This window comes from Leptosomus discolor, chromosome 13 (assembly GCF_034619465.1).
Source record: "Leptosomus discolor isolate bLepDis1 chromosome 13, bLepDis1.hap2, whole genome shotgun sequence".
Taxonomy (NCBI): Eukaryota; Metazoa; Chordata; class Aves; order Leptosomiformes; family Leptosomidae; genus Leptosomus; species Leptosomus discolor.
Genome location: NC_141403.1, coordinates 13,781,096 through 13,897,355, shown reverse-complemented (window position 1 = coordinate 13,897,355; position 116,260 = coordinate 13,781,096). Strand labels below are relative to the sequence as shown.

General features: G+C 40.6%; 2 protein-coding genes across 2 annotated transcripts; both read left to right on the top strand.

Annotated features, from left to right (window-relative positions):
- The first annotated feature begins 16,320 nt into the window (after nt 1-16,320).
- On the top strand, nt 16,321-29,252 carry SEH1L (SEH1 like nucleoporin). The gene is made up of 9 exons (XM_086472564.1): nt 16,321-16,431; nt 18,261-18,311; nt 19,302-19,448; nt 20,825-21,036; nt 22,296-22,394; nt 23,458-23,598; nt 23,892-24,049; nt 24,791-24,941; nt 28,506-29,252. The coding sequence occupies exons 1-9, from the start codon at nt 16,321-16,323 to the stop codon at nt 28,693-28,695; spliced, it is 1,260 nt and encodes a 419-aa protein (XP_086328690.1). The 3' UTR covers nt 28,696-29,252.
- Nucleotides 29,253-32,492: 3,240 nt separating this feature from the next.
- CEP192 (centrosomal protein 192) lies at nt 32,493-108,278 on the top strand. The gene is made up of 43 exons (XM_086472471.1): nt 32,493-32,662; nt 33,481-33,603; nt 35,665-35,819; nt 37,351-37,397; nt 38,886-39,015; nt 41,527-41,681; nt 44,028-44,168; nt 44,418-44,751; nt 45,116-45,256; nt 47,719-47,783; nt 47,860-48,051; nt 48,982-49,105; nt 51,141-51,271; nt 52,610-53,651; nt 53,758-53,884; nt 55,327-55,498; nt 59,445-60,345; nt 63,316-63,464; nt 65,283-65,513; nt 66,956-67,081; nt 68,623-68,766; nt 68,993-69,056; nt 69,725-69,864; nt 70,048-70,140; nt 71,177-71,292; nt 74,185-74,361; nt 75,769-75,859; nt 76,632-76,808; nt 77,318-77,578; nt 77,782-77,900; nt 79,946-80,055; nt 84,527-84,668; nt 86,532-86,704; nt 87,049-87,172; nt 91,250-91,355; nt 92,768-92,972; nt 94,679-94,758; nt 95,621-95,716; nt 97,254-97,373; nt 101,198-101,316; nt 102,220-102,343; nt 102,808-102,866; nt 108,107-108,278. Exons 1-43 carry the CDS (start codon nt 32,493-32,495, stop codon nt 108,276-108,278), a joined length of 7,668 nt encoding a protein of 2,555 aa, XP_086328597.1.
- The last annotated feature ends 7,982 nt before the right edge of the window (nt 108,279-116,260 follow it).

Below are 116,260 nucleotides of genomic sequence, written 5' to 3'. Positions count from 1 at the left end.
CGCAGTCCTGCGCGTGGCCGTGCTGTCGCTGAGGGCCCGGAGGCTGCGGCCCAGGGCTGCGCTTCGGATGATCTTTAAGAACCGCTTCGGACGATCTTTAAGAACCGCTTCGGACGGGTGACGTGAGGAGGAAAGGTGGCCAGAGCGAGGCGCTCGCACCGTTATCGTGCTGATGCAATCCCGTGGGTGAGCTGCTGAGGAGGAGGAGGCGGCGTGCCGGCCGCCCTTACAGCACCGCAGTGCCAAGGCCGCGGCAGCGCGGGCAGCCAGGGACGATGCCTGGCGTGAGCGTCGTCCGCGTCACGCCTCAAGGCAGAAGGTTGCACGTGGAGAAACGTGGCCTCCGGGGTGGGTGGGCTGCACGCTCACTGCCCTCTGCTGTGGAAGCTGACGGCTAGAAAACAACAAGGGTCACTCGGCGTGAGGTGAGAAATGTGTGTGTGGTCACACGGGTAGGGCGAGTGTTTTCGGAACAGACTAACGGTTTTGACGTCTGAATTCCTGTCGTCGGCTGCTGCGTTGCCTTCCTGGCTGCAGTGCAGTACAGTGCCCCAAATCCGCTGGCTGATGGGCTCCCTCGAGTCCTGTAACGAGAGCTGGTGTCTGGTATGCCAGGGGACTGCAGGAGGCGGCTCCGAAGCATAGCTGATGGGACAGTATGCATCAGTAACGTCACGGCATGTTCTTCCAGGCAGCTCAAGGAAATACTGCGTAAGATTTTCTTGAACTGTGGGTTCAGACTTTGAAATCGATACAGGGAGCAGCTTTTCTGGATTTCTCTGCCTGCAAGCCTGAGGGACGGGCCATGCCTGTAGTTCTGCAGGCGTTCTGTAGTTAATCGGTGTGCTGCATGTGATGAAATAAGTAAACAAGACAACATTTGTGAATTATGTTTATAATTTAGGAGAAGAATCTGAGTGCCCATCCTCAAGGTAATGATTCTTTTCAATTTAAAATGCCTTTCTTTTAAATCAGGTTTCAATGAACAAAAAGTTCATTGTTCTTAACCTCAGAAAACTGATCTTACACAGGTGGGTGTAAGAAAGTAAATAGATGCATGGAAATTGTGTGCCAAATAGTAAATTTCAATAAAGAAATTAAAATATACAACTTCCTCACTGATTTTATCTTCAGTAGGCTTTTCCCTGAATGTGAACTTGCTGACTGATCTGTATTTGAAGCATTTCTTATTAAAACCTTATTTACCCCTCGCTGGAGCTACCCGTGATGCCCATGAAGCCATCTGACACAGATCGCAGCTCAAGGAGGCCCGGCCACCGTCCTGTCGATCCAGAGAACGGGCAGTGATGCCACCCAATGACATGTTACTCTCTCTCTGTTCTGGTCCAAAGGGAAGATGGAGGTCACTGCCCGTGGGGTGTGAGAAGATGCTGTGCTTGAATTCAAGGACAGCTCTATCAGCGAAGGAGCTCCCTGTGTGTATCAGTTGAGACACCGGGGTGTTTGGAGAAAGAGGCAGGAGAAGTTTGGATATATAAGCGCAGGAACACGTGTTCTGCTCCTCTAATCAGCAGCTGTCATGCATGTGAGAAGCTTGTGCTTTTGTTGCTTTTGGTGTTTGGGGATGTAGTTCACACTGGGAAAGCGATGTAATTGTATTGTTAGGAGAGGGAGTTTCATAGTAGCATCTAAGTTTAGAATCTGTAATGCAAACCGGTGCCTAGAGACAGCTCATGGAAAACTAAAAGAAGTGTTTAATTATTAGTTGTGATTTACAGATGGCTTGGAAGAGCAATAACTGGTAAACCAGTGATTTCTGGAGAAATTGTCGTTGTTTGCTTCTTGGTTATTATTTTTTACTGCAAATACGCTGAAAATGTTGTACCAGTTCTCCGGGTTTTGGGAATTGAGCCCTGGATGGGCCCAGGACAACAGTTATAGTTGTCTATGGAAGAGAACTGTACACACAGCATAAACCAAGTACACTCATTAGAAAACTTCATTTACTGCCAATAGTATATTCCAGTTGTGTATTAACTGTGCAGCCAAACCCAGATGAACAACTACAGAATGACTTAAGTATCATTTATAGGAAATGCTGCTTTTCTGAGAACCATTTTGGATATTGGTAGATGAAGAACAAATTCTTCCCTTTATTCATAAAAACACTCCATTATCAGTCTCAGCCATTAAGGAAGAAAGCTGTAATGTGCTTACGCTTGCCACGGTGTGAGAGGATGAGAACATTCCCAATTTCAGTCTTATAGCCCAAGGCCTAAAGGAGAAAAGGATCCTCCCTTTCTCCCCCCAAACTGGACAGGACTGGAAACCTAGAAGGGCAGGCCACTCCTCTGGCATCTGGTAGGAAGCAGGAGAAGCTGAATGAAAATGTCCAATGGTCAGGATGAATTTGGTTTCATTTATTCTGTGCAATTATAGTGGAGTCTTCCTATTGCAGACTTTTGGAGACTGTATTCCTTGTTCAAGAGAACATTAAAATCCCTCTTTCTGAAAGTGGGTGCCAGTGCAGTCCTCAGCTGTAGTATTGATTTCCTCCCCCTGCCCGAAGTGGTATTTTGGCATACAACACAAGAAATGACGTAACTTCACAATGTACGTAGCAAAAGGCAAATCCTTGTAGCAGCAACAGTAGCAGAAGCGTGAGGGGCCCTGACAGGTTTGCGCTCAGCTGAGGCAGCCCCTCGCATCAGTCATAGGTCCCCGGCAGCGGGGTTCCGATGGGCGAGGGCTGTTGAAAACTGGCTGTGCAGGCCCAGGGATGGGATCACAGAAGCTGTAATTAAACTTTGAAGAGAAAGACAACACAGCTGTGCCCAGACAATGATTGCCCAAACTGCAGTTTGGGGTTCTGGGTAGAAGAAATTCCTGGCCAAGGAAGGAAGGGAAGATTAAGGTCTAATAAGGGAGTCTGGTTTGTAGTCCAGCGATGGGTGCCAGCCTGTACGGCACTGCTCTGCTGCGGTGAAGCTGAAGCAACAGCAGAGTGTGACCAGAGAATGGTGACTGGCAGGAGCGCTGTCACGAGTGCAGGTACACTCGCTGGTAGAAGGACTTGAGGCTCTGCTGTGGCTCGGTGCAGCAGCCCTTCCAGCCACCCCAGTGGGGTGTGCAGTCGGCCACAAAACCTGATGCCTATGAGTCAATGCAGGGGGTGTGGGGTACGGCCACAGGAAGAGGAAACGAGCCACTTGCCAAAAGATGACTCCAAGCGATTATTTTTATTGTTGTGGAGAGGATCTTGCTTGCTGGGGATGGTTTGTATACATTACTTGATTTTCTGACCCTTAGCTACAGTGACATTTATTAAAGTCATAGTTTGCAAGTGAGAAAGTCTAATTCAGTGAGTGTCCAGAGTGGCTTGATGTCATCCCATCTTCCTGGTTAGAAGGTCATTTTCTACTAGAAACTCCATCTAGAAACCAGAAACTGCCTGTAGCTGACATCAAGCTTTCACATTGGAAGTTTACTGAGACTTGCATTTCTTTGAAGGTCACTGGTTTATTAGATTTTAGAATAGTTTTCCTCACAGCCTGAACAGGGCTGTTCCATGCTCAGACCGTTTCTAATCTCACAGTTATGTCAAAGCATCACTTTACATAACTGTATAATGGTTAATGAGATGTCAAAGCTGCAGTTCTGGAAACACCTTTATGTTTGCTAGTGAGTCTTTAATTTACAGCCTCTCATCATTTTGACATCATGTGATCATGATCCTGTAGTTTGTCTATAGCACAAATTCTTTATTTTAGTGGCTTCCCTCCTTGATCACATGTATTTTCACCTACACTCAAGCTTATCCTCCAAATTATAAAGTGAAGGGCATTCTCTGAGTTACAGCTGAAAAGGTTGCAGTGCACAACTCATACCACTGCTATTTGCTAGAAGTTCTGGTAAGAAAATACTGTTTTGGCAGAAGAAGGCTCTGTACTGAGCAGTATCGGTAAATGTTCCTGTTATAAATTTGTGTTCTCAATTTTATGTTCCAGTTCTTCTTTGGGTTTCCCAGCATCTGAACAAAGCAATTACACCTATTTTCATGGGTGTAAAAATCTCCAAATCGTGTTTGCCTTTTTTTTCCCCCAATAGTTTGAAATAAGGTAATTAAAGTCTTTTTGGCAATGTGATTCAAGATTGTAATCCATTTTGTAATTTGTTTCTGCGTTGGACAACCTGAAGTGCCGATAACAGGAAACGATTTTCTTTTACTACTAGCTGCAATAATGACTTTTTAAAATCTTGTTACCCCCTTCGTAGAAACTTAAATTTACCATGTGGCAGTGAGCCTTCAACATACATTACAATAATTACTTCTGTCTTTCCTGTGCTAGCAGAGGTAGATCTGTGCAAGACTTGTGATATCTTTGCCTGGTTTTAAGCTGACATTAATATGTCTGATTTCATACAATTTCCCATATAAGCTTGTCCTGTTGAGATAATCAGCAGCCCTGTAGGAGCCACATTCTCTGAGTCACCGTTTGGATGGCAGAGTTCCACCAGCATGTGGCTGGTGCCGCCGGCTGAGACGTCCCTCACTGTGTTACGTTGAGTGAGGGGTTCATGCTGGGGTCACTGTGTAAAGGCATTGATTCCTGTGAGGACCACGGAGTCCCGGATGAGAACTTGCATAGCTCCCTTTGCTTGGCAAGGCAATAATCAGCGCACCTCTCTTCTTACCCTCCAAGTAAATTGGAAAGCAGGGAGGAAGATAGAGTTTGCCTGTAGGTGGCAAAAAGCCATGAAGAATTAGTTAATTTTTCAGGCAGTATGTTTTCCTAACCAAACCAAATTAGTAGCGCACGTAAAATTTACCTTTCCTTTTTTTTCTTTGATAACGCCTTTTATAAAAATGGCTCTGAAACTAACCTACCAAAGTAAGGAGTCTTAAAAAATCTGTTTTGCACAACAGTTTCTGAATGTATGCTGTGTTTTCTTTGCTCCAGACGTTTAAAACCTCTAATTCATGCTGTTATGGCATATGAATTGCTGTAACTGCTAAACCAATTAGTTTGTTTTCTCAAAGAAAAGAAAAACTGAGTGTAGTGTACTGAAAGAAGGATTCATAGCACAGGCTTTCCAATTGGAAGGCTGTCAAGGTCTTTAACACCTTATTTTAGCTGGCGGAACAGTTCCAGCAGCTCAATTCATGACACTACCACTTACTGGAATTAACAGCCTGGCAGAAAAGCACCCTTGTGCAGAACGGGTCCAGTATTGAGCTGGGTGTACAAAACGCTTTGTGTCTTTTGAACTTTAGACCTTTTTTCCTATTGTCTCACTGGACATGAAGAGACATCACAGGCCATCAGAAGATATTCTTTTTAAAAACTTTACCACTTCTCGATCTGTAGTGGCAGACAGCAGTGCCCTCTAAACACACTGGAAGCAATTTGTCGCAAAGAAAAGGCTTAAAGTGTCCTAGTAGACCATTTTCTGTACTTTGTTACCATTTTATATCAGAAATGCCTTGATTGTGTGTTAGATCACTCAGAGTCAGATTCTTCTCAAGATTTAAGTATAAAATAATGTATTTACAGTTGTGCAGTAATGGAACAAAGCCACAAAGAGATAAAGAAAAAGATTACGTTATTAAAATTGTATTTGTCAAGAAATATTGTCCAGGGTCACTTTAGCATCTCAGCCAGCTTCTAGCTGATGTTCTCTTAGATTAATTTTCAAAGCTCTGTTCACTTGAAATTGATTTTCTTTGTCCAAGGTGGCTGTTTTCTTCTTACCACCCCCTCATAAGCACTGAGAGCAGAGCAAAAGTGAAGGGGTTTTTTCCTTGTTCAAGTAAGACCACCTTAGTTTTGCCCTTTGCTTTTCATGATTAAGAAAGAATATTTAGCTAGGTCTGGTGATTAGATCCTTGAAAGTGATGCTGTGAGGAGGGGATTAGGACATTTGACTGCCGTAAGGCCATCTCTGCATATCCCAGCAAGTCGTTACCGTAACGTTTGTATCATAATCGGTACGTGCCTGATTCCCCATTGCTTCCCAACACACTGGTAATGCCTTATGTGTTATCAGATGTTACGAAGGCACAGTCTCGTTTCTAGACCCAGAATGTATTTTGGCTGCTGAATACCATGTTAGGAATAGATGTGACAGCAGCACCAGTGAAATGAGAAGTGAGATGCATTATTTGTGAAACTGGCACATGTACACTCGTGGTTCTAGGGGTTTTCTCTGGAGAACATCACAGTCCTTTGATGTCAGTATTTCTTGGTCCCATAAAAAGTGGTAAGGATAATTCTTACTTAATTTCCAGAATTTTCAGCAATCTTGGAAAGTAGAATGAGGCAGATAGCTGGAGGAGGTAACTGCATTAGCCATTACAGCTAAATCTGCTGTCAAATATGCATCCAGTGTCCCATATTAATACAGAATTCACGCAATTCCGTCAGCAAGTGGAATAAATCCTGAATATCTTTGGAAAGGAGGTTCCAATGAAATAATGCAATGATTATGTTTTTAAAACATAAATATATATGCCTTGCAGAGTGAGATTAAAACTTTCCTTTCTCTTTCTTTACCTCTCACTTTCGCAAGAGAGGAAAGTAGTTGGGAGTGCTTTGTTCACACAAAGGAGCATGTGTGAACATTCAGTGTTAATAATTCAGTAATTCAATAAGGAATTAGATTAATGAAATCTATGCTGCAAATTGTACCCCCCTGGTTACTCTAACTGGAAACCTAGATGCATGGCATTTTATACAATTGTTTTGTAATGTGAGTGGCATATGTGTATACCTTTAAATCTATCAAGTGTTGCCAAGTGTGATGAAAATTCAATTAGCTAGAACTCCCAAATGCTGAATTATATTTTTCTCAATAATTTAAACATATTTCTATACAAAGTATGGCAGATACCTTTAATAATCATGTTAATCAGATAACTGTGTGATTAACTGTGAGGTTTAGCTCTTTCAGCATTAGAATATAACATTATTGGGGAAAAATGGAAATAACATTTTTGTTTGACTAATCTGTGTAATTCAAGAGATGGTGAATAAGTAAACTCCATGCGCAGACCATTTCTGTTCAGCATTTCGTGTGTGTTTATACTCTGTGCATCAGACTTGTGTATATAAATATCGTCTCTTCCTGCTGTCCTCCCACAGAGCAGTGCAACCTGCTGTGTATTCTCTTCGTATTTCAGATGTCTCAAGGACATAGGCTCAAAAGTTATGCTCAGTACTTGGGGACAGTACATCAGCCACTCACCAAAGATGCACAAGTCTGAAATAATTGCGGTTCAGCTTGTTCAAAAGCAGGTAATTTCTGTGAAATGTTGAGTAAGTCGTGCCAGTGGAAGTGATGTCTGTCAGGGACACATTGTTTTCTCCACAACAGGGCGCATGAGTTACTTTGGGCAGGAGGCAATGGCAGGTAATTAGTGTCACCTACCTGATACTTTGCTGAAAGGAATATTCACTGATCAGCAGTTGCTAATAAGCTTCCCCAGCAGAGCCGTGTGGGAACGTTCAAAGTGCTGTTAATCCTAAGGCATGATGTGAACATGCCTTAAAATGCCCGAGTCTCTTTTCAGTGTGTTCCTGCAGCGATGCTCTCTTAGCTTTGGGCTGTGTTTGTTTTGACACGTGGCTAGAGTTTCCAGTTCGAGTATGAGTCGCAGCACAAACATCCCTTATTCCTGTAAGGCCAACTACTCATGCTAATTAGTACAAGTCTGTAGAAAAGAGACTTAACAGTATGCAGACCTGATTCTTGTCTTGTAACAGTGAAGCTTAAAAAGAATTTAATTGAAAATATGTTAACGTAAACTATGACCATACAGTTTATGTGATAACAATTTGAAATTACATAAATTTGTGGCTGCATCTACTGACTGGTCCCTTGGGTAGTGTGTCCTCATAGCAATTCCTGTCGGAAATTTCTCCTTGTTATGATTCTGATCTAACAGCACCTCTGAGTTGAGACATGTGATGAATAAAGATAAGTACAAAGTCGCCATACAGTTTCTCTTTGAAGGGAGTTCACCCTTATAGCTGACTTTAAGGCATCATTTTTATTAGTGAGAATTTCACTGGTGGGGGAGAAGCCTTAAGCGAGCATGACAAAACATTTTCAAATTTCCACTGAATTGGAAAATAGCTTTTGTAGTCGTGTGTCTTCTAGAAATTCAGGAATGTCTCCCCTGAAATCTTGTCTGGGATTTCATTACATGTTCTTAATACAGATGTTTCAAACAATGAAATATTATTATTGTCAGAATAAATTAATCATCTTTGCTTTTAGAAATGTCAGCAGGAGGAGGAGTGTTTAGGAGACCTCTAGAGAGCCTTTTGATGTTCCCCCTACGGGAGTCTGAAAGCTTCCTAGGCAGGTATGTTTAGCTTCTCCTAATGGTGGTCAAACTAGGAAATGACTCCAGCATTGCCCATTTACCACTTGCTGATATATGTTACCTGGACTACATCCCCAGACTGTTCCTTAGTTAGCTCCATCCCGTTATGTCTCACGGTGCTCTAAACGCTGTATGTCACATACGGCATTCCTGAACAGGCAATTCAAACCTATTGCACGGTCTACCCATATGTCACGTGGAAGTTTGAAATCTGAGAGAGAGACAGGGTCTATTCTACATGAGAAGAGATGAAGGTGTCTTCTAACAGTTTGGAAACCTCGACTATGCCCTTCATTACCCCTTCAGCAATACTCCTCGAACTCTGCAGGTGTCCGTGAGCACAGCCACTTGCCCTGGCTGGGACTCCTTTTAGCTCTGGAGCATGTAATATGTCGTGATTCCTTAAGCACTTACTTTTAGATACCTGCAAATGGCCCCAAGGATTATTCTTTTGCTGGAAGTCAGAAGTATAAGGTTGTTTTCAGGACGGCCCTGTGTTTTTTAAGCTGCTGCCCTTGTAGATGCAGAAACATATTCATGTCCCTATATAGCTGCTTAAATAATTTTTAAATGGGTAATCCTGTTGGGTTTGGGGCATATGTGGTTTTCCTAAAACATTAATTTCAAAAGCTCTTTAGCCTGTTATAGCTAAATAGCATTTCAATGGAGCATGTTTGTTACACTTAATGACAACAAAAGTGTTGATCATGTAATAAGAGTAATGAGCAAGTTACTTCCGTAGCTAATACTGCAATGGTAACATCATGGTGTTGTCATCTTTCAAACCGCATTGTACCGCCTCTGCTGCACTGTAAGTTCAGATTTTTGCCAGGCAAATGTTCAGATATTATGCCCTAATTCAAGGATTTATTCTTTTTTTTCCAAAGTAGGTTTGTTACATTAAAAATTGTAAAATTCTTAAAGACATTAATTTCTACTGATAGGTAAGGCTGAAGTTTCCATTTTAACTTTGGAGTCTTTTATTTGAACAGAGAACAGCAGGGCCAGCTGCAGGTATTGGCAATGTAGGCAGAGTGCCCATGGATGCAGATATTCAGGGTGGCAAAATGGTCCCAATAAAGAGCAGCCAAGCTCTGCTCTTTCCTCTGCCAAGGCCTTTCTCCTGTGGAGAGGAAGACCACACGTTTGAGCTGTTCATGCTACGTGAACAACCGACTTCTGCCTCCTCTCAGCAAACTCTCTCAGCCTGAGTAATTTATACATTTCTACTGTATATACACGTGTTATACCATATCTATATGTGGTTTATATTTACTCTCAGAGTGATTAGGCACCAGTGGCAGTAGCAAACCTGCCACTTCCCCTGATGGGAGCAGCTGAGCTCTGGCAGCAATGCGGGAGGTGTACATGATGACTTGTTTGCTGCTTGAGAGGCAAGGAGCATGGGCAAGGAGGGGCACAACCTCCTGAGTCTAGAGACTGGAGGGCTGGGATCCAGTGATGGATGAAGAGGGCCTCTTAATTCCACTCCCAGTCAGCCAAAACCCCGCTGAGTCTTTTCAGCCCATCTCCACAGTGGATCTCCCTGCACCTCCCTCTTCTCTTTCCTCCATGCACTTCTCCAACTTCCACAACCCCCATGTTTTTTTTTATACAGACGCTACTACTACTGCTGCAAGATTCAAATTTCCCTGTATGTGGAGAAGCCTTGAGTCAGCTACAGCAACCAACCACTTAAAATTTTCCAATCTATTAAGCAGATCACATCAAGTTGTATACTCATTTCAAAAATGTGAGAAACAAAAACTCCACATAAAAGAAAAAATAGCCTAAAGAGGTACCTATGGCAAATGAAATGAAGTCACATTCAGGATGGATGGCATCACGATGTAGATCTGGCATCAAACTGTACCCTGTGAGAAACCACCCTGTGTAATGTGGCCCAGCCCTGCTTTCTGTGCCCCACCGCGGCTGAGCTTCCGCCCCCTCCGAGCGGGAGGACTGCCATCTGCAGAGTGTCTGCTTCTCACGGGCGAGAGGCCGAAAAGGAAAGGCTGTAAGGTTTGCTTCTTCCCTCAGCGGCATTGCTCTTCCCGCCGTGAGCAGACTGCTGAAGGAAATGAGAGTTGGCTCATGTGTGGGGTCACTGAGACTGTGGACTCTAGAAGGCAGGAGGGTATTCGCTGGAGGAGGCGTCATGTCAGAGGGTCCTCCGTCAGGAGAGGGACACGTGGGATAGTTCAATGCTGTGCTGCAGCTTTTGAGGTGCAAAAGGGCACGCTCCAGGCCTCAGGAAGGGCAGGTTGTCTGGGGAGAAGAAGAATTAGTGGGAAAAGGTCCTTCTTGAAACACAGTTCACCAAACCCTGTCTGACCCCACTGTCCAAATGACTAAATATTACTACGGCATCTGGTGGTGCTGTGAAATCTTTTTTTTTTAAGGTAGTGAAATACTGATGTTACCACCCACCAGTAAAGGCAGTAAAAGCTTCCTTAGCTTATAAACAAGCATAAATACCCATTTCCTAAGCAACAGCTTTAATATTGCATTTGCTGCTCAATCACACACCTGCTCTAGATGGTCCTGCTCTGGCAGAGGGGTTGGACCAGATGATCTTTCAAGGTCCCTTCCAACCCCTGACATTCTGTGATTCTGTGATAATTGTAGTCTGCAAAAATGGTTTAACTATCAGCTTTGTCAGCAATTTGAATGTCATCTTCTACTTCTGCTGTTCCTTTCCATACCCACCAAAACAGACAGAGAAAAGCCACCACTGCTAAGATTAGACTTTTCTGTTGGTTCTTGCAGTGAAAACTCCCTGGGCCAGCTATTTTCTATTTTTACTCCTACAAGCTGTTTCCATTTCCCAACCTGAGATCACTGTTTAAAGATAGCTCTGATGTGCTTACACGATCTGAGATCAGATACTCATCTGTTATGAAGCCACTAGTATTCCCTTCCTAGCTGTCAGTTACATTGTCAGGCTGTCGTTCCAATTTTCCCTCACATTTCTTTGCACAGTCATGTGACTGAGAACAGTTTTCCATCCATAAGCCACTTGTCTATATAACATCACTTCTGTTTCCTCTTAACTCGTCTTAACTGCTGCCAAAGCTGTACTTGATCATGACTGGGTAACTGTTTTGCTCAAATGACATTTCTTAGGCTAATCAATTATTATTTTGCTGACTTTATCTTCCTGTACTTTTTTTTTACATTATGTGGTAAAATGTAATTTTATGGAGTTGGAACATTTTCTTGCATCTTTCTAGGTGAACAATAAGTTTTCATTTCAGCTCGGGACATTCGATTGATTTCCTAGCAAAATAAATAATAACAGGTTGTAAGTGGAACTCTGATTGCAGCAGTCACAAAGCAGGGTGACATATAAAGAAAAGTTCACTCTTCTGCTTTCCTTAAATGCCTGTAGGAGTTTTACTCTCAAGTTACTCACTTAAATACTTGGGGACTTTATTTACCCTCATTTTTGCCCATGAAATCTAGTTTTGCTACTAATTTCTTTCCATGATCTGCCAGCCATGCCTGGCAAGCAATTCTCTTAGTTCGACTCACCCTTCATAGCAATAATTGCTGATATTCTTTTTCCTTAACCGGAATTCACCCCATATCTCTCGCAGTGCTGGGATTACGAGCACTTTCCTCTGAAATGTCCACCTTTACGTTTCTAGTTTGTATGACACAGTGTGTTACACATACAAGACCACCTGCTGGCAGCATGCCTGACATTTTCAAACTCTTTAGAGTCGTTAAGCTTCAGATTCTCAAAGCTAAGCAACCTAATTAATGACTGGGTTTACTAGATTTTTTTGCTTGAATCTAATTGCTCGATAATATCACTTTGTATTTCTACAGGGAAATATCAAAATTATAGCTATTCTTTTTACTTCCTATGGAATATTATGAATTGTTGGGAATCCAGTTTTCAGGTGAAGGAAAACATGGTACAGAGAAGTGTATGAATTTCACAGGGTCAGGCAGGTCTTCCCTGTCAACAATGATATTTTTTAATGGTTATCAGGAATGGAACCTTTAACTATGCTGTGGGCTGTGAGCTGTTGGCATGATAATCCACGATTGCCAGTGACACATCAGCTGCTAGTGCAGATAGGACCGAAGCATACGACAGAGGCAGCCGTATAAGACAGGCTTCCTCACCCTCTATCCCGTGCTGACACAAACATCCTTAATGCATGCAGTTCACGGTTCACTTTCTTTTGGGCAGGCCTTTGTGTCTTTTAAAATCTCCCTCTACAGGCAAGAGCATCTTGTACTTGAAGAAGGTAGGCAGAAGGGAAAAAGGGAAGGCGCTAACTGTGTTTTCTTTAACCCCAAGGCAGCGTCAGTTATAGTCCTTTTGAATATCTCTACCAATGCTCATACAGCTACACTGCCCTTCCAGCTGAAGTAAATTAAGTCATGCAGGTTTATACTGAGAAAAAAATTGGCCTACTGTGTCAAAAGTGAAAACCTAACCTTATTATAGATACTTTTCTTCTTTCTCCTATGCTACGTTTCCATTTAATTTAATCTAGAGATAATACTGAACCCAGATGTTAAAAAAAATGTATCAAGATTGTCATGATTCAGTACAGTCTTCCTCTGGTTGTGATCAAGCCAATAGTGAGGTTACAATACAGCTGTCTTTCCCACCTCATGCACGCCATCGCCATGAATTGAACGTTTTTCTTTCCTGTCCAGCTCCAGCTGTAAGAGGAAGTCACCGAGGTTAGCTAGTTGTGGAGTCCTAGTTCATGGCTCAATAACTGGAAGCCGCGAATTTCCTGGGGTTTCAACGAGTTCAAGCATGCTTCCCGTCCCCCTGCTGCATGGCACACCGTGTTCTGGTTATCATCAGGGATGATGGACGCTTATGCCCTCCTGACCGTGGCCATGGTGGCTGCCAGCCCTGTGGTGCAGCTGGGACCATCCCGTGGCACATCAGCTTTACCACCCCCTGGGTGCTCCAGAAATGCAGCAGGGAGCCGCGTGCTTTCCAGCACTCAGTGCCTCACTTGCTAGATTTGTTACACCATTCAGAGGGGAATGGTTTGCTAGGCAGTAATCTTGACTTCATGCTTAATTTCATCTAGATTAAGATAAAAGGAAATTGAAGTATTTATTTGTCAGATTAAAAACAGGCAGTAGAATAACAAAGGCTTATATTAGACCTAAGTGAGGAAGCAAAAGAAAAATGTTTGAACTACACATGCTACTCACATTATTTCCATCTGACTTGACCATAGATGTCAAGGCTTCTGTGGTGCTAGGTATCTTACGGTCATGTTACATCATTGGAATATCCCTCCAGCTTTTATAGCGTTTGAAATCTTCCTGAAGAGGTACAGAGAGATTTCATCTTGTTCAACTGATTTGATTTTACTGTTAATCCACGAGATAGCCTGGCCATTCAAGAGCTTTGTTTCATCGCCCAGAAGATGCAAATGCCTCATCATTAGACTGGACGCCATCCGCTCTGCTTGGCTGCCTGTGTAACACCTGCTGGCCTTGAGGGTCTGTCTTGTCCCCTCGTCCCTTCGGTAAGTTTGATGTTTCACAATGAAGCGTTTGCACCATTGAGCCTTAGTTGTGTGTCAGTCTTTCCCCTGACAAAACACACCTGGTGATTGATACAAACCCCTACATGGGAGAAATGTATTTATGATGTCACTACTGGGTACCGGCTGAAACCAGACACGATGGTAAATTAACAATCTGGGATCACAACCCCCCACATATTTCCTGGATTTTTGTTTAAGTAAGTACAGATTTTGGACCCAATTTCTAAATCAATGTGAACTGACCTGCCTGCGTTGAATCTAGAGGCTGAGGGCAGGGGTACATAGTACCTAAAAAAAGGCCTGAATCTGACCTGAATCAAGAGAATTTAAGTCTATCTGATCTCAGGAATGTTTGCATTATTTTCTCTTCCCTAATCACTTAGTGTATGATTTGAAAACTTGAACGTAAGGCAGTGAAGGTGTCCTAACGGATTGAGTACTGTTTTGGAACTGACACAAAGTACAGTTAAATACAAGTGTGCTTGCTTTTATTTATCACCACATCGTCATTTGGTTATTATTTATTTTTGTCTCTAAATCTACTAACTGCATTATTACTATTTGGATTGTAGTGAATGAATTGTTTATTTTCTATGTGTTAATATTTATCAGCTACTGTAATTAGCTTCAGCATAGGTAGTAAATAACATGGTTTATAGACGAAGCATTCCTTAAAAACAAGACACCGGACCAGTCTTGTGCTCAGTGGTACAACAAATGAATGATATTTAAAAACTATTATTGCCGAGAGCTGCATGAAGAAGCTGCACTGGAAGAAAGTGCTTCTGCTAGTGAGGGGCTCCCTGAAGGTGGCAGGTCAGCGGTGACAGTATTCAGCCCCCAAGAGCCTCCAGCCGCTTTGGTTGGTTTGTTCCGTACAGCCCACCAACTACGCTCTAGTCATCACTGGCCTGTAGCTCCTGCCCAGACCTCAGTCACTTGGGATGTGTTTTCTGTTTGTCTCTGTTCTGCTTCCTCCGCTTCACAGGCTGAGATGCTATCCCGTACCCGCCTCGCCTCAGTGCCTCCACCCTCTCTTCGCCGCCTGCCTGGTGTACCACACGCCTCCTCCTCCCTCCAGAACCTTCCAAACTCAGCCCCTGCACACCTCTCCTCGAGAAGCGGGTCTCAGGTCCCTTTGCACCGCAGCATTACCGGGGCTCGCCTGGCAGCACTCGTTAGTCTGGTAAATCATGCACTGCCGTGTTCAGCGTTTCCTCTGCTTGCTTATCGATTTGCATTATCACAGAGAGCTCCAAAATCGTAGGTGAGGTAACGGACAGAGCTGACCGGGGGGTGGGATTTTCGGAGGTTGGGGGCCGTTAACAGGGGAGGGGCCATGTGTTGATGGAATGATGGTGAGGATGCGTAGGGCGAACGTTCCCAAGTAGGTTTTGTTTAGGCCGGTGTGGAGGGCAGTTGAGGTTTCTGTTCTATGCGGTGTAGGGCAGCGAGTCCCTCAGGGCCCATTTTTTCGTACCAGGAGAGGTCAATGAGGTGTGAGGCGATTTTTTTACCCATTGTTTGGTACATTTATAGAGCTGAGGCGATCTATTAGGGGGTCAAAGTAGACCAGTGTGGAAGAGAAGTTTAGGCTGACGTTTCATTTGGGCTGGGTTAGGGTGTGTGTCACGTTTCGGAGCCCCAGGGCTCCGGTAACGGCTAGAATGGCGACGGTAATGGCTGCAGTTTTTGTGTGCGTGGCCATGGTTATTGGGGGCGTTGTGGGAATGACGCTGGAAAACACTCTGGAACCGGCTTTCGCGAGGCCGTGGGGCAAGAAAGCTCCCGAGCCTGTCCGCGGTTGCAGCCCGGGGGGAAAGGCCTCTGGCGGGACACCGGCTGGGCAGCGCGGCCGCGGCTCCCGGGGCCGGCGTAGCTCCTCCCGGCAGCTCGCCGCCGCCACCTGCGGAGGAGCGCTGGTTGAACGCTCTCACGGACTCCCAGCGGCGCCCAGCGAGCCCGCACCCGGTGCTACCGCCCCGCTGCTTTACACGGCAGTCAGCGCGTGAAGGCACCCCGGCCCGCTCGGACCGGCGCCGTTCCCCAGGCGGAGCAGGACGCCGGGTGACCAGAGAGGCCGACCCGCCCCCTCAGCGCAGGGCGTCCGGCCTGGTGACCGGGGCGGCCCCGGGGGGACGCGCTCCCCCCGCCCCGCCCCGCCCCGCCTCAGCCACCGCCTTCCGAAGGGGGCGCCCGCGCCAACGGCCGAGCACGAGGCGCCGCTGTTCCCCCGCCCCTCTGCTGGGTGGGGGTGACCGACTGCGCAGGCGCGCTCCCAGCCGGCGAGCGCCGCGGGCTCTGGCGGCTGCGCGCGGGGTGGCGGCGGCCGTTGCCTCGCCTCGCCTCGCCCCGCCCCGCCCCGCCGCGTGAGGAGGACGCGCGCCTGGGCTGGGCCGGGCCGGCGCGTGGCGGCTGCGCCGCGGCGCGATGTTCGTGGCGCGCAGCATCGCGGCGGATCACCGCGACCTCATCCACGATGTCTCCTTCGACTTCCACGGGCGGCGCATGGCGACCTGCTCCAGCGACCAGAGCGTCAAAGTGAGCGGGCGCCGTCGGGCCTTGCGCTGGGCGAGGGGTGCCGCGGCGGCTGCCGGCGGCAGCGTGGCCTACCGGGCGGAGCAGCGCCCCGTGCTGCCGGGCCGGGCCGCGGCGCAGCCTTCCATTCCCCCCCCCCCCCCCCTTCCCCGCGGCGGGCCCGGGCCTCCCTGCTCCGCCGTGCCCCGCGGGGCGAAGGGCCGCGCTCGGCGCTCGCGTCCCGCCGTGTGGGCGGGCCGCTGCGGCGGGTACGTCCGGCGGAGGGTCGGGGCTGCGGCGCGCCGCGACGGGCGTGCGGGGCCGGGCTGCGGCCGCAGGGAACGCGCCGTGTTCGTGCGCGCGCGTGTAGCACACGCGTGTGAGAATGCCGCTGCTTCGGCCTGCCGCCGCGGCTGAACAAACCGCCGAGGGTGCGGCGGCGCTGCTCGTTTTGGAGATTCAGCTGAAAACGGGGACTTACGGGCACCAAGGGAAGAAGCTGCTGTTTTGTAATGAGACGCCGATAAGGCAGAGGCTGAAATACTCCTCGTGTGCTCTGGCAGGTCAGGGAACGCTGAAGTACTGGAAACCGTGCCTCTACGTTCCTTTAGAGGCCATGAAGTAAGAGCAAGTGAAAAGTTAATGGCTTTTTCCTGGTTTTGTGCGTGGCTGGACAAAAGTTCAGGAGTTACGCTGTTAGATTTAAGAAATGCAGTTTGCAGAGAGCAGCCGTGACTTTTGTGAGACCAGGTAAATGGTTGAGAAAGCTGCTTTTACGTAGAAAGCTATGTCAAATGGAGATCAGGCATAAAAGCAAGCGAGCAGCCCCTTCTCCCTGACCACGTATCAAAAAGCAAACGAAAAAACCACTCCCAACAACAAAAACACCATCCCCACAACTAGGCTTGGGCTGGACTTGCAGCGTGAAAGGGATGTTCTTAAGAAAGATGCCACGAGGTTGGTAGAGCTCAAAACCCATGTTCTTTAGCAGTGTGACGCTGTTTTCCCGACAGTTTATGAGACTGGCTGGAGAGGTTTTACACCGCAGGTGAATCGGCAGTGCTGTGGCTGGTGCGGGCCCTGTTCTCTCCTCCGGTGGCCCTGCGGAATAGTGGCTGGGGAGGAGTTCTGGTCCGGCTGCGATGGTGACAACTACGGTTGTATTGGGGATCCAGAGCAGCAGGAGGGAGGTGACTTTCGGTAAAGTCACTTAGTGAATGAGTGACAAGCAGGAGGGGATGCCAGGCTTCTAGAGGTATCTTTTGTCTGGTTACGTTCATGACTTCCTTCACAATTTTTCAGAAAAAAAGAATATCATAGGGATGTATGGAAAAGTAAGAGAAAGGGAAGTTAAGTGACTTGCACGTGGTTCTGAACCAAGGCAGAAATATTAGAAAAAAAGACCTGTGCTCCCGGTGGCTCATTTTCCCTTTGCTGCCCTGCTCGGTGTTTGGGGTGCCTGCCAGGAGCCATGCTGGGGTTTTGTCACCAGATCTGAGCACGTGCCCTGGTGGGGACCGTGGGGGCTCTGGAGTGAAACAGAGTAGTGCGCTTACGGAACAGGGCGAACAAAGTATCGGGAGTTGTAATAACTTGTCTTCTGTGAATGACTTAGTGTTTAAAAAAGATACAATAGCGGGTTTTGCGGGTGTATGCCTCTTCTGCCTACCTGGGGCAGGGATATTTTCAGGGTAGAGTGAAGTGCAGTTGTGTTCTGAGCCAGGTAGCAGGTTCAGTGGGGGGGGGGTGTGTGTGTGTTTATATATATATATGTGTATATTTTTAATGGCTGTGTTTTGTAATACTACTTGGTGAGCTTTACACGAATGATTGTATTGTTATTTCGTCAATAGGTCTGGGACAAAAGTGAAAATGGGGATTGGCATTGCACTGCCAGCTGGAAGGTTTGTATTTATAAAAATTACACAGTTATAACCTTAATTTCTCCTTTGTTTTTGAAGAAACATACTTAGATTTTGCTGACTTGTAGAGTAGAAATACTTTTAGTTTGTTGTAGATCCTGCATTTCCTGTAGTAAAATACTTTTTCTCTGCTTTTATAAAACACGTCTAATGACCCTCACTTATAGCAGAGGGTAGCATGCGATGTTATGTTGTCAGCGCTTAGTTACGTCAGCAGACTGGTACCAGTAAACACAGCAGTAACTGGTGGTTAGGGAGCTGGGAAACAGTACCTTAATTTTTAATTGAGTATCTCCTTTTTGCATATTGTAATGCTTAAAAAAGAAAAAGGAAGAGGTCTGGCTATTGAATGTTACAACATCTGACCCCTGGTTGGTTTGTTTTTAAACCTTTCTGAGAACTGTCAGAGACAGTCTGCTTTGTCAGGAGAATTAGCGCATTCAGCTTCTGAATTGTCCTCAAACTTACACGTAACAGGACCACAACACAATAGTCCCTGTAAATGGAAATGCAAGTGAAGCTTTTGATTTCCCTTTCTCTAAAAAAAAGAAGCGTTAGGTTGACTAGGTATGAAAGAAATTCCTGTAAAAAGGAAGAAGATAAGTAATGCTCTGCATGTGCTTTGGGAAGGTACAGGCAAGCTGGAAGTGAGTATGGCAATGGCTGAAAGTTGAAAACAAAGCTGTACTTTTTGGGTCAAGGCAGAACCTTAACCTGGAACATGTGGTTTAAGGGAGTAATAAATAATGCCTTGAGATACACCTGTAGTAATTACCTTTTACCTGTTAACTGATAGCAACAAATCTTTGCAGTGCTTGTAGGAATAAACGAATGCAATGGCTGCTGCGTAACTCTGAGCTTTGCAAGAGAACATCGTTTCAAAGGAACAGTCTTACTGCTCCTAGAATGTACTTCTGCAGAAAGTCATGAAAATGTAGGATACTGATACAGTAAGTGTGTGTTGTCTTGCAGACGCATAGTGGATCTGTGTGGCGTGTGACGTGGGCCCACCCTGAATTTGGGCAGGTCCTGGCTTCCTGCTCTTTTGACAGAACAGCAGCTGTGTGGGAAGAAATAGTGGGAGAGTCAAATGATAAACTCCGAGGCCAGAGTCACTGGGTGAGACTAGAACGTGTTCATTACAGTTTCTATATGCTCTCATGTGAACAGCTTTCCTGTGCCACATTGGTTGGTTTGCTTGTCATAACAGGCCGAAACTTTAACCTGTTTAAATTCCAGAATTAAACAGCAGAGTGAACATGAGAATTGTTCTAAATACCAAGTTACCGGACACTTCTGGTTTTGCAACATATTTTCTATTCCTGAAACAGAGAAAGCACAATGTTTTCTTCTGTTAATATAAAGTGTTCCTGATTTTGCCTGTGTTTTGTTAATTTGTGGTGATATTCCAATACAGAGTAAGTATTTTTAAAGCATTTTGGGAAAACAGCTAAATGGCAACATTCACGCCAGTCAGTGTCACTGCTATTGGTGTTTCTTGACAAATGTTCCTTGGCAAACAACTTGCAGCCATGAGTTCCCATTGACAGCAGACCTGAAGTCGTGAGGTTTTTCTTCTGTGATGAGCTCATTTGAAACAGTCTCATGCTGTTCTTTTCCATCTTTCAAATAACAGATCAGGTTTTGGGGGGAATTAGTTTGCTCAGAAGTGGATTTTCTGAGTAGCGTTTCATCAAGGGAATTCTAGATGGGATTCTTTTGCAGCTGTTGTTCGTGTGTGATCTTACATCGCTCAGGATAGTGTTCCCACCTCTAACGTTGTTGTAGGCTGCTAAAATATCTGCGGTTTCCTACTCTCTGCTAAAGTTTTCTGCCATTAACATACCTAATTGTGGAGAGTTGGGTTGTCAGGACCTTTGGCACCCGGTGGGGTATGACAGCTGACTTCTGTGTGCAGTTGGCTGTTGTGATGCATAGTTTTCAGCTCAAACTCAGACTTTCTTGGCAGGAGAGGAGACAACTTGAGAAACAAATCTGAACAATTTTTTCCTCTTTCATCCTAGTTATTGCTGTCAAATGTCTGCTATAGTCACCCATTCCCTTTTCAGAAATACTGGTTGTGTTGATGCTTCTGTTGGTAAATGCTTCATGGTGATCTTCAGCAGCACCAAGATGAGCAAGCGGCGTTGCAAGGTGTCGCAGTTAGTGCTGTCACCAGTGCGGAGGAAGAGGACAGGTTCAAACTGCCTGTGGCCAATGCTCTTGTAACACAAGTGTAAAACAGGTGTTCTGTTTTGTTTTTTCTGAAGAGCATCATCTAAACTCCTCTTTGGTATCAGAACTTTGGTACCACCGTGAGTATATCCTGATGCTTGAAATTGCATCCATGCAATGATCTGTCATTTCTCCTGTTCATTGGTGTATCAAGTAGTTTTGTTTGTAGTTTTCAGACTTTTGATAGCCCTCCTTAGGGAATAATTTTTTAAATGAAAATTTCTAACATTTCCTTCAAGAATTTTTGCCTTTCTTTGCAGGTAAAGAGGACCACTCTAGTAGACAGTAGGACATCTGTTACAGATGTGAAGTTTGCTCCCAAGCATATGGGCCTTATGTTAGCAACCTGTTCGGCAGATGGAGTTGTGAGGATTTATGAAGCTCCAGATGTGATGAATCTCAGTCAGTGGTCGCTGCAGCATGAAATCTCCTGTAAGCTGAGCTGCAGCTGTATTTCTTGGAATCCTTCAAGGTACGTTATTAAAACTGTAGGTTTTGCTTTATGACTGTTGAAGCAGAAGATCCAAAGCGTTCTGAAATTTTGTAGAAGAGATCCTAAAACGTGCATGGAGAAGATTGAGCGTACTTCAGATCTGAGAGAAAGCTATTAACATTTCTTTGAATAAAGCAAGTTTGGCAGAGCCAGTGTTACAAAAAGTCCTCCTGTGCTCTGTGAGGAAATATTCCCAGCTTAATTTTTTTCAACAAGTAATGAGCTAAAGAGCTAGGGAGTTGTCTTTTTTTATCCCACAAAACTTAACTGGGATTTTCGTAAGAGAAAGTGTTTATGAAGGGACAATTCCTGTCTCTTCTTTCCTTAAGAAAGGTGTTGCAATAGGTAGTGATTTGGACAGCTCCAGCAAGGGTGCACACCCTTGCCAGCACAGCAGTGGTAGAAAATACAAGAGCCCAATTACAAAGCCGAAGAGTTGTTGTTTTAGTTACATCCTCAGGGGCTCAGTGATGTACTTCACCTTCTTGAACAGGAAGGAATTGGAGAGGAGTGTGATGGTTGGGTGGTCCCCACCCAGAAGGACACATACAGGCAGAGATTCTGCTTCACTTTCCATCTTGCATCCTCCCCCAGCAGTAGCAGGAAGGGAAGAACCATTCAGGGCTGAACTGCTTTGGATTCTGCTTGTGCAGAAGGACTTTCCCTATGGATGGAGTGGTCTGTGTCCCGCTGATCCGCTCGTTCTGTTCCTTAGCTGTAGTCTGTGCTGAAGGTTCAGAGTACAGGCTTGCCTGTAAGGCATGGGATGGGGTTAGAAGTGGATTTAAAAACTCCAACTCATCTATGTTTAGCTTTTGTAACCTGTCTTCCAAGACCTGAATGAAATCCTACTAAATCATTAAAAGTACTGCAGAGAATGCAGATTCTACCATGAAACTTGCAGCAAATGCTTGACTGCAGATGCATATATAAAATCAGCCCCGCTTTCTGGGAGCATCATCTTGAATTGCCAAAGAATGTTCCCTAATGATTTCACCTTAGTGGGTGCATGAAGTGGGCATTCAAAACAACAGAACAGAGATTGTACTGGTGACTCTGAATAGCATTTACTCATGTTTTCTTGTTATTTCCCCTCCCCTCTTGTGATATTTTTTTTGTTGTTTTCTTTTCCTTGGATATAATGTGTCTGAAATGTAAAAAAAAAAAAAAAAAAGAGGCTTGGAGTACTTTCTGTGGAATAACTTGTAAATATAACAGTATTTATTTTCACCTTTTAGCTCTCGAGCACATTCTCCAATGATAGCTGTAGGAAGTGATGACAACAGTCCAAATATATTGGCTAAGGTTCAAATTTATGAATATAACGAAAATACCAGGTATGCTAAATGACCATGTATAACACTTGTGGGATCTCAAAGTAGTTTGTAATATAAGGCCTTTTATTTTATTCCTGTCATTAGATGTGGAGTGGAGTAGTAAGTAGTAATACTTTAGTTGTGTCTGTGAGCCGTTGGATGGGAAGGGAAAGAGAGAGCTCAGAGTGGTAACTGGTGTTACAGGCCTGATACTGGTAATGCTGTTCTGTCTCGGTGCGGAAATGCCAGTGTTCTTACCGGCATTCCAAAGGGAGGATTCTTTCTGCTGCTGCTAATTTACCTGCGTAGTTTTGCACTGGGAACGAATAGGGCAAAGCTGAAACTTGAGTTGTGTTGCACAAGGCGCTGCTTTGTTCAAGGCCACCGTAAACTGGTTTTAAAAGCATGTTTCTAATGACAGAAAGTCCCGCGAATTCCTAGTGCTCTGTGAAAGCTGAGTTTGTGCAGTTCAAATTCAGAACCGGAAGAGGCCAGGAAGTGTGTGCACAAGCACTTCAATGAAGGGATGACCGAGATGATGACTGCTTCATTCAGGGTGATAGGTGTGGGAAAGGAGCCAAGGGGTTCGTGGATTTGAGTCTGGCTTCAGACAATGCTCTCAGTGCATTAACAACACAGAAAAGTCGTCGTAACTCACCCGGTGGTAAATAGGAAAATGGAATCTATGTTTATCGTGCAGCGGAGGAGGCACATAGAGGTCTGCTTACAGAAAACTTAGCAAGTTACTGAGATAGAAATTCTGTTTAGATTTGTGAATGAAAGAATCTCTATTTCCCTCTTCCAACTGTAGAGAAAAATGTTCTCTGTACAGGAATCCTTGCTTTGTTGTATGGTGTTGCATACTGTTGTTGGTAGTTCCTGTATCTGATGTATTCAATTGCTGAAGAAATTAGCTTGTAATTATTACTTATAATTAAATTTATGTCAAGAAAATATCTTTATTTTTGCAAGTCTTGTCATGCATACTAACCCCTTTTTTCTCTGTTCCACTATGTCTGGTTTATGTAATTTGTGTCGCTGACAATTTTGATGACATTAAAGGTGAATTTCTTATGCTGTACAGGAAATATGCAAAAGCAGAAGCTCTGATGACGGTCACAGATCCTGTACATGATATTGCATTTGCTCCAAATCTGGGAAGATCCTTCCACATCTTAGCTGTAGCAACCAAAGATGTACGAATTTTCACACTAAAACCTCTAAGGTGAGCTAAAAGGAAGATAGTTCGGTGTGGTGTGGTGCATACTAGATGTGCTTTGCAGATACTGTTAAAATAAGACTAAGTAGAAACTTAATGTATGCAGGATTGGTTTTTAGCAGCCTGATTCTTAAGATGACAAGATTGTAAGCAAGTCTGTAATTTTGTCTGAATACTCCTAATCTAGTAACAATTGTTATACAGACTCCTTGAAAATGTTGTGTTCTCTCTCTGACACCATGTTCAAGCCCAGACCTTTGAACAGTTGTGTGCAGAACTGTCACTTTTCTCTTAAACAGGAAAGAGTTGACTTCATCTGGAGGATTAACAAAATTTGAAATTCATATTGTGGCACAGTTTGATAACCACAACTCCCAGGTGTGGCGAGTGAGCTGGAACATTACAGGCACAGTGCTTGCCTCCTCCGGTGATGATGGCTGTGTTAGGCTCTGGAAGGGTAAGGTCACCCACCTCAAAACCAGAAGCTTTGCTAAGCAATTTTACTTGAGTAATTTTTGGATTTTTTTTTCCAAAATTAGAATTTTTTCCAAAATTAGAAATTTACTAATACTGGAGTAATTTTTCTTTTACTCATTCTACATTCACTACTCGCTTTTGGAGTCAAAGTTCATTTTAGATTTGTGAATGACTGCCCTATTTCTATTTACACTTCAGAAAAAGGAAATAACTTGCTGTGCTGGAACACTTGCATGATTTAGGCTGCTGTGAATAGTTACGACTGCACCCTCAAATTGTTTCACCAGACTAGAGCTATGTAAAGTTGTTATTTTTAAAATTAACATCTGTACTGCCTTATTGTCTTTGCCTGCTGCCAAAACCAGAAAATCTATGGTCAGTCACAGAGCTCAGGCAAACTGGCTTTTTTTTCTGTTTACATTTCCAAAAGCAACAACAAAAAAACAGTGGTAGTTTCCTCATCCATCCTCATTTGTTTCTCAGTATTTTAAAAAAGGAAACTTATTCTTGCCACTGAACAAAACTGAGTTTTAGGTCATGGATAGGCAGTGAATGTCAGACAGCTGAAGGGCTGGATCATCAGCTGTTTGGAATTTACATATTGGTATCAGAGTTCAGTTCCGATGCACACCAGGTGTGTACCAGCTTCAACATCGGGGTTGTATCAGAAGTTGAGCTTCAGAAGAGAAACTAACAGGTTTTTATCCGTCTGTATTTGCAGCTAATTACATGGACAACTGGAAGTGTACTGGTATACTGAAAGGTAACGGGAGTCCAGTGAATGGTAGTTCTCAGCAGGGAGTTTTTAATGCCTCTCTAGGTTCAGCCAATACAAGTCTACAGAATTCGCTAAATGGATCATCTGCCAGCAGGTAGGTTAATCAGTAGAGAGACTGAATTTCAGTGAACAGTCTCTTCTCTGAATCTTCTTAACTTCACTTAGTTTTTGTGTTTGTTTTATGATTTCTGTTTTTGAAGTGCACTGTCACTTATTGCATGAATACTTCTACAAGCTCTTCTAATTTTGCTCTGTGTTAAGAGGAAAATGAACAAAACCATAAGCCATACTGAATCACTCTGTATAAATAAGCAATGGAAACGCTTTTCACTTTTAGTCCTTTCACATTATTAAAAATAACAATTCTTAAATAGTTTCAAACAAGGAGAAGCTTCATCATATTGCTCTGTAACTGCCCTTTGGTTTTAGGCGCATGTTTAAAAGCGAACCAAAATACCAGCAACAAATTCTGGTTTTCCGCTGTAGCAGAAAGGAAGGAGAAAAAGATACTTCATAATGTATGGTTTCAACAATCATACACTAGTGTTAGTTTACCTGCATTTTTGCAGGTGTAACATCAATTGAACACAAGTTTTGTTTTTTTTTAATCTTCCTCATGTGGCATTCTTATTGCAGATTAATTTGCTTTCTCTTTTATGTTTTTATTCTGTAATAATTGCTGTTTAGTAGGTAAATTTAACTGCCTCTTCTGAAAATGATTTGAATTTGTGCACACCGAAACCTAGAAGTACACTGAGCCCCACACTTGTACAATTGTACCACGCTTGGCGTGGGTACAGTCACCTTCACGGGATGTGTCCTGTGGGAGGACTAGATGCGGCCAAATTCCATAGCAGCAGCTTCCAAGTTTTGTGGCCACCTTTATTTTTTTCAAATGTCTTGAGATAGCCTCCACTTCCATCCATGTGCAGCTGATACTACTACTATGGCTTTTTTTCCGTTTCAAACGCTCCCCTGTAAAGAAGTATGAGGGTTTGCTTTTGGAGAGTAGCCTTCACCTCCACATCCGCAGTCAGCCCCGAATGGCAGTGTGGGCTTCCACACCCCTAGCTGCATCGAGGAGAGAAGGGCTTTCACCTTGCCTCACAAGATAAATGGGGGAGCAAGAGGTGGTCCTGGGCCAAGCCTCCAGCAGGGGAAGGGGACAAAGTGGTACTGGTCATCTGCTTCCAGGCGCTACATACAGGGTAGCAAAAATAATGCTGAAACGCAGTCCTGTCTTGGAAACACGATCCCCACGTGTGCTCAGGCTCCTGCAGGGAGACCCAGGCTGCTTCGTACCTCTTGAGCACAGGGTGTGTCTCACAGTTTCCTTACCTGTGTGGCTGCCAGCAAGACTACCCTGCCCTACCCCATGGTTGCTCTTCTCTTCTCCCTGAAGTCGGTAGTAAGCCATTGTGAAACTGAAACTTTGAGCAGTATTTTAGCCTCCCTCTGCTCTGTAGTTTGAAAGTGGGGTTTTTTGGTTAAAAAATTATTCTCAGCTCCAATTTGGAATTAACATTTTGCGACAGAATTAAGTCCGTGGCTGTGGAATTTCAGAATACACGGTGTCTTGTCCTACGATTGAGCCATATAAAAAAGATGCACTTTACATGTTTTCTTCTACAATCACATTGGCTTGAATTGCATAAGCCCAGTTGCTAACTCTTGTGTAGTGTGTGAATCCTTGCAAAGACCCATGCACCGACACTTGACTGAACTGGTCTGCCACGCAGCATTCGTTTGGTCTGGGAACATAGCTGCTCTGTCCGCTCTCCAGTGTCTGTTTGTTTAAACACTTAAACCAGCTAAAGCGTAGGGAGAGCTGGAGAAGTTTGTTGAAGCGCGGTCGCCAAACTGGGTTTGTGATCAAAGTAGTTTCAGAAGAGATGATGTAGATTGTGGAAAATAAGTCAGTAGGGCTGTATTGTTATGTTGATGTAATTGTGTGTCTAGATTTATGATACAATTTCCATTCTCCATTTGTATTATGTCCTTTTTAACAGAAAGCAGAGCTGATACCAAGCTAACTGGAGTAACTTTGGTGTTTTGCTGCTTGTTGCATGCACACAGGAATGGAAAACGAACTCCTTTTTCCCCTCCCCAGCGCCGTTTGACCTCTCCCAAGACATCAGCAGCCTGCTAACTACTAAATGCTATTCAAAGAGCCTTTTTAAAACATGGTGTGTGCGGTTTTTGTACTAGCCCGCACAGTTTGATACTGTTGGAACTCCTGACAGAAAAATACTTTGGAGAGGCTTCTTGTTTGGAAAAAACCCTCAAACAAACAACAACCCAAACCCCAAAACTTCCATCAAAACTTTTTTTTGAAAGCTTGTCAAATTAAAAGACTAGTTCATGACTAAAAATGAGAAATTTTGTCCTTGATTGGGATGGGAGGAGGGAAATGACCATTAAAATAATTCTCATTAAAATTGTTTTGAGAACTGATTTGTTTTGCATTTCATAGTGTTCAGCGTTTGATTAAGATTCCTAAACATGACAAGTTTGTAACTGCTTTGTATATGAAGCTGTTAGTTTTAAAGGAACAAGAAAACTGTGTTTTGACAATTGTACAGATGGTAGCTTTTAATAGTTTGGTATTGCTTCATTTATACCTTAGTATGACTTCAAATAAATGTTTTGTAAGTACTGTCATACTTTCTTCATCCTAAGAGAAGTGCTTTTTCTGATATGTACTTGTACATTCCTATGGTAATATATCCGTGGAGTAACTAAAATTCTCCAAGCATAGTATCCAAAAAAACACAAAACACTTGACCCATACAAAGTGAAACCAAAATGCAGCTTGTTGTGAATTGTCCCATAATTTGTTAACTGTATAGCTGTTCCTTTGTGTAAGTCCACAGACCTGTAAACAAGACAGAACACTTCCGTAGGTACCTAATACAGTTACACTAAAATGCACAAGTATTACGGGTAAGTTCTAATAAAAGCAGCAGAAAAATGACATGAAATGGCATAATTCTGAGTCTTGCATTCACCAGGAATCTTAAATTTACTCTGAGGATTTTGCAGAAATTTGTAAATACATACAAAGACTGTATTTCATTGAAAGTAGTTATTCTCTGTAAATGTGTATTATTAAATTTAAAGTATTGTAAAAACACCATTGTTTTTACGTCTATTCTAGAAGTGCTGTGAAGTTAATTTGAATTAGATGCATATGCAGAAAATGTACTTAGGTGATATTTAATGTATATTTTGTCACAAATGAAGCGTTACTAAAAGCTCTGTTAACAAACCACAGGAATTCTGGGAGAATGAAAGCCTGTTAAAAGCTGTGCTACACCATCCTTTTGAGTCCAAAGCACTCTGCTCTTTTGTACAAATGTATACTAGGATGATGATTATGGAATTCTTTTCTATGAATTTCAGTGGAAAAGACTGTATTATTTTACTTTAAAGAACAGTTTCCAGATTTGTCTTGTTTTGAATTACAAGCCTTGATTTCTGCCATTATGTTCTATTGGTTTTGGCATGGATATACTAAAGCCTTTTTTTTTTTCCAGCATGTCTTTTCTCCCCTTTGGTTCTCCTTGTATTTACTACCTTTCTCTTTTTCTTGTTTTGTTTTTTGTTTGTTTGTTTTGTTTTTTGTTTTGGTGTTTTGTTCCTTTCTTAATTGTTTCAGGTATTTCTTTCCCCCTCTGGATTCCCCACGGGCTGGATCGAGATGGTCCAGTCAGGCCCAGCTCCTTCCTCCTCCTCCTCTGATAGAGCCCTCTTGCGATGCTGACACTGCCAGCCTCCAGTATCCTCACCCTCGCAGACGATGCGTATCTCGGCCTCTTAACCTATTACCTGAGAATGAAGGGGTTTAACGTGTTACTTTAAACAAACTCTGAAGGGCCTTATTCTGGGGTTTGTGAATGCTTCCATTTCTGGCTGCCTTTGTATTTTTTCTCTTGTACAGAAGACTTTAAAAAGTCTTGGAACTCCATGCATGTTTTGCAAAACAACATTTGGAACATGTTATTTATGTTGGTGTATCAAAGGAACATTTTAATCTGTACCCTTTGAGCTATGGCAACACATACAAACATTATTAACCATGAGCTGTTTACAGAGTAGCTGACTGCAATGTGCCTGTCCTTTTTTCTTTTATTTTTGGAATCAGTTTAGTACAGTATGAAATTTTTTCTTTTTGTATATTGCACTGACAAATGTGAAATATTCTCAAAGTTAAACATGCCTTCAAGAAGTTGTCGTGTGACTAAAGGATGATATTGAATCAACTTGTAAAAGAAACAAAACCATTCCTGTGTCTACTGCAGCAAAACAGTTTGGAGGGTTTGGTTACTTAAGAATTTTCCATCTTGCTGTATACATATTTAAATTTTATAATTGTGGTTGACTAATAAACTTATTCTAAAAGGTCTGCATTAGTATGCTTTTTCTTGTAATAGGCTTTATTTTTTTTAACAAATCAAGCTTTTTGATTCAGGTGCCCATTATTGTAGTTTTGTTTGTGGAGTCTCCGGTTCCTGGAGATATGTTGCATAATTAAAAAAAGGTTTAAATGGGGGTAGGAAGTAACAATATTCCTCTGTGGGAGAATGAGTCTTTAAAAAACAAACAAACAAAAAAAACCCCCAAAAAACAAACTTGTACTGGGATTCATTCCTATAACAGAACAAACTGGTTTTGGGTAAGCAAGCAGCGGAATATAGTCTTGAAGGTTTAAGCCACTTGGCAGACTTTCTGCCTTAACCCTTTTAAGGGTCACTCCCTTCAATACAGCCATTGATCCTTGTCTTATTGCACTTCTACTTGTACCAGGAAGAAACTCTGAGCTCTTTCCTTCAGCAGCCATCAAGAAAAGGTGGCAGCATCCAGATGCGCTGCTGTTTCTCAATGCTAAAAGTTTGTGCTGCGGGACCCTACAGTGTCTGTCAGGTGCCTCAATTACTGCAGTGCAACAAAAAGTAGTGTAAAATATATTCAAAGATAATTCTTTACAAATAACTATCCTTGATGTGCCAGATTTAAGGGAAAGATTTCTGCTTGCATTTTTTTTTCTTTAAGTATGCTTCTGTTACTCTTTTGGAGTCCAGAATAAGCAGTAATAATAAAGTAAATGACAACATTTTTTTTCCAGCTTTTAATGCATTTGCTTATAGCTAATTCAGCATGGTCACGTTATTTTCCTCTGTGCTGAACATGTATTATTACATACCCTAATACCAGCCACGCTTCTTACTTATGGAAACTTGCTATTACAGTTTTGGTGCAAACAAGACCCATTTCCAATGGACTGGCCAAGTACTCGGACTCCAACAAACATGCTTCTGCTGGTTTTGTGGCTGATGCTTGCCTTTCCCCTGCCTGCCATTTTGCAGTGACATCTCTCCAAACCAGGACCTTTCACTCTGTATCCTTGACTGTCCACCTCCACCCCCTCAAACTCAGGCTTCCTTCTTTATGCACCTCTCTCGCTTCCGTGACTCAGGATTGTGAACTGTGCTTCTGTGCAGGATCTGGGCCCTTGAAGGTAAGCAGCAGAACTCCTAGGAGGGAGGGAGATTACAGAGGGTCTTAGAAAGGGATGATTACAGCAGGTACTTGTAGTACTTTAAATGTATTACTACTTTCTAAGGCTGCTGTCCCTTTTCTTCTGAAAGAAGACATGCATTATCCTGTATACTGTTTACGTGCTTGGAGCATATCTCAGCTTGAACGTCCAGAACTAGAAGCCTCTGGGTCTTGCAGTAGTCAGGGGGTGGCTTTGGGGTGTGGGCTTTTTTTTGTAGTGATGTTTGGTTTTGTTTTGCACATATTTGAATGCAGTATGGACTTTTCTCTGATGACGCTGAACGTGTGGATTTTCACTCTCATTCTAGCTTTTTGCAATCTCCACACCAGGAATACAGCTGTGGAAGTGCACTGTAACCACGTGCTGGAGTAAGACTGAGTTTGACTTAGATCCTTGGAAGTCGTCACACACGCATATCCGTATGTTAGGAAGGCATCTGCTGCCTTCTCATCCCGTGCTTCAAAAAATGTGACATTTATGCTTCAAATTTGAAATAAAGCTTTCCACGTACTGTAGGTAAACCGTGCGTTGCCCGACCTCACCCACGGGCCTCCTGTAGCACCAGCACGTCAGAACAACGCCTGTCGCGCAACAGAGCACGTCACCGCGGTAATCGTGGCCGGAGCTCTTTCCTTCCCGCACGGCTACGCCCTGGCGCGCGGCAGCAGGCCGGCCCAGCGGGTCAGGCGCCGTGGCTCAGGGGCCGCCGCCGCTCCCCTGAAAGACCCCGGGCTACTCACCGGTACCGGGGTCCAGACCTCGTCGGTCGGTAAGAACACACCTGAAGTAGGCGATTGTCACCGCCCTTCCCGCCCCCGCAGCCCCCCTCAGCGCAGAGCTCCCGCCTCCACGGGAGGCCTCTCGCCTCACTTCCTCTCGCCTAACGGTCGCCGCGCCGCGCGCGCCGCCCCCGGGACGGGGCTGGGAGGTGCCGCGAGCACCTCGCCCAATCAGCATCCCGCTCTCTCTCTCGCTCACTCAAACTTTTTCGTCCGGCCGTGCCCCGCCGGCCAATCGCCGGCTCTGTCTGGGGCTCTCCCATTGGCTGGCGGCGGGGAGAGGCGGGGCGCGGGCGGCGGGGCGAAGCGCGCGCGCGCGGGCTGGGGAAAGTTTGGGAGGCGAGCGGCGGCGCTGCGCAGGCGCTCCTCGCCGAAGGTTGGGCGGGGCGGGCGGGGGGCGGGCTGGCTGTCGTTTGTGTCGTGAGCCAGGTGAGCGGATGGGGCCCGCCCGCCCGCTGGGGGGCGCTGCGCGGCGGAGCGGCGTGGGCGGGGCGAGTCAGGGCGGCGGGCGCGGGCCGGCGCGTGCGGAGGGAGCGACGGTTTAAAGTTTTGGCGGTTGGGCCGTGGTCCCGCCCGTCTCCCTCAGGCGAGTAGCGGCGGGGCGGGATGGGCCGGGCCGGGCTGGGCTGGGCTCCTCGGTCTCGGCCGCAGCAGCCCCGGGGAGGGCAGCGCCCACCTCCTACCGTTTGGGGAAAAGGTGTCGTTGGCTTGGAGCCGCTGCCCGGCCCGGCCCGCGCGGCGAAGAGCGTCGGCGGCCGCCGCCCCGGCGGAGCCATCGTGCCGCTCCCGGGCCGCGCCGGGTGCGGAGGGCTGATGGTGGTGCCTGCTCCGGGTGCTGAGCGGGGTAGGGCCCGGGTCTGCCGTGTTGCGGTCAGGGCTGTCGCCTGCCGAGCGGCGGCCCGAGGTGACCGCGTCACGGCATTCGCGGCTCCCCAGGTGCTCGCTGCGCTGGAAATGGAAGAAGGCGGCTGGGTCCGAGCTGCTTTAGTGGCTAAATATAGGGCTGGCGCCTCTTGCAGCGTCGGCACTCCAACTTGCAGGAGCGCTGCTCTTTTTGGGAAGTCCTAGGAGGCTTTAAAACGCTGTGTCTCCCAGAAGGCTTGAGGGGAGAGGGCTGCAAATAATTTTCAAGCACGTTTGTGGGTAAAGCGGGGTGACTGCCAAAGAATGTTGGCCGTGGTGTATAAGTAACGTATTTTTGACAGCATTACTGCGACTTGTTGTGTATATTTGTTTTATTCCTGTTTCCAGATGCTGCTGGACCAGGGCTGATTGTGTTGCCCAGCAGAGCGCTATTTTCAGCAGGATGATGGAAGGCTTCAGAAATATTGCCGATGAGACGTTTCCAAGCTTCTTGGGCCATTCATTGAGTAGCAGTGCAAGTGTCATCTTTGAAAATGTTACGATTTCCTCAAACCCTGGCTTACCTGTTGCAGCTTCAACTGTTGCCAGGAGTAATGCAGGCTATGACAACAGGTGAGACTATCAGTTAATACCACTTAATATTATAAAAAAGAGTTGACTGGTCTGAAACATTCAACTTTGGAAAGGAAAAATTCTTTTGACAGATTATTTGGTAGCTAAAGCTATTTGCTAATCATCAAATAGGACTGATTGTATTGGCAGTGAAAAATCTGCATTAAATTCATAAAATACTTAATTTTTATTAAAATTACCCTTTAAAAGAATGGTTTAGTTTTTAGTCTGATGACAGTCAGGTTTCTTTTAACTTGACCCTTCTGCTTAGTATACTGATGTTTGAAGCCATATGGAGAATAATTATTTTTTCACATGTGTGTTGCCTTAACTCTATTAACTGTTCATTTCACTTACCTGAACGTGGCTCGTTTTAGAAAGGGTAGTGTAAGAACTAGTGTTATGGATATGAATTAAAATTCAACACAATTTATAATATTTTCAGTAAGGAGTAGAGCAAAGAGTAAAAATTAGAAGCCTTTGCTCGCTTAACTGCTGTCCTGTGACTTAACAAGAAGTAAGATCGGACTCGTACCTTGTCTTTCCTGAAGCGTGTGTTCTGAATGGGGCAGCACTAGCTGATAAAAATGATAATGTGGTATTTCTCTAAAGAATACAGAGGACTGGAGAGGATCGTTCTGGTACACATGCGTACCTGTAAATATAGATTGGCTAGAAAATGCTAAAATATTCAAATAATTGAACTTATAGGGGGTGAGTGGCTATCAGTATGATCCCCCCCCCCCAGTTCTTTGGAAAACAGGAGAGGTGCATATTAGAATGATTCTGTTGTGTGTTTTTCCTCCCCACCTTTACAGGCTTTCTGCTGTCTGTGCATCCTATTTAGAAGGGAAACATTCACCTCCATCAGGATCTTCTCACAGCAGTCAGTCAGATCCTGAGCCAAAGGGGAGATTTGCCCTCAGCTTTCATGAAGACATGTAAGTGAGATAGTTAAAATCTAATTCTGTCTGGAAATGCACAAACTAGTAGGTAGCATGTAGGCTTATATGTCCTATAAGGTACTTGTTGAAAGCTTCAGAACTGAATTGCCCACCTCAGCAGCAGGTTCTGCTCCTGGCCCTTTGGTGGCAGTAACTGGAGAGCTCAGCTGTGCCTTAGCCTGTTGGCTCGCACTGCTTGGCAACCTGGGCAGCTTTTCCCACTGAACCAACTCTTCTGTGTTCTCTGAAGCAGGGTGCTGGCAGGCTATGTGCAAGTGTCCTGTGCAACTCTGTCCCTTAGCCCCTACAGCCTGGTGTGAGCAGCGTTCTGCTGTTTGACTGGCTGCTTGGGCTTCGCCTACATGACAGGAATGAATCTTGAGAAGTTACTTTTTTTTTTTAAAACCATGATGTTTTGTTGTCACACTAAGTAAAAGTTTCCTCAGCATGATTAATAAATTGACTTATTTGAATCTGGCTTGTATTTACCTAGTTCACATAACATAATTTAGAATTAAGCTGACGTTTCTGGTTCATGTCATGTGTGTGAATGATAGTTGGCACTGATTTAAATCTGTTCCAAGTAGCGTGCAGCTTGCATACAGAAAGGAACATCTATTTCTTTTAAACTTAGCTTCCTTGCAGGCTCAGTGATTGCTATTTCTTAGGAAATAACTAGTGTTAGTGAAATAATTTAGAGAGCATTACTGAGTGGTGGAAGTGTTGGAAGCTGTTGCACAGGTTATTCTAACCAAGGTCAAATTTGTCCCTGCTATTGCAATAGAATCTGCAACGTTTGTCTTTCTTGCTGACAAAATCACACTATGGGCAGTGTGTCCCTGTGGAAACAGAGTATGATATTTGAGAGGACGTCAGCATCTTGATTGTACTCAAGGAGGAAGAAATACAAAACGTGGAATAATTGCATTTTAGACTTTTGAATCTTACTTTTTTTATATATCTAAAACATTAAAGCAAAATTATGGTTCAGTTCACTCAATGTGGAATTTTTAACATCTTGCGCAATTAGCTTATCTGCCTGTGTGGAAGTCGTATGAAACCAGAGGTGAAAAATAACTTTCTCACAGAATTATAAAAGCTGTTATTTAACAGAACTATATGGAATTTCAGTAAGTCATGTTCTTTATGATTTAGTCCCTCATTTAATGTTACAGAAGGCATGCTGATATTGTGGACTTAGGAAAGTCTTGTCTAGGGTTTGACTTTCTCTCAAGGGGATTATGGAACTCTCCCAGAATAGACCCTTTTCCCCTTTTTGCAGAAGTGAAAGAGAAAGGAAGAAGCAGAAAAAAGGCAGAGGTGTATGTTACATTATATTTCACTATTTGTTTCATACTTTAGATTGAGAAGCTGAAGCCCTTGTAATCATAGAATCATTGAATAGTTTGGGTTGGAAAGGACCTTTAAAGATCATCTAGTCCAACCCCCTGCTGGAGTCCTCAAAAGAAGACAGACACGGACCTGCTCGAGCGGGTCCAGAGGAGGCCACGAAGATGCTCAGGGGCTGGAGCAGCTCCCCTGTGAGGACAGACTGAGAGAGTTGGGGTTGTTCAGCTTGAGGAAGAGAAGGCTCCGGGGAGACCTTAGAGCAGCCTTCAGTGCTGAAAGGGGGCTGCAGGAAAGGTGGGGGGGACTCTTGATCAGGGAGGGAAGTGATAGGGCAAGGGGTAACGGTTTTAAACTGAAAGAGGGGAGATTTAGACTAGATATAAGGAAGACATTTTTTACAATGAGGGTGGTGAAACACTGGCACAGGCTGCCCAGAGAGGTGGTAGCAGCCCCATCCTTGGAGACATTCGGGGTCAGCTCCGAGCAACCTGATTGAGCTGAAGAGGTAATCTTGGTATTTATTCCTTTACTGTAAAATGACAGATAGTGGGTCTGTAGGCTCTGTATTAATGGGAGCAGCTGACTTCCTAGAGACGAAGGCATTAAAATCTGAGAATTACCAGATCTTTACATGTAGAGATGTTGTACACTAATGTTGATCTATATATCTCACAGAGTGATTTTTCATTAAAATAATTATCTTTCCAGGGAAGTTCCTACACAAGTTGAAGAACCTCAGCCAACTTCTGTTAGTTTGAAAGAATCCCACTCAATATACAGAGAGCGAGATCAGAGTGCCATTGAGCATTCAAATCACAGTCAAGATACCTTACTTGAGGTATTGCCACTTGAACGATTGGAAGGTATTAAAATTTGAGAAAAAATGTATAATTACTCTCAGTGTAATTAGCTTTTTATGCTATAGATGTCTTCTCTTCACCCTTTCGCTGTTTTATGGCATAGTGTAAATGGGTTTTGAAAAAGAATCAATTTGATTTGAACAAATGAAATCAGAGCAAGCTTGTGGTTGACATTGTGTTCTTAGCTTTCTCTCCAAAGTATAAAGCTAGACAGGAAGCTGGTGAAAATAATGTTTGTTATAAAGTACCATGACTAGAGTGCTGGTAGGAATGGGAATTAATTCCAGGAACTCTACTTGTGGAAAAAGTGTGTGCGAGTTGTTTTCTACCCCTTCTCTTCCAGTAGGTGTAAGTCTACGAGATGTTTTAACCAACATCTCTTTTCTTGCACAATTCCAACCTGTAATAGAGGATCTTTAACTGCAGCTGTAGAAGCTGGAAACACACTTTTCTAGTGAGATGATGCATGAAAAAGTAGTTTGGAAAATTTCTTGTGAAAACGATGCTTTTTTTGAAGTACGAACAGTGTAGTGGAAGCAAAATAACGTTCTGGAACTTATTTTAAAGTATGGCCATTGATATTAAACTTCTTTGGGTTTTCTGCTAATGCCAGTCCTGAGTTTATATTCTGCTTGTTCCTTAAAATCAAGCAAATATACCTAATAAATATACACTTCTAGTCATTACCTTTTCTAAGCTTTGTCTGAATATTTGTCTAGGTTTTGGCGAGGTGAGTATTAATAGTTTATTTAATAGAGAACTGTTCAGTTAGAAAGTACTATGGTTTGTAATGTAAATGGACCCTTATAAAACACACTTTTGACAGTGAAGTGTTGATTTTAGTCACTTATTTAAGTCTTGAAGTGGCAGTAACTATGGCAACAAAAAATCGTGGTGCTTTGGAAAGCCAGGACTGCCCAGTGTTTGGACTTGACAGTGCCTGATCATATTTAGTTAATTGGTTTTAACTTGTTGTTTATTCAAGGATTGTAGTCTGAAAATTGCCTTTTTATTCCCACCTATTAGTTAAGAATTAGGAACCTTTTTTGCTAAAATATGTATGTACATGTCTAAAATGTTCTCTGTCTTGTGGGACTTGCCATTGGATTGTGGGTGGATATAACATGAAGACAAGTGGAAGCTGCTTGCAAGTGGTCCAAAAAAAGAATTGGCCCAGTAGGTGAAATGCAACAGTGGAACAGAACACTTGTTCCTACTTCTGCTACTGCAACCTCTTTACTTGTTTGCACTGCCATATAGAAGTTCTCAAGGCAGTAGCTGTTGTTCATAATTTTTACAGTTCTAGTCCTGATAAAGCCCTGCCTTTTCAATTACTCCCAGATACTTTGGATCATTGTTAAAAGAACATGTAAACTTTGGTATTGTGATAACGTGTATGTTTCAGGGTTGTTTTTATGGTTTATGCAAAGACCTTCAAGAGGCTCAGTCTGCTGTCTTACGGAACAGTTAGCACTTAGTAGTATAACATAAGAACATAATCAAATGCTGATTACACTGCATTCTTTTGTTTCAGATTTGTCAGCTGGAGCACGTTTTCTTCCAGACAATAAGAATAACAAGGTGAAAGCTTTACTAAATACAGTGAAGTTAAAGGTTTTCTAATATTAATCTTGTAATAAACTTAATTCTGTGAGGAATTGAACGGTGTTTATTGTCTTATGTCGAGTATCCCTTAAGTTTCTAACAGTGCTAGCATGTGGAATGTGTCACACCTCACTTTGCCTCCTTTTTGCAGATCACTTAGCATAATTGGTACTGTGGGACCGTGACTCCACCTGTTTGTTCTCAGTTGTGATAACTGTTGTTTACTCCTGGCCTCTGCTGTCTTGTAGTTCTTTGTCAACGTAAGGACCTTACGTTTTGTCCCAGTTGTAGTTTAGCTTAGTGCAAAGCCTTTTGAGGAACTTCTGGGAATGCTTTTGGAAACTGAAGTAGGCAATATCAGCCTGGTTTGACTTGCCCCTGTACTTGTTGATTATTTTAAGGAATGTTAGCTCAGGTGACTTCTTCAGTGTCCTCAACATTAAAAACTGCATTTGCAAGAACACAGTCTTTCTGCTGCCTCTGTATTTTTATTTTTTTTGTTTTTTAGCGGGTGTCTATCCCAGAGCTAGCAAATGGCTGCAGATATTGGCAGGTAGGGCTGTGCTTCGGCTGTTTTTATCTACTCTTAGAGAAGCTGACAGTTATGGGTGCAGAGATACCAGGCAGACAGGAATGGGAGATCTCCTGGCCCTTACAGAAGATATGCCTCAGACTGCAGTCAGATGCTGTCCAATATGTAATCCTTAATGTGTCAGCTGGTATCTACTACATTGATTTAGTTTTCTTTCTAGGGTCACAGTGGTCAGTGAGTTGCAGTTGAATGCTCACAGGCTGTCATCTGAAAACCATAATTCCAGTCCTTTTCACATATTTTATTTTCTGAACGTTGACATTTTTGCTGTCTGTCAAATGGGATCTATTTATCGTAAAGAACGTCAGCCTCAATCCCAAATAGACATTGTGCTGCTTTAAAAAAATCATTCAGATATAGCAGAGATACAATACATACAGTTAGCTAGATTCAGCTGAAATACTACTGTTTGTGTAATTTAGCATGCTCATTCGTAGAAAGTATCACAAAGGGTTGATCTGGCTGTGCGGTTTCTGAAGCAGCACTGTTTTAGCAGCAGAGGAAGCTATTGAGAGTTGTCTTTGGACTTTAATGTTGGGATTGCGGCTTGATGAATGGGGGGGCAATTTTTTCAAATGTGAAGTCTTTCATGCAGTGGTTCAGTATTTTATTTTTAAGGTCTTTTAATTTTGGTGTCATTCAGATGCTTTTTTCCTTCTTTTCCCTTTGATCCCTGTATTTCTTGCATGTATCCATTCTGGAAGCTAGCAGGGAAAGTCCATTGGAATGAGAATGTTTGCTGTGATAATTGGGGAAAAAAGGGGAAGAGAAGTTTTGGAATATTATTAACCTCATTAATTGTTTATTATTAACTGCATTTGTACAACAGCTGGTAACTCCTAGAACCGTTTCTGTATGGATGCTCTTCACAGGTTGGTCCATCTGAACCTTCTGAAAAGCTGATAGAAGGTGACATCTCAAGTGATCATCTTAGTAATAGCCTTTTGAGTTTTTTGGAAAATGAGAAACTCTCATCTCTTGCAAGCTCAGATGATTCCACTGGTAGGTATTTATAACTCTGGGTGGTTGAGTCTAGAATTCTGACACAACATTACTGTGTGCCTGAGAAGAAAGGTATTGTTTTACTGAAGTATTTAATATAGAATTACCCTTGATCAAGAACTGGTATTAGGAATATTAAAGAAAACTGTCTTCATTGGGAAACTGGCTGTTTTAAAATTGTAGTAGGAGTAGGTGGCTATGGAATTTGTCAGAGAATCGCATTGGAAGTTTAATCTAAAAATTTAAACAACAGTCCTCAGTTACTGTGAATCAAAAATACAGGTAGAAATGTGGGCATTTGTATAATAAAGTGGGAACCTGAGCTACAGTTTCAATTTAGATTATTAGAGATACGCTTTCCTGGTGAAGAACATACGCATACAGTTAAAATTAATTTTTCCTTGAGTTTCAGTTCTCTCCAGATGCCACACATGCACAGTGACACACAGGTCAGAAGTCTAGTTTACCCACAGGGATAACAGTGAGAGCCTGATTTCCGTGTAACTATGGAGTTTTGAAACTTCTGTGCCCTTCCAGTGGCTGCTGCTGAAGGACAAATGTGCTCCTCTTTGTTAGTGTAGTTGACTTAGCCCATCCCGTGAAGGATGACAGGGTATGACCTTGGATGCCCCAAGAATGAGGAAGGCAGAGTGATAAATAGTTTACTGACGTCTGAGATCAAGCAGCCCTGCATTCAAGTAGGGTTACTGGGTTTCTCCCATGACATCTGCAGATGTCATGACCATGTTTTGAAGTAATCTTGTTCGTTCTTGTTGCTTAACTTCACTTTTACGTTAACTGTATAAAAGTGAAGTTAAAGTTTGCTGAGTAAAAATACTGGGTTTTTTAATTTCTGTCCAAGGGCATGAAATTACTTTGAACTGCCCTTCAAAGAGTTGGTAGTCATTAGCTGGAATACTTGCCTATTCAGGGTTCCAGTACTGCTGAAGTTAACTGATCTTTTTATTTTTCCTGGTCAGAGTGTAATGTACTCATTTTTGTAATGCAATTTTTTATTCAGTGTAAATTTGGCAGCTGAATATTTCTAAAAATAAGAAGGAAGTCTCGGTAGCTGAGGTAAAATACATTAATCTACTTTCTCATTATTTGGAAGACAGATTATTATTTCAGTGTCACAAAGAAGAAATCAAGACATAGGTAAATGAGATTTAAAAACAATTATCGTGTCAGTTTGAGTTTGAATTGTAGGTATTTGTCTACCATACAGGTAACAAACTAATCCTTCTACGGTTTTTAAAGCATTCTCTGGATGTTTGTTCTGAGCATAGGTATTAGTCCTCTTTCAAAAACTGATGAAACTTAGCCTGCTGCAATCCCTCCACCTTCTCCAGTACCATAGGTGGAAAGAGAGCCATTGTTCAGATTTTTCGGTTATTGACTGTCAGATGTAACAGAACCTGACTGCTGTGCTGTAATGTCAAAGTTGCTGAGCATCCATAGCTTCTAATTCAACTAAATCTCACTTTCTTGAAAGAGTGCACTTCTGTAAATCAGGCTTTGTACAGAGACTGGGAACGCTGAAGTAATGATGACTTGCCTGTGCATGTGTATATGGACTCTTTTCCTGTACGTTCTTGGCGTTGTATAGACCTCTTTGGCAGAAGGAGATGCTGAGAGGATTCTTCAGACTTACCTTTTGGGGTGAAGAATTGAAATGTAATCCAAAGGCAAAATTGATGGAGAATTCTTAAACCGTCACCAGCAACCTGAAAACGAACATTTCTTTCATTATGTGGAAAATGAAATATAGTTGTGAGTTTATAAACAGGAGGCCTGTTTGAGTACAGTTTGGTTTTTTAATAAGGAAAACCACAAATAGGATACTGTTTCTTGGAAATGGAAGAATAAAAAGCAAAGATGTCAAACTTCTTCTTGGAATATATTTTACAATGGTTTTAAGAGTGCATTTAACCATGCCCTAAAAGGTGGACTGATGTTTGAGTTTTTTAAAAACAAACAAACAAGAGCCCTGGAGACTCTTCTTTCACCCCACAAACTAAAAAAAAAACAGCCCCAAACCAAGGACAATTGTCTCTTGGAAAACTTCTTGCTTGGCAAATAGGAGTAGCGCTGTTCTTATTAACAGCACTTAACATTTTTTGCCATTGAAATACTGGACTATGCTTCAATCATGTTCTGTGAAGTTTGAAAAAGTTACATATATTTTGATTTATGAATATGTATGCGATTTGCTAGTTGGAATGTGGTGCTGTCTAAATCATGTGAAGGAAGATGAATCACTTGCTAGTCTGGGAGTTAAAATGCTAGCTTATAGTCATCTTGTTTTGCTGTATATCACTAGTCACGGAGTAAGACAATTACATGTTTCTGTGATCCAGTTAATTTGAGGAAAACAGGATAATTCTGCTCTGCCTCTGAGTGTGTTGTGAGACTCAGTATATTAAAAATTATGGAGTTGTTTTGGTAGTATGTCAGGTGATACAAAATGTCTGTGAAAGGTGAATAGGATGTTTTCTTCTCTTTCAATAGATGATGATATTGATGATGAAGAGTTCTTCGATAACCGACTAGAAGCCTATTTTGACGAGCTGATACAACCAGGAAAGACAAGAGGAGGCACTGACGTACAGAAACCCTCAGGATGCTGTATGGTGCTGAAGCGTTCTGAAAATGGCTTACTTCAGGTAGGTTTAAAGTTCAAAGCTCAGCACACCCGAAGGCCCTTAAGCCTGTTTGTGTCTTTGAGGGTGGTCTGCCTAGTGAAATAGGTCTTACTTCTTTCCTGACAAACGCAAATACTGTCCAACAGGTAGCCTTTACAGGGAAGGAGTCTTCTTAAAGGTAGCAAATGCAGCTCTAAACTAGAAACAAAGCTGTTTAAGTGAGCATCTGACCTGTTGTGTTTCCTCTGCAAGGTTTTCCCTGGGAAAAAAAAAAGGAAAGAAACTATGAGCTATTTTTGTATTTATTTTCCTCTTCCTTATAGTGGAGAGCTAGGAGCTGATTCATCTGGTTGTTGCAGAAGGTCTTGCTGTTTATGAGTTAAGGTGGAATTAGGTACGTAGCTGGCTGTCCCAAGAGGCATTAGTCAGGAAGGCTTGGTGTAAAGCTGAAGAGTTTCCTATTATGGTGTCTCCTTTATTCAAGTCTCCATCCAGGTTTCCCACCCCTGTCTAACCCTGCTCCTCGCAGTCCTCTTTGTCCCTGCGTAGCCTTCTCCTTTCTCCTGACAAGCAGCTCTCTCTGGTAGAGAACTGTGTGCAATCAGTTCTGTTACTTGGTCTTGCGAAGAGGAAAAAAAAGCAAACCCAAACCACCAAACTCCTAAGACTGGATTTCTGTCCCTTCTTTGGGGTGCTGGAGACTTGTCCTCAGAGAAGGCATGTAATTAATAAAGCATCGACAGTATTTCCTGAAGATGGACTTTTTCTGCTGGATTAATTAATACTGCATTTCTAATCCTTATTACAAAAGTAAAAGTTGCTTTTAGGGTTTTGGATTGTTTATGCTGGTCTGAACTTATTGTACCTCTGAGGCATTCTCTTGAATGCTCTAAGGTATGAATGTTTCTTATACACCCTGCTTCCCCTCCCAGCTTCCTAGTGGTGGTAAAAAGTTTGTAGATAAGCATTTGGGATCCTCTCAAGTCCACTAAGGGAAACTGTATCATTGTTAACCAAGCAGAAGTCTCTACTGAACCCATTGTCTTGTGATCGCATGATTTGAATTTTGATTACCGGCTTCTGAATGCAAAGAATTTTTGATGAAAGATAAATCTCCATAAAAATGCTAATACCCATAAAATGCTTGCTTTACTCTGTCCCCTCCAGCCCCTGCAAACTGGTCAGCTAAACTGAAACTAAGGTCATCTTTTGATGTTGCTTGTAACTTCTATGTAATATCCAGGAGATGGGCCTATTATCTGTGTAGGAATTGCTTAATTTTAATCTGATGATTCTGAGACAAAACTATTCTTGGTAGTTTAACCTGTTGCTATTCTTAGAGTTACGGTTTGAACTGTAACTGAATCTGGTTTATTTTTTGTTTCTATAACTATTAAGGGAACATGCTGGTCCTTTTCTATCATACAAGTAGTTTATAGAACCTTTTTGATCACTGGTTTGCTATCTTGGATAGCAATGTCCAAGGTTTTATTAAGTGTTTGGCATCACAGAGGCTTGTTTGGAGTAAATAAATCTCCTATTTATAAATAATTGGTCAGTGTGTGAAAGGTAGGCGTAGAGCAGCAACCTGCTGGCTTGTGGTTTGCCTTTGAGCAGCAGTTAGCTCCGTTACAAACAGGTTGCCAGGGATTAAGTGCCTCTCTATTTTCTTGACTTTGCAACAACGGATGCAATCCTGGTAGATGCATGCTTGAACAGAATGGGAAAGTGTGATTGATTTAAACAGTTAAATGAACTGTAGCTTCTGAGATGTCAGAAATTTCCCAACTGTCGTCAGAGGTTCCAAGCTGTGGGAAGTGATATGTTGACCCTGTAAAAGCAGTCTGCATAGGCTGCCAGTTGCTGATCTATGGCTGCATGTGAAGAAGGGGATAGGTGGTTGTTTGAAGAGTGAGGATAACACAGTTCTGCTCTCTGACCTCAAGTCTTCTCTTATTTGTGTAAAATGTTCCTACTTCAGTGTCATGGTTGATAGGCAGTGGGAGAGGTACAACAGGTTCTGAGTTGGATGTGGAGTCCTCATCCAGCAGTGGGTCAACCAGAAGGGGAAGAGGAGTAGCATGGTGCCCTCGTTAAAGGGAATGAAAGGATGTAGTAGAAGTAAGAAGAGATCCTCGATCTTCTTGCTCTGTATGCCCTTGGCAGATGCATGGGTTGGCATAGCCAGGAGCTCTTGTCCTTGGTGCTGGTGGCTAGAGGTGCTTCTGGCAGTGGCACACGAGTGAACATGTATGATAATCTCTTCTCTAGAGAATTTTTTAACGTTGTAAAAACTGTAGTGTTAATTTGTCTTTTCTTTGGTGTATCTGTTCTAGAGTAACTTAAATATTTTATTTTTTTTTAAAGGAGAACTTTCAGGTTCCTGACACTTATCAGGCTGTGACAGGAGTAGACTCTGGAAATGCTAGTGATGAAGATTCACAAAATCAAGGGATAACTGGATGTCCTGTGCAGAGAGAAATGCTGCCCAGAGCAGTTCGGCAACTGGTACGACATTGTCATTTACATTTCTGTTTATTATAGAGTAAGACTGTAGTAGAAGATGGCGGTGTGTTTGAAAACTTGTTAGAGGTTGAACTAACACCCCAACCTTTCTTTACAAAAAAATAATAAAAGCAGTTTTGTTTTAGATACATTTTTCAAACATAGTGAACTTGGACTATTTTGTACCTAGAACTGTTAGCACAAACAGTTAATAATGCACTCCTGACACTTTTCAAATGATTGTTTCCTAAGAATTCCATGACTACAGGAGATGCACTAGATTCCTGCATTGCTGCTGAGCTGCGGTTGGATTCACTGTATCTTCAGGGCATGGATAGCCATAAAGCTGATGTCTTGGATGTCCTTCCAAAGCAAGAAATACAGTCCTCTGAGTGTCAAGCTGCTGCTTCTGATGCAGAAGTGCTACCCACAGCAAGAGGCTTTTTGGGGCACTGCACTCCTGAAGTTCTCAGTGCAAATGCAGCTCAGACAGATGCAGCTGAATGTGAAGTCGGTCTTCCTGATACCTACCTGTCTCCAACCGCAGACAGCTGCGACAACATAAGTTTAGCTACAACAGGCAAAGGTAGGTTGCTCTAGATACAACCAATCTATACAGTTGTGACTAGACTCCATTGCATGCAAAAAGAAATAAGTGTAAGCTATGCGTTTTTCTTTAGTTGTGCAAGTTGGTGATGAAAACCAGTGTAGCATGAATGGATTTTGACTTGGTTTTGTTTTTAAAAATATTGACTGTTGTATATTGCACTTAACTGTTGCTTACTTGATGATGAAACCCAGTTTAAGCTTGCAGTTGCAGCAATTTGAGCTACATTTTTTTTAACTTGTTGCTGCCTTCTGGCAAGTGAACTCCTTAATCTAAACTTAAGAGACTTTGCCATATTCCTTTTTATTTTAATCAACAGTGTGGCATTTGATATATCTTTCAGGTGATTTACCACACAGTGTTGTCTATCAAAATGAAGAGGGCAAATGGGTGACTGATCTTGCATACTATACTTCATTTGATGAAGAACAAGATTTAAATCTGTCTGAGGATGATAAAATAAATGAGGAGTTCGTTACTGGATGTATGTAGTCTTTTTCCTTTTTAGTTAGCTGTTGTTATCTGTAATAGTGCTAAGTAAACTTTCTTCCTTTTTTTTTTTTCCCACTTCAACAGATCAGTATTTGGTGTTGCAAAGCCTCCAGACTTTAGATACTACAAATAGTTTGGAAGCTGATATTGATAGTAGCCTATAGTAATGCTATCATTAGTTATTGTTGATAGCTTCTTTCCTTGTTTCCTACTCTTCCCCTGAAGAGGCTTTTGTTTGGTTTCAAAAAGCATTGTAACGTGTGTCACTGGTACCTGTTGTATGAGCAAAAGTAGCTCCTGTAGCTGTCATTTCTGCAATTTTTCCTTTGGACTTGAATTACCCTTTCTTTCAACAAGAGGAAAGAGTAGTCAGTCTGTATTGCATGATGGTTATAAGACAGGAAATAATAGTAAACAAGAAATTACTACAAAATCAACTAGAATGTGTAAAGAGCTGCTGAATTCACTGGGTGGTGGGTTTTTTTGTGAACCCCTTGGGAATGTCTCGATGCTGAAAAATGGGTCTGGTACTGAAAAATGTTGGAGCTTATTGAGGGGCTTTATGGGACTCATTTTCTGTCAAATTCCAGGCTTTTTGAACATCTCTTTACTTAAAAGGTTTTTTATTTTCCTTAAGATATCTCGGACTAATCTTCATGGGAGTCTGTGTGTCATACAGGCTTGGATAACATGTACATAGTGCTGTAGACGAATCAATTCCTTAGCACCAAGTTGTCATCTGTTTTACTAGACAGATTCAAGCAATGTCTGCAACAGTATTTCTCCAGGTCACTACTAGTTTCTGTAGTTGACATATGGATGGGCTAAGGTATTCTAAAGATGTCCACAGTCCACTTAGGGTTGTTCTTTCTTTCAAACGGAATGCTGTATAAGTTGCTGTCTAGAATTGTTTATTTTGAATGAGTGATCAGGCAGGGGTGATTGGTTGAAGTAATGTTTTTCAACAATGTAGTGGTTTTCAGCTGGAATGAGCAAATGCGATCCAGTTTGGTAGAACCTTCCCTGTCTACTATGTCGATAAAGCAGAGCTCCTCCATTATTTTTCAAATGGCAGGATATTTCAGGCACTTTCCTGCATCTCACACTTTTTGTTGAGTGAGTAGAATATTTGACTGTTGTAAATTTTTCCAAGGCTGTTTAGTTTTTTCCCACCTGATGGCTTTTTAAAGGAATTCTGCTTTCGAGCTGACTGGCTTTACCTCTTCATGTGGTAGAAGGCGTGTGCTTACACATTCAATGCAGTTAGCATTTTTCTGGCTTATAGTTTGTCTGTCTGTCTGCAGTGCTCAAGTGTGATGCTTGACAGCTGAGAGATGATATTTGCAGGGGCAGAAAGGAAATGTTACATCTGATGCTTCTGAGTCTCATTTATGACATGTCTATCTGTCAGCAAACTGTGCACACACTGTGTTCCTGTATAGAATAGTGCAGGATTACTCACTTGACAGTTTGGTGCTTCAAGAAATCTTTAGAGAGCTATATGGCTTATACAGAGGATCAATTAAGAACTAATACTGACTTAGAGTTCAGCTGGATGATACAATGTGTTGTTGTTGGTGCCAGGTTGCCTTTAGGAAATTCGGTTGAATTGCTCAGTAAAGATGTATTCCAACTTTGTTCTTTCCTTAGAGTTATGTATTGTGACTTCCCCAAAGTAATTTTATGGACAGCAGCTGTATTCACTTTACAAGTTTGTGTCCATTCTTGATTTATTCCTCCATTTGCCCTCTGTCCTCTATGACTAGGGGTGCTGTGTGTACAAGGCCACATATTTTACAAGTTTTGGTGGGCTTAGTGATGTTAACATTGAAATATGGTGGTAAAGCAGTATCTCTTGATCAGCAGTTTTTCACATCATTTTGGTGAAGGGACTTTAAATGTTCATTGTTCTGTAAATGGTAATTGTGACAATGATACAAGCATTTTTGTTTAAAAGAAGTATTGATTTTTTTGGATTGTTAATTTGCACAGGTATTTCATGAACTGGTACAAACCAGTCTGTTTCTTTTGCTGCAATTTGCAGGTACCACCTTGATGAAATTTTCAAAACCAAATGTGGTAAAAGTTTGTTTGGAAGTAGCTGTATGATGCTCAATTCTAGCTCGTGTGGGTAGCATAGCCTATGGAGTTAGTTTGGTTGGGGTTAAGGCCATAAGAGACTTTATTCATTCACCACTAAGTCCATTAGCTAAGCGATGATTTTACTTCGGCTCTGAAAGATCCAGGGAGTTCTCTTTTTAAAACAACTTTTCACGTGAACTTTCCTCACCATAATGAGATGGAATTACTCCTTGTGTGTCCCAAACCATCTCAGATGTAGAACAAAATATTGCAGTATCTGTCCCTCAATATTTAGTTTAATGATGCAAAATAATAATGACAGCACTTAATAACTTAGCCCTTGTTTTAATAAACATTCTCTTTGATTTTAAGCTGAAGCAGCAGCCATGATTGCACAAGATCAGGAAGAATTTGAGAAAGCACACAAACTTGTACAGGTAACTAATTATCTCAAAGTAAGGAGAGTAGTTCTCATTTATTTGCAAGTTACAACTGAAATCTCTTTGTCTGCAGGTGGAAAAAGTAGACATTCTAAATGCATCTGAATTAGCAGATACTTCATGGAAGTCTGCCAATAGCTGCGTTCTGCTGAGAACGTCTGATCTTGATAAAGATGCCAGTTATTTACGTTTGTCTTTGGGGGAGTTCTTTGGTCAGAGATCTGAAGCTCTTGGTTGTCTTGGTGGAGGCAGTGATGTGAAACGGGTATGTATCTTAATGTTGGTATTAAGACACAAGGAAAGGATGAGAACAACAACAGCAAGCACTACTATTTTTTTATATTGTAACTAGTTCTTTCTGAGAACTGCTTTTCTAAGTTCACTGTTGAAAGAAATTCTCTGTGTGGCAGGTCTGGATTGGCTTTTTGTTTCCCACTTGGAATTTCTGATGTGAAGGGCTGGCTGGTGCTATCGATGAGTCTTGATCTTCACCTTTGGGTCAGGAACTGATTATATGTAGGATTAGAGAGAGAAAAGCACACAATATACAGGGTGCACATTGGAGGTCCAAGGAAGTGATCCACTTAGTGGTTGAATGAAATGTTGCTCAGACAGCGGTAGTTGAACAGTGAGGGTATATTTGAATGGCTGTTGCTAGTCGATGTGCTATCTAGGCAAATGCCCAGCTTCAATAAAAATGTAATCATCTAGACTTTTTAACTTGCCAACATACTTCTGTATGCTGATTGCATCGATCTTGATTCCTGTCTCTTCGCTTACCTGCTGTTGGTGGAGAGTATCTCATCTGTGTTGCAGAGAAAAACAAAAAAGCAGGGAAGTGTGTACAATGGGAGGAAGAAGTGTGCGTGTGTAATTCAGTCATGTTCTGGTGAATTGGTAGAGATGAGTATTCTGTCCTGGTGCGTTCAGAGACTGAGCGGCAGAGCAGAGATGATGAGAGCCTATGACTTTTCTTTTGTCTAACTGTATAAGTTGTTAGTTTATTTTATGTGTATGTTGGCAGCGTATGTATTTGGATTAGACACTTGTAGTACTAAGAGGCATATGTTATTTCTTAGTGGTACGATAGCCAAACTGGGGAGGCACTGTGGCTGAAACTGCTTTGCAAGCCTGCTGAATCTATTAATGGTTAAATTTATTCATGCTGTATTCTGAGGTGATTTTTTTTTTATAGCCATCTTTTGGTTACTATATTACGTCTCCAAAGAAAAGGCAACCTGTTGCTTTGCTGAGGCAACCTGAGTCATCAGGAGGTGACATGGGCCAAGAGAATTCACGACTGTCTGAAGTGTTTTCAGGTAATTATAGAACAGCCCTAAGTAGTGGTTATAACAGTACCTAAGAATTACTTTATATGTAGCTATTAAAGACTATTAAGAATAATCTGTGACAGATAGACTCTAGTTTTCATTCATGAAATATCTTTTTTGCTGTGAGCACCTCTTCCACTCCTCCTTCTCCCAGAAAAACACAGAACCTAAACCCTTACAAGAGAGAACATACTAATACCGAGTACTACCCTAAATAGTCTTGGATGTTTCAGCATTTCCAGATAATGGGTAGCTACCAGAGTGTCTTGTAATAATTAAAGTCTGTTCAGAGTTTTCCTGTTGAAAAAGCAGTGTAACTGTATTGCCAGCAACCAACCAACCAATAAAAAAACCCAAACCCAACAAGCCAGAAAATGGGTCTGTTTGTTCATATAAGTATAGAGGATACAGGGAAAGAAGGAAACAATTTGGGTAATAACTGATCTGACAATGTGTGCATAAAACATAGTCTGTAGGTTTTTTCTCCCATCTTTAAAAACAAAAAGTTATGCTCCCATAATATCTGCTTAACTTTGGGGAATCTCCTAAATTATACAAGACGCATGCATTTTGGTGCATATATATGCCTGTCAGCTTAATGATGTATGTTTAGGAAAGGATGAGTGCATTTTATAGCATCTGTATTGCTCTTGATAGAACTGTGGCAACATCAGTCTTTGTGATCCTGCTTGTACAGTCAGTGCAGTGACTTAAATACTTTTTTCATTGGTGAAAAATATCCATCAGGCTTTTAGGGAGCCTGCTCCTTGAAACCGCTTTACAGCTGTAGTTTTCCTCGTGTTGAGACCTTGCAAATATTTTTAAAGGGTCTCTGATGATGATTTTTAAGTCTGGTGTTAGTGTGCTTAAATTCACTGTATAATAGTCCAGACTTTTGTCAAAAAATACCAGGAGTTCATTGAGTTCCTGACTTCCGTTCAGTTAAATTGTACTTATAACTATTACTTTGAGTAGTAGAAAAATACCTCAATGTGCTCTTCAATTCTTTTGATGTAAGTGTTGCTATAAATGCTAGAGAAAGTAGCTATTTGGGTCACTTTGTGGCCAAGATGTGAATAGTTACTGCCATCTGATTTTGAGTAGTACTGACAATAATAATCTTCATAACCAATACCAGTATGCAATTCTTGCTTAAGGAGCAGCAGATAGAGAAGAAGCTGAGAGGTCAGCAACCTGAGGAGGGTGTTACTTGAAATACAAAGTGTGTCCAACCTCCAAATATTTATACTGTAAGAATAGAAATAAAGAAAAAAAAACCCAAACAAACCAAAAATAAAACACACACACACAACCCAAACTGAACAAAAAAATCCCAACACCTGACACTTCCCCCCCCAATCAAACCAAAAATGTTTTTCATACCTGTTTTCTCACTGATCGGAGCATCTTTAAAGGTTGGTTTTGGTATTCTAGGGAGTCTAGATGTTTTCCTTCAAGCAGGGACTAATTTGTTGAAACAGTAGCCTCTAGATCTCATATGAACAATACCTTCTAGTTTGGGTTTGATCTCCTAATCAAGAAGATTATTCATGAGTTTAATGGTTTTGGAAACATACCTGGTCCTCCTAAATATAATCTTTCAAAATCACCAGTTCACTGCTATCTACCACAGTCAAATCCTGTCTCCAGCATAAGAAAATTTGCTTTACTCAGTTTTAACTCTTCTAGTTCTCTATTGGAGTTTGGTCTATGTTCGTATTATCTTGCAAACACTATTTTATGAAAAGCTTTTTTTAGCTTATGCTAATATGATAAGCTACCTGAAAATAAAATTTGAAGAGTGGGAGCATGATATTCATAACGCCAGCTGATTCTGTGGCTTGAGTGTAAACTGCGAGTACTGCACAGGAAACAATTGATCCTTGCAGTATTTGGATTTGTGACATTTTATCAGCTCTTTTTTTCTGTAGAGCGTTAGGGGAGCATGTGTATCCCAAGAATGCAGGTATTTAGACAATTTACTTATGGTAAAATAATTCCCTGTCTTTTTCTTTGCTCTTAGATGACTTAGAGGCACAAGCAAAAGAACATGCAGATTCTACCAGCTGTGAAGGTGCATGGCATAGGGTGGATGCTGTAGCTGGAATACATAAAAGCATTAATACAGAAGCTGCTACCAAAAGTAAAGCAAAGGTATTTCTCTTGTATGTTTCTACTAAGTGCAACTATAAACTTGAACAAAATTCAAGTAACTTCAATTATTATTGTTTCTTTGAACATGGATGAATTTGGCCTTTCATATCAGCTCGCTGCTTTTTATACTGATCATTTGAATCCTAGCAGGTGCCCCTGTTTGTTAGGATAGTTTCATCGGAATGCCATGATCCTGTAGTGAGTCAGGTGTTACCACCTCATTTTCCTTTTTCTCCCTACACCTCACTTTTGGAGTTGCTTCGTCTGTCAACCCATAGTTTTTCAGAGATTCCTAGGCTATTGATGTTCTGCGATCAAGTTTCTGAATTTCAGCTGTGTCTTCCCCTTCTATTTTTTTTTTAAACAACTTGACTTTAGCATGTGAATAAAGTCTTTTACTTAATAAAATTCAGAAATATCAACATGGTATAAGTCTGAAAAAGGTGTATTTTCAATTTGGTGATCCTAGACACCTACCTTCTCTGCCTTAACGTGTTGTGTCCTCTTTCTGATCAGGCAGAACACATACAGACCCATCAGTTACAGAAACAGCCCTTCTCTTTCATGATCACTGAAAGGAATCAGTAGCTAGTAAGTTTGACTTGATTTAGCTGATCAGGTGATGAAAGCTGCAGACTTTCTTGCTCGTCTGACTATGTACTGCCATAATTGCTTTTCTTTCTAATTTATCCCTATTGTTCTAGATACAAAATGAGCAATTTGGGGTTTTGATAATGTATATCCAGTGTCTAATCTACCTCACCCTCAGTTTGTACAAGTTTAGGTCACCCTCAGTCTGATATGGATGCTAAAATGTCTCAAACACAGACAAATCACAGAATGGTTGAGGTCAGAGGGCACTCCTGGAGATCATCTAGTCCATCTCTTCTTGCTCAAAGCCAGGTTGAATGGAGCAGGTTGATCAAGGTCTGGTCACGTTTTGAATATCTCCAAAGATGGAGACTGTAGTCTCTCTGGGTCCCCTTGGGGCAACCTGTTCCTGTGTTTGATGAGGTTGACATTAAACATCCCTTCCTTATGTTCAAATGGAAATTCCTGTGCTTAAAACTGTGCCCATTGCCTCCTTCTTACTGGATACCTCAGAAGAATCTGGCTCCATCTTCTTTACTCCCCCCCCCTCCCCCCATCAAGTGTTGATATACATAGATAAGATTTCCTCCTGAGCCTTGTCTTCCTGAGGCTGAACAATTCCAGCCCTCTCCTCATATGACAGATACTACTCCAAGCTCTTACTCATCTTTGTGGCCCTTCACAGAAAACAGAACACTAAACAAAAACTTCCTAATTTGGTGCTTAACTCATTTTGGTTTGTTACAGGATGGAATTCATAAAAACAAGGTTGAAAATGGCTTATCTTATCATTCTGACTCTGTCCTGAGTATTAGCACAATTGCATCTGCTATTGCTGATGCTTCCTCCAGTGCTGAGCCTTCCCAGCTAGCTGCTATGATGATGGCACTCTCTAATAAAAGTAAAAGAACATGTTTCCTTCCTGGAGTTGTTAAAGAGACGGCGCTCTCTGCTAATTGGGTATTATCTGGTGATGTGGACAGTAGTGCATTTGATATGGAAAAATACCTCAAAAAAACAGATGACATTGGACATGAAAGTGAATATGAGAGTATTGTGAAACATGAAGTGTCTGTCCAGAACTTTACACCTGGTACCTTTTTACTGGGTAAGGATAAAAACAAGAATACTCTTACAGAATACTTGATAAATAATCATAGCAAGCAGCAAGAAACAGAAAAGAAATTTCTGGATTATTTTAATGAAGAAAATGATACTCAAGATTTCTCTAGTCTGTCTGGTGTTCCCAACCATGGCGACGTAACTGCAAATAGTGTTAAATATTCAGAAAAGTTGTCAGATTTAGGAAATAGTAAACATTTACAGTCAGTGAATGCTGATCTTGGGTCAGATATGCTCCATACCAAAACCTTACCTACTGGAAATGAAGCAGAGACATGTGGAATTCCTTTAGGAGCAAAAATTGAAGTGGCACAGAGAGATCAGCTCACTTACCAGACCAACAATCTCACTAGTAGATGTTGTGTCAGGGAAGACACAGAAACAGCAGATCAAGCAACAAATGCTCTTGCTGAACCATGTAATGATTTGGTGGAGGGAAGTACAGGAAATACTCTGTCACTCAGCAACTTAAAACCTGCCAAGCCATCCAGTAAATATGTCTCAGTAAGTCCTCCAAAAGGAAAGCTGCTGCAGAAATTGAACGATGATGAAACGAAGCAAAATGCAAACATAGAGAAGAGAAACAAAGATGCTGGTACTGATTGCAGTGGGAATGGGAAACATGTAACATTTCAGAAGCGGTCCCCAGCCCCCCAGAATAGCACTGGTGAGTAAAATTGTATACATGTAACCAGTTATTGAAAAGGCTTTTCTTGACAGTAGCCTTGTTCCCTGTGCTTAAATACTGTTATTAACTTCTGTTTATTTACCAGAGCATAAACCCATTCAACCCGAATGTGACTTGCAGCCTCTGGAGGATGAGCAGTATAGCTTCCGACCTTCAACTTCACCACTAATTCACTCTTCTCCTAGTGAGGCTTCTGGAACAGCATTTTCAGGGTAAATTTCTTGGTGCAGTTTATAAGAATTATTAATACTTCATGAGGGTTTTTGAGGGATCGCGTTTTGGTTTGAATGTTGACCTTGATCTCAGTTTACAGAAGATCTTTATTAGGCTAAGACTTCATTCTTAGACTAAGCTTTGCTTTTATTGTGTTTATGGGGAAGCAGTCTTAAGCAATTGTTAACTTTTTATTTTCCTCACTGGCCTGATGAGACAGAGGTGCTGGATAGGAACATTGCTCTTTCTGCTCAGAATTATCCAGTAATGCAAAAATACAAAATATTCAGCCTGTTAGCTACTCAGGTACATCAGATACCTAAAACTTTGTGTTTATGGAGCTATAAAATCCCATATTTATTAATTGTTCTAGTGTAATTAATCTATTACAAATAAAGCTATTTGGTTGGGGGTTATGCTGTTAATTATATGATAAAAGCTTGACATTGTGCAGACCAAGGAAGATGTGCTTTTTAAACTTACAAGTATTTCACTTTGTTTGGTTCTCTGATTCATGCCACTGCTTGTTGTGAGAGGGTGGGTAGAAATATTTGCATTACTTTTGGCCACTTTGTATTTAGAAACTGCAATGTGTGTCTATGATTTAAAGCTTTCTTAGCAACTGAAAGGGCAATATTTTTTAAATGAGCTCCCATAACAGTAAGTGTTACATAAATGATAAGATTGCAGCTAGGTTGATTTTGTAGTCTTAAATGTATAAACGTGGCCAGTAGCCAAGGGCTATGTATGTTCTCATAAAAAGAGGCAGCAACTGTTTTCTTTACCTTAAATTTTAAGTTCACTGTTTGATACTTGCCAACTGTTAGTGTGTTGTACATGATACTGGGATTACAGGCTGTTTGTCGTTTCTCAGAAGTTAAAATGTGCAGAAGTTTGTGTATTTTTGCAAGTGTGTTAAGGAAGACATTAGGATTTCCAGTTAAAGTTGTCAGTGACTTTGATTGTTTTTATGTTATCTCTTCTTGGTTGAAAAACTGGTGAGAGATCCTGTGTTTTCAGGTGTGTGAAATGAAGAGAATGTCAGCAGTGAATAGGAAATACTAATGTGCGATGCCTGGGATGTTGAATTATTTAATTTGACATTCTTCCATCTAGTTAGATACAAGTACATTGATTCATCCTTTTTCTTTCAATAAGTTGTTGTGTTGTTTTTGTGTCCTTAGCATCTGAGTTCAGTTGTGGAACTCTGATGTTTTGCCTTATCGACATATATCCAATGAAAATGAGTTTTATGTACATCAAAGGCAGAACTTGTAAAGGTTAACTGGGAGCTGATTTCTCATTTCTGCTGACTGTACTGAACAAGATGGCTAAGTAAGCTGACTTCTAGAATAGTATAGCTAATGTCTAGCATTGATTTTCTTGGAGGCAGCATTAGAAATGCATTCTAATTCTGACATACTTTGAATCTGTTTTTCAGGTCTGAAACTGACTTGACTTGCACATCACATTATCAGGAATCTGCTTGCAAAGACAGTGTACTACCTCTGTCAGTTTACTCAAGTCCTGGCATGAGCAGATTGACATATGTCTCTGCATCTGACAGTACCCTTAAGAACACAGCTGTAATACATAATGTGGAAACGTACTGGGTAAGAGAATCTTGACCTGTAAATATGTATGTATTCCCTTTCTTTGAAAGAAACAAAGAAAACAACACCCCCCCCCCCCCAAACCAAACCCTCAAATGGTCACAATAATTCTGAATTAGAAAATCCATAAGGGTTTCAGAAAAGTTTAGGACGTGCTGTGCAGGGGGAAAAGATGTTTTTCTCCCTCATTCCTGAGTTTCAGAAATTTAAGTTCTGAAATAGACTGTATTAAATGCACAAACTCTAATGGATTTAAACATAGTAGAACATTCAAAGGACTACTAACTTTTGAAAAAAGTTAGAGTTGGTGTATTTTTCCCCTTTCATCTTTTCCTCAATTTCTTGTTAAGTCATTCTGTTCTTGGAATGCAGTGTGGTGTTCCAGTAGTGGTTTGCAGGATCTATATCTGCTTTCATCACTCCTGAGGCTCCTTTTCTGCTCAGCTTCCCCTGTTAGGAGAATATTTTTCCTGTTATTTTTTTTACTGGAGAAATGTTTATAAATACATATTTTAGATTGAACTTCTTTTTTTCAGGACCAAAGCTATCGTTTTCTACATCCAACAGTCATTCTGACTGTTCTTACTGCTTTAGCAGAGTGTACCCTGAGAGTGAAACTTCTGTTCAGACTTTCAATCTTGTGCTGATGAAGATAACTGGCATTCTTTTATCTAAATCCATGGCTTTGTTGGAATCTGGAATCTTCCTGTTATGCCTCCCCCCTTCCAAAGTGCATTGAAATGTGACTGGAACTTTAAAAACCAAACAAAATCTGAAAAACCTCTTTGACCGCTTCCATGTCTGTGTAAATCTGAGTGGTTACATTTATTTTGTAATATCTTTATCAGTTGTAGATTTCTCTGACACAAGAAATAGAAACGCTATCTACTATGCATTTTTTTTCAGTTGCAGAGGGTGAGGCTTTTCGGGACTGGTGGCTAGTGAAAGCTTAGCGAAGCCTTTTCTTCCTCCTGTGGGAACAGCAGCAGCCATGTTCCTTCATGCTGAAAGCATCAGGGAGAAGGAAGCATGTGTTCTGGCCTACAGCCCATTTTAGTCTAGGTCTGGTTGCTCAAGTTACACAGGGAATCTGTTCTTTTCCCCCTTGATGTTTCCAATGCCCAGTAGGAAGGAACCCAAGGGCAAATTTAAGTGGGTATTTGCTTGCAGTCCTTGCTGGCACAGCATCAGCTCTTGGGTCTGTTTCACGTTTCAGGTGCGTATGGTTCGAGGTTCCTGTCATCTCATGCAAATGGGCTGCTCTTGATGCTTTGATGCAACTGGTCATGGGCTAGTTCGCCTCTGTCTTGGAGAGATGTTACGGTTGGAGTAGTCTTTGTTTCCCCAGGATAGTTCAGCAAGAAGATCCTCAAGTACTTTGCCAGAGTTTTACGTTTGTATTATGAATACTTTTAAAAGTCCCATTTATAACGCTGCAGTGTTAATTTATTCCTTTGGGTTAGTAATCTTTTATGATGAGAGAGGGAGAGATATCTTCATCTCTTTTGTGCTTGTTAAGAGCCACCTTCATGTCCCTTGCCTGAAGCCTCTTACAGACAACAGGACCGTGTAACGCTTGTTGGTGTTACCTTCAGATCTGAACACTTACCACAGCACAGTCTGTTAACCAGTGGTGCTCTCTGCCTTTGGCACTAGGGTCAGCTTGCCAAAGGAGCATGACTTCTAAAATTTTTTTTTTTTTTAGTTCTTGTTTGGTTGATTTGGCCTGGTGAGCAATCTCACCTCAAGCAGCCACCCTGAATGCCCTTTTTAAAGGGTTGTAACTTGCAGCTTACTTTTCTACCACAATCCAAACAGCTGCTTTACTGTTCTTTTCCCTTCTTTCACGTGCCTTTCCCTGCCTCCCAGGTCCTATTTACTTACACTGAACAATTGCTTTGTACTGTACTCTTTGTCCGTTTATGTAGTTCTCTAGGTACACCTGTCCTGAGCTGATGTCTGGTTGCTTTGATACCACACTGTCTAGTTTTGGTTTTGAAACTTTTAAAAATTATTTTGGAACTCCCTTTTTGAAAGTGGAATCTGTGATCTGGATGTACTTCACAAGAAAAAATTAAACTTTGTAGGACATCTAGTGAACACTTTCATTGTTCAGATCGATAGGGGAGATACGTGGAGTTCCATCTGCTGTACTGGGAAGACTGCCAAGTGTGATGCCAGTTGTGGGAGGGTGGTTCTCCCATGGTCAGTCCTTCTCCACTGCTTGGTGCTAGTGCCATTGTTAGTAGCTATGAACAGTGCTTGAGAGGGTGTAATCACTTCTGCTCTTGACAGTTAACCCAACAGGAGATTCCTTGAAACACACTGTGTGTGTGCATATTTATGATCTGTACTTCTTTTTCTCTTGGTTTGATTTCTAAGCACAAAAGCCCCAAGGCTCTGGGACTAAGAGGAACTGAGAATGGCAGTGAGGTGTAGTCACCTACATCATGCATACCAGCCAAGATGGAAGGTCTCTGGGCTTGAATGATTCTTGGTGTGAGTGCACAAAGAAAGTGTTTGTCAGTGCATTTTCATAATGAATCCTTTTTGGTTAGTGATTTGGTTCAGGGCCATTCAGTTTTTTGGTTTTTGTTTCTTTTTTTTTCTTAAAAAGTTGGCAAGTATGTCTTTAGTGGGCTTTTTTGTTCTCAAAAAATGTATCTGTATGATGTTACAGTAACTCACTGCTATGTCCTTAGCTTTTACTGAGAGCTCTTAAGTACAGATCTGGTACCTGATCACATCCACTTTTTGTTAGTGGACTCTTAATACTTGGGGATTCTCATTTCTTATTAGAAGAAACTTACACCTTTGCATTCAAGCAAGTCATAAAATATATGGAGACAAATAGTCTATACTGCACTTGCATGCTGCTATTTAGGATTGATTCATGCATTTTTAAACACTGAGATCTTCCTGATACTGGATCCAAACACAATAAGACAAGTCACTGCAGGTCTCTTTTTTTTTTTTTTAGGATAACAATGTCTGTGAACCATTATGAATAATGAACTGTGAATTATTTAGAATAATAATGTGAGTTTAGGAATCTGCTCCATTTGGGTTTTTTATAGTACAGTTATTTTCCCACAGAATGGCATTATAAAATCATAGGAAGTCAAACATTTTTGGCCCTATGGAAACTCTTTTAGTCAGTGGTAACTTCAGAGAGCAGAGCGTTCTTGTGGCTTTAATGCCTAGTGCGGTGGGTTGACCCCAGCTGGTGGCTGAGCCCCCTCCAGTTGCTTGCTCACCCCCCACAGCAGCATGGACAAGAGAACTGGAAGGGCAAAACGGTGAAAAGGGTGGGGTGGAGGATGTGTGGATTGAGATAAAAATGGTTTAATAAGTGAAGGGGGCAGGGGGGGAGCGATGCAAAAGCAGTCACTCACTACCAGTAGACCAATGCTCATCCAGTCTCCAAGCAACAGCTACTTTGGAAAAATACCCCTGCAGTGTTTATTGCTGGGCATGATATTACATCGTTCTCTCTTTGGTCAGTTGGGGTCAGCTGTCCTGACTGTGTCCCTCTTGCCCACCCCCAACCTGCTCTCTGGAGTGGCAGAGTGAGAAATGGAGAAGGCCTTGACTGCGCAAGCACCGCTCAGCGGTAGCTGAAACACTGGTGTGTTACCAGTGTCGGGGTCCCAGATCTAAGAATACTGCGCTGTAGGGGCTGCTATGAAGAAAATGAACTCCATCCCAGCCAGACCCAGGACACCTAGCTAGATTGTGACTTCAGATAGCAAGCAGGTTGAAGTTGCAGGTTTTCTTTTTCAAGGTGAAGAGCCACAGATGTTACAAAAGCAAAACTTCAGACAAGACTTGACAAACTTGATTATTTATACTGGATGGCAATACCTGTATTAAGATCTGTCTTGTTTTATGTACCGTATTGGCTTTTCTAACACTTTTAATACTGCATATTATATCTGTTTACTAGGGTGAAAATGCTAGTGAGCTGAGCACAACAATAATTCAAGCCAGCCCGACTCCTTCGCATGAACATGCAGATGGAAGTCTAGAAGACTACGCATGCCAAAGACCTAGAAAAGCAGCACTGCTTAGTATTGACCAGAAATCAGAAGAAAATGAACTTGCAGGTCTTCAGAGAGAACTTGATGATGCGCTGGGTCAAGAACTGTCCAAAGAAGTTTTTCCGAAGAATGAAAAGCAGCTTGCATCTATTCCTTCAAATGTAGCAGCAAATCAGAAAGAGCTAGACCATGTTAAATCAGCTTCACCAAATAAATTCTGCGTCTTCCAGCCACTTTCTGTTAATGTTGATGCACAAGAAGTGTGGCAGGATCACACAAGCAAAGCACAGAGACAAGGATTGCCATCCGTGAATATGTTACCTGTATATCCTGGATTAAGCACTTGTATGCCATTCAATCAAAACTCGTCTGGTGAACAATATGTTCCTATTTCAAGCTTTAAATCCCGTGTCACTACCTCAGAGAGTCAAGCAATTTCTTCTTCTGTTCCCACACTGCTTACAGGACATTCTCTTGCAACGACTCCGTTTGCACAACAGCATCTGGCAAATATACCATCTGCTGGAAATATGGTTTTGTCTCGGTTTCGTGGCTGCAGCTCTGCAGGATTTGGACTTCCAGTAGGGCTTCCTTGTTCGGGTATCCCCGCAGGACATGTTGAGAATCCACTTATGGTGGGGATTCCTTTAGGTCCAAATATTGGTCCTGGCTCTTTGGGTGCAGCCTCACTTTGTAATCCTCACTCTACTTCCTGGAACAAGAATATCTTAACTATAAAGTCATGTACTGGACAATCTCTTGGAGCTGGTAGAAACGAGTGGGAGTTGCCAAAGTCACCTGGTATTGGTAAGTGTGGTTTTTAGAGTGTTTACAATACAGCTGTGGACCAGAATAGTGATAGTGATGATGCTAATGTTATAGTGAATAAAATCAAGGTGACTACTAAGTGCAACCAAAATTTTTCTTCATGTAAGCTTTGTTATTTTAAAAACAGTATTACTAATTTCCTTATTGAATTATGTTCTCTGAATTCAATGTCTACTCTTACAGTCCTGTTATGGTTTTAAAGGAAATTTTTCGTAATCTGGAAGAATTTCAGCATTCTTCAGCACTCAGTGGTTTTCTGTTTGTTTAAAGGCTCTAGGACTGCCTTTCATAAGAGGAACAGAAATCCTAGCTGCAATTCATGCTAGTCAGGACAAGTCATGCTCTGGAAATTCAATTGTATTTTATCTGGGAAGTACATGACATTTCTGTCTCCAGCCTAACTTGATATTAGCAGTCAATTAGGCCAAAAAAATCCGAGGAGGAGAGTGGAGGGCTTAAGCTGTTTTCTGGGTATGAAGGGGAAAGACAAGCTGCCAAGTGCCTTCTGCACTTTCTGCTATTTCTCTCTATCTTGACATAGCTCTAAACCTAAGCATTGCAAAACAGTGTTTCATTTTAAAGACTCCTTTTAACCTATGATCTCTTTAGGGTTTTTTTTGCTATACTTTCTTCTGGCTAATTCTTTCAGATTAAATGACAAGCTAGTGGGGTTGAAGGTTTGAATTTGTGACAGTTTGTAGATTATTTTCTGTTTGTTTATTGTTCGAAGTAATTGATCTTGTCAGCGTATTTTAGAATAGTAAAATTTGAAGCATCTTACTCTGCCTGTTTTTAATATACAAAATTTCTAGGTTTTTTTACATGTTGAGTTTTTGAACTTATTTTCCAGTGATGCTAGTCTTGGTTTGTATTTTCACCTTCATGCTTGTGCTAAATTTTCTTTTTTGGAGGAGAATCATAGAATGGTTTGGGTTGGAAGGGATGTCAAAGACCATCCAGTTCCAACCCCCTGCCATGGGCAGGGACACCATCCACTAGACCAGGTTGCTCCAAGCCCCATCCAACCTGGCCTTGAACACTGCCAGGGAGGGGGCAGCCACGGCTGCTCTGGGCAGCCTGTGCCAGGGCCTCACCACCCTCACAATAAAGAGCTTCTTTCTTGTATCTAGTCTAAACCTGCCCTCTCCCAGCTTCCAACCATTACCCCTTGTCCTATCACTGCAGGCCCTTGTGAAAAGTCCCTCCCCAGCCTTCTTGTAGGCCCCCTTCAGGTTCTGGAAAGTCACTATAAGGTCTCCCCGGAGCCTTCTCTTCTCCAGGCTGAACAAGCCCAACTCTTTCAGCCTGTCGTTGTAGGAAAGGTGTTCCAACCCTTTGACCATCTTGGTAGCCCTCCTCTGAACTCACTCCAACAGCTCCGTGTCTATCTTGTTTTGGGGGCTCCAGTGCTGGATGCAATACTGCAGGTGGGGTCTCACAAGGGCAGAATCCCCTCCCTCGACCTGCTGGCCACCCTGGTCTGGATGCAGCCCAGGATGCGATTGGCTTTCTGGGCTGCGAGCGCACACATGTTCATCCTATCACACACCAGTACCTCAAGCCCTTCTCCTCAGGGCTGCTCTCCATCCACTCATTGCCCAGCCTGTATTGATATTGGGGATTGCCCTGACCCAGGTGCAGGACCTTGCCCTTGGCCTTGTTGAACTTTGAGATTCACACAAGCCCACCTCTCCAGCCCGTCCAGGTCGCTCTGGACAGCCTCCCCTCCCTCCAGTGTGTCGACTGCACCACACAGCTTGGTGTCATCGGCAAAACTGCTGAGGGTGCACTCGATGCCACTGTCCATGATGAAGACAAAGATATTAAGCAGCTCCAGTCCCAGTACCGATCCCTGAGGAACACTGCTTGTTGTCAGTTTCCACTCACGGAGCCATTGATCACCTCTCTTTGGGTGCGACCTTCCAGCAAATTTCTTACCCACCGAGCGGTCCCTCCGTCAAATCTATGTCTTTCCAATTTGGAGACCAGGATGTCATGTGAGACAGTGTCGAGGGCTTTGCACAGGTCCAGATGGACAACATCACTTGTTCTTCCCTTGTCGGTTGATGCTGTAACTCCATCATAAAAGGGAACCAGATTTATCAGGCAAGAGTAAGAGTATGTGGCTTTAAAATAAAGCTTGTTGCTCAAGTAACTAAAACTACTTCAAGTGATTATGTGTGTCTCTAACAGAGAAGTCAAATTTTTAATTTGGGTACCCATTTAATTTTTAAAATGGGTACCTGTTAGTGGGCTTCTGGGTGTGGTGAAGATTGATCCTGGTCATGCCAGGGAACTCTTACCTCTATTTGAGTTTTGAGTTGTCATTATAATGTTGCAATTCCTCTGAAAGAGTTATTTTGAATATTTAGAAGTAAGAGCTTCCTAGAAGTAAAATATTTGAAGCAGGATTTCTTTTTGGTTTGGTGGTAGTTTTTGATGGCTGCACTTCTACAGCAAAAGTCTACCCTGGCAGTACTCAGTATTTTCTGTAGCAAAAAAATGCCTGAATACCTTTTTAGGTAACAGTTATATTCTGGTAGAAAAGAAGATTTTCCTTTTTGGTCAGTATAAATGTTCTAAAGATGTTGTAATACTGATATTCACATTTTCTGAGTTGGGCTAATACTGGTTGAATTGTGAACATTGAGTATTTTATATAAGGTGTATATAAATAGTTTGTGGGTTAGTGTCTGCATGGGATGTGCTTTTTCCATAAATATTTCTGTTTGTGACACTAGAACTCCAAGTAAGATACTCAGAATTTCAATAGTTTCTAATTTGTATCTGGGTTGTAGAAAAATGCTCATGAAAACTGTAGGAGTCAAACATTTCACTGCTGTAACAAAGTATTTGTCAAATGAGTTTATAAACTTGACATGGTGGCAGCCTGAGTGCTGATTTGCTTTTGGGTGCTTGGAACTAACAGGACCATATTTTCTTCCAAAGGACATATAAAAGTACCAGAAGAATTAAAGTTCCCCAATGCCTGTTGTGTGGGAATTGCATCACAGACGGTTCTTGGCATTTTTAATCCAACTGAACGGTGGTTGCAGGTCAGCATTGGAGTGCTCAGTGTTTCAGTTAATGGGGAAAAGGTAAGAGCTTTGTTTAAATAAAGCTATAAGGATAATGCTAGAATCTTAACAGTTGTCATACATAAAATTGAGCCCCCTGTACGGGTTTGTAATTTTTTCCCATTTTACTGTTAATATGCACAAAAGCAGTGCTACCCCAGGCCACCTGACTTACTCCAACAAGTGGGCATGGGGAGGTAAATGCCATGGGATGGGACTGACTTGTAGACTTGTTCTGTGTGCACAATGTGATCGGTTTGAGTTGAGTGCTTGTTCATTCTGACCTGTGTATGCAAGGAAAGTCAGCCCTAGGAAAGAAAGTGTCCATGCTGAGGACTATTACTGCTAAACATTTTGTGAAGTTTGCTCCCGTTTTTCTTGGCATCAGGAGATCTTGAGTGACACAGAATGAGAACTATTTGGAGCAGGCTTCAGGCTTCAGGCTAGGTGGGTTGTTCTGTGGGTTATAGGCCATAGATTTGGCATCTTAATGCTTTAATTTTGTTGAATTCTGTCTACTTCTGTCATCATAGTAATAGTTCCAGAGGTAAAAGGTCTCGAGAACATGAGAATGAGTTAGGTTAAAAGTCCATCAGTATCACTTATTACTGATCAATACTCTGAGTAGAGAAAAATGTAACAGCAGAACAAGCATAGCATACTCTGAGCTTCTGGCACTTTGATGCTTGGGAACTTCTGAGCTACATGTTATTTCTGTTCTTACTAGTTTTTGGTGGTCTGCTCTTTGTCTAGGTAATCTTTTGAAATTGTGTAGTGTTACCCACAGTTCAGTTCAGTTGTGGATCCTATGCACTACTGCTTTTTTCCATTTTTTTTTTAGTCTGGTTCTTGCTGGTTTTATTTGGCCCTTTTATTACTGAGAAATAATGGACAATGATTCACTTTATATATTGCTGCTTGTATGTCTTATAAATCCTTACAGTATCCCTCCTTAGGTATATTTTTCAAGCAGATGTAGCACTTTTCTTTCCAGGGTTATGACTTCTGGTTTTGCTCTCATTTTCTCTGAACGTTTCCCCTTTAAAAAACACCAAACCACAGTTCTGTGTTTGTGTATATACATGTGTGTATGAGAGTGGAGATTTCCTAGATATCTTTCTAGTTGCTCAGTATCATGGGGCTCTTATGCAGCTCTTCAAACCTGAGAGTCTGTTGTACCAGGTGATTTTTTTCATGAAACTACTTTACAGTTGACACTCCCAGGCATTCCATGAATAAATATTTACATTTATTTTGTTTGCTGCACAATATAATTAAACCCCATTTTTTTCCAGTCAAGTTAAGAGGTACACTGTGTGACTTGCAGTCTGTCTCTTCTGCTTGGAGATTATCTATGAATATGTTCACGAAAAAAACCTTAAGGCATCTGTGCTAGGATTTACTGGTGACCTCTATCCACTGACCTTTCCATTACTCGTCCTCCATACCTCTTCCTCCCATTTTTGATGGCAGAAAGCACCAAGTAGAGTTGGCTTGCTTTATTTATTTTGCTGTTCTTTCTCAAAAATCAGGGTTTTACTTATGAATTCATTTTTAACCGTAGTAAATATTATAATCCCAGTATTAATCTTTCACTAGATGCTGGAAAGAACCCCCAGGAACTTTGAGGCTGACTTATCTTTTAATTTAAAGAGTTAGGTGCCTACAGTTGAGTGGGATGGAAGTGGGACATGAATATGAAGATGCATAATTAATATTGAGCAAAAACATATACAAAATATCTGCGCTGAGCAGTGGTGCCAGATAAATGTGGTATTTGTAAAAATGCTGTCCTCTGGCAACAGGCCTCTTGAAAATGACAGAGATTTTGTTTTTCAGATGGATCCTGTGAAATATCAATGTCTGGTTTTCAAGAACAAAACCATCGTAGGACCTTATTCTACCAATGATCTGCAGATACTGTTCTTACCTTGTCATTCGGGGATCTTTCAGTATATTCTCAATGTTTCATCTTGGCCAGTTTCTGCAGATGCTGAGACAATTGTTCAGGCAGAAGCTTTGGCAAGTAGGGTAGTTCTGACAGCAGTCGCTGAAAATCCTGATCTAGAAGTAAGTAGCTGCTTATTGTGTGGTGGTGGTGGTGTTGCATTTTTATGAATGGTTTAATGACACTGGAAAAGAATAGCAATGCAGTTCCTCAAAGGAACCTGGAATTTCTTATGTTTGGAGTGGGGAGGGAATATAGAAGAATGTTTGAGGAGCTTATAGCTATCTAGGAAGTTTTAGTTGTGGAAGAGCACCTAGCTGGAATTGATGGATTCTGTCGGAAAAGAATAAACTAAAAGATGTTACTTTTTCATCATTAAAAGAATTGATGAGATCTTGAACATCTAACGCTTTCTAAATATCTGGTATGTGCATACCATTGGGCATTAAAATGTAACAAAAAGTCTTTATATCCAATTATAAGGATTTCTTTAGTTTTTACATCAACTAGGCTTTGTCTTGGTTTCTCATTACTTCCAGCTTATTTATGGTTGTAGAGAATACTTTCTTATTTTGAACTAGTTAAAAATTAAAAGTAAGTGGATGTCTAAAATGCTTTGTCTTGCATCCTATCATGAAGAACAACCAGAAGGCAGACAGTGTGACATTATGAATTAAATCTGGCTTTATGTAGTCCTAAATTTAAGAGTATGGACAAGGAGAAATGGTCTTGATGGTACTTTTGAAGGTGTCTGAACAAATGTTCTGTGATGTCGGTGACATCAATGATAAAAGTAGAATTTTCAGTCGTTAACTACAGCCAACAATTTTTTTCCATTTGAAGTGGTCTGTTAACTTTCTTTGGGCTAAGTGTATGTTTTAAAGTAGTGATATTCTAGTTGAATACACAGGATATGATTTTTAATGCTTCTTCCATATATTTTAATTTAATCTTTAATGCATTGTTTTAAGACATAATTTGGCAAAATCCATTGTTCTCCATGTTCTTCATGGTATATTCATTCAAACTTGCTTCTTAATTTAGAGTAAAATGAAACCCTATGCTCTGTCTCCACATGTCTTGTTGTGTTCCTGACACTGGAAAAAGTACCAAATAAAAGCTGTATTTTGCTGCAGGTTATGACACTCAAATGCTTTTATGCTAACAAAATTAACTACTCCTTAGTTATTTTCTTAACTTTTAACTTGCTAAAATGACATTTTAACTATCTAAAACTAACATGTCTCATTTTCTAGCAATAATCATAGTTTGAATTAGCCAAAATAATTTGTGTACTGGGTTTTGGTGGATGAATATTGCACTAAGATTGGCTTGCTTGACTGAGGCGAAATATGTGGGGGATAGCCAATCAGATGGAACCCCTTTTGCTATCAAAGGAAACCTGTTTCTTAGACTCTTCCTAACCCGGTAGGAGGTGTGTGTTGTATGCAGCTATAGCATTACGAGGATGGAATAGGTGAATGACATCCTTACTGGTGCTTTTGTATGGTAGCGTGTTTGGAGATTTTCTTTCCTTATGGGTTCTGCTTTGCCTTAAAACCAGGTGGAAACAGGAAAAAGAGATACTCTGGATTTTGGTGACTTGACTTCTGGCAGTTGGAAGGCTCTTCCACTAAAACTTATCAACAAAACCCATGCCTTTGTGCCAATTAGACTGATTATTAATGCAGTAAGTACAGTAAACTTCTGTATGTGAAAGTTAACTTCTTGTGATACTGAATTTTAATACCAAAACACTTCATGTTATATGTCATTAAGAAATGTACCGTGGACACTGGATGTAAGATACCGAAGAAGTCTTTGGTTAGTCAGGAAATTAATTTATTGCAGGGTGGTAATCTGATTCTGCTGTAATGGTATGTTGTGGTTTAGCCCTGGCTGGCAGTTCAGCACCACACAGCTGCTCGCTCACTCCCCCCCGCCCCCTGCCAGTGGGATGGGGGAGAGAATCAGGGGGAGGGGAAGAAAAAAAGGTGAAACTCACAGGTTAAGATAAAGACAGTTTAATAGGACAGAAAGGGAAGAGAAAATAATAATAGTAATAATAATAGAATATACAAAACAAGTGATGCACAGTACAACTGCTCACCACCTGCTGACCAATTCACAACCAGTCCCTGAGCTGTGGGTCCCCCGGCCAGCTCCCCCCAGTTTAGATATGGAGAGTGACATCATATGGTATGGAACGCCCTTTGGCTTGTTTGGGTCAGCTGTCCTGGCTGTGTCCCCTCCCAGCTCTTTGTGCCCCCCAGCCTCCTCGCAGGCAGGGCAGCATGAGAAGCTGGAAAGTCATTGACTTAGTATAAGCACCGCTCAGCAACAACAAAAACATGAGCGTGTTATCAACATCATTCTCATGCTAAATCCAAACCACAGCACGGTACCAGCTACTGGGAAGAAAATGAACTTGATTGCAGACAAAACCAGGACATGACATGGACAAAAATGCTTAAATTCTTCTGGGATAGGTGTGGTGGTTTTTTTGCGGGGGTTTTGGTAGATTTTGGTGGGTGTGGTTTTTTTTTTCAGCCTAGCCATGGACTGCTGCCTCTGTGTTGCCTAATTTGATAGCACGGGGCAGCAGACAGCAAAAGGGTTGTCTTGCCTAAACCTTCCCTCTGAGAAGTCGGAGATGTATTCCACCTTGCAAGTGGAAGAGCTGACTGTTCAGACAAGCAGCCAAATTTGCTCCATAGCAAGTTTAACATTTCTTCTTCCTTTGCAGGAGCAAGAGCAGGACTCCTCAGTCTGCTTTGTCTCCCCCGAGATTATAACAGCCTCCATTGCAGGCTGCAGTATACTCCTCTGTATCTCTGTGGCAATGGTGATTTTGGATTTTTGGCTAGGCTGGCTGCTGTTCTGTGCTGTGGGAAGAGCTGGTCGTGTTTCCTTATGTGGGGGGGACAAGAAAGGACTGGCCTTGTGTTAAGATGGATCAGGTCATCTTGGTGACTGGTGAGGTTTGGTCTTGAACAGCTAAACTTCTTGAAGGCTTAAACTAACCAGTTCCAGCTTGTCTCCTTTTACTCCAGAAGGGTTTCTGACTATTTTTTAAAGGGTTTGCTGGACTATCACATACCAACTGAAACTACAGGCTAATCTTTGATTGTTTTTTCCAAACTACTTAGATCATTCTGCCTTGCATTTTGCAGCTTTGTCAGCATTATTGTTAGTGACAATAAGAGATTCAATGCTTTATTTCTTTGACAGAATGCAGTAGCTTGGCGTTGCTTCACGTTCTCCAAGGAACCAGTTAATCCTTCTAATGATCAATCGCTCCAAATAGATGAAGTTTCTCAGATAGCAGCTCCATCAGTTGTCAATCATGTGATACATGCAAGCTACGACGGGCAAGTGAGTAGTTCGTAGTTGGCTGATTCTTCCTGTTACTTGCTGTCTGAAATCACAGTTCTGAATATCTGAGTTCACAGTAATGATTTTTGGGAAGTCTACCTGTTTGAGCAGTATAGTTTTGTGGCTACTGTGGTTTGGTTTTGTTTTGTTTTGTGCTTTTTTCTTTTTTTTTCTCTTCAGTAATTCTCTCCCTCTCATAAGATGAGTCAACTAATTTCTTTTTCAGGATCCTGAAGCTTTAACAGTTTGGGTTCTGTTCCACGCACCTAAGAAACAAAGTTCTTGTTCAGGTATAGCAATTTGCTTTTCATTTCAACTGAAACAAATTTGACTTTTAATGTATGCATGTGTTAGACTTGAGGGAACAGGCTGCAAGCTTGAAATGTCACGTTCTGTCTTTGGTTTGTGTGCCCTGATATTTCAGGTATCACATTCAGTTTGAGTAACTGAAGGAGGCAAAGTGCTTCTGTGTCTTAATCTTTCAGATGTTAACAGGGGTATTTATACTTCATTATCAAACTGTACAGAGTGGTTATCTACTGCAAGATGTGTGGAATTTGCTTTACTCCTTTTGCTGAGGGAATTAAGTCATCACTTAAACATTGCACTCATTGCAAAATAGATAAAAAATTTGAAGAAATCTGAGTTTTTCTGGCTTCCTAAATAGTAACTAGTACATATATCAGCAGCTTGGCTAGTATGTTAAGATGACTTTTTATTTTTTTGCTTTAGGGACAATTTCATCCACATTTGACAGAAAGTTAAAATTTAAATAAGATCCTGTGAGACTTTAAAAGAAAAAAAGTGTTGCCAGGGTAATGGGAGAACTTCTGTTAATGTCACCACAACATTAATATGTTAAGGTTGGACAGTAGCAGAAATGAGACATGCATCCAAAGGAATGGCCTTTCCTGCTAGCAGGCTTGTTTGCTTTTGTTACTCATGGAATTGTTTCTAGATTCCTTGGGTCCAGCGGATGAATTCTTGGCAAGAGTTGATGTGGAGGTGGATAGTCCAGGACCTAGCAGTGTGATTAAAAGCATTCCTCTCCGAGCTAGAGCTGGAACAGCGAGGATACACGCTCCAAAAGACTTACAGGTTTACATGTATTTACAAAGTGTTTCAATAATAGTTCGCCTCTCCTAGCCTGCTTCTTTTGAATGTTTGGTTTTATTATATAGGGGTGTGGGGTGTGTGTGTGTATGTGTGTATATATATATGTATGTGTATATATATGTATATATATACACACACTCATATGTGCTTCTCTACTTTTTCCAGACAATATATCTGTCTACTGCTGTGGGTTCAGCAGCCAAACAGCAGTTGCCGTTGAAAAATGCTGGAAACATTGGTGTATATTTGAAAGTTAAGGTAGGTTGGCTTCTCCCTCTTAATCATGAGTTTTGTGCTGTTAATGCTGTATTGAAACTAGAGCTGAGCCTTTGGATCCTAGCTCAACTGTGTGGTTTGACAAAAGGTTTACAAGTTTGCATAAAGAGAATGAGAGATAGCAAAGAGATTAGCTCACGTTACTGGAAAAAGCATATGGGAGTTTTGTTGCTCAGCTTCAGTCGTGTTTGTTTTAACATACTTTTATGATTTTTAACAAATAGATTTTAACAAGCGTATAACAAATATGTAAAAGTAGTGAATCTTGTGCTGCACAGCGGATGTTAATTAGCTGAAGGAGTAGAGCCTATTTAGAGCAAAGAGGAATATTAGCTTTGGGAAACATCTTTATTTTCTAACGAAGCTGCATTAGTTTTCAGTGGACATTTTGCCAATGCAAGTATGAAGTGAGTTCTTTTCAGATATGTGATCTCTCTTTACTTAACTTTATTTTTCTTGAGAATCCATGGAAAATATGGTCCCAGACTGAAGGGTAGCTAAACACATTTGAAACTGGTATTTCAGGGTCAACAGAAGGAGCAGTCAGTCCCCTTTTACATTAAAAAGAAAAAATTAAAAAAATTGATGATCATGAGCCCATCATTTCTTGGAGCAGAGGCCAGAAATAAGATGTCACAAATTCCACATTAACATGATGATACTGGGTACTAATTGATGGCAGTAATGGTCGGTACCACTGTTGAGACTGGTGATATTACTTCACTAGAGGTGTACCATTGCCATGTTGTACTTACTGTTTGATTCTTTATATCTTTCTGGCCCCTTCAATGTTGTATGTCTTAAGATGCTTCTGTTAGAAGTATTTGTACTAGAGTGTCCAGCTTCAGAAGAGTTTAACTAGTGCAGGGTTATGGGAAAATTCTGAAGGTGCTAGATGTGTTTGAGTTGTCTGAACTGCAGTACAACAGATGCACAACTAAACTATTACATGTTGAAGAAATGTTTAGTCCCTTAAAATAAATGATCAGCCCTCCCTTTTCTCCTTGCCCACTTTTAGACATCAAATCAGGACAGCTGCTTTGCTGTTGAACCTGAGGATCTTTTTCTTCTTCCTGGAGAAGAACGAGAAGTGACTGTCCTGTTTATTCCAAAAAAAGTAATGACTACAGAAAGGTAACATAACTGAATTTATGCTGTTTTAAACAGGGCTACTTTTGACCTTAAGGTCATGAACAAATTGGAAATTTTACCCACAAAGGAAACTTTGATTTCAGTTGTTTTCGTGAGGGTCCTCACTCATTACAAAGTAGATTTTTGCTAGGGTTCACCTCTTCCATAGATCACCTGCCTCTTCTGCTGTACATAGCTTAATGAGTAGCTAATATTTCCCGTGACAGATCAACAGATGTCCTGAGATTAGTTTAGTGTAAATAAATGCAGTAAGTCCCTGAAGCCCTCTGTATGGTACTCTTCCTGAAGTACAGTAAAGCTTTAAAATACTTAACTTCAGCAGCCCCTTCAGTTGCTTCCCTCTTTACTCTGCTGAGACAAGGGAACTGTTATTTCTGTTTTACATATGAAAGAGTTCAAGCACAGTTCAGGAACAAAAGTATTTAATTTTGGCTGTGATGATCAAATAAAAGTTCGTATGTAAATCCTGTACAACACTAATCTACATGTTCATTTTGCAGATGTAAGCATTCATATTTTTGCATGGTTAGCACCTGTCAAGCTTCCATTCTGTGCAATAGACTTGATTGGTTCAAGTGACCATTCTGGTGTCATGTAAGAGCTTTTTGACAATGGCAGGGGTCTGACTCATTTCTCCAGAGCAGCTTTTTCTCTTTGTTAGTCACAAGCCCAACCAGAGGGACCTCGAGAGGTGGGCCTGTGTGAATTTCGTAAAGTTCAGCAAGGCCATGTGCAAGGTCCTGCACCTGGGTCGGAGCAATCCCCAATATCAATACAGGCTGGGCGATGAGTGGATGGAGAGCAGCCCTGAGGAGAAGGACTTGGGGGTGTTGGTGGGTGAAAAACTGAACATGACCCAGCAATGTGCACTTGTAGCCCAGAAAGCCAATGGCATCCTGGGCTGCATCCAGAGCAGCGTGGCCAGCAGGTCGGGGGAGGGGATTTTGCCCTTGTGAGACCCCACCTGGAATACTACATCCAGCTCTGGGGCCCTCAGCACAAGACAGACATGGACCTGCTCGAGCGGGTCCAGAGGAGGCCACAAAGATACTCAGGGAGCTGGAGCAGCTCCCCTGTGAGGACAGGCTGAGAGAGTTGTGCTTGTTCAGCCTGGAGAAGAGAAGGCTCTGGGGAGACCTTAGAGCGGCCTTCGGTGCTGAAAGGGGGCTGCAGGAAAGGTGGGGAGGGACTCTTGATCAGGGAGGATGGTGATAGGGTGAGGGGTAACGGTTTCAAGCTGAAAGAGGGGAGATTTAGGTCAGATATTAGGAAGAAATTCTTCCCTGTGAGGGTGGTGAGGCCCTGGCACAGGCTGCCCAGAGAAGCTGTGGCTGCCCCTACCTAGCAGTGCTCAAGGCCAGGCTGGATGGGGCTGGGAGCAACCTGGTCTGGTGGAAGGTGTCCCTGCCCATGGCAGGGGATTGGAACTGAATGGTCTTCAAGGTCCCTTCCAACCCAAACCATTGTATCATTCTATGTTTTCCAGTTTCTGCTATAATAGAGCAAGAAATGGACAAAGGAATCTGTCCAATGTTCAGCTTCACTGTCTGGCTTATCTAGGCCTACCCAGTGCATTAAATTAAAGAATTATAAGTTCTGTGCTAACAACAGTATGATCCTAATGGATAGGCATGCAGAGTGATTAATCTTTTCTTTCCTATGGCCTTATGCATAACTGCTTTGCTTTACAGGCTCAAGGTACTCAGTAAGGTTGGAAACCTTGCAGTCTGCTTGCCAGTGCTGACAAAAGACTAATAAACTAGCTGATGGGATGCAGGGCTCTATCAGTAGGCATCCCAGGAATTCAATGACAGCTAGAGTGGATGTTCTTGAGTTTCTTTCCTGGCTCTAAGTGGGTCTATGCCATAGCAAATGCTTCAACCTGTTCTTTAAAAGCTTGATTTGTCTTCCTGCCCCATGCCTTTTTTCTATTTCTTTTTTATTTTGTTTTTCTGATTGTTTTTTCTCTTGTTCCCTGTGGTGTTGGTTAGATGCTTCAAATTTCCACTTCCTTCCCTAAACACTTTAGCCTTTTGTTTTATTTCTCTGTTGGCTTCTGTCCTTCTTAATTAGGCAGCACCTTCTTTTTCCTGGTTTCTATGTCTTGTTTCTTCTGTTTTCTTTGCTAGTTAGGTCCAGCTTTCCTATTAGGTATTAGCCCATTTTTTTCCTACTTCATTATTTGAATCTCTACTCCTGATGCTCTCATCCATCTGTTTCTCTGCTCTGCCTGAAGAAGGCAGTAAGCCATCTGCACCATGCTTGTGTCCTATAGGGTAGAAGCTGTATCATGAAAAGCCCGCTGTTGGTGGCTGGTTCCCTGTCTGGGGGCTTAGTGTTCTTTCTCACAGCAATCCCAGGAAACAAAGGAAAAAATCTTGGGTTTGTGGCTTAGAACACTGCTGTTGTTGTCAGGACTCAGAGTTTAATTTTGATGCTCCTGGGTATCTCACACTTGTAAAAATTCAATGAAGTTTTTCAGGTGTTTCAGAAGGTGTCTCTTTAATCTTATGTAGATACAGCCAGACTTTATTCCTCTCCAAAATTAGTATGTCAAAATAATCAGAAGTTAGCATGGGCAAAAAATAATTTGCCTAGCTGTAGTCTCTAAAATACTTATCTGAACTGTTTCCATATGCAATACCTCTGAAGATTGCTTGAGGTACCTGTGGCATGCATGTTTACAGCCCAAAGGATTTAAATTTTACTATGCCTAAAGCTAGCCGTTGTCAAAAAATAACAAAAAGTATTTGTATTTTTGCCTTAAGAAGGTAGTTTAAAAAGGCCTAGCTATAATTTTTTTTTCAGTTATGTTTTGTTTTCATCAGCTAATCTTGTTCTGTGGTGAGATTATTTGTTTGTTTATTTTTAAAGTGCTTTGAAAATCCTTGTACTGCCATCTGGGCCTCAGTATGAAGTGGTGGTGAAAGGTGAGGTGGAGCCTGAGGACAACAGGCCTGTGTCTGCAGCTGCTGGCTGCCTAGACATCCCATCCATTCTGTCCAACAAACAGTTCATTGCCTGGGGAGGAGTTACCCTTGGAGCATCAGTGTAAGTTGGGCAGCTGATCATATAGAATATCACGTTAAGTATTTTATATTTCACTGATTTGAAGTAAGACTCCTAATTCACATTAATAATCCACAGGTTGTATATACTAAGCTGTTTTATGACTCAGGTGAGAGAAGCAGTATATTACAATTATTTTTTGTGTGTGTGCAAGAAGTTTTTGGAAACAAACTGGTCTTGTTTGATCTTTTTGTATTCTTCTGGACTTTAGTTATTGTTAGAATAATACCTAATTCTGTATGATTAGTACGTTATGTAAGTAGAAATGTAGTAAAATATTTTCCAAGTAAGTCGATGGAAAAAATTTTATTGGTTCTTTTGATACCTTTCTTGTGCTAGAAATAAATTTTTGCGCTTATTTCTCTTCAATTCATCCATTAAGTATAGAAGAATCCAGTCTGGTAATGTAATTTGACAGTCTGAATAGCACAGGCTGTTGAACAACCTTTTATTTGAATTTGAATGTGTTGCAGTGTTAAACTTCTAGTGATGGAGAATCCATTGCATCCCTAATATGATTACTTTATCCTTCAGACTGGTTCTTGTCTGAGCTTTTTTAGTTTCAAGCTTACAGCTTCAGTATTCCATGATTTAGTGAAACCGTTTACTGAAACGCGGGGACAGGCTTTTCTCTCACTTCATCCTTCTCTTTGATTCTAGCTGCATGATCTTTCCTCTTCCTTTATGTTTTTACCAGTTTAAGGATTTGTCACATCTTTCTGCGATTGTTCTTTGACTCGTTAAAATGACAAAGGCACTCGCTCTTCATGCTGGAGAGTGTTCCTTCCTCTGTCAAGGAAGGATCTGAGCACCAGAAGCCTGGTCAATGCCAGGACATATCAGAGAGCAAAAAAATTACTTTTTGGTCAACCTGATGCTGCCAAGCAGCCATAAGTTTCTGTGGTGCTATCATGTTCAAAAGTACATGAAATAAAAAAGTTGTCCTTAATTTAGTTCTTTACGACTGTTCCAGTGAATCCAGGCCAGACTACTCACAAGACCCTGTTTCTGCATAACTAAGTAGCTCTGAGTAATCTAATTATAACAGTGTTTTAAAGTAGGATTTTAAGGAATTTTTATAGTGACACAACTGCTTGCTTTTCAAGTTCAAGCTGTTAAGCACAATACTTGAAAAGCTGTATTTATATATATTTTGGGGTGGTTTTGCTGTATGAGGATTGATGTGTAATGATGTGTAATATTGTGAGGTCTGCAAGCTTGAGAATACAGAAATAACTTTCTAGCTAATGTATTCTGTTGTTCCAAGAGGTGATTTTTTTTTATAAACGTCTTTAAAGTTGACTGTCCCATTTCCATTGTTTCCATGAATAAATATATGCAGTTAATTTACAGTTGCTGTAAAATATAACTAAACTTCAAATTTTTCAGTCAGCAGAAGTTAACTCTAAGAAATGACTCTCCATCTGTGACCCAGCATTTAAGACTGTTGATAAGAGGCCAGGATCAAGACTGCTTTCAGGTAACTGCCATGAAAATTTCTCTTTAGTGTTTGACAATTATCAGAGTATGCTTATAAGAAAAACCTCTTTGCCCTGAAGTGTTGCTCATTTGTAGTCAGTGACTAACAGGCTGTGTGAGTATTTGCTCTGAGACTGCTGAGATGGACATGTTAGCAGAGCATAAGCTTCCCTGGCAATCTTAGGAAGAGCTGAAATGAGAGGAGTGCTGCAGCAAGCTGGAGCTCAGTTTACAGCTCTTTAAACTGCTGTAGCACAACAGAGTCAGTACTTGGTGGAGTGATCTGTCAGTGGCCTTCATTGCAGGAGGGATTCCAGACTTCACTCTAAAGGACTGTGTACGGGAGGGAGGGAGGAAAGAAAAACTGGAATTTGCCTTCAGGAATTACTATAACTAGAGGCTTTTTTGTTACGCAGGCCACATACATTTATATCCCCTTTCTTCCTCAGATGTTCAGATTTGATATCTAAAATCTTAAGCTGAGAGAGAATTAATGTAGCGTTGGTTAAGTTCAGCCTTATTGTATTGAGGATTGAAGGCGAAAAACTTTGTGGTCTAAACTGAGAGGCATCAATACTCTCTGTGTGGGAATAGAAAGTATCTTGAACTTGGTTGCCTTTGTTGCATATTAAGCATTGCAGCTTTAAATATATGCCCTCGTCAACTGAGTTAATCCAGATTTGAAGAAGTTAATTTTGGGTTACTAGTGTAGTCTTACTACTACATGTTTTTCCTGTTGTAGTCACTCGCTTCTGATCTATTTGGTTTTATAGATGCAAAGTATATTTGGATCAGAAGAACGCTTAACTAGTAGTTGGGAACTCAAAATCCGTCCCAAAGAAGATACTAACATATACTTGATGTTTGCGCCTACTCGAGTAACCTGCTGCTTTGCAAAACTGGAAATCAAACAGCTGGGGATTCGATCACGTCCAGGAATTAAGTTTACTGTAAGAGTTGCAACCTAACTTCTAGTAATTTCAAACATTTGTTTTTATAATTGTTTTAAATCTAGCCCTGAATAGCTGTTTTTCTTGAAGTTGAAATTTTTCAAGATACACACTATGCATATCTGTATACTTGTTAAAGATTGTGAGGGCACTAAATTTTGCAGTTTGAACATTAGCCTCAATTTTGCATGCACTTTTTCCCTCTGTGAAGGAAGAAGAAAGATTTTTATGTACTACCTTAAAATTAGTCCAAGATTTTAATTCTGGAACTGTCAAAAAATCTGAACTTGTCTTGTTTTATAGGTAGGCCTTAAATTAATTTTCAGTAAAACTTGAAACAGGTTGAATAAACCTAGGCTTTTTTTATTTCTTGCAAAGTCTTTTCAGTTCACAACTTAGGCGTTTTCATTTGTCTTTCTGTAACTATATAGTTTACCACAGTGGTACACAAGTTTTAGTAAGAAGCTTTCTGTCATTTGAAGTACTGTTTTTGTTTCCCCCCCAACCAGATACCATTATCTGGATATGGAGGAACAAGCAATGTGACTTTAGAAAATGTTAAAAATCTGTCAGATAGTTACATGCTAACACTGGATGGATTATTGCCTGCAAGATTAAGGGAAGCTTCCTTCTGCATAAGAAATACAGGTTCTCGGGCTGCCTATGTTAAAGCCCTATGCTTTACAAACCTACGGACAAAAAAAGTTATGGATCCTCAGGTAATGATGGTATCTCCAGAGAAGTTTGTACTAAGAGAAGGAACAAATGAAGTAAGTATAATATCTGATTCTGAGCAAGTTTTATTAATTTACATTAAAGTAACTGTGATCAATATGAGAATGTATCTGACTAGTTCTTTATTAAAGTCTCACTTAACTTTTGTTAAATCCTGTCTCACTTGTATTGCGGTAATATGTTGACATATTCTAAATGGTAGTACTAACAAGATTGGTTTTTGTGATTATTTTATCAGGTGATTACTATAACATGGAATCCAATGGAAAAGGAAAAGAACTTCCATAAAACAAAAACATTGGTATCAACAGTATGTTTCTTCTGTGGAGACGAAGTTTCTAGGCAGCAGTATCGTAGGTAAGATGTACTTCGCTGTTGTAACAGACAGATGTTTAATACAAAGTTAAAATTAGAGGTGTATGCTACCATGAGTATGGCTTTAACATGCTTCCAAAACCAGCAAGAACAAACTGAAAGGCGGTGATGACCTGGAGATATCTAGTAAATGTTACATCTGGTAGGTTGTTTGGTGGGGGTCTGGTTTGTTTATTTGTAGCTAGGGGGGTTATTTTCTTTTTTACATTCTTGAATTTGTGTGTGTTGGGTTTGGGGATAACTTCTGCTTTTTGTATCAGAAGGGAGTTCCGTTCTATCTTGGTATCTCTCTTTCCAATACATATGTAGCTTTAATTATTAAATAACAGGCTATTGAAAGGAGTAGCACTGAAATTCAGTAGCATTAAATTTTGAACAAGATTTGCGTCTTGGTTTCCTGAATTCTATTGCTGAAGACAGTGTTTGAGTAGATGCGTGTGTGAGAAAAATAACATCACATATGCTCGTAAGACACTAAGGCAATGTGGAGAATATATCTTATCGAGCTAAAATAGAGACTATGTTACTCTGCGTTGCAATTTGCATAACTCAAATGCACAAAAATGGCATACTGTGCTTTTAATGACATAAGTGGCACTTTTGACTTGTGCTATGTATGGTATACAGTGATAATGCAAAATGTTGAGAATAAGCAGAGCACTAAGGTGCTGATAATCATCATTCAGTGCAAAATTCCAGAATGGCAGTATTTCGCTATTGCTTTTAAGTGTGATTGCCTGAAATGTTATGAAAGTCATTGTATTTATTGTTATCAAAATAAAGCATTAAACCTAGCAGAATTAAACTGTCTGACTTGGAATAAAAAGGTAATGGAATAGTTGGATTTGTGACTTTCTTGATAGAAAATTGGCTTATTTTATATATATCTCAGAAGATGCTTGTTACTCATTTTTGTATGACCTCTTTTGTCTGAGGTAACGCTCGCTATCACTGAATCCTTCTCAAAGGGCAAAAATGCTTAGGTAAAAGCTTTGGTGTATTGATCAACAGAAAACCCATTGAGAAGCTTGAGGCACACCTACAGAGGTAGTGTTGGAAACTTTATTTTAATCCAGACTCTGGATGTTGATACCTGAGTGAAATTATTTGCTGCTGATTTTATTAGCAGGTATGGCATTTGGTTCTTGAACATGGTGGTCTAGCTAGTTGTTTCTTGGTGGGAGCTTCTCTGAAGTCTCCCTTGATAATTTGGAAGAGATGCTTATTTCTTGAAATGACTGAGTACTGTAAGCCAGTCAAACCCCATTCTGTAACTGTGTGCTAGAACGAGAAAGTGATTTGGGACTTGGGGGCAGGAATGTGAAATGAGTAATCTGCCTAGTCTGCCAACTTGTGGCTCAAGTTCTTTAGTCCAAAAATATACACAGTCAGCAGCCTGCTAAGTGGCTTAGCCCTGAGAGTTAGTAGTGCTGAGGTATACTTTCCACCTCCATGGCTCTGAACCTATCTGAGTGCCAGGTTTCCTCTTATTGACCTGTGTGTTCCTTTTTTCCCTGGACTATTTATACCCATATGCCTCCCAGTCTTTTCTGTCCTGTTGGCATTCCTGATCCTTGGCTCCGTGTTCCTGCTGTTGACTGGCTCATGCTGCCACTCTGCCACTGACTAGTCAATTTTTCCCCTCAAAAGGCTCTCACTTGTGACCAAAATAGCACTCTCCTGCTTCCTGTGGTGATGGAAAAATCACTGATGCCTGATGTGCTTATCAGAAATCTGGGTAGGTGTGACTGGCAGCAGAGAACACCTGTCCTGGAAAGACAAGTGCATGGTAGCCATTATTCCAGTGGTTGCTTTCACTGCACAGCAGTAGATAAGGTCTTTCTTCAACTATTTTGATATTATGAAAAGATTTCAATTTCAAACGAATGCTCGCAGATTTGAGCTTGGTGTATTTGAGAAATGTTAAAATTATGCTGGAATCTTACCAATCTTATCAATCTCTTCAAATTGCTGTTTCCAATACTTTGTGTAATTTAATGACTCTTGTTTATTTATTTCTTTAACAGAGCTATAAGGTATAAACCTGAGGTAGAAAAACACATAATCCCAGAACACAGCTTATTGAGAAACATGGTATTTGATGAAGAATTTCAAGGGGAACAGCTTGTGACAGAAGGTAAGCCAATGACTTACTGAAAGAAAAATGTAATACCTGTTTTTCGGTGGAAAAATGTGCTTTTAGGCTTGAATCCTAGTTATTTTACCACTACTTCTTTTCTGATAAATGTAGAAGCAAAATTCTTGATTTGGACGGGTGTATTTGGTTTATGAGGCCAGGTTTTGATAGCAGGGGGGACTACAGGGGTGGCTGCTGTGAGAAGCTGCTAGAAGCTTCTCCCATGTCCGACAGATCCAATGCCAGCCGGCTCCAAGGGAGACCTGCTGCTGGCCAAGGCCGAGCCTATCAGCAATGGTGGTAGTGCCTCTAGGGTAATGTGTTTAAGAAAGGGGAAAAACCTGAGCAACTGCAGCCAGAGAGGAGTGAGAATATGTGAGAAACAACCCTGCAGACACCCAGGTCAGTGAAGGAGGGGGAGGAGGTGCTCCAGGTGCTGGAGCAGAGATTCCCCTGCAGCCCGTGGTGAAGACCATGGTGAGGCAGGCTGTCCCCCTGCAGCCCATGGAGGGCCATGGTGGAGCAGATATCCACCTGCAGCCTGTGGAGGAGCCCAGGCTGGAGCAAGTTTGCTGTCAGGACTTGTGAACCTGTGGGGGACCCGCACTGGAGCAGTCTGTTCCTGAAGGACTGCATCCCGTGGAAGGGACCCCACGCTGGAGCAGTTTGTGAAGAACTGCAGCCTGTGGGAAGGACTCAGGTTGGAGAAGTTCATGGAGGACTGTCTGCCATGGGAGGGACCCCATGATGGAACAGGAAAGACTGTGAGGAGTCCTCCTCCTGAAGAGGAAGGAGCAGCAGAGACAGCATGTAATGAACGGACCACAACCCCCATTCTCTGTCCCCCTGCACTGCTGGAGGGGAGGAGGGAGAGCAATCTGGAGTAAAGTTAAGCCCAGGAAGAAGAGAGCGGTGGGGGAAGGTATTTTAAGGTTTGGTTTTATTTCTCATTACCCTACTCTGATTTGATTGGTAGTAAATTAAACTAATTTCCCCAAGTCTATTTTGCCCATGATGGTAGTTGCTGAGTGATCTCCCTGTCCTTATCTTGACCCACAAGCCTGTCATTATATTTTCTCTCCCCAGTCCAGCTGAGGAGCAGGGTGACAGGGTGACTTTGGTGGGCACCTGGCGTCCAGCCAGCGTCAACCCACCACAACTGAACGTGCTTTCTTTCATTCAATGCTTGTCTGTTTAAACAATTTACTCTACTTTTCTTCTAGTAAAATGAAACCCCAGTCTGTGAGTGGTACAGCATTAAAAATGCTTAGTGTATTTGGAGGCTATTTGCTTTATTACTAATAATGGGAAAAGATTCGATTTCTTGTACACAGATATATTTGAAAATTGAGAGGCAGACAACTTTGACATGAAAATATATATTTGCCTTCCCAAACTAAATAGTTTAATTATTTTTTTATGTACTTCTGCTTGTGTTAGCAAGGAATTTATTAAAAAAGAATGCAGTATATGTGTCTTTAACACAACCCCCAACACCCAAACCATGAAAAAACCACCCCACCCCCCAAACTGTTCAATCTCTTGAGTGTCTTGAACAAGTTTAATGTTAAAGCCTATTCCTTGAGCTAGTTCTATTCACATGTGGAAAGATTTTACTGTTTTAAGGCACTACACCTGAATAAATATTGTAGTCTAGTTCTTTCCCTATAGATTCTATGTAGTCTTTGCTTGGAAAAGTAAAGATCGTTGATCATTCATCTTGGTTGAGGAGAAATCCTGGTGAAGATAAGATGCTTGGGTTCTGGAGTATTCTCTGAAGTTAAGGCAGTGTTAGAGGCAAGACATCCTTGGTTATCACTTGTTGCCTTAGTACTAGAGTTTTGGTAGCTCTAATTTATTTTTCTTTCTGTAGAAAACAGGGCCTACCTCTTGCATTTTAATGTTTTTCTGTCTGTCTTTGAGAGTGTACTTTCCTGAATTTGTGAAATGTAGCTTATTGTTCCCTATTTAGTCACAATTGTTTTATTTAGTCAAACATATTTATCTCGGATGTAGGAGATCCTTGCCCTCTTATGTACTACTTTCTGTACTCAATCAATACATTTGTGATGAAGACTGTTGTTAAAAACCCAAACCCAGAACATGCGACAGACTTGTGTAACACTGAAAATATGCCTTCAAGGAAGGATGCTGAAAGAGTACCTCTTAGAAAAGTAAACTAGGTTGTTCTTACTCGTTTTAACAATGATAGACACTTGAAGCGCTTCCTTACCTTCTTGCCACCCAGTGTTGTCCAGTGTGAATAGTACAATCTTATTTTACGCAGATTGATGGTCACTGACTTTTCAGTGGGAATATCCATAAGTTTGTTTTTTTGTTACAGGTTCTCATAAGTCAAATACTTTGCAGGAACTAGTAGCAATACCTAGAATTAAGAAATCTGATTTATTTTTTTTCTTTTCTGTGAGATGCTATCTTTTAGGTGAGAAGTTGGGGTTTTTTTTTAACATCTAAATGTTTTTTCTACTTTTTTTGCCTTTTAAATAGGAGACAGTTAAAGAGATGGTGCTGGAAAAAGCTCAAGGAATAGAGTATCTTGGCTATAAGGGTTGCTTTTAATATAAAGTTGGATCCCTAGGTTGTTTTGGTCTCTGTTCCTCATGGTCTTAATCCGCAGAGGTATTTGGAAAACCTAACAAGGAATTACATATGAACGTTAGTGTTTGAAATAGTGTGGTCAGTTTTTCACCAGGCTGCTCACTTGGTGCATCAGAGTGGTGTGGCCTAGGACTGGCAACTGGCAGGATCCATGTTGTCCATATGGCTGTTCTCAGTAAGGAGCCTTCATCCTGATGAGCCAGAGAGGGGGACAGGATGAGGCCATTGGTGCTGTTTGTGTTTGCGTGAGTGCTGAGTGTTTCTGTCTGTGTTGGTCTGTGGGGCTGGCTCTGCGTGTGTGGGTGCTTACTGGGAGGGGACATGTGCTCAGCCTTGCTACTGGTTGGCCTGTGCCAGCCTCACCTCTACGAGGCTACCAATTCAGTTATTGCCTAACACTAGTGTGGTTTGCTGCACTGATCGAAGATCATTTACACACTGGTCTCATATTTCTCGTTGCTAAGGTGTGCTTCAGTTACAAATTGAACAGAGACAGTGGTGGTTGGTATTTAACACCTAGCAACTCTTTATTCTACAGCAGTCTGAAATGTTTTGTGACTTCTGTACTTGGGTCGTCAAAATGATTTCAGTTTTTAATGTATATTAACATCTTGTCTGCATATGGATGTGTTGTTAAAGAGTAGGGAAGGAATTCTGATCAAGTATTCTTCGCAACATCCTCTTGTGCATTTCTAGGTATCATATGATGTACTTCACTATATTTTGTAGGATCTAAGCCTTTGAATAAAATTTTTTTTATCTGTGATTGTGAAGATGGCACCATCATGGTGTTTGCATGCTGTGATTTGGGTCCGGAACTGTGTGTACTGTGGCCTTGGCATTCAAAGTTATCTTAACGATATGAACTAGTCCTTTTGATATTTAAGTTGGAGAAAATGAGTTTGTCAGATTTAAATATTTTAATGGGATATTTGAAAATTGGGATTTTTCTGACCTGAATGGAACTGAGTTAGGGGATGGGGGAGGGAATAAAAGAAGCTTAGAGTAGAAATAACGGTCATCCTAAAGAAAGAACATATTTCCATACTGAAATTTGTAATATATATGACAGAATAAATATAATATTCTTCTAAAAACCATACTTTGCTAGACATCCTTTTGCAAGACTTAAGTTTGTTAACAGGTTTCCAGATGCATGTAAATTCTAACTAAAAACGCTGTTACAACAGATGTTGCTCTGTCTTATCTGTAGCCAAGTTGTAGAAGCTACATACAAATACTAAGAATTGTCCCTGGTATCTGCTACCTGACAAAGGAAATACATTTGATCCAACTGTTATCCTGTGTGAAAGGGATTCACTTCTTTGTTCTGGCTATTCAATGTGGAACAGCTCAAAGCAAAGGAGAAAACTGACTTGATTATTAAACGTTTTGATGAAACTTTATTATTTTAAAATCATACTCTTACATTCCTGATCTTTTGGATATTTACTGGTATAATGAATTAAATAATGAAGTGTTAGATTGAATAGACTGAGTAATTGAAAAATAACTTCTGTCAAGTCAAATTGCTGTGAAGCCTTAGGAACGTATTACTTTTCAGAGTAAAAAACTTAGTCTGATTCTATGTCAAATTGAAGTTAGTATATATCATTTGTATAAAGGTGGAAAATATAAGTTAAAATTGGTGCGTATTTAGATTTATATGTTGCATCTCATGTTAATGTTGTTTTATACCTGGTAACTGAACTTGCTGCAAGTAATTTTTGGAGTGACCTAGGATATCTTAGCCAACAGATTATTAGCTAGGTCTATATCCTAAATCTCTGTTGTGCAATTTCTGAGTATTATAGATTTGTTCTTAGAATTGCTCTATTACTTTCATTTTTAGTATGTGATATCCCACGGGGGAAAAACGATATCCATCTTTTCTACGCAAATATGCGAAAGGTTATCCTTTCTGTGGTTGGATACTCCAGTCTTGATCGGGATGGGTTTCAGCAGTCTCCCGCACACCATTTGGAATCAGATGGGTAATGTAACTATAAGACTAACTGTCAAATAATGCGTAACTGAAGTGCATCTCCTTTCATTGAAGATTTTAATGTTGGTGGTGAAAACTGACTTCCTTTACAAGTGGAAGTTCTGGCTCTATAATGAGAATGGCTCCAATGAATATTGAGGTGGCTCTTCTCACTATTTATACAGTCTGTTTAAACTCTTATGACAACTTTTAAACTGTTCCCTCGGCTGACACAATTTTATCTGCAGCTTCCTATTCTTCATCTGAAAAAACTGTTTTTCTTCCATGGGCACTTCCAAAGTGCATTTGTTGTTATAGCCCTAATAGGACTATAGCCACTTCATTCCTTGCAATGGACTTTTGGTGTCTGGGGTGGAAATAAAGATACATTACAAAGGCTTAGTGGCCTTTTCCTTGTCCAGCCCATATGTCAGCCTTCCAGTGTAGTGTGTACTGTGCTCATCAAAAGAATAATGAGGGCTGCAGCTACCCCCACCCTCCCTTGAATGAAGTGGTCCATTACTGGAGGATTTTTGTGGAGGACTGGCAGAGACCTGGTCTTTAGAATGGAATGGATGCTTGTATTTAGACAGGTTCCTGTAGCGTTTGGAGCCCTGAAAAGGGCAAGAAATGACCCAATCCTACCCAAGTCCTACGTACTAAGGTAGTGTAGCATGTAAACAAAATAAATGGCTTAATTTTAACACTATAAGGAATGTATTTGCATAGGTTGTTTCTTGAATCTTCATGTTTTTTCTTCACAAGATCCTGTTAGACACTTGATACCTAGTCCTTTTGTGTTTAACATCTATGTATGTAGGTTGCTTGTACCTGTTGAACTCTGGATGCTGAACACTTGGGGACACTTGACAGATTTGTCAGCTAGTGAGTTGTTTGTCAGGCATAGTAGGATTGCAAAGCTAGCGTGTATATGTATATCTGCAGCAGGAAGCGTGACATTTCTCTTACTTGGTGGTTGTAATTTGTTAGTTTTTTTTCCACTCAACAGCCTTATTGGTTCTTCTAGATTTGAATTTATTCCCTGGCTAAGCATCATTAGGATCTTCATTTTCTGAGTAGACTGTAATTCTTAGAAGAGATCTGAGTGTGTTAACTACTAATCTGACTGTTAGGAAATTCCATGTCAAAGAATTATGTGAATCAGTTGCCTTCCAGGTTCATTGCTATCTTAAGGGATGAATTCTCTCAGGTAATAACTGATAGGGAAGTAAAGAGGAGGAAGACAGTCTTCCCAGTGGTGTTCAGTGACAGGACAAGAGATAATAGACACAAACTGAAATGCAAGGAACTCAATTCAAAAGAAACTTTTTTTTATTTCTTCTGGTGAGGGTCAGACACTGGAACAGGTTGCCTCGAGAGATTGTGAGGTCTTCATCTGTGGAGAAATTGAGTACCTGACTGGACAATGTCCTAAGTATAACCTGTGGTAGCTGACCCTGCTTGGAGCAGGGTGTTGGACTAGGTGATCTCTGGAGGTCCCTCCTGACCTCCATTCTATGAAACACAACTTGCGTTGCCTGATTTCTCTCTGCAGTACTTTCTTAATCTGAAAAAAAAGTATGTATAGACAAAGCATTTTACTTTATTATCACTTCAAGGTAATTGTTTATTTTGGTACCTTCCATTCTAAGTGATACCTTCCACTTCTAAGCGTGCTGTGAAAAAGCTGTGTCATGATATAGCTGCTGAATGGATTTTTTTCTTAATAATAGAGGATTGAATTTAACTGAAGACCCATGTAAAGAACATCGTATTTCAATATTAAATTTTGAGAAATACTAAGAATAGGCTGTTGTAATTACTCATCAGTTATTTTTATTACTGCTTTTGCTTAATGCAATCTGATTTTCAGATTTGAGAACTCTGTCAGACATATCAATGCAACTTTGGATGTTCTTCCTGTTAAAGGACCTCAAGGTCCTCCATTACATGTAAAAACTGATGATGTCATTCAGAATAAATCAGATGCTCAACAGACTTGGGATGTTAAACCTGAGTACTTGACTCTGACATCTCCTTCTATTAGTAAGTATTTTTTGGAGTTAATAAAATGACCACTCTAGTTTTAAAAAAAACTGTATCGCATACCGTGTTTGTAGTTATTTTGTGTTTGCAAATGTGGCTTGGCCAATAATCTTGCTGCGGTAGCTTTACATCTAAACAGTAAACTTGGTTTTGGTTAAATTATCAGAGGTAGTGTGCTCTGTGTGTGTATATATATACATATGTTCTGCATACCTATGAAGGTTTTAAAGCATTGTGAATGTAAAAATAAGGCAGAAAATGCTTTAATTGGTGCATCCCTGAATCTTAGGCACTTACGTGAATTTTTGTACATGTTAGCTTTTTATAGCTTTTTTTTATTATAGGTGGAACAGCGGATACTGGACGTGTACAAGTTGTCAACAACTCTAGTAGGATGCTGACATTTGAGCTTTCGTGGCCAGCTCACTGCCTTACTATAACCCCACAACATGGAGTTATTGAAGCAGAGTAAGTTTCTTTTCGTTTAAAGGTTCCTTTATGTGTGAAAGTGCGGCGAGGTTTAGGAGGAGTTTATTTTTAGTTAGTTAATTTAAGAATTTTAGGTAGTTTTTAGGAATTTAGTTTAGTTTAGTTGGTGGAATTAATTATTTTAGTTAATTTCATGGTATAGTCTTTTTGTCAGCTAACGTGCAAATCCAGCTTTTATATTTTAAGACTTTATCCATTTGTAATTCTTTGTAGAGAGAATGCTCTTATGTCACCTCCAAAGTTGCCTGGAGGCCAGGAATTTTCTGTGCCTGGAAATACTATTATTATTGCATAATTTTCCAGGAGCTGGATGGTCAACAAAGCTTTAAAAAAATCTCCTTCACAATAGTCTTTCATTTAAAAATGACCTTCTGTTTAAAAACCAGAAGAAATTCCCCCCATCCCCTGGCAACAAGCAAACCCCAAGATAACAGTTCTTATGGAACGCTTCTCTTCTGGAGACTCAACATTTTCTTTTGCAAATGTGCTTATATTCATCAGAACTAGACTGTGGGTTTTTTTGTATTCTGACAAAACTGAATGTTTTTTGCCACTCAGCCTTTGGCTTCTGAGTATCTGTAGTTATGAAAAGAACAACAAGCCAGAGTCAGGTCACCTGTGTCTTAATTAGCAGTGTTTTTGATCAGTAGTCATAGTATCACTGCATGTGTGTATGAGACTTCTCATGGTTGTCAGCAGTGTCTTTCACAATAAAATGCTTGAAAGTTCTGACCACCTCTTGCTTCTAAATTTATGTTTTTTTAAGGTCAGTTCAGAAAGGTTTTTAAGGCCTGGTTGTTGAACTATTCTCATCTTCAAAAAAAGTCTCATGTTCCACAAAAGATAGGTTTTGCTTGCTTAGTTTTATTTAAGTGGTTGCTTACCTTTGTAGATGTTTGCCCAAACAGATACTTTCTTTTTAGTCCTGCATCACTGGGCAAGATGTGATACATTTAAACATTTAATTCCATAGTCATGTAGATAGAAATTCTTGGATGTGCTGCTGGGGAACTGTCATCACTAGTGAGAACAAAATAAAGAGGATTCTCTGGAAGGGCTAGGATATCTGCCACCCCTTGCAGATTCAGTCAGTGCCAAGAGCAATGGTTTCAAAAAGAGATAACAAACAACTTTCCAGTAGCTGTCAAGGTAATAGTATCTTGAGTGTTTTGTACCGTAGACTCGGGACAGTTTGTGGAATGATTTCTTAAAAGGGGGGAATTGAAGACCTTCTGCAAGCAATTTTCTTGCACTGCATAATATTAAAATGTGTTCCCTTCACTGGAAAAGAGTGAGCTGAAACCTCACACGTTGGGTCCAAGTTAGTAGTCTGGATCAAGAACAAAGGTCTGCAAACAGGGAACAGACCCGTGAGAACAGTTGACCTAAGCACAGCAAGCTGCACTTGCCCAGTTTTCTACTTTTCATGGCCATCTCCCTGCAGTGCCAAGAGCAGTCATCCTGTCAGGACAGGAGCCAGCCAGAAGCTTCTATACTATGCACTGCGGTGGCTGGAGCAGGCGTCATACTTGAACTGATTTAGGCCAGGAAAGGAGAAGGTCTGATTTATCAGTGATGGTGAAAAAATGTCCTAAGATCAAGGACTGACTCTGCCATGCTAGAGCAAGCAGATCACCCTGTTTCACCCTGACTAAACACCTTAAGTTCCATGGAATGGGCTAAAGGCAGCCTCTAACCTGCCTGAATGTGGAATTATAAAGTCCTGAGTTCCTACTGAATTTGGTAGCATTCCAAGAGATTTTCTTGTGGAGGTGAACTGAAACTAGCCTCTGGTGTGTCTCTGTGCCTCGGTGTTGGGAGCATTGATAAGTGCTGTGAAAGGAACTGTACTGTTGGAATGGGGTCTATTGGAATCTCCAAAGGCCACAAGAACCACCTTTGGAAAGTGTTTCTTGCCTAGGCTCTGCACCTTTCTGTGGCGATAAAAGTAAATGATTCCTCTGAGAAACAAGTGGTTAGTGTTATAAAATGTACTTAGTACTTTAGCAAGAGAGTATTACAGAGATGCTTGGTATTTGGCATATGTTCACATATGACATTCTGGGATGAAAATCAAAATGTTGAATTTAATCCCCTTGTCCGACCCCTTCTCCAGCCCTTCAGACCATTTGACCATACAAGCCAGCTGATATTTCTGGTGTCCTTTGCTGTGTGACTAGCAGGGGATGTGCCTATGTGACCAACAGTCTTTCCTTACAAAGACTGATATGATCAGATTATCTGCTAATAACAGATGTCTGCTTGTCCATCTTTTGTGTATTTATTTGGCACAAGTCACTGTAATGTTAGCATGTTTAGAGAGTAAAAATTATACTGCTTAAAAACCCAATACCACTCTTCTTCCCAAAAAGCTATAAATGTGGTATGTGTACTGTAATTGTTTTAAGCTACATTTCTGGCTCATTTTAACTAGGCTAGTAAATGTAGATTTTAAAACTGACTCCTTAAAACCAGGAAGGATTATCTGGTTGCCAAAGAAAGCAAAAATACTTTTGTAGGGGATGGTGGGAAAGGGGCTTCATAGAGATTTGTGACAGTCTAGGTATACTCTTGCAGCTATCTTAGATATGAGGCTTTGTGACCCCATGCAAGCTGGAGGTTTGTGACCCCATGCAAGCTGGAGGTTTGTGACCCCATGCAAGCTGGAGGTTTGTGACCCCATGCAAGCTGGAGGTTTGTGACCCCATGCAAGCTGGAGGTTTGTGACCCCATGCAAGCTGGAGGTTTGTGACCCCATGCAAGCTGGAGGTTTGTGACCCCATGCAAGCTGGAGGTTTGTGACCCCATGCAAGCTGGAGGTTTGTGACCCCATGCAAGCTGGAGGTTTGTGACCCCATGCAAGCTGGAGGTTTGTGACCCCATGCAAGCTGGAGGTTTGTGACCCCATGCAAGCTGGAGGTTTGTGACCCCATGCAAGCTGGATTTGCATGAGAAGTTTGCGCTTAATGTCAAAGATAAGCTGGTAGGAGCAAAGACAGAGGGATGTTTTGTGATAACAGATAGTGTGTGTTAAATAATAAATCACATACATATGCAGCTTGTACGTGAGAGAGAGAACCATGAGTGAGAAGATTCTGAAAACTGCTGAGATTCAAAAAAACCCCCACAATTTTTAAAGGAAATTTCAGTATCCTTGTTTAGTATTTTAAAGCCATTAGCATCTGTTAGGTGAAGTTTGTGGAGATGGTCCTGTTATGACAATGATTATGGAACTGACTTTTCTGTGGAGGCTGATCTTGTTCCTAAAGTAAACTTTTCACATGCAAAGTGCTGCGCTAATGACATCTTAAGCCACACCTGAAGAATTAGCTTGAGTGTTTTTGCTAACATACAACCAATGACCTTTCCTTCAGCGATTTTGTGCTAGTTTTTTAAATACTTCATTTTTCTCGCTTCTTTTACTTAAATGTCTCTAGTGTAGAATATGGAACGCTATAAATCAGAATTTATGCTCTTACTGCTTAAATTGCTGTGTGATGCCATAACTGCTTCAAGCGAGGTCAGACTTTTCAGTGCCCTGCACTCTAAATAACTATAGAAAACATTGATAACATTGAAAGGCTTTTCTTTTTCCCAAGATCTGTTCTGCATGGGAGAAAGGAAAGCAAGCTGCTTCTCTAAAATTAGCATTAGTTTAAAAGATTATTGAAGTGCAATTTGTGCAGTGTACTTTGAACAGTACAATCCCCGTATTTTTCTGAAACCTGCAGTTGTAAGTCTGCTTTACACAGCCTGGCCAGTTGTATATGTTAGCAATAGATAAGACTTACTCTTTCCTCATGACCTCTTATACAACCGTCCATGACAAATTTATAAAGTGTGGTAGTGTTAAGTTTCTGACTGCTAAAGCTTGATAATATATTGGATATCAGAATACCTTAAATTTAACTCTCTCTAGAGCATCTTCACTAACTTGCTATCTTAAAAGTGCATCATTTTTTTCAGGGCTGGGGCGGGAGGAGCGGTACTGGCTGGTGAGATCTGTTGTAGGTACTCATTCTAGGATGAGGATCATGCTAATATTTTTTTTATTAGGAGCAGTACACTAATTCTGGTGAGTCCTAATCCATCACTTGCCACAAAGCCTTCGTTAATTCCTTGGAGTGGCCTAATCTATATCCATTGTGATAACGGACAAAAGGTACGTGGCTCGCTTGAGAGTTGAGATTGCAACTGTTTGTTTTACTTTGCTGGATAAGGTCTAGTAGTGTTGCTAAAACCTTTTGGGTATGAGGCGTCAGTTCTGTCAACTTCCCTTATTCTCTAGAATTTGAAAAGAGGAAACATAGTTAAGCTGTTTTCCAAACTGAGATTCTTCGTTCGTTCACATCTGAAGAAACTGTGATGTGAGCACTTGGAATGAATTGCCAACAAAATTGCATCTGTATTCCCCCTGCTATCTTATGAGTCATCTTCTAGAAAAGCTAAATGTATATATGTACACATGCATATATAAAAATAGTCTATATAATATTTTAAAATAAAAGAAGTTAAAGGAGGTTGTTGGACAAGTCACCATAGCTCCTTTTGAGCTCCCTTAAGGTAAATGTAAGCTTCTGGCCGACAAGTCTCTGATAAAGAATGTCTGGAACAGGTTCTTGCTCTTCATGCATTTTAATCCAAGACTTTTCCCTGATTAAATTAAGGCATATAAATAAAATTTATGAAGCCAAGTTTCTTCTTCCATCAGTGTAAAAGCAGAAAGTTTGCTTGGTAAACTCCCCCAAAGAAATAAACACCTGCTTTTTATTTTTACAGCCAGTATGTATTTTGGGTTACTTGTAACAATGCATGGAGTGACAAATAAAAGGCACTGAAAAGGTAAAACAGCATATCTATCTACTTTCCTTCTTGATGGAGGAGGGTGAGGTATGATACAGAATTGGAAACTGCTTTAAAAAAATGCCAAAAAAAAGGGAAGTTGTTGAAAAGACTGAGTTGAGAAGGAAATGGAGACTGTGGACATGTTTAACTATGTTTTAATCCACAATATGAAAAGTGGATTTAAGAGCAGAAACCTGCCAGGACAAAAATAGAGAACGTAGCAAAACCAATCAGAGTGTAAGAGAGCTGATAGTTGATAATGCTCTCACCATTTCTTTGCTACCTATCCAATTAAGCAAAAGGCATGCTGAGATTTTTACCTGCATTACCTGAAAGTTTTGAAAGTGCTAATTATGTAGCAGAGGTGAACACAAGCTCGTTCAGTGTGAGGCAGCCCTGTTCCCGTTCTCTGCGAGCAGAGAATATTGTAGGAGTTGTCAATGAAATTTAACTAGTTTAAATTATTATTCCTGTTGAACTGAAACATCTAGATAGCAAATTTTCAGTAAATTTTTGTGTTCTCCTAAATTAAACTTGTCCTTAAATCTTTAAAATTTGTGAACTGAAGTTGGAGCAGACCTGGTGATTTAACGTATGAGACTCTTTCTCTGTTGGAATGTAAAACTGAGCAACGTGAGCTCTTACAGCTCAAGGAAATAAATAGCTTGACTTGTTAATATATCAATGTTCACTATTTAAATCTTTCTTTTTCTCCAAATTGTGCAAAAGTTTATTAAAGTTCAGATCCAAGAGGTGGTTGCACAGAGTGTGTCTGGAGCAGACTTTCCTGCTAGAAGACGTGATATATTTACTCCACAGTCTGAAAATCCTGCTATTCATGTGGCAAGGCCTCTCTCAGTGCTCCCTCTAACAAGAATGGAATTAAAGAACAGAACCGTTGTTTTTCCGAAAACAAGGCCTGGCCAAAGCTCAGGTAATATTGTTCATTTAGTAAATGCAGCATCTGTAGTATCTTGTGTTCAGAGTTTTTGTTTGTTGTATTGTGTGTTTGGGAACTTGAGTGCCTTGACTTTGTTCTTCTAGTCTGATAGGTGTGATTGACCAGTTCCCCTCTTCTGACTTTAGTTTGAAATGTTACTACTTGTGATGGAACTCTTTTCAGAAGTCTTTTTTTTTTTTTTCTCATTATGCAGTGTTGCCACACTTTTTCCCACAGATAGGTTTGCATACAGACAGGTAAGCTGCCAATTTTTAAAGCAGCCATGATAAATGCAACCATACTGTGCCTGGGCAAAGAGGGCACGGTGATGTTACTGCGTTTTGTTGAAGCTTTTTTGGGTCAATACTTTTGCAGTAGTCCCATTCTCATCATCTGTGTATGTGTCCCTAAGATGTGAGACAAATTATCTGTGTGTAGCAAGGAAATAAATGTTCTTCCTTAAGACGATAGGAATGTGTGCTATGAGTCTGGCTATCCTTGTCTTGTACTTAATGATCCAGGAGGACACTGTTAATGGAGTCTGAAATCCTCAGTCTATACTTCTAATTCCAGTGATGCTTAAAATTCTCCAAACTGCTGTATGAAACCATCATTCTGTTATCTAGATACCAGATTTTTTGGTAGTGCTTAGTTTTCTTTTTCTAGGTAATGGGGATTTTTTTAAAATGATTTGCTGATGCTACATTTTTATTTAACAGACTTTAGAACTTTGAAGTCTTAATTTATCAATTATATCTGTGGGTTTTGGCTACATATAATACTCCTTTCCTTTCCTGTTTCTATAAATGTCCTATATAGTATATATGTATACATAGCTAAACTTCTTGAAGTGCTACTCTAGGCTGAGATGAGCTTACAAATGTCCTGTTGATTCTTGGCAAGAGGCACGTTGCAAGGTGTGATGTGCTTATTGATACTGTCAGAGTAGGGATTTTCTGATAATGTCAGTGAGTTGTTCTCCTTTCTGTAAGTCAAGCATAAGCTTTTTATTGAGGTTTCATATATATATATACACACACACATATACGTTATATATATATATATGTATGCTGGGTGACAAATCCCTACTAGGATGCAACTTCATTGCATTATTTGGTGCAACTTTATTTGATTGGTCCCAAACTAAAATGCTGTCAGTGTTTTTTCCCTGAAAAGTCAAATAATATCTTGGGAGGGAGCTGGGTATCTTCTTGGGGGTTTTTTGATATTACCACACACACTGCTATGTGAAAGTATCTGCCAAAAATCTGAATGCAGTAAACTGAGACTGTTGGAGGTGACTTCGATCTCTGGGCTATTTGTCATGTTCTGCATTTATAAGAAGCTAACTTCCTACTGCCAGCAATACATTCACATAATATCACCTGTATGCTTCACGTTCTTTTAGAGGTTTATCTATTATTGTTTTAGGGTTATTGAGGGTGGGATTTAGGTCTCACTTTGTTTTTTGTAAGCATCTTCAATATGTTTACTTCCAAATTTCACTTGTATATGCTTTCAAGAATTTTATGACAGTGTGCTTTGGTTGAGTCTGCTCTTGGAGTCGGCATCGCTGCAACTGTTTCTGTTAAACTTCTGTGTATTGTGAAACATAGTTTGTGTTTGAACTGTTTCCACTAAAGATACTTGACTACTTGAACAAAGACGTTTGAGGTACCAGTCTGCTATTTCTCTTCTAGAAAGTTACCTGGAAATGGAGAATAAAGGGGACGAAAACATGAAGTGGCATTTGTCATCTTTTGCGCCACCATATGTTAAAGTGAGTGAATGCTTGCATTGGTAGTTTTATGCAAATATCTTGCTTTTTTTCCTTCTCTCTTCCTTCTGCTCTCTTTTTCTCCCTCCCTCCTCTCAAGAAAGAATATATATCTGAGCATGAACTCAGTTACAGAGCTTCTTTTTACCTCTGTCCATATCAGGGAAATGTTTTACTCCTTTTTTTCATCTAATGCACTCCCTGACTGTGACTCAGTAAGTGCTCTGTGGGACAATTTCTGGTTTCCTTATGGGCTTACAGTTTGCTTGTGCTCATCCAGTGTCATCATCCAGATTGCATTAAGTAATCAAGTATACATGAAAGAAAGGTGTCCCTTTTGGCTCCCAAATGCTAGACTTGCCTTGTTTTGAGACTTGGGCTGCTGGAGTTATGCTGAACATGGTATCTCTGTAGGTAATTTAGGTTAGGTCAAGGATATTTGAATTATGGTGCTGTTGACTGTGCAATTACTGTAGCTGTACCATTGATATTTGTAAATGCTTCCCTATTTTTTGATAGTCTGAAATGCTGTGATGGTCACTCTGATTTTATGTAAGAATTATTATCGTCTGTTGCTGTGAAATAATGAAAAATGGTTATGTAGCACTCTTAGCTGTAGCCCAGAAGACAGTATCCATGTTCCAGCCAGTGCACCACCTCTAAACTGGAAGTCAGTAGCTATGGTGACTGCACAGATGTTTAGGGAGTCAATACTATATGTTCACTTGAAAGCAGCTTGATTTGGTGTATTTTCTTCGGCCCTTTGCAAGGGTGGTGTGTGTGGGGGGGGGTATTGTGTGGCTTGGTTTTGTCTTGTGTTTTTTTTCCTTTCCCTTCTGAATCTGACTCATAACTTTATTTGCAGGATGTGGATAGAACTGGTTGTGTTTATAGGGTTACTTACTCCGCTTTCAGATGTTCCCGTGTTTCTGGTACTCTTGAAGCTCATGGAAAAGAGAAGGTAAGCTGACATGTATAAATATTCCAAGCATATTGGTGTATCTCATTGTGAAATAGGAACTTACGTGAGAAATTCTCTGAAATAACGTTTGAATTTTGGAAGCTGGTCGTATTTTTATCTAATAATGATAAAACGTTTGCCTTCTGAAATTGGGTTCTGGGGTGTATCAGGTAGTCAGTATCTACTTACCACAGCCATTATAATGTTGGCGTAGTTGATTCTAAGAATTCATGCAGTTTGTAGTTTGACTTGGAAATGGTGGTGGGATTTTTTTTTAAAAAGAGATTCTACAACAGAAAATTGATTTTTAGATGTTCTTTAAAAATCCACAAGAAAATAGCAAATAATAACGGGTTCTTATGAAACCGGTGTGAGAACCGGTTTCCCTTCCTTAGAAGCAGTCTTGTCATACTTGTTCAAGAATTGTCTGTTGCCGAAGTTCATTTCGTTTGACTTACAATTTTATCTCGTGGCCAGTAGAGGGTTTCATAACCACAATTATAAAGCACATCCAAGGACATACTGAATGAGTTTCTATGGGGCTTTTGTCCCTCACCTTCTCCCTCAATGCTACTTCAATTCTATCTGTTCCTTTTTATGAACACCTATCTTCTAATCAGTACGGATTATTATGACATTCCTTAACCATATTATTTCTATGATGATGCAATTTGTAATCTGTTTACAAGATATAAAAAACATATTCCTGTCCAGTTTCATAGCTATTTCATAATATTGAAGACAATTATTTGAACATAAACAATTATCTTTGCCTTAGTAATCCTAATTCAGGCCTATTTGAGTAACATGTACGTTATTGGCATGTCAGGCTGTTGGTAGAGCTGGTAAGGTACAGTGCTATCATGATTTGCTGGTTTTTGCAGTGGGTATGATAATATTTGGCTGTTTAGATACAGTTGTAGTGATCTGTTCTAATCTGCTGCTCCCCTTCTCTCTCTTCCCCCAACCTCAGCTCTGAAAACAATGCAAGTTTGCTCTTGAATTAAGCTCGTACAGCACTCTGTGGACACAAGCCTTTGTTACATAGGTGACCTTTAAGGGTGGTCAAATGCATAGCCTGCAAGTCGGTTTAGATTTCAGGCCTTCTAATAATTGTAGCACAGTGTGCTTACAGACTTGGAGCTGGAGGAGTGCAGTTGTTCACAGCTTAGCTGACAGATGAAGGAAGGTATTGCTGTGTTTCAGCTGCACATATTTCCCCTCCTGGTCCCCTTCTCCCCTCATTTTACTAATAGAAATAATTGTGCAAGCACTTGCTGACTTTGCTTAAACCAGATTAGCTGAACTCAAATTTTGTTTGAGATTACTTGCACAACCTATTCATCAGAACTTTTTCTCTTGTGGGCAAAGGAGGAAGAGCTGTATTGCTTTCTACAAGATCACCTGTGTATTGAATGTACGTTCTGTAGTGTGTAAATTTTGTGCTGGCTTACCTCTAACTTTGCCTAGGTAAAATTGCGAAGATGTACAGATTATTCTAATAAGCTTCTGCAAAATTTTTTTCTTGTTTTTGTAGGTTGCTGTAATCTTTATACCTAGAGATAAAGGGGATTACTGCCAGTTCTGGGACCTTGAATGTCACCCAGTTGAAAAACCTAGTTGGAAACATAAATTAAGATTTCAATTGTCTGGAACAGTAAGTAAGCAAATGCTATAAATGTTCTCCTAAGCACAAATTTTTGGTAACATATTAATTTGACTATACAGTTCTTTCTCATCAGTGGCATATTCTGAAAAAAATCTCTGCTCATATTTTTGTTGGACTAAACTGTACTGTTTTTCTTATGTTACAAAACACCTTTTTTGTCTTGCTGATGTCATACTGCATTATTTTTCGGCATTTAAGATGAAAAATTTTCCTCAGAGAAAGTAGAGACAAACTTGCCTGCTGTGGGGATTGTCTCTGTAGATGCAGGTTTGTATTGGACACTAACAGGATTGGGTTTATTTTTGTAAATAAATAGCAAAGTAACTGGCCTATGCATAATATGTAATTTAATGCAATACCAGAATTTTCAAATATCTGTATTGGAGATATGGATGTGTCTCTGATAGAATCTGAGTATTTTATCAGAGTAACAACATAGGTTGGGGTGATTTTGAGATTTGTACGTTGGAGCGATTGGATTTGAGCTCTCCTTTGCTCCCTTGTCGTTCCTCAGCTCTAACTTTATCGTGAGGCTTGGAAGGAGGGATTTGGGAGTTAGAACTGGTTTTCTGTGCTCTCTGTCCTTACCTTGCTTTTAATCCCTCCTTCAGCATCCATGCAAGAGGAGTCTACATAGGACAGAGAATCTGTTACTATTAGGAAGAACTAATTCTAATGATTAGTTAAATAAGCTGAACGTGAAGAGCGTTGTAAATTCGGTATTGTGTGATTGCTGTATATGCTTTGGTGTCCTCTCCAGAGAGTTTGACTCGATTTTCCTAAGAAGCCCAGATAAAGATGTGGGATCTTTCTTTAGGGTACCAAGCCTGTTTCGGTAGTAGGAACCCTTACTTACCCTTCTTACTGGGGTACCTTACCTTTTATTTTGTAGGGTCCTTGTTCTTCCCAGTCGTTAATTGTGTTGAAAAGGGGACTTGTTAAAAAAGTATGTGATAAATAACTTTGAATTTTGGCATGAAGAATGAGACCTCTATAATGCTTGGTTTGGGAGGGGTTTTTATTCAGCTTTCATCTAGTTCTTTGAACATAATTTTCCATAAGACGAGGAAAATGTCTATGTCATTTGTCTGTTTAAAGCTACTTCAAATTAAGAGAAGATGAATTCTTTATCAGAAATCTAGAGTTTTGAAGAATTCTCTTCTTAAAACCTGACTAGTTGTCAGAGTTGTGTAAATCTTTGTGCGGCACAACTTAATGTTTTTAAGCTACTGTGTCAGACTTGTTCCTTTTGATTTTTTTTTTCAAAGCTGTTAACAATTAGATCTTTTCAGCATCTCTCTGTGCATGTGGGAAAAATTTTGTAGAAAATACTTGAAATGTGTCCTGATCATTTTGAACAAGAGTTGAAAGGGAAATACTTAATTTATTGACTAGGTAAGGAACTATACAATCTGTTTGGAAGAGGAGTCAACCCAGAACCTTTATTTAGATTGTTGCAGCAGATCCACTTTTAGTTGAGAAGAGAAGTAAATTATAAACTATTACATCCTAAGGATCAAGAGTTTAGACTGTGTTACTGCAAGTATGAAAAGTTTAAAAAGGACTTGGAGGCTACTGGGTTTGCTGAGGCAGAGGGCTACGGCTCTGGTTAGTGTGACTTTTGATAGAATGAAGTGGGAAGGCTGACTGATTGTCATTCAGAGTGACTGAGTGGTATTTATTTATAGCACCACTTCAAAAGAAATGAAAAATTTGGAAGAGCTCAGGAAAGAGCTAAATAACAAGGTGAAGTTAGGAAAATCAGAGTCACTTACTGCTTTCATTTTTTTCTGAAAAATTAATTAACTGTGACTTCGTTTATGCTCTGCATGCATTTGCAGTCCCTGCCACTGGAAACCATAGTTAGGAGCTCAGAAGATCATGTCTCCAAAACTGATGGCAGAGACGAAGAAAGGAGGGGTTCTACGTGTACTTTGCAGCCCCAACCTCCCAATACTGGCTATTCAAATTTAGTTTTTTCTTTTCTTGAGAAACACTTGTTAGGCTGCTGTCAGGTATTGTTCTAAGATTGTTGAGCTAAGAATGAGTATCACCATTGTGCATGGAAGTCTTGGATTGGTATTTCTGTCTAGTAACTGGTCCCTTCTGGGTGAAACAGGGAACTAGAAGAACTTGCCAAAAGGCTGAAACAGCGCCTAAGTTCTGATTGTTCCTTTAGCATGTAGAAAGTTGAGGACTTCGTAAAGAATCCCTGCTATTGTTTGAAGATGTTACAAATAGTTTTGTTTTGGATTTCTTTACATTTTTAATGTACGTGGTTTATGTACTTCAGCTGTGTAACTATGTAACTGTGTAATGCATCATTTTGTAGCAAACTGAGTTGAATTTCTGAAAACAAAACATGCTGCTAACTAAGAGTCCTGATTTGATTATTATCAGCAGCAATACAAAGCTTCATCTTCCTTGAGTGTCCCAGAAGCGAGAGCAAGTCAAATCTTTTCAAACTCTGTGAGCAAAGCAATTCCAATTTTAAAGCTAAACAAGTTTCTATGCTCCTGAAGTGGCTTTGGAATAACAGCACTCAACTGTAACTGTTTGGACAGTGTTAACATACTGCTTTCCTTTGAACCAGGAGAAGTCAGTTTGGGCTGTGGTAAAGCATGCTGTATGTCAAGATGCCCTTATAGACTGGGGGAGCTTCTGATCGTTTTCCATAATGTGCCATATTCTCATGCAGTAAACTTGCCTTATTGATAAATCAGAATTTGAAAGATAATGGTGAGGCATGACACCCATCATTTTTTCACTACATGGAAAATTAAAAGCTCTTGAAACAAGACACATGTACAAATCCTTTCTTGTCTTTATGTATTGGGTTCTACTGTGGTTCGTAAGTTGTTTGCAACTGAAAAATATTCTTTAAAATTAAGGGGTTTTTTTTGGCTGCTGCTATTTCTGACAGATTGATTAGCAGCTCTTTCAGTAGAAGAAATTAATGTCTAAAAGACAAGTTTGTCATAGCAGCTCTATTGAAGATGAATCTATTTTTTTAATCTTCTCTGCGTAAGGGAATCAACTGCTTGTCTAAAACATCAGCACAGTTTCAAAAATTGAGATAATGTTGTACAACCATAAGTGTAGGAGGTTCTTTTGGTTCTTTAACTTTGTTCAAGATGTTGCGATCCCAGGGGCTCCAAACGGTATCTGGCTAGATTTGTTAAACAATGCAGAATTTGAAGTTGGCTATTTGGTGAAGTATTCCCTTAGGGTGATCTGGTCTGCTTGTATTGAGTACACTAGATGGGGGTCCTGCTGATGGTAAATATTTTGGCCTAATTTCTGAATGTAACAACTACCATATAATGCATTATCGGATTCCGTCTCTCTTGAGAAACCTTTCTTTGAGAAGGATGTATTGTTCATAATACAAAATTATTACAAAGCTTTTTGTTGTGAGAATTCAAACTATAATAATGACTTATGCCTTCCTTCTTTCTGAGCAGTTATTTAGCTGACTTTGCTGTTCTTGAGGCATATGGGCAGAATATCTGCAGAGGAATTAGTTTTTTGTTTTGGCTTTTAGTAAAATCTTCGTTGTTAGCAGCCTTCTCGAGATTCCACCTGTGCTGCTAGTTTGTGAACTGGCTTGTAACAAATAAAGTATTTGTAAGACAGAAGCCTGTTAAAGTATTCCTCCTGAATCGTTGCTTCTGTCTCAATGATCCAGACTCTACTGTTCCTGAAAGATTATACTTTAAATAAAAAGTCTTGGTAAGGGAAATGACTTACATATTGAATATTTAAATACTTTTGAAAGCAAAGTTTAAAGGCTTCTCTGTTTTTGCCAATAGGGTAGTAGAACAGAAAATGAAACTTCAGTTGTGAAAGCTTCTGCAAGTGCCCTCACAGAAACTGAGCTTCCAGTTATACCAGAAACGGTTTACTCTGAAGCACGTACAATGAAAGCAGGGTATGTATGGACAAAACTTGAAATGAGAGAGTCTGCAACTGGTAAAAGGGAGGGGGGGAGGGGTGGGAACCCAACCCCACAACCAAAACCTTTTTTACCATTAGGACAGTAGGTGGTGGAAGAGACTGCGCAGTCTCTGTCCTTGAAGGTTTTCAGGGTCTGACTGGACAAAGCCCTGAGCAGCCTGATCCCTGTGACCCCAGGGTCACAGCTGACCCTGATTGCAGCAAGAGGTTAAACTAAAGATGTCCTGAATCTCTTCTGACCTGAATTATCCTATGATTCTGTTAAAGAGTAAACAGCTGCAAAAGACAGACTTGCTAAACCTCTTAATGGCTTTGTATTATGCAATCTCCCATGCTTTTCTTTTTCTGTGGGGCTTCTAAAGTTGCCTAACCATGATTTGATGTAGAAGAAGTGGTAACAGCCTTAATCTTATGTATACTTTTTGTATACTCCCCTTTTGGAGGCTCCATAGAACTGTAAAGTCGCTTCTGAGAAGACCACTGTACTGCAGGTCCTAACCTTGCTGTTCTTCAGTCTTAAATTGATTTCCAGTTCTTTTACTATGGGGTGATGTGAATATGGCAGGGGAGTAAAATGTTTTGGTTAGACAAGACATCTCTGAGAAGAGTCTAGTTCTCTAGTAAAGCATATGGGGGGAAAAATTCAGCTTGTAAAAGGGTGTGTAAGTCAATGTACATTTATGATGCTTTCATTATTCTTTCTGGCTAAAATGTATTGCCTGTAAAACTTGAGGTGAGAGAGTTGATGCCTTCAGGATCTTTCTATTTTTCCTGATTTAGTCTCAGAAAATACACCTCTTATCTTGAAGCATGCAATCAATATACCAGACCGTATAAGCGGGAAACCTTAATAACTTAAATCCTTTTTTCAAATTAGACAAAATCAGGTAATTCGAGGGGTATATGCACCAGAAGACTTGTACACTTTTCCTCCAACCAGAGTTGGGGAATCATGCACGTTGAAGGTCAACTTGCGGAATAATTCCTTTACAACAGACTTTGTAAGTTTGACAAACTTTATTTTAAATAGATTTTAATAAGTCCTTTGAACAGTTCAACTGCACTGGTTTTTTTACTTGACATAAGATTGCTGTAGTACAAGTCTTAGTTTGTTAGTTTCAAAAGTCAATATTGTATTAGAAGAATTTTGCTCATTGTAATTTTTCTTTACTTTTCTCTGACTGAATCACTGAGTGTATTCGTAATATTTGCAACTGAAAAATAATAGATTATAGTTTGCTTAGATTTGTTGTTATCCCAATTTCTTTCTTTCTTTTAAACTTCGTTAAAATATTGAGATGTGACTTTTTCTTACTATGCACAAATGTGGGCATGCTTTATTTTCAGATCCTGGGACTGTGTAAAGCTGTATTTTAAGTGACCTGATTTGTCTTAGGCATGTCATAAATTGAGTATGGTAGGCTTAGATACAGTGTGGTTTTAAGCATTTTGTATTAAATTGCAGCTGACATTTGTAAGTCCCAGTGAGCCTTTCTACATCAAGCACTCAAAATACTCTCTAAGGTGAGTAATGCATATGCTAACATTCTTGCCTAACAAAAAAAATTCAACAAGTAATTCAGTAAGATAATATCTTCTCTATGTACAGTGCTAAAATGTAGATATAAATATCCAACATTCTGGCTGTCTAGTTAAAGTTTTTTGGTTGGCTTTTTCTTTGTGAAGCTGTACTCTATAATCTTGGTTACAAGCAGAATGAGCCCACACAGTTATTTCTACATCTGCCAATTTCTTCCCTGCAAATTGTTTCTAACAGTGCTGCTGCTTTTAATGCTAAGCCTAATGCTTCATTTAACCATTTGGCATGCTGTGCACAATCAAGTCATTCCTTCCATTTATACTTTCTGCACAACAGACCAAGTAAATTGCCTTCATCATGCTTCTAATTTGACAAACCTGCAGAGCTGCATCAAAGATTCTCTGCAAATACAAGGTTTGAGCAGCCAGTGGAATTGCCTGGTCATACCACGTATTTCAGCGTATTACCTGCATAAAAGGAATTTTCAAGTTAGTGATAACAGTCCCTCAAAATAAACCCAGTCATCTTTGGAGTTCATTACAACAAGCATTTGACAGTCCTCTTAGTCATCTTGTCAAGAAGTATAGCATCTCACGTGCTTGTCTGTGACAGTGGCATTGTCAGGAAGACAGAAATGCAACCATTTCACTAGGAGTCATACAGCATACGTTCTAAGTGTTTTAAAAGGTCCCCATTAAAGACGGGGAAACTACGGCTATCAGAAGAGAAATTGTGAGCAAAATCCTAAATGGAACTAGATCCTCTGGCTCCTAATCTAGTTTTTCATCTGCCAATGGTACTTGGCATTTACTATAAAGACAGGGCTGTGGTGGTGTTAGCCGTGGGTATTCAAAGTATCCTTTAGGTCACTTTTCAGTGCAAAGTGCTATAACTCCACTTAGGCATGTGTTCCAGTGTTTCTATTTAACAGGCATCTTTTTATTAAATATGTCACATCAGATGGCACAGAAGGGTTTTTTGTGGAGGCAGTGACCAAGATAAAATCTGTCCGAACAAAGACGACTAGCTAGATCTGTCTAAGACTGTACAGCTGCAGACAAAGGACAGGGTGATTTGATTGTCCCTGGAAAAAAAATGTGAGTAATGTCACTGGAAGACGATTAAATATATCAAAAATATCCTTGAGGAATCTGAGAGAGATGATAAACTCCTACTGCTTTTATTCAAAGTAGACATAACGAGTTTTAAATTGTCTGCTATTTCTGAAGTTTATCAACTGAATATACTGCACCTTCTAATAACATCCTACAACCTTTTTTTTCTGGTAACTTTGGGTTTTTTTCAGTTGTAAATATTGGCCATTCCTAGCTTTTTTAAAAGAAATTTATCTGAAGTCAACATAACTCTCTGAAGAAGCTCTCCCATTTAAGAGCATAAAGCACAGAGGAATTACTTGACTTGGATAGATGCTTTTAAAAAGGTGTTAAAAGAACTTGTTTAAATGGCTTTTATTTGAGAACAGCATCAAGGAGGATTTCAAGAAAGCCAGTGTCAACTGTTTCAATCTGAACCAGGTTAACTGGACATCTTACAAAGTAATGTTCAGAAGTAATCGGATAAGAAACCTGTTTGCAGGAACTTGGAATATTGGTCTGTAAATAAGAGTGTAAAAATGGAAAGTAACACCTGCCTACATCTTTGGACCAAGAAAGTGTCCAGTAATAAAAGTGCTCTGTTTCATGCTCTTCATTTGGAGCGCCAAATTTGAAACCAATCTTGTGTCATCAAGTTTTGAATTTGGATAATTTGTATTTAGTATCAAGAGTCTGACCTTCAGAAGTTGGTACAGTGGCTTTCCAGTTCTTGTTCAATTGGTTATGTCATCAGAAGTACGAATACTTAGCACTGCTGGTTCCTTTACCACAGCCTGTTCAGTTCAAAACAGCAATGGGCTTTATATAAATACAGTATCTTGCAACCAAAACTGTAGGGGGAAAAAAAAAAGGAATTTTAATGATCTTCACCAAATATCTTAAAGCATATATTTTGTTTTTGAACCACAGAGATGTCATTTAGTCATTAGAATGGATGGGAAGGAATCCTATCTGGAATTCACATTCAAAGGGGAGTTCTGTTTGTCGACAGAGTTGAACTTTTTTACTGCAAAGAGTACCTTTAACAAGAGACTTTTAAGTGATATAAACATAAAGATGAAACATAAAAAAACCACTTGACTTTTTAAAAACCTCTGGCTGAGTTCTGTTTCTGGAAGGACTACCAGGTTATGCCGATCTAAAAAAAAAGTCTGAAAACGAAGGCGTTTCTATTGTATTGCCTTTAGAAGCCACCTGAAATCAGTTGATTACAGGGTAGTATATTTCAGATGTTACTAAAAGGTAGAACTGGTTTTGCTGGACTAATTATTTTTGTTTCCAATAGCTGCCATTCTGTGTCAGGAGTCACTATACATTGATGGTAGATCTGGTTACTATGGCTTTGATGCAGGTTACCCATATGTTCCTTTTGAACTTACCTGTTGCTGCTATTGTGTTTAGAGGAGTACAATATTAGTTTGTCTATAAAGTAGCCTTCAGACATACCTGACTTCTCAGAAATACCACTTGAAACTGGTACAACAACCTGTAAAGCCATATAATATTCGTAGAATAATTGAGTTGATGGCATAGAGAAAATCTTGAAGTAAGGTAGAATTTTGTTTAGAGAAAGACAGTTAATTGCAGGGGAATTCTGATTGTCCTGACACTGTTGTTCTTGAGTAGTTTATGGCTACAGTGCTTCAAAAAAACCTTCGGGTTCCTTCATTTCTAAGAACATTTATGCTCTGTAGTAGCCCAAGGAGCTGTTGTAGCTGGAGTCTAAACTTTCCCATTTTGTTAGCTGAAGAAAATGAAAATAGCTTCTTTCCCTTTGGATTAGTAAGTGTGAGAATTCAAGTGTGGTCAGCCTTATCCCAATTGTGAGAAATTGACAGACTCTGTAATGTATGTACTGACATAGAATCACAGAAAGGTCTGGATTGAAAGGGACCTTGAAGACCTTCTAGCTCCAACCCCTGCCATGGGCAGGGACACCTTCCACCAGACCAGGTTGCTCCCAGCCCCATCCAGCCTGGCCTTGAGCACTGCCAGGCGGGGGCAGTCACAGCTGCTTGGGGCAGCCTGTGCCAGGGCCTTGCCGCCCTCATGAGGAAGAATTTCTTCCTAATATCTGACCTAAATCTCCCCTCTTTCAGCTTGAAACAGTTACCCCTCATCCTATCACTGCCCTCCCTGATGAAGAGTCCCTCCCCACCTTCCCTGCAGCCCCCTTTCAGCACTGAAGGCTGCTCTAAGATCTCCCCAGAGTCTTCTCTTCTCCAGGCTGAACACCCCCGACTCTCTCAGCCTGTCCTCACAGGGGAGCTGCTGACTAATTCTGCCTTTAGAGAAGAACGGTAATGTGTATAGCACCAACCAAATGGACACCTGAATTTAGAGGTCAAAGAGTGTATGACCGCTATATTAAATTCCAAGAAACTGCAGTGCCTTGGTATCACTGAGGTCATACAGTATGTATTCTGAAAATTAATATTTGACAGCCAGATGTGGCCATCTCTTTAAAAGAGCAATACATAACTTACTGTTAAGTTTCTGATAGCATGAGTTTGGTTATATTGTTCTCTTTGAGTAAGTGTTTGGATACATAAGGAAGTATACATATATTATTTTGGAGATGATGATAAAGGCTTGCACATTCCTTCTGACTTTCTACGAAATTTACTTGTATTTTTGTAAATTCTCAGGTGTCCTGGTTGTATGAAGATTCAGACTTTATTCTTGCTAAAATTTGTGTCTTCTAATATAATGCATCTGTTACAGATTAAAGTCATACTGATGTTCTTCATTTACAAAATAGGGTTTTTTTAAAAATAAAGCTGAGTAAATATCTTCATTCCATATATTATAGATGGACAAAGAGACAGAGCATGCCAGGTTTGTTTATACAACACTGGGCAATGAAATGAGACATGAAACCCTGATCTGGCTGTACTCCTCTGCTGTTTTGTTGATTGTTATTCAGTACAATGTAATTAGTGCTTACTTTTTGTATTAACCCAATTCAAAAAATACAGTAGCATACCAGTGTTTTATTCTGAAAGTGTGTACCCTTAAGTTACTTGATTGACCAGGATCTGTTTAAAAAATAAAATAAAATAAAATTCAAAATGTATTTGCTACCGTGACTGTTTTAGCACTACGGATGATACTAAACAAATGAGGCTGGGATCTGGCTTATATGTAGGGCCACTGTTATGATTTCCAAATGTAGGAGAAGGGCAGGAGAGCAGAGTGATTATGATAGGGTGTGTTAATGTAGAGGAAAGGAATATGAAAATGTAGGAACAAAATAAGAAAAAGCAGGGAAAATAAGCACATTCCAGAGGTCGTTGGATAATAATACTAATTACTGTTAACGGGAGAAAACTGAAGCTACAATAAAAGAAAACAAACCCCTCTTTTCTTTCTTTGTCTTACTAAGTGATGCCGTTCATTTTTCTGTATCCCAGTATGTGCCTGTTACTGTTACCTGCTGGGTACTTCCATTGGATGCCATGGAATGCAGTTGGCTGCCACTTGGCCTTTCCAGCTTGTTGCTTGTATAGCTTAGATTTTTTCAAACATTCACTCTAGGCTTTTTACAATTAAGACAGCCATTACACTAGGTATGCAATCTGAATAGAAGAGGAATTATATAACCTAAAAAAGTGTAACGTGAAATCTTGAAAATGCTGTTTGGGGAATGGGTATATTGACTTGCAATGATTCAGGAAAGTATTTCTTAATGTGGAGGCAATTAGAAGTCATTGAAGTTATTTTACTAGCTTCAAATTGGTGGAATTTCAAAAAGAATTGGAAATTTTAGTGTACGCGACTTCTGAAGGGAAGAAATGTAGTAACTTTGCTCTAATCATAGTTTATGCATTGTCGGTATTATTGCAAAGAGGCAGACCAAACTTGTCTAGGTAAACTAGCAGCAATAAAGTATTGTAGTACTTTGTATAATTGGTAGGAAAGAATGAAATTTACAATCAAAGTCCCTCAGAAGAATAATAGATAATCAAATCTATAAAAATAAACTTGATGATCCAGTGCACATCCAATATAATATTTTGGTGAAAATCAAAACTAAATAAGAATTTCTTTGTCTGGTAGGATTTACTCGTTTATTAGCAATGAATATGCTCATAATTGCGTTTTTACAGATCCCATCATTACATCAATGTACCAGTCCAGTTCAAGCCAAAGGAAGAAGGAAACTTTGAAGGTGTCTTCGTTGTGCTGTCAACCAAATATGGCTCAGTTAATATTCGGCTATGTGGTAAAGCTATTGCAAAAAATAGTCAAAACAGTTTTATAAGTGACAATAACTTATAACAGTTTATGCCATTTGAAATAGTAAAGATTTGCTACTACATTTCCATACTAATGTCCTACTTGTTTTGCCCTGTGATGCTGCTTTGATGGAAAGTCGTCTGTAAGATGAATTGTTTTACAAATCTGTTTTCATAGTAAAAACACTGAGAAATAACATTGTATGTTTTAAAGTTATCATGTCCTAATTTAGGTTTCTGCACTTTTGTTGAAAAGGGAAGTCTTCTATTTTTGCATTTATTAGGAATAGCTAGATATACTGATATATTTTATTTTGAGCATTGTAAATACAGAAATAAAATCTATGTGTTAACAGTTGATTCTACCTGATTTCTGTCTTTGGTTAGAGGATTCCTTGCTGTAGATAAGAGATCAAGCTGCCTACTCTCAGGCAATGCTCATTTGTGGGGGGACTTTGGGGAGCAGGGGGAGGGATTGCCGTACAGAAGCTGACCTGTTAGTATCACGTCTGCATCTGTTAAAGCTGGGACCGGATTGATGATCTGACAGTCAGCCACTAACTTTTAACATGGTTCAGTGGCAGGCGTAAGCATTGGGAAAACAGTGTAAATTAAACATGAGCAATACCACCTTCAGCCCTGCAGGATGATTTACCTAACCCAACATTCTGTCTGACAGTGGTAAAAAGGTGTGGCTTTGAGAGATGACATAAGCCTTTGGTTTGCTTTGCTTGCCTTTCCCTAGCGTCTGCAGCCATTGGGTTAGGGATGGGAGGTAGTGGCTGAGGAACTGGGGTTGTTCAGCCTGGAGAAGAGGAGGCTGAGGGGAGACCTGATCGCTCTCTACAGCTACCTGAAAGGAGGTTGTGGCGAGGTGGGGGTCGGTCTGTTCTCCCAAGTGACAAGCGACAGGACCAGAGGAAGTGTCAAGGTGTGCCAGGGGAGGTTTAGATTGGTCATTAGGAAAAGTTTCTTTACTGAAAGAGTGGTCAAAGATTGGAACAGGCTGCCCAGGGAAGTGGTGGAGTCACCATCCTTGGAGGTGTTCAAAAAATGTGTTGATGTAGCGCTTCGGGACATGGTTTAGTGGGCATGGTGATGGTAGGTTGATGGTTGCACTTGGTGATCTTAGAGGTCTCTTCCAAACTAGTGATTCTGATTCTATTTCCCCCCCTCTTTTTTTTCTTTTTTAATTTATGGACCTGTTTGTGAATTTCTGTTCACCTTTTTGAACCCTTTTGACACCTTGTTTCCACAACTTCATGTGGCAGCAAGCTCTAAAATTTCACTGTGTACTCTTTTAACAAAACTTATTTTTGTGTGCTAAACTGTCGTCTTTCTAATTTTGTTGAGTGCTCTCCAGTTCTCAGATTGTAGGATTCGATGAACAACAGTTCTACAGTCAGCTCACCCATTGTTACCATGTCCTTTGTACCCTTTGGCTCTGTCTGCTGTTTTATTTCTGTACCATGGAGCTGTATGTCTGAAGTTGCCTTAAGCTAGAATTGTAGATTTCTGACAGAATAGCCCTGTCATAGCATATGTACATTATTCCTTTCTTCGTGTTTGTAGAAGTGTGAGTGAAATCCCTTTCAATGTGCGATTGTTTAACTGCATTTTCAAACAACAGGAATTTGAAAAAACTGGGACAAAAAACCTGAAGGACACAGTGCATTGCCTTTCAAACACACCACCAGTATTATATTAAAGTATACTAAAGCTGCTGTTACTTCATAAAACATCATTTCTCAGTAATCTGGAAATGAGGAAGGGAAGATTTACTAAAAGAAATTAAACTAGATGTCAGAAGACTTGCCACCTCCATATTCTTCCATCAACATGTAAGTTCCTGTCTGCTAGATGCTCCTCTTGCCCTCTTTGCCAGATGTTGCTTGCATGTTTCCCTAGTTGATGTGATGCCTGTGTACTTCTGACTACAGAATTGAAGTGGAGGGAATGTTCTGATTGCTGCCTTACCTCAACAGGCTTGGCCACTTCATTTGAGAAAGACCTTAGTGTCCAAAAGCCTAGGTTGGTTCAGCTTTAGAAGCACAATCTGAAGTCTGTTCCAGAGCTGAAAAAAGACTGAGCTCAATGTCACTTTATTCAAAGCCTTTGCCTTTCCTAATTGAATATCTTCCAGCTGCCCTCTGTTCTAAAGTTGTCCTTGCCTCTTGCTAGTCTAGAATAATCCTCCTGAGATGCGAGTAGGATGGACTTCCAGTCATTGGCTCCAACTGTTCTACAGATTCTCTGCTGTTGTTTCATATTACATGTTAATGTAGCTAAAGTCTTACTTCTTGAAGAGGTTTATTGTTCATGGAAGTCATGTTCACTATACATTTACTGCCCTAGCAGCTGTTGTTGACCGTCCACTTAAACCTGACATTTTGATAAACTCTGTAGTTTAGTCTTACACGCTCAACTTGATGTTAGTCTTTTCTGAACCAGTTTCTGGAGGGATCAATTAACCTTTACCTTTTTTTTTTTTTCTCAAGGACCTTGGTTTCTCAGTAGAAATTGTCTCTAGATGACTGACTGTTAATAAGGAAACTGGGTCACTGAGGAGAAAGGATCATTATCTGTTAACAAGAGTTATGTGGTTTTGTGCCTTTTACTATCTATTGGGATGTTCTTAGTAGTCATTTCCACAAGGTTAGATGACGGTCCCTCCTGTGATAAGATTCTTCCAAACACTTGTTTCCATGAGGGTAAAATAATTCTTAGAACACATCCAAAATTTTTATCAAAGTTTGCTTCTGATATCAGTTTATTCCAGTTTTTCACCTGTAAATTTCAATCTTAGAGAATTAAACCTTCATGACTTCGATGCTGGACCAGCCTCTCTGTTCCTTCTATATTAGCAAGACAAGCAAACCTCTTTAAAAAGATGTCTTGTTTCTGCCTGTGCCTAAGGAGCTGGAACGGCTGTCAATATTGTCCCAGAGAATTTCCCCGTAAATATGGTCTTTGTAAAACAGCGCCTTTGAATTGCAATAAGAAACCCCAATTTTGGGTAATTGTTTATTTGGTCTAAATTCAGAATTGTCTTGTGTGCTGTTCCTGTGGTAGGCCTGCTGTCTGGGACTCTGTTCACTATTCTGTTCTGGGCTTTTCTTCAGTTCTTGGGATGAGAAGAACTGGGAGGAATGGTTGTGCGTTTTTTTTGTGTTGCCACCTGGATTGGACATGAGAGGAAAAGGTCAGAGAACATGCTGCTATGGATACTCCCTGCTGAATGGTGCTTGTGTGTGTGTATAGTGTGTAAATACATATATGTGGCTGAAGTAGGTTTTGAAGAACAAGTATGAGCAAATGGTCTGCCCTCGTTATCCAAGGGAATCCTGGTTTGCAGGTGATGCTAAGTATTTTGGTGTCTATTTGCAGCCCATTTTGCTTGACTCACTTCTAATAACAATGACTTTTGCAGTGTGAAGTTTGTTACAGGCTGGTAACTGCATGACCAGGCTCTGTGCTGGAGAACATCCCTAGAGCACTTGTCCCAGCAGTTTTGGCTGTTTGAGTTTTATTGCTGTACTGGTGTTCATAAGACAAATCAAAATGATTCCAGGTGATGCAAGAAGGATAGGTAATCTTCTAATGTTTTAGCTGTTTTACTCCTTAAGTTCTTGTTTCACAAGTGCTTAACAGAAGTTTTTATTAGTACTATGTGATGTGTAATGAACCTACCTGCTGAAGAATAAATAGTGCATGACTTCCCCCCCCCCCCCCCCCCCCCAATTTAAGTACCCCATACTATTTTGGTATGATTGCAACAGTTGTTGGATGTATTGGCAATAATTTCATCTCTAGACATGGACCTTGTCATAGAAGCAAATTATCTCTAGGAAGAGATACGCTCTATTGTGTGCAATGCAAACTTGAAGGAAGATTTTTTTTTTTAAATTTATTTTTTCTGGTGAGGCAGAGAAGGTGAGGAAGAGGAAAGGAGTACTTCAGTGGAAGCCCAAGTCTGATAGACAGCTGAGTTGTCAGTTCTGGATGAAGTTTTTCCCCAGTAATGAAGGTGCAAGAGCTGGAGCATAGTCAGTGTATTTTTACTTGTGAAGTGAGAAGATCAGTGGGGCTTCCAAAAGTCTTGAGGAAGTCACTTCAGACTGCTTTCTTTCCTAGTCCATAAAATGAGACTCCTTCCTTTCTCCGTGGTTGCTCTGTCTATGTACTACTACAATGTCTATTATAGTCAAGACGATCTTGCTTTTAGTTGTCCAGTGCTTACTATGGAGGAGCCCTGATCTCTGTCTCTAATCTTATGAGGAACTTAGATGTGAGGATGGTGAGGCCCTGGCACAGGCTGCCCAGAGCAGCTGTGGCTGCTCCCTCCCTGGCAGTGTTCAAGGCCAGGCTGGATGGGTCTGGGAGCAACCTGGTCTGGTGGAAGGTGTCCCTGCCCATGGCAGGGAGTTGGAACTGGATGATCTTTAGGGTCCCTTCCAGCCCAAACCAGTCTATGGTTCTATGATCTTTTAGGGATACAGAAAAATAGAACAATTCTGACCAATTCTCAAAGGCTGCAGATTTGATTAATAATTTAAACCATGATACTTTTGATAAAAGTATTAGAATTAGCTTTGGGTGTAATTCTTCTCTCATTTTGGTCATTGTCAGTTTTGAAACTGCAATCCTTTGTCTCAGACTGTGAAGACTGGCTCAAACATCCCAAGCAGGCAAACTTAAAAAAAGAAAACCAGAAAAAAACCCAAACAATGTCTCTTCAATTATTTATTTAATTATTTATTACTTGTTCGTTATAAGGCCAGTCAGAGAGATTCGGGAAAAAATAATTTTAAAAATTCATTAAGTGTCTAACACTAAGGATGTCTTTATACCTGCTCAACCTAATTGGGATATTAGTAATCATAATTATTCTACAGCTTTGTAAAGTTTTCACATCATTGACTACAAATGGAGTTATAATACATTCCGTACACGTGCTTCAGTGTGTTTTGGAGATTGTTGCCCTGGCATCTGAAACTAATTAGTGCTCAGAAAACCTAGTAAAGGTGCATATCAAGGCCTGGCTGTCTAGAAAATTATTTTGATCATATAAAAGGTTAAAATGGCAAAAATAACTTTGTGACAGTTTTTTGGTGTATAAAGTTACTGAGGGCAGTGGTGGCTTTTTGAAGTAGTGTTAAAGACTTTTGAGCATTTGTGGTAGGAATGCCTGCTAGGTGAAATGCTGGTATAATGTTGCTCCTATGGTTTGTGGAGGAGTTGGGGGGCTACAGGGCTATCGGAGTTCACTCCAAGGTTAGTAGGTAATGTATCTTATATATGTGAAGTGTGTTAGCTTCCTGTATTGTAGCATCTTTGGAAATGAGAAGAGGCATTTTGGGAACAAAAGTCCTTGGAAGCTAATGAAGGAGTGGCTGTTTGACATAAGATCAGTTGTCCCTGGGACTGTAATTGAATATCCTGAATTTTATTCACAGCTGTCTTGTTCTAAATTTTTTCCCCCAGAACTAGGTAATAGAAGTTCGTGCCTTACTGCTTTCATTGTATAGCATAGATGAAGAGCATGCATGTCTTACTGATTATAAGACAGACATGGAATATTTGTGTGAAGAATCCACCTGCCTCCAGTGATGCCTCATTCAGTAAGAAAGATGACTGCTAATAATTTTTTGTGGCAACTTTTCCATCATACCAATTTTCTCGACGAATTTACCATTTAACTTGAATATTGATTCTAGCTTCCCATTTGAAAGTTTGAGTTGGCATTAACCATAGAAGAGATTTTTCTCAATGTGCTATTAACATTAATGATTTTTTTCCTTGCAACACTGCATTAGTTCACTGATATGTCATGTAACATGGAACGTGTGTTACAGGTTCCTAGGTAGTGGTAACTTAAAGTACAAAATACACAAGTATTGCAAGCTGGAACATGATGGATTAAGAGGGTTTTCTTTAAACATTTTATTCGTTCACCTAAACGGATTTTTAAACCTTTCCAAACTTCATGTAATGTTGTGCTGAATCTGTAGTACCAGCATGAAAACCTTAGTCACAGCATAAGAAAGTGAACATAGAAAATGAACAGTTCAGCTTTCAACAACATACTGTTTGACCACAAAGCTTTCCTAAGCATATCCTTCAAGCTCACATGTTTTATTTTTGCTGTATAATTGTCTGAGGAAACTCTTAAATGAGCAGGTTTTAGATGTAAAATCAGATGGATGAAGAGCACTTAAATTAACGTTCTGTAAATATTATCTGATCATCTCTGAGAACTAGATGCCCGAGTGGCACATTTTGGCTCTAGACACTCCATTTTGAAAATGTTAGTTTGATTTCTGCCCCTTCTCTCTAATTCTGGGAATGTGTAATTTCTGAAGCTGCTCCAGAGCTCAGAACGATGCAACGGAATTGTTTGTTCTGAGTATTCAATATATTTAGAAAAATCTGCTTCATCCCTATTTCCAAAATTCTCATCCTTTTTTTTAATGAGGGAAAAAAACGAAGCCAATGCTGACAAGATGATGCTTTTAATGTAGAAATACCACTTAAAAACCTGGATATTTTAAGTGTAAGACACTCTGTGAAGCACTCTACCTCAATATTTTTCCTGATTAGTGTATTCATTACTGCTATGTATCAGCCAATTATTTGTAATACTGCTTCATGTGTTTATGGCTTGAAATGCTGAATTCTGAAATAGTTTGTGCTTCATTCCAGTGTCAGCTTGTTGTCTGGGAATGACATTTTCAGGTATAGCTTTCCTCACAGGCTCTCATCTATTGCCACCTGCCTAAATCTGACAGTTGAGCACCAGCTGGGAGTTGTGACCTGGAGAAGCATAAAAGGGCTGTAGAGAGACAAAATGATCCATCAAGTCCTACTTGTAGGTCAGGTCTCCAAACATGCATTTTCTACTCTATAAATTCAAAATTCAAATACTAATGGGTGTTCTTTTGTGTTCATCCAACAATTGGTTCATTAGGTAGGTATGTACAAAGAGGCTCTGCTTGTCAATGCTGTTTGGCTCTAAAAGGAGGAAAAATCGGTAGGGGTTAGGCTAGTCGTAAAATGCTCCCACCCCTTTTTTACCTTCCTCCATATTTGTTCTATGAGGCTGGCGGTAGGTAATACTCATCCTGCATAGAGCTGGTTTTCATTGTGAGTATTCTGTCACTAGTCACAGCTGTCAGGTATGTCAGTCATGTAGTATTGTGGTGGTGTCAGAGACATAATCAGAGAGATTAGGTGGACACAAAGAGCTCTGAATGAGGTGGTAATTGCGTTCAGGGGGAAAAGAGAGTTAAAGAAAGAAACTTTCCTTTCTCACAAGATCCATTAAAGAGGTGACAGCTAATATATTAAAGCTGGAACAAGATAATTGTGGTAAGAATCTTTGTGTGTTCTCCCTAAAATGCAATGTGCTCACAATAAATATTCAAATGCTTATTTTGTGTTGTGAATACCAGATAACCATTTACAGTGAAATGCAACCTCTTTCAAAAAGTTTAAATTCATTGCCAAGAATGTTCTAGGAACAGTTATAAAACTCAAAAGGAATATTGGTGCTATACTGAATCACAAAAAATGCCGTCTTATGAAAGCTTCTTTGCAGGGATTTTCTTCAATTGGTCTATGTGGTGGAAAAGAAGTACTGTAGACGCCAGCCATGGGCTTGTGCTCTTCCAGACTTTATTCTCTTTGAGTAGTACTTTGAATAGTACCTCTCTCCTTCCTCTTTTTTTTTTCTTTTAAAACAGTGAGACTACTTACTTGAGTATCTGTTTGTTACACTTGTGCTGTATTAAGGCCATGCTTCAGAATTGCTACTTACCTGTAGGATCCAGGAAGGAATTTCCCCTTCCCTTCTTGGCAGATTATTCTGGTACTTTCTTTGGCCATAAAGTCTTTTAAGCACCTGGTCAGTGTATCTTGCTCACTGTCACTAGGTTTGTGGTCAGGTTCTCTGTCCCCTCCAGTCCAAAAAGGCAGGGATTAATGTTTTGGTTTCCTCTTCATGGTTTGAACCTTTTTCTTTGTACC

Excerpts from the sequence above, each read along its gene's own strand:
- SEH1L (XM_086472564.1), top strand. The coding sequence starts at position 16,321 with ATGTTCGTGGCGCGCAGCATCGCGGCGGATCACCGCGACCTCATCCAC. Across the intron at positions 21,037-22,295 it reads ATTTCTTGGAATCCTTCAAG|CTCTCGAGCACATTCTCCAA; the intron begins GTACGTTATTAA and ends TTCACCTTTTAG. Across the intron at positions 22,395-23,457 it reads GAATATAACGAAAATACCAG|GAAATATGCAAAAGCAGAAG; the intron begins GTATGCTAAATG and ends TATGCTGTACAG.
- CEP192 (XM_086472471.1), top strand. The coding sequence starts at position 32,493 with ATGATGGAAGGCTTCAGAAATATTGCCGATGAGACGTTTCCAAGCTTC. Across the intron at positions 49,106-51,140 it reads ACTGTCTGAAGTGTTTTCAG|ATGACTTAGAGGCACAAGCA; the intron begins GTAATTATAGAA and ends CTTTGCTCTTAG. Across the intron at positions 68,767-68,992 it reads ATGCAAGCTACGACGGGCAA|GATCCTGAAGCTTTAACAGT; the intron begins GTGAGTAGTTCG and ends TTTCTTTTTCAG.